The 144,179-nt window shown below is 42.8% G+C and overlaps 1 protein-coding gene across 1 annotated transcript; it reads right to left on the reverse strand.

The window, feature by feature from the left end:
* Positions 1-35,698: 35,698 nt before the first annotated feature.
* On the reverse strand, positions 35,699-88,394 carry LOC124776849. Its single transcript, XM_047252021.1, has 3 exons — positions 88,295-88,394; positions 52,669-52,726; positions 35,699-39,628 (listed from the first exon to the last, which is right to left on the reverse strand). Exons 1-3 carry the CDS (start codon positions 88,370-88,372, stop codon positions 39,447-39,449), a joined length of 318 nt encoding a protein of 105 aa, XP_047107977.1. The 5' UTR covers positions 88,373-88,394; the 3' UTR covers positions 35,699-39,446.
* Positions 88,395-144,179: the final 55,785 nt, after the last annotated feature.

The raw sequence follows: 144,179 nt of genomic DNA on the forward strand, positions 1-144,179 counted from the left end.
AGTGTTGAATAAAGACAGGCTCCATCAAGGAATGTAAAGAAATATTTCAAGTGAAATATCCTGGTACTAAACTCCCGCAACCAGCACTATTTAAGATCCGTACAAGAAGTGGCAGGATGTAGGATCCGATCAGAATGTGCATATAAATAGGCGACCAACAGCGAGGACACCTGAAACTAGACAGAATTTGCATGGATATTACGAGAAATTCACGCAAATTGGTAAGATGGTTTTTGCAGTAGGTTGGTGTATCTGGTACATCATGTCATTGTGTACTAAAATATAGGAAATTAAAAACCTATTGTGTGAGTGTTGTGGAAGAGTTGAAATTTGAGGATCAGGAAAAAATAGTTCATTACTGTAACTGACTGTTAACATCAATTGTTAACATTACTGGGACTCCTTGGATTATTTCATGTCGGATGAGGCTGGTTTCATTTGTCAGATTACATAAAATCCCAGAATTGAAGATATTGGTCACAGGACAACCCACATATTCTATGTGGAGAACCTCTCTACATAGAGCAGTTCGGTGTGTGTCGTCAAATCCACCTTAAGCAGTGCCAGATATCTCGACTCTTTTTATGCACAGTTAACAGATGCAGAGAAGATGTATGCAATTTTTAAACAAGATGGAGCAGCTGCTCACCCATCCAACCAAAATATGGCTCACGTCACTAACGTGTTCCCTATATATTCTCACGTAAAAAACATACAAATTTATTGTGGTCATACACATCAATAAATATATAAATAAATAAATACACACACATATGTATACAAATTGTATTTATATTACATGTGCCCAGTACTTTCAACCTCCAAGGTGCTTGGAGTGGCTTGCAGGATGGATCATTTTTCATGCAGGTTATAGGGCACAAAGGGCACTGATGCATGTGGCTTGTGATTTGTCCTTGTCCACAATCAAAGGATGTATCTTCTGTTATGAAGCCCCATCTGTTCAGATTGTCCAAATCCTGATCATAATCTGTTTAAAGATTTCCACACCAGAGAGCTTTCATTGTGTCCAGGTGGTAGTTCTTGAGTTCCTGGCATCCATCTGTGCAGGTGAGGCATTGACTTCTTCCATGACTCCAGTCTTGCGTTCTCTGATGAAATGGTGAACTTCTTCAACGTCCTCAGGAAGCTCTTTCATGAGCTCTGCCATTGCAGTGGTGCATATGTCCCTCACACAATAGACTATCTTAAATGGACCATTACAAGAGATTATTCCTGCAGATTACAGTGTGTTGTTAGTAACATCATCGCACAAAGTAAGTGATGCCTTAATTTAGCTCATTCATATCTGGATTGAGACAATGCAATGAATTATAATAATGAATATTAAATAGAGATCAATTAAGTTTACGAATTGGTAAAACATGTTTCATGCAAACTCTTGGCACTTGAGAAAGGCTTTTTCTGTTAAAGATCTGTTCATGTATTTTTAACTGTGTTTCTCCTCTCAGTGTTTTGACTAAAATCAGACTCGTAATAACATAGCACCAGAAGACAATGGTTGATCAAGCTGGATGATTTTTTGCTTACAAGTACAGAATCTTTTGCCATGCCAAGTCACTCAACAATCTTACAATGATGAAAGATACAAAATAAAACATACATAGGTTATTAATAACAGTATAATCTGAAATAAAACACAATTAAATTATGACACTTACATTCAGATTTGAATTATGCAACTTGTGAACACATTAATAATCTAATGGTGGTGTACCAAAATATGTCCAATCTGGACAAGACCTAGAAAACAAAAAGTTGCCTCTTATTCCACCAATAACCTGATGATCAAAAATCTTCAAATGTTTCCAGCGGCTGCATACAATATTTTATACAGCCATGGACTGTATCTATGGCTCAAATTATTTCTTTATTTCATTACTTATAATTATGGTTTCACTAATAAAAGATCAGCATGTAAATATGCCTTTAAAATGCCCATGGCCCCACTTCCAGCATCTCTTATAAACAGGTAACTACATTTTTAAACATTATTATTATTATTATTATTTATCCTTTTTAGTCAGTTCATTGTTACTTGGATATCAGGTGTCAGGATTACCAGTTTCATCTGGGACACCCTGAACATGTTCTGTAAGTTACAGGGGTTGGTGTAGGCGGTGGAAGGTGGGCGCATAGGGCAAGTCTTACAGCAGTGATGGTTACAGGGATAGGAGCCATTGATTTCATACTCACTGAAGGTGTGCTACACACTTCTGTTCACATTAAACAAACAGGAGTACTTTCATTTTGACAGTTGCCATCCTTTCTATATCAAACATTCCCTCCCATACAGCCTTGGCATTTGAGGCAAAGGTATTTGTTCAGATGCAGACTCTTTACAAGAATAAAACACCATTCTCACCTCATCCTTTGCCGGATGTAATTACCCCAAAAGCATAGTTCAAAAACAGATTTCCCGGGCCATCACATCTAATTTTAGTGCTGCTAATCCCTCCAAAAAACATCTTAGGAGTACACCAAGTGTCACTCAGTAGTATTCTGGTATTGAATGTGTTTACCAGCTACTTTGAAAAGGCTATGACTTCCCAAAATTGTGCCCTGACATTTTTCCCATCACACCCAGAGTATCTTTCCATCGCCTTCCAAATCTCTGCAATGTCCTTGTCAGACCGTATGATCCTTTTGCACCCATCTCCTTAGGCTATGGATTCTACCCCTGTGACCATCTCCATTGTAAGAACTGCTCTATTCTCCCTCATACAATGAACCATATCAGTCCTGTAACTGGTGACACATATCATCAAAGGAAGGGCCACTTGTGAAACAACACTTCAGTATCAGCTATTACGTTAACACTGCCCGGCCTTCTACAGTAGCATGACTACCACCAAGTTATCAGTTAAGATGAATGGGTATAGGCAGAGGGTGTAGACTGGAAGCACACAATATCATGTTGCAGAACATGCTGTACAACGTGACATGTTTCACCACATGTGCCATCTGGATTCTTCCCGAGATACCAGTTTCTCAGAACTCCACAGATGGGGACAGGCACTACAACATATCCTTGATTCTCGCCATCCACTCAGCAATAATTTACTTTAATTTGTTTGGTCTCAACATTTTGTCACAGTAAATATTCCTTTCTTCACTTCCTTTTTGTTATTTACGTCTTTCAGTTTCTGACCCATCCTTTTTTTGTGCTACCTCCCCCCACCCATCTCTTATCACATACAATGCTCTTAGCTTTCCACTCTTATTAACTCATGCACAATGTTTTCACAATAATCTCTGTCTTGCATATTACCCTGTTTTCCATCTTTAAGCTCGCAGGTTTTCAAATCTTGTTTGGTACAGTCCCCAACAATCAGTCTTCCCTTCTCATCCCATCTGGTAAGTCTCCCATGACCCGGGGTTCTGTGTGACTTTTCTGAACTCTGCCCCTTTTACTAAGCCAGACTAGTCATTTTCCTTCACCCCTTGCCCTCCCACTTCAACCCTTCTGCCAGAAGAAGGAGCCACAGAATCCATAAGCTTGCAAACTTTTATATCTTACATACTTTCTTTCATCTTCACAAAAGCTTACCGTTTTACTGATTTCACTTTCATGTACCACTCTATCACAGTTCTGACCTTCCTGAATAAGCTTTCAGCTGTCACCATAAATACCTTCCTCCAACAGAATGAGATTTTCACTCTGCAGCAGAGTGTGCACTGATATGCAGAACTAGCATTCCTGAAAGAAGACCTGCAAGGTTCACAGGAGAACTTCTGTGAAGTCTGGAAAGTAGGAGATGAGGTACTGGCAGAAGTAAAGCTGTGAGGATGGGGCATGAGTCATGCTTGGGTAGCTCAGATGGTAGAGCACTTACTTGCGAAAGGCAAAGGTTCCAAGTTCAAGTCTCGGTCCAGCGCACTCCAAGTTCAAGTCTCGGTCCAGCGCACAGATTTAATCTGCCAGGAAGTTTCACCTTCCTCCAACATTTCGCCTTTGATGTCCACATAAATCATACCATCTAATTCTTAATAAAAGTCAATCTGACTTCCTATCCTCTCTTCAGTATCTTCAACATCATCTTTATTTTTCTCACTACTATTGAGAGTCGCATCTTCCTCACTAATCTCACTGTAATTGTCTAAGACACACCCTTCACTCTTCTCACTATTATTACCTCACATAGGCTCTTCCCCCATAGTTACATGATTGCCAAGTTCACCAGCTTCAACATTAGAAACAGTAAATTAACATTTTGTAACTGAAATCGCTCCTCCCATGAATTATGGACCTTGCCATTGGTGGAGAGGTTTGTGTGCCTCAGCAGTACAAAGAGCTGTACCATAGGTGCTATCACAATAGAGGGATGGAGGGATGCCTGTTGAGATGCCAGAAAAATGTATGGTTCCTGAAGCGGGGCAGCAGCCTTTTCAGTAGTTGCAGGAGCAACAGTCTGGATGATTGACTGATCTGGCCTTGTAACATCAACCAAAATGGCCTTGCTGCACTGGTACTGCAAACTGCTGAAAGTGAGGGGAAACTGCAGCTGCAATTTTTCCCAAGGGCATGCAACTCTGCTGTATGGTTAAATATTGATGGCATCCTCTTGGGTTGAAGTGTAGAATGTTAGATCTCTTAGTCAGGCAGGTAGGTTATAAAATTGGAGAAGGGGTAAGGGAAATCGATAGGCTACAGCTAAATATTGTAGGTTAGTTAGTTAATTACGTGTTTCATTAATCAAAACCAGAATGATGTGGCACGTGTCAAACGCTTAAGAAATGCGCACAGGAAACAAGGTTTTACTTTTTTTATTTTTTTTACACGTTATAGTGTTGTACCTAAATATTTCTGTTATCTATCCCATTTCCTTAAATGGCACAAAATGCATATATCTCCAGATTTATTTACTCATATTCAAGAATTCATCTATAGTATAGAAGGAGTTGTCAAGGAGGTATGATTTCAATTTGTTTTTGAAAGTATTACTGCTGTCTGTCAGACATTTTATTTCATCTGGTAATTTATCAAAAAGTTTCATAGCAGCATATTTTACTCCTTTCTGTGCCAAAGAAACGTTAAGTAAAGGATAGTGTAGGTCTTTCTTTTTCCCAGTATTGTAATCATGAATGTCGCTGTTGATTTTAAACTGGTCTATGTTGTTGAGAAAAAATTTCATTACTGGCTAAATGTACTGCGAAGCAGTTGTAATAATTCCTAACCTTTTAGACAGATGCCTACAAGATGTGCGGCTATGAACCCCACACATTATTCTAACTACTTTCTTTTGAGCTGTGAATACCTTTTGCTGAAGTGTCGAGTTGCCCCAGAATATTATTCCGTATGACATCAGAGAGTGGAAGTATGCAAAGTATGTTAGCCTACTAATTTATACATCCTCAAAACTGGCAATTATTCTGATTGCAAAAGTTGCTGAACCTAGTCACTTTAGGAGATCCAAAATATGACTTTTCCAATTAAGATTCTCATTTATATGTACACCCGAAAACTTAGTGTTCTCTACCCTGGCTACTGACTTCTTTTGATGTGTTAGGTTTATTGAAGGAATTATACTTTTGCAGCAGAAAATTGGATGTACAGTGTTTTTTCAAAGTTCAGAGCAAGCCCATTAATAGAAAACCAATTAATAACTTTTCCAAAGGTCTTATTTGTATAATTTTCTATCAGACTTTCTTTTACTGCATTAATTATTATGCTTGTATCATCAGCAAACAGTGTCAGTTCAGCATCTTGTTTCACATAAGAAGGGAGGTCATTCACACATATCAAGAACAGGAGGGGAATCATGATAGATCCTTGTGAAACGCCTAATGTAATTTCACCCCAGTTAGATGAAGTGGCAAACTCCTTTGAATCACTTGAAGTATATAAAGAGACTTTTTGCTTCCTGTTCTGTAGATATGGCTTAAACCACTCATATGCTGTTCCATTTATACCATAGAATTGTAATTTCTCTAACATAATGTCATGGTTCACACAATCAAATGCTTTGGATAAGTCACAGAATATTACTACTGGTGACATTTTACTATTTAAAGACTCTGTCATGTGGACAGTGAAACTGTATATTGCTGTTTCAATGGAACAGCATTTCTGAAATCTGAACTGTGATTTACTAAGTATCCCATTACTGTTGAGATGGCTATCACTCTTGAGGACACTACTTACTCAAAGATTTTGGAAAATGCTGTAAGCAAGGATCCTGGCCAGTAATGATTGACATCTGTGGTTTCCCCCTTTTTGTAGAGAGGCCTGACAGTGTCATATTTTAACCTGTCTGGAAAAATACCCTGAGTTAGTGATGCATTACATATGTGACTCAAAACATCAGCTGTAATTGCTCCACATTGTTTTAATAACTTGTTAGAGATGTCATCTACTCCAACAGAACATTTATTTTTCAAAGAGTTAATAATTTTCCTTATTTCACAAAAGGTTGTTAGATGAGACTTAAGCTGACTAAAATTTTGCAAAAGTGACTCTTCCATGTACTTCCTGGCTTTTTCTTTTGAACAAATCTCACCAGTTATTTCTCCTACACTTAAGAAGTGATTGTTAAATACATTGGCTACCTGAAACTTCCTGGCAGATTAAAACTGTGTGTCCGACCGAGACTCAAACTCGGGACCTTTGCCTTTCGCGGGCAAGTGCTCTACCATCTGAGCTACCGAAGCACGACTCACGCCCGGCCCTCACAGGTTCACTTCTGCCAGTATCTCGTCTCCTACCTTCCAAACTTTACAGAAGCTCTCCTGCGAACCTTGCAGAACTAGCACTCCTGAAAGAAAGGATACTGCGGAGACATGGCTTAGCCACAGCCTGGGGGATGTTTCCAGAATGAGATTTTCACTCTGCAGTGGAGTGTGCGCTGATATGAAACTTCCTGGCAGATTAAAACTGTGTGCCCAACCGAGACTCGAACTCGGGACCTTTGCCTTTCGCGGGCAAGTGCTCTACCATCTGAGCTACCAAAGCATGACTCACGCCCGGTATTCACAGCTTTACTTCTGCCAGTATCTTGTCTCCTACCTTCCTAACTTTACAGAAGCTCTCCTGCAAACCTAGCAGAACTAGCACTCCTGAAAGAAAGGATACTGCGGAGACATGGCTCAGCCACAGCCTGGGGGATGTTTCCAGGATGAGATTTTCACTCTGCAGTGGAGTGTGCGCTGATATGAAACTTCCTGGCAGATTAAAACTGTGTGCCCGACCGAGACTCGAACTCGGGACCTTTGCCTTTCGCGGGCAAGTGCTCTACCATCTGAGCTACCGAAGCACGGCTCATGCCTGGTCCTCACAGCTGTACTTCTGCCAGTATCTCGTCTCATCTCAATCTAATTCTTATTTTTGAGGTCATCTAAACACATCATCAGCTCTTCTACTTTATTTTTTATTCCCCTGATATTTTGGTGAAGTAAATTGATACCGCCCTTAGCTTTATCCGTATTTGCTGTGCATGAAGTTTCTTTTCTTCTATTTTCCTAGATTGTTGTCTGTCTGGAATTTGGCTTTAACCTAAAAAACCTGTCTGCCTGGCCCCAATAACCATAGAGATCACCCCTTGTGTGACTGTGGCCCACCTTACAGTATCTGCTAATAGAGAAGCTAACTTATTTTTCCCCTTACTATTAAGGTGCAGGCCATGTGTAGTGTAACCCCACCTACCAATAGCATGAACTGGAACAACACTCATGTGAGACTTTGCCGGTGTCTGGAGCATCCTGTTCAGCTCAGTGTTAACACACCTTACAGCAGTGTTTACCCAGGGCTGATCATGGTGCTGAAAGACCTCCACAAACCCCACATTCGTGTGCCCAGTTTCTGCTCCTATTTTATCCAGGTCACTGCTAATACTAGGAATTAGTGAAGTTCAATTTCAGGTGGTATAGGACTTCTGGTCAGCTGAATATAGGGTTATAAGCACTAAATTAAATAGGGGGTAATGCAGGAGTAGGTTTAATAATGAATAAGAAATTAGGAATTCGGCTGAGATGCCCTGCTAAACCTCCACGACAGGATAGGTAGTTTAAATTGTGGAAAGGGGCCAAAATAAGCAGCTGTCATTTACACTCAAACATACAACTTTATTTACTTGACCAAACAACACAAGAGCCAAGAAAATTTAAAGAAAGAATACAGCATTAATTTTTGGAACTTAATCACTGGCTGAATGAGCCTTAAGGGCAAGACCACTTTAATTTAAAGTTGGCTAAAAGCCAATAACTTAAGGGTCAAACCAAATTCAGAAAAGAAAAAGGCAGAAGGCCTTATCTTAAATCAGTTCTTTCAATTAGGCTGAAGGCCCAAACAATCTGGCACCTTAAGAGCAAAACAACTTTAATTTAAAAATCGGCTGAAGGCCCATCACTTAAGACTCAAACCAAAATAAATTTTTAAAAGGCCAAAGGCCTTAACTTAAAACAGTTCTTTAAATTAGGCTGAAGGTCCAAACAAACTTACACCATAAGGGCAAAACAACCTTAATTTAAAAATTGGCTAGAAGCCATACAAATACAAACAACAAGAACAAATAAGAAAAGGCAGTACACCCAATGGCACTCAAAAATTTCTGAGGGTCGGCCTGGAATTCAAACACTAACCCTCACTTAGGTGAGACAGGCAGATGGCCCAACCATTCTCGATCTGGCTACAACCCAACCAACAGACAGTCAATGGACTCACCGACAAGATAACTTCCACTCCACCTGACCAGCACACAACGGGGAGATCAATGGAACAATGTAGAAAGTATTGGCGCCCACAACCAATTATACATTGAGCTGTCAAACTACAGACCATGCTGGACAGCAACAACATGATGAGGAAAATGCACTGCCTGAATTTATGCCAATGGCCAGGGCAGGAAACTGGATTGATCACGGCCACAAGGCAGAAGATTCCACTGGTGCACTTCAATTCAAAATAACCAAGTACAGTTGAACTCCACTGAAGGGTGGCTAAAATTTGCCAACTTGAAAACACACATTGTTGCTCGCGGGATTGTCTTAACAGCTGACAATGAAATCCAAATGACACAATGTGAACCGTCATGACTTGCTGGTAGATTAAGTCGAAACTCAACTTTCGTGTCCAGGATCGGTGAGCCACAGACCTTGTAGCAATGGGAACTGTACTACACATTCCTACCACACTTACATGCAGCCAGTGGCCCCGACCAAACTATGCGCCGTGGAGATTTCCTCACTGCTCCACGCCAACCGACGAACTGCCCAGGCCTGGAAATGGTGGAAGGACAAAATATACATTGCCTGATGAGACGATAAACTGAACAACCAACCAACGGTTGTCCCGTTCCAATCTCCCTCCGTTGGACAGTTCATGTGTGTCGCCAGTGGTCGATGAGCACTGGCTGTTGGCGCCTCACCGGCACTCCATCCCCGACTTCACTACTGCTGCATCCCGACTGCACTGCTGATCCATCTCCAACCGACTGCCAGAAAACGAGGACCCAGAAATACTATCAGTCGCTCCAGAGATGGTACAACAGTGCACTTATCGATATGCACTGCTGCTGCTGCTGCTCATGGGCAAGTGAGGCAAGAAGTTAGTGATGCCAGTAAATGGAATAAGGAAATGAGGCAGCAGTACAGTAATAGATGACAAACAATAAATGGCATGAACACGAGCCATGCATGGCTCAGCGGATAAGCTGTGAAGGTCGCCCAGAAAGTAAGGCACCGCATTTTTTTCCTTAGCTGAAAATAATGATACAAATACAAAATTGTTACGTATGCATTATCTGAAGTCTCCTGAGTGAGTGCACCAAGTTTCTGTCACTTTTGACAGAAAGCTAAGCTGTGGGACAGTTTCAAAATGGTGTCTGTAGGTGATGCATGTTACAAGCAATGTGCTGCCATTGAATTTCTCACTGCAGAGAAAGAAACTGTGGGGAATATTCACAAACACTTATGCAAAATCTATGGAGCATCTGCTGTCAACAGAAACACAGTTAGTTGCTGGGCATGGTGGGTGAAGTCATCAGCAGGCAGTTCGTCAGAGCTCCACAATTTACAGTGGCTGGAGAGACCATCCATAGAAGTCGTACCTGACAACCCTGACCTGGCCCCTCAGACTTCCACTTGTTTTGGGCCATTGAAGGATGCCATTCATGGAAGACATTTTGAGGACAGTGTGAATGTGATTCACACAGTGAAGCACTGGCTCTGCTGCCAGTACAAGGATTGGTTCCAACAGGGCATACACGCCCTTGTTTCACACTGCAGGAAGGCAATAGAACAGGATGGAGATTGTGTGGAAAAATAGGGTGTGTAGATAAAACACCATTCTTTTGTGTGTGTAATTCTCATTATGTTCAATAAAGAATTGTTGAAGAAAAAAATGTGGTGCATTTATTTCTGGGCAACCCTTGTACTATGTACAGCTTTGTGAACACATTATTGTAGTCAAGACAGACAGAAAGCTCTCACCTAGCACAGTAGTACAATTTATATTCAAGCTAGCTCTGCAGATGATGAAGAGACTGAAGAAATGTATGATGACATAAGAGAAATTATTCAGATAGTTAAGGAAAATGAAAATTTAATAGTGATTTGTGACTGGAATTCAATAGTAGGAAAAATTGGTAGTATTTTGCACAGAGTACAATTTAATTATCACCAACACCTGGTTTAAGAACTGTGAATGAAGGTTGTACATGCAGAAGAGACCTGGTGATACTGGAAGGTTTCAGATTGATTATATAGTGGTAGGACAGAGATTTTGGAACAAGATGTCAAACCTTCACTCATTTCCTTGTTGTAAACTATAGTTGAAAACTGAAGAAGCTGCAAAAAGATAGGAAATTAAGGAGATGGGATCTGGAAAAATTGAAAGAACCAGAGGTTGCTGAGAGTATCAGAAGGAGCTCAGGCAACAATTGGCAAGACAGGGGAAAGGAATACAGTAGATGAGAAACGGGTAGCATTGAGAGATGAAATAGTGAAGGCAATAGAGGAATCAAATAGGTAAAAAAACAAGGCTAAGGAGAAATCGTTTGATAATAGAGGAGATTTTGAATTTAAATTATGAAAGGACAAATATAAAATGCAGTAAATTAAGCAGGTGAAAGGTAATATGAAAGTCTCAAAAATGATATTGACAGGAAGTGTAAAATGGCTAAGCAGTAATGGCTACAGAACAAATGTAAGGATTTAGGGGAAAGATAGGTACCACCTACAGCAAAATTAAAGAGGCCTTTGGAGAAAAGAGAAGGAGCTATATGCACATCAAGAGCTCAGATGGAAAACTAGTACTAAGAAAAGAGGAGAAAGCTGAAAAGTGGAAGAAGTATGTAGACATTGTATACAAGTGAGTTGAACTCGCAGGCAATATTATAGAAACAGGACGAGAAGGTAGATGGAGATGAGATGGGAGGCAAGATATGTGAGAAGAATTTGACAGAACTGTGGAAGATTAAGTTGAAGGAAGGCCCCAGGAGTAGACGACATTCTGTCAGAAACACAGATAGCCATGGGAGAACCAGCCATGACAAAACACTTCCATCTGGTGAGCAAGATATATGAGACAGGTGAAATACCCTCAGACTTCAAGAAGAATATATCCCAATTCCAAAGAAAGCAGGTGCGGAAAGATGTAAATATTACCAAACTATCACTACTGGCCATTAAAATTGCTACACCAAGAAGAAATGCAGATAATAAACGGGTATTCATTGGACAAATATATTATACTAGAACTGACATGTGATTACATTTTCACGCAATTTGGGTGCATAGATCCTGACAAATCAGTACCCAGAACAACCACCTCTGGCCATAATAATGGCCTTGATACGCCTGGGCATTGAGTCAAACAGAGCTTGGATGGCGTGTACAGGTACCGCTGCCCATTCAGCTTCAACACAATACCACAGTTAATCAAGATTAGTGACTGGAGTACTGTGATGAGTCAGTCGCTTGACCACCATTGACCAGACGTTTTCAATTGGTAGTGATCTGGAGAATGTGCTGGCCAGGGTCACAGTCGAACATTTTCTGTATCCAGAAAGGCCCGTACAGGACCTGCAACATGCGGTCATGCATTATCCTCCTGAAATGTAGGGTTTTGCAGGGATCAAATGAAGGGTAGAGCCACGGGTTGTAACACATCTGAAATGTAATGCCCACTGTTCAAAGTGCTGTCAGTGTGAACAAGAGGTGACCGAGATGTGTAACCAAAGGCACCCCATACCATCATACCGGGTGATCCAGTATGGTGATGACGAATGCACGCTTCCAAATTGTGTTTACTGCGATGTCACCAAACACAGGTGCGACCATCAGGATGCTGTAAACAGAACCTGAATTCATCCAAAAAATGATGTTTTGCCATTCGTGCACCCAGGTTCGTCGTTGAGTTCACCACTGCAGGTGCTCCTGCCTGTGATGCGGCATCAAGGGTAACTGCAGCCATGGTCTCCGAGCTGATAGTCCATGCTGCTGCAAATGTCATTGAATTGTTCAAGCAGATGGGTGTTGTCTTGCAAACGTCCCCATATGTTGACTCAGAGATCGAGATGTGGCTGTATGATTCATTACAGCCATGCGGATAAGATGTCTGTCATCTCGACTGCTAATGATATGAGGCCATTGGGATCCAGCACAGCGTTCCATATTACCCTCCTGAACCCACCAATTTCATATTCTGCTAACAGTCATTGGATCTCGATCAACGCGAGCAGCAATGTCACGATACGATAAACCTCAATCGCGATAGGCTACAATCCAACCTTTATCAAAATCGGAAACATGATGGTACACATTTCTCCTCCTTACACGAGCCATCACAACAACATTTCACCAGGCAATGCCGGTCAACTGCTGTTTGTGTATGAGAAATTGGTTGGAAACTTTCCTCCTGTCAGCACATTGTCGGTGTCACCAAAGGCATCAACCTTGTGTGAATGCTCTGAAAAGCTAATCATTTGTATATCACAGCATCGTCTTTCTGTCAGTTACATTTCATGTCTGTAGCACATCATCTTCATGGTGTAGCACTTTTAATGGCCAGTAGTGTAGTTTAATAACTCACAGTTGCAAAATACTACCACAGAAGAATGAAAAGCCTGGTACAAGCTGACCTCAGGGAAGACTAGTTTTCATTCTGGCAAAATGTAGGAACACGTGAGCCAATACAGACCAATGACTTCTCTTAGAAGATAGATTAAGGAAAGGCAAATTTATGTTTACAGCATTCGTAGACTTAGAGAAATCTTTTTGCAACATTGAATAGAAGACTCTCTTTGAAGTTCTGAAAGTAACAGGGGTAAAATACAGGGACCAAAAAGCTATTTACTGCTTGTACAGAAACCACATGGCACTTATAAAGAGTCAAGGGGCATGAAAGGGAAGCAGTGGTTGAGAAAGGAGTCTGACAGGGTTATAGCCCAGCCTTGATGTTATTCAACTGTACATTGAGCAACCAGTAAAGAAAATGAAAGAAAAATATGAAACAGGAATTAAAAGTTCAGGGAGAAGAAATAAAAACTTTGAGGTTTGCTGATAACATTGTAATTCTGTCAAAGACAGCAAAGGACTTGGAAGAACATTGAACAGAATGGGCAACATCTTGAAAGGAGGATATAAGATGAACATGAACAAAACCAAAACAAGGATAATGGAATGTATTCAAATTAAATCAGGTTATGCTGAGGTAATTTGATTTGGGAATGAGACATTTAAAGTAGTAGATGAGTTTGCTATTTGGGGAGCAAAATAACTAATGATGGTCAAAGTAGAGAGGATATACAATGTATGCAAGAGCAAGAAAAACATTTCTGAAGAAGAGAAAGTTATTAACTTTGAGTGTAGATTTAAATGTTAAGAAGTCTTTTCTGAAAGTGTTTGTATGGAATGTAGTCATGTATTGAAGTAAAAATGGACAATAAACAGTTTAGACAAGAAGAGGATAGAAGCTTATGAAATGTGGTGCTACAGAAGAATGGTGAAGATTAGGTGGGTAGACCACATAGCTAATGTATGGTGGTAGGGCAGGGGGGGGGGGGGGGGTTAAAATCATAGAGGGAGAATAAGAGTCGTTGTTGTTGTGGTCTTCAGTCCCGAGACTGGTTTGATGCAGCTCTCCATGCTACTCTATCCTGTGCAAGCTTCTTCATCTCCCAGTACCTACTGCAACCTACATCCTTCTGAATCTGCTTAGTGTATTCATCTCTTGGTCTCCCCCTACAATTTTTACCCTCCACGCTGCCCTCCAATGCTAAATTGGTGATCCCTTGATGCCTCAGAACATGTCCTACCAACCGATCCCTTCTTCTGGTCAAGTTGTGCCACAAACTTCTCTTCTCCCCAATCCTATTCAATACTTCCTCATTAGTTATGTGATCTACCCATCTAACCTTCAGCATTCTTCTGTAGCACCACATTTCGAAAGCTTCTATTCTCTTCTTGTCCAAACTATGTACCATCCATGTTTCACTTCCATACATGGCTACACTCCATACAAATACTTTCAGAAATGACTTCCTGACACTTAAATCTATACTCGATGTTAACAAATTTCTCTTCTTCAGAAACGCTTTCCTTGCCATTGCCAGTCTACATTTTATATCCTCTCTACTTTGACCATCATCAGTTATTTTGCTCCCCAAATAGCAAAACTCCTTTACTACTTTAAGTGTCTCATTTCCTAATCTAATACCCTCAACATCACCCGACTTAATTCGACTACATTCCATTATCCTCGTTTTGCTTTTGTTGATGTTCATCTTATATCCTCCCTTCAAGACACCATCCATTCCATTCAACTGCTCTTCCAAGTCCTTTGCTGTCTCTGACAGAATTACAATGTCATCGGCGAACCTCAAAGTTTTTATTTCTTCTCCATGGATTTTAATACCTACTCCGAAATGAATACAGTAAGCAGATTGAGAAGGATTGTAGGTTGCAGGAGTTACTTGGAGCTGAAGAGGGTAGCATGGAGAGGGTGCATTAAACCAGTCCTTGGATTGAAAAACACAACAACATCTGCAGCCTCCTCAATCAGCGACTTATGTAACCCAAATTCATAGAAAATTATCAGTTCTCTCTTCTCCCACTAAAACTTTGTTACTCGATACATTGCAAAGATTTGTTAATGATTTCATATCTAGTTTTACTTCCACACTGTGAGTAACTTATCCTAATTTTCTATGCACAACAGTGTTTGTGCGCACCAAAATTTCCTATCAAAATATAGAGTATTAACTTCATATCAGTCTTTGTCTTGTTGCCTGTATGCTCCAAAGTTTCTCATCCTTTCATAATCTTTTCTGTCTGTTTTTTCTTGCCCCAAATTGACAGGCTGCTGGAGGGACAACCCTAATTTACCTGACCATTGCCCCTATTCTCATATCTACTGTTGTTAAATGTTCTGGTATTCCATTTCCATGATCTGTTCCTCTTTCATTATACTCTACTTCAGTTCCTATTTCTGTCATTCCACTGTGATTCTCTCCTAGCATCTCTTCTCAGAATATCCTTAATTTTCTCCTCCTCTCTTTCCCATAATTTCCTATATTATTGCAATTTTGATTCCTCATGGACTCCACTGTACTTGTAGGCTATTTATATTTTACATCAGTGTCAACAGTTATTTTCAACATTGTTAAAGTTATACATAATTAAATTTATTACTGAAATTTATCAATTTGCTTGATTTTGATGACAGAATTTGCTTTGATGTTTCTGAGTAACAAATTTGAAATAATCAATATTTTGAAATAAACCAGTTTCCACACTGAAATTTTATGGAATGTGTATACATAACATCCATTAATGGTATCACCATCTCCAAAACATTTGGTGTTGATCTGTTCGCTATGTACGGTCCCATTCTGCAGCATTACAGTGTTTACATACTCTAGCTCATCAAAGATTTCATCTGAAAGCTATCAAAGTTTCCATTTCTTTTTGTGTGCCTGTCAGGTGAGTGTTCTCTGTGAAAGATGCACACCACTGAGTAATGCTCAATTTCTGTACCAAAATAAAAAGTCTAGGTTTTACCACCAGTAATAGTGTTATAAATACATCTACAGTTAACTGATTTATATATATATACATAATACTATTTCACACTGATGACCTTTTGTCTGTCCATCATATAATGATTCACCCATTGGTGTGAAATTTTTGTAAGTGACAGAATTAGAACAAAGCTGTTTAAGCAATCATGTTGCCACTTCGATGAAATTATCCCCTGAGTGGTTGCAACTATGTATAAAGTGCGCCAAACACAAATAAAACTGTTTTGCACCATTTAGTTATTATTTCAATTGTGAGCCCATACCTAGTCTTCCATTATTCCTTCAACTAACACAGTAATAAGTTGTGCTGACTAGCATCTGATGCAACTGCATTATTTAATGCCTAGCCTAGAATGGGACATTACTCTGGGGTAACACCTGTCTGTGGCAACAGAATGATATAATGAAATTTTATGTCATAATTGTTTAGTTAAATACTGCTTTCACTCATATCAAATAAGTTTATTTTATCATTGTTTAATTAAACTGAGATCAAACCATGAGTTTGCCCAAACTCTTTGCCTTTAAATATGTCTGCTTGTGTCTGTATGTGTGGATGGATATGTGCGTGTGTGCGAGTGTATACCTGTCCTTTTTTCCCCCTAAGGTAAGTCTTTCCGCTCCCGGGATTGGAATGACTCCTTACCCTCTCCCTTAAAACCCACTTCCTTTCGTCTTCCCCTCTCCTTCCCTCTTTCCTGATGAGGCAACAGTTTGTTGCGAAAGCTTGAATTTTGTGTGTATGTTTGTGTTTGTTTGTGTGTCTATCGACCTGCCAGCGCTTTTGTTCGGTAAGTCACCTCATCTTTGTTTTTTTATATATATATATATATATATATATATATATATATATATATATATATATTTATTTTTACCTAGATAACACAAAGATAGCCATTCTCTACATGTGCACAAAGTGCACCACATGCCCACTCGTGTTGTGAAAAATGGTATGCCCACTTGAGAGTTACGTATCACTCTGTGGTTTTTCCCCCTCACGAGTTTTCCCATGGCAATGCAGTTTTCACAAATAACTGAAATTGTCAGATGTCTAGTCCTTAGCTTCTGATGAAGTTCTGCCTCTTCAGAAATTCTGCCCCTTCAGAATTTCTGCAACCACTGAATGGCTGTTTCATCATAAGGACTTTTTAAACCCCTGTTGCATACTCTCTTTCACACTTACTTAATCCATTCCTGAAATTAAAGTCATGGTATGAAAGTGCTTCTTTCTCAGCTCCATGATGGTGGTGATAAAAACCTAGCATCTCATGGACTGAAACATCACAGCCCATACAGTGATAAGTAGTTTGGTGTTTCAAAACTTTCACAGATTAGTAATGAAAGACTTCTAAAAATACCATGTAAGCACTGCCTGACGAAGTAAGTAAAACACTCAGAAGAGATGGTCAAATGTCAATGTAACTTCATTTATATATATACGTACAATCAGCAGGTATGTTAATAATTACAATTGCAATTCTCTGTGAAGGGTTGAATGGCTACCTGAGTGCATTAGTATTGTTTATGTTTAGTGTTGTTATAAAGCCTGGTAGAGGATGTAAGAGGAATGAATAGTGTCACATGGGTGCTCCCTATGAAGGACTCATTGCTGCTGCATACTTGTGTCAGACAGCATGATTGGTACGTGATGGAGTTTGAAAGGAGCAGTGTTGTGGGACTCAATTTGGGTGGCTTGTTAAATTGTCCAGTGTCCCAATTTGTGAGGCATTCAGATGTGACAGTGGCCCAATGTTGGACTGCATGGGAATGTGAAGTCAGGTGTAGTTGTCATCAAGGTTCCGCTCAACCACATCTGACCATCACAATGGAGGATCAACATATTGTAACTCCTTCATGTCTTTGCCTGTCGTTTGAGAATGACTGACTGACTTCCAGAAAGATTTTGTGCCATCCCGCACCATTGATCAAAGACTAGCAGCAGATGGATTAGGGAATTGCCATCCCATGTGTACACCATGGCTAGCACCAGAACAAAAACAGCTGCTTTTGGATTGATTTTATGACTGGGAAGCATGGACTGCTGATGAATGGAGTCACATTGCATTCAGTAATGAACTGTGGTTCTGCACTAGTCTAGATGGGCACTGTCAGTGAATTTGGCAGCAATCTGGGGAGAGGTGGAATTCTTCCAATGATTTAGAGAGCCACTCTAGTGTTACTCCTAGCATCATAGTGTGTGGATTCATCAAGTATGACTTACGTGGCACTGATTAAGTTACCTCTCATCCAACATCCTGCATCCTCATGTGTTACCTCTTGAGCAACAATGGTATTGTGCAAATTTTCAGCAGGATAACAGTTGTCCACATGACATGTCTCTTTATAAACTGTCTGCATGATGTTGAGGTACTGCTGTAGCCAGCATGATTCCCAGATGTATCCCCAATAGAAAATTTGTGGGGCAACCTTAGATGTCAACTGCATCTCAGTGCCAGTATCTAGGATATCAAGGCCAGTTGAACAGTTGCAGGCCAGCTTACCTCAGCAGACAATACAACAGCTTTATGACACCCCTCCCCTATATGGAGTTGGCACTAGAAACAGCACAACTTAAACCTAAACACTTCTTCTATTACGTTGATGACACATTCATTGTGTGGGAACATGGAAGAGAAGCCCTGAATGAATTCCATGTACACTTGAACAGCATTCACAAAAACATACAGTTCACAATGGAGTTAGAATAAGATGGATGTCTTCCATTTTTGGATATTCTTATAAGGAGAAAACCAGGCAGCATGCTAGGACATGCAGTATACAGAAAGAAGACCCACACGGACCTATATCTCCATGCTTCGAGCTGCCATCCCCCAGCACAGCATCACACCATTCTAATGATGCTGGTTCACATAGCAAGAGCCATCTGTGACAAAGACAGCCTTCCAGCTGAGATGCAGCACTTTAAGGATGTGTTTCATCAGAATGGTTACAGCATAGCACACATTAGATGTGCATTGAGGAAGAAAAAGAGTGACACAGCCATTCACAAAGAAGAGGAAGAGGAAAAGAAACTCGCCTTTATCCCCTACATTGGTGCCCCCGTTAGTCAAAATTGCAAGAATAATGGGGGAAAACAACATCAAAGCAATTTTTTGACCACCTCCAAAAATGAAAGAGTTACTGGGCTCGGTGAAGGACAAATTGCAGCTACAAGTTCCCAGTATATATAGTATACCATGCGCTTGTGGGCTCCAGTACATTGCTCAAACACAATGCAGCATCTCGCAATGCTGCCAGGAACACATTAGATACGTAAGGCTGGGGCATAAGGGCAAATCGGCCTTGGCAGAACACAGCCTTGATGAGGCAAACAGCTTCCAATTTGAAGAAACAAAAATGCATTGCTGAGCCAGTGGCTTCTGGGAGAGTGTCATAAAGGAATCAGTCGAAATAAGATTGCATGACAATCTCATCAACAGGGATGAGGGCTACTATTTAAGTTTGCCATGGAACCCTGCAATAGCAGCTATACACTGGGACAGTGCTCAGCTGCAAATGCTCCTTGATTCTAAGCTAGACTAATGCGGCAGGCAGCTGGTGTTCTGGTGTTGCCTGGCCCTGTCCCTGTGTGGCTGCCCTTCCCCCCCCCCCCCCCCCCCATTCCCCACCACCACCACTGGCAGAGTGCCACTAGGAGTGGTGGGAAGGGACAGCCGCCACGTGCCGCTGACCAGTTCAGTTATTTATACAGGATGGCCACAGCCCATCGACACTTTGCCAGATGATGATGAGAATAACACTCATCAAGACTTGAGCAGCCGCTGGTGAAGTATCAGTGCAGTAGCGAGTCGCATATTTAGCTTTCATATTTGTTTTGTAGTTTGATTATTAATTTCTTTCTGAGTGTTTGTGCACTTGCATTTTTAATTACATAAAAACCTTGTGTATTCTCATATTTGAGAGGAGTAATAGTGCTTATTGATAGCTATAGAGTATAAATTCGTGGAGTCGTTAGATATTGGCAGTAGGATGGATAGGGTGTGTGTATGTTGTGTGCAGGCGCAGGAGGAACTGGCCACGGTTCACGAGCAGCTGAGCGTGCTCTTGGCCATGGTCAGTTGCATTCAGGCTGCTGCCTCGAGGTGCAGCGATGGCGGAGGGTCTGGCTTGTCACTTGAGACACTCCAGGTGCTGCTTGCTGCGTCCGCTGACTCAGCTGCCGAGGCACCTTCTAGTGTACCCAGCATGTTGGGGCCGCCCTCACCTCAGGGTGAGTGGCAGACTGCAATGCGTTCTCGTCGCTCATGGCGGAGGGCCAATGTGAAGGCTGGCCGGCTGGCCTCACCTGTCCATCATGTCAGTGGGCAGGTGGCCGCTCCTTCAGCAGGGCCCAAGCAGGCACACCACAGGGGCAAAGGCTTGCTGGTTATTGGGAGCTCCAACATTAGGCGGGTGATGGAGCCCCTTAGGGAAATAGCGTACAGGGCTGGAAAGAAATCCAATGTGCACTTGGTTTCTCTGCTGTGGGGCCTCATCCAAGATGTGGAGGTGGCCTGGCCTGCAGCTATTGAGCGTAAGGGGTGCAGTCATCAGCAAGTAGTTGCTCACGTTGGCACCAATGATGCCTGTTGCTTGGGTTCTGAGGCGATCCTCAGTTCGTACGGGCAGCTGGCGGATTTGGTGAAGGCCGCTGGCCTCACAAGCTCTCTCTTTGTAGCATCGTTCCCAGAGTGGCTCGGGGTCCTTTGGTTTGGAGCCAAGTGGAGGTTCTCAACCAGAGGCTTCGTCGACTCTGTGACGGTCTTGGTTGCAGATTTCTAGACTTGCGCTGTTGGGTGGGGAATTGTAGGATGCCTCTAGATAGGTCAGGGGTGCACTACACAAAGGAAGCGGCTGCTTGGGTAGCGGAGTACTTGTGGCATGCACATGGGGGTTTTCTAGGCTAGGCAGTAGTGCGAGGTTGGTTCAAATGGCTCTGAGCACTATGGGACTTAACTTCTGAGGTCAAGTCCCCTGGAACGTAGAACTACTTAAACCTAACCAACCTAAGGACATCACACACATCCATGCCCGAGGCAGGATTCGAACCCACGACTGGAGCGGTCGCACGGTTCCAGACTGTAGCGCCTAGAACCGCTCGGCCACCCTGGCCGGCCATAGTGCGAGGTGCCCTGATGAGCACTCACCAGTCAACGTGCAGGCAGGGAAATCAAGATGTGCTCAGTGTAAAGACACTTCAGCTATCAAGATATTAGCAGTAAATTTTCAGAGTGTTTGGAATAAACTTCCTGAATTTACTACCCTCCAGGAAGCATGTGGCGTGCAAATTATTCTCAGGACTGAGACCTGGCTGAACCCTGAGATAGGAAGTTCTGAAATATTTAGTGAGGGTTGGAACATGTATCAGAAAGACAGATTAGACACCATAGGAGGTGGTGTCTTCATTGCAGTTGACAAAAATATTGTGTCTACTGAGGTTGAAGTAGAGTGTGATTGTGAAGTTATCTGGACACATTTAACAGGGCTAGGGGAAATAAAGTTAATTGTGGGGTGTTATTATCGACCACCAGGTTCCACCGTGGCAGTTCTAGAATCATTCAAAGGGAGTGTACATTCTGTATCACAGAAGTACCCTGATCACGCTATATTTGTCGGAGGCAACTTCAGCCTACCTAGTATAGACTGGGATGTCTGTGGATTCATTACAGATGGTACAGACAAGCTGTCGTGTGAATTACTTTTGAGTAATGGAAATATTTTAGATCTGGTAGCCACAAACAGACCAGACCTCATCGACGGTGCCCTTGTTGAGACAGGGATTAGTGATCATGATGTTGTCATTACGACTATGGTTACAAAAGTTAAAAAGTTGGTCAAGAAGGCTAAGAGAGTATTCTTACTAGAAAGAGCAGATAAGCAGTTGTTAACATCCCACTTAGTAAATGAATCAACTTCATTTACTTCCGGTACGATGGATATGGAAGAATTATGGGCAAATTTTAAACACATTGTAAGTCACGCATTGGACAAGTATGTGCCAAAAAAGTTGGTTACGGATAGAAAACACCCACCGTGGTTTAACAGCACAATTCAGAGAATGCTCAGGAAGCAAAGGCAGTTGCACTTGTGGTACAAGAAAGATTGGGAGAGTGAGGACAGACAAAAGTTAGTAGAGATTCATGCTGCTGTAAAAAGAGCGATGTGCAAAGCATTCAACCACTACCACCATCATATCTTAGCAAAAAATCTTGCTGAAAACCCAAGGAAATTCCGGTCTTATATAAAATCGGTAAGCAGGTCGAAGGCTTCCATCCAGTCACTCACTGATCAGTCTGGCCTGGCAACAGAAGACAACAAAACGAAAGCTGAAATTTTAAATTTAGCATTTGAGAAATCTTTCACGCAGGAGGATCGTACAAACATACCGCTGTTTGAGTCTCATACAGATTCCTGTATGGAGGACATAGTGATAGACATCCCTGGGGCTGTGAAGCAGCTGAATGGGTTGAATATAAAAAAAATCGCCAGGTCCTGATGGGATTCCAATTCGATTTTATAGAGAGTACTCTACTGCATTGGCTCCTTACTTAGCTGGCATTTATTGTGAATCACTTGCCCAACGTAAAGTCCCAAGTGACTGGAAAAAAGTGCAGGTCACACCCGTATATAAGAAGGGCAGAAGGACAGATCCTCAAAATTACAGACCAATATCCTTAACATCGGTTTGTAGCAGGATTCTCGAACATATTCTCAGTTCAAATATAATGAATTTCCTTGAGACAGAGAAGTTGCTGTCCATGCATCAGCTCCTGCTCCTGCAAAATGCTCCTGCAAAATGCAACTCACCCTTTTTTCACATGATATCTTGCGAACAATGGATGAAGGGTATCAAACTGATGCCATATTCCTTGACTTCCGGAAAGCGTTTGACTTGGTGCCCCACTGCAGACTCCTAACTAAGGTACGAGCATATGGGATTGGTTCCCAAGTATGTGAGTGGCTCAAAGACTTCTTAAGTAATAGAACCCAGTACACTGTCCTCAATGGTGTGTGTTCATCGGAGGTGAGGGTATCATCTGGAGTGCCCCAGGGAAGAGTGGTAGGTCCACTGTTGTTTTATATCTACATAAATGATCTTTTGGATAGGGTGGATAGCAATGTGTGGCTGTTTGCTAATGATACTGTGGTGTATGAGAAGGTGTCATCATTGAGTGACTGTACGAGGATACAAGATGGCTTGGACAGGATTTGTGATTGGTGTAAGGAATGGCAGCAAACTCTAAATATAGATAAATGTAGATTAATGAAGATGTATAGGGAAAAGAATCCTGTAATGTTTGAATACTCCATTAGTAGTGTAGCGCTTGACACAGTCACATCAATTAAATATTTGGGCGTAACATTGCAGAGCAATATGAAGCGAGACAAGCATGTAATGGTAGTTGTGGGGAAGGCGGATTGTCATCTTCGGTTCATGGGTAGAATTTAAGGAAGATGTGGTTCATCTGTAAAGGAGACCACTTATAAAACACTAATATGACCTGTTCTTGAGTACTGCTCAAGCGTTTGGTCCCTATCAGGTCAGATTGAGGGAAGACATAGAAGCAATTCAGAGGCGGGCTGCTAGATTTGTTACTGGTAGGTTTGATTATCATGCGAGTGTTACAGAAATGCTTCAGGAGCTCAGGTGGGAGTCTCTAGAGGAAAGGAGGCATTCTTTTCCTGAATCAGCATTTGAGGCTGACTGCAGTACAATTTTACTGCCGCCAACTTACATTTCGCGGAAAGACCACAAAGATAAGATAAGAGAGATTAGGGCTTGTACAGAGGCATATAGGCAGTCATTTTTCCCTCATTCTGTTTGGGAGTGGAACAGGGAGAGAAGATGCTAGTTGTGGTATGAGGTACCCTCCACCACGCACCGTACGGTGGATTGTGGAGTATGTAGTAGATGTAGACGTAGATGGATTTTTGACGCAGCTACCCGTATGGAAGCCCGAGAAGATTTCATTACAAGTCTAATTTTGTTTCCTGCTTCCCAATCATGGTGCTCCACTTTTTTGTCAGGCAGTGTGTCAGAAGTGAAATATTGGAACCCAATATATCATACTTTGTAACTTTCATAATGAATTCCATATATGGCTGATGAGAAAGTAACACCAGTGTTAAATTACAGTGAGGCAGTGACGCTGGTTAATACTTCCCTTCTTTAGACAAAATTCTAAGGACTGTCAATACAGAGAGAGGGAAAAGGACTATTTCTAGCTCTCTGAACTTTCATGTCTATTCTTCAGGGAGGAAAGTAGGCTTAGTTACTGAAGGTTGGAAAGGAGTAGCAAGTCATTCTGATTCCAGGATGAGAAGGACACACCACATAACCTAACAGTTATTGCAATCTAATTGTCCAGACTAACAGAACTGTGTACTTTCATTGTGATACAATGTTTTGATTATATTGATGGAGGGATTTACAGTTTATTAACTTAATTCAGTGAACCAATTCTAACTTTCAGCAATGCCTATGTGCAAAACAGGAGGTAAATGTGTAGTAAAAAGTTGGAACTACCTTACCCCAGCATAGTAAAACCTTCAAGTTCATTATTAAGAAAAGTGAAACACCTGTACTATGCTCAAATCATAAAGTGCTCCAAGAATAAGACAACAACTGTTTGAAGCATCATTAACAAGGACCAAACTAAAAACAGTGTCCCAAATGAAAGTGAGTCCTCAGAAAGTAGCTCTGGCAAAAGTGATACTTAAATCATTGGCCACATAATTCAAGGATTACTTCTTACCAATGGCAGCAAACATTTCACCCCTTATAAACAACCAGATATGGTTGCATTAGTTTTGCTTGTTCAGACACTGCATGCACAACCAAAAGACAACTAATGAGAATACAAAATTCATCAGGTGGTTGAAAAGCTGAAATTCTGCTGACTGTGTGCTCCCTGCCGCCATTGGATAAGCAGCTGAGCAGCAAGTCGTATACTCCTAGCTCACTCATTTGTTACATAGTTTAATTCTTAATTTCTTTGCGTGTTTTTGTACTTGCATTGTTTAATTCATAAATTTCGGGCGTATTATAGTATTTGAGAGTTGTAGCATCGAGTTTTAGTACATGAATAGTGTAAATTCGCGTAGTCGTTTGTCTACTGTTTTTGTTGTGAACGGCCAGTGTCGGTTGGTCACAGTCAGTGTGCTCCCTGCCGCCGTTGGATAAGCAGCAGAGCAGCAAGTCGTATACTCCTAGCTCACTCATTTGTTACACAGTTTAATTCTTAATTTCTTTGCGTGTTTTTGGTACTTGCATTGTTTAATTCATAAATTTCGGGCGTATTATAGTATTTGAGAGTTGTAGCATCGCGTTTTAGTACCTGAATAGTGTAAATTCGCGTAGTCGTTTGTCTACTGTTTTTGTTTTGAACGGCCAGTGTCGGTTGGTCACAGTGTGCTCCCTGCCGCCGTTGGATAAGCAGCTGAGCAGCAAGTCGTATACTCCTAGCTCACTCATTTGTTACATAGTTTAATTCTTAATTTCTTTGCGTGTTTTTGGCACTTGCATTGTTTAATTCATAAATTTCGGGCGTATTATAGTATCTGAGAGTGTAGCATCGCGTTTTAGTACCTGAATAGTGTAATTTCGCTTAGTCTCCTTCCGCCGCCGAGCAGTGTCAGCAGTGCGCAAGTAGCAGCATTACTGCATTTACTAGGCAATCTTGTATTTTAATAACCGTTTAAATTTTGTCGATTTGTTTGCGCTCTCTGTAGATTAGTTCAGACGTTCTTTGCAAAACAGTTTTTAGCATGGATAGGGACTGCAACTGCTGTGTTTGGATGCAGGCTGAGTTGGCATCCCTTCGCTCACAGCTTCAGGCAGTGTTGGCTTCGGTCACACAGCTTGAGGCTGTTGCCAATGGGCATCACTGTGGGGGTCCGGATGGGGGTTTGTCGGGGACGGCCAGCTCGTCCCACGCATCCCCTGATCGGACTAAGACTGTGGTTGCCCGGGATACTGCCCGCATTGAGGCTGATCCCTCACCTGTGGTAGAGTGGGAGGTCGTTTCAAGGTGTGGCAGGGGGTGAAAGACATTCCGGAGGGCTGAACGGAAAGCCTCTCCAGTTTGTCTGACGAACCGGTTTCAGGCTCTGTCTCAGGCTGATACTGATCTTCGGCCTGACACGGCTGCTTGTCCTGTTCCAGAGGTTGCCCCTCAGTCTGCAAGATCCGGGCAGTTGCAGAGGGTGGGCTTACTGGTAGTTGGGAGCTCCAACGTCAGGCGCGTAATGGGGCCCCTTAGGGAAATGGCAGCAAGAGAGGGGAAGAAAACCAATGTGCACTCCGTGTGCATACCGGGGGGAGTCATTCCAGATGTGGAAAGGGTGCTTCCGGATGCCATGAAGGGTACAGGGTGCACCCATCTGCAGGTGGTCGCTCAGGTCGGCACCAATGATGTGTGTCGCTATGGATCGGAGGAAATCCTCTCTGGCTTCCGGCGGCTATCTGATTTGGTGAAGACTGCCAGTCTCGCTAGCGGAATGAAAGCAAAGCTCACCATCTGCAGCATCGTCGACAGGACTGACTGCGGACCTTTGGTACAGAGCCGAGTTGAGGGTCTGAATCAGAGGCTGAGACGGTTCTGCGACTGTGTGGGCTGCAGATTCCTCGACTTGCGCCATAGGGTGGTGGGGTTTCGGGTTCCGCTGGATAGATCAGGAGTCCACTACACGCAACAAGCGGCTACACGGGTAGCAGGGGTTGTGTGGCGTGGGCTGGGCAGTTTTTTAGGTTAGATGGCCTTGGGCAAGTACAGAAAGGGCAACAGCCTCAACGGGTGCGGGGCAAAGTCAGGACATGCGGGGACCAAGCAGCAATCGGTATTGTAATTGTCAACTGTCGAAGCTGCGTTGGTAAAGTACCGGAACTTCAAGCGCTGATAGAAAGCACCGAAGCTGAAATCTTTATAGGTACAGAAAGCTGGCTTAAGCCAGAGATAAATTCTGCCGAAATTTTTACAAAGGTACAGACGGTGTTTAGAATGGATAGATTGCATGCAACCGGTGGTGGAGTGTTTGTCGCTGTTAGTAGTAGTTTATCCTGTAGTGAAGTAGAAGTGGATAGTTCCTGTGAATTATTATGGGTGGAGGTTACACTAAACAACCGAACTAGGTTAATAATTGGCTCCTTTTACCGACCTCCCGACTCAGCAGCATTAGTGGCAGAACAACTGAGAGAAAATTTGGAATACATTTCACATAAATTTTCCCAGCATGTTATAGTCTTAGGTGGAGATTTCAATTTACCAGATATAGACTGGGACACTCAGATGTTTAGGACGGGTGGTAGGGACAGAGCATCGAGTGACATTATACTGAGTGCATTATCCGAAAATTACCTCGAGCAATTAAACAGAGAACCGACTCGTGGAGATAACATCTTGGACCTACTGATAACAAACAGACCCGAACTTTTCGACTCTGTATGTACAGAACAGGGAATCAGTGATCATAAGGCCGTTGCAGCATCCCTGAATATGGAAGTTAATAGGAATATAAAAAAAGGGAGGAAGGTTTATCTGTTTAGCAAGAGTAATAGAAGGCAGATTTCAGACTACCTAACAGATCAAAACAAAAATTTCTGTTCCGACACTGACAATGTTGAGTGTTTATGGAAAAAGTTCAAGGCAATTGTAAAATGCGTTTTAGACAGGTACGTGCCGAGTAAAACTGTGAGGGACGGGAAAAACCCACCGTGGTACAACAACAAAGTTAGGAAACTACTGCGAAAGCAAAGAGAGCTCCACTCCAAGTTTAAACGCAGCCAAACCCTCTCAGACAAACAGAAGCTAAACGATGTCAAAGTTAGCGTAAGGAGGGCTATGCGTGAAGCGTTCATTGAATTCGAAAGTAAAATTCTATGTACCGACTTGACAGAAAATCCTAGGAAGTTCTGGTCTTACGTTAAATCAGTAAGTGGCTCGAAACAGCATATCCAGACACTACGGGATGATGATGGCATTGAAACAGAGGATGACACGGGTAAAACTGAAATACTAAACACCTTTTTCCAAAGCTGTTTCACAGAGGAAGACCGCACTGCAGTTCCTTCTCTAAATCCTCGCACAAACGAAAAAATGGCTGACATCGAAATAAGTGTCCAAGGAATAGAAAAGCAACTGGAATCACTCAATAGAGGAAAGTCCACTGGACCTGACGGGATACCAATTCGATTCTACACAGAGTACGCGAAAGAACTTGCCCCCCTTCTAACAGCCGTGTACCGCAAGTCTCTAGAGGAACGGAGAGTTCCAAATGATTGGAAAAGAGCACAGATAGTCCCAGTCTTCAAGAAGGGTCATCGAGCAGATGCGCAAACCTATAGACCTATATCTCTTACGTCGATCTCTTGTAGAATTTTAGAACATGTTTTTTGCTCGCGTATCATGTCATTTCTGGAAACCCAGAATCTACTATGTAGGAATCAACATGGATTCCGGAAACAGCGATCGTGTGAGACCCAACTCGCTTTATTTGTTCATGAGATCCAGAAAATATTAGATACAGGCTCCCAGGTAGATGCTATTTTTCTTGACTTCCGGAAGGCGTTCGATACAGTTCCGCACTGTCGCCTGATAAACAAAGTAAGAGCCTACGGAATATCAGACCAGCTGTGTGGCTGGATTGAAGAGTTTTTAGCAAACAGAACACAGCATGTTGTTATCAATGGAGAGACATCTACAGACGTTAAAGTAACCTCTGGCGTTCCACAGGGGAGTGTTATGGGACCATTGCTTTTCACAATATATATAAATGACTTAGTAGATAGTGTCGGAAGTTCCATGCGGCTTTTCGCGGATGATGCTGTAGTATACAGAGAAGTTGCAGCATTAGAAAATTGTAGCGAAATGCAGGAAGATCTGCAGCGGATAGGCACTTGGTGCAGGGAGTGGCAACTGACCCTTAACATAGACAAATGTAATGTATTGCGAATACATAGAAAGAAGGATCCTTTATTGTATGATTATATGATAGCGGAACAAACACTGGTAGCAGTTACTTCTGTAAAATATCTGGGAGTATGCGTGTGGAACGATTTGAAGTGGAATGATCATATAAAATTAATTGTTGGTAAGGCGGGTACCAGGTTGAGATTCATTGGGAGAGTGCTTAGAAAATGTAGTCCATCAACAAAGGAGGTGGCTTACAAAACACTCGTTCGACCTATACTTGAGTATTGCTCATCAGTGTGGGATCCGTACCAGATCGGTCTGACGGAGGAGATAGAGAAGATCCAAAGAAGAGCGGCGCGTTTCGTCACAGGGTTATTTGGTAACCGTGAAAGCGTTACGGAGATGTTTAATAAACTCAAGTGGCAGACTCTGCAAGAGAGGCGCTCTGCATCGCGGTGTAGATTGCTCGCCAGGTTTCGAGAGGGTGCGTTTCTGGATGAGGTATCGAATATATTGCTTCCCCCTACTTATACCTCCCGAGGAGATCACGAATGTAAAATTAGAGAGATTAGAGCGCGCACGGAGGCTTTCAGACAGTCGTTCTTCCCGCGAACCATACGCGACTGGAACAGGAAAGGGAGGTAATGACAGTGGCACGTAAAGTGCCCTCCGCCACACACCGTTGGGTGGCTTGCGGAGTATCAATGTAGATGTAGATGTAGATGACATGATAGGACAACCCCAAACACATTAACAATTATTGTGGCTGAGATAAGTGTACACATTCAAAGGTGCATTATTTAGTCTAGTTTTGCAGCTGCAGAATAGGAGTGTGCACAGGCAACAAAGTGTTGGAGAACAGATTTTTTTGGCTGCAGTTTTTTTTCTTGTACACAATGGTTTGTGATATACATTCTTGGAAGTGGCAGCTAATTAATCAACACTGGGACCTTCTTACACTAAAAAGAATAGGAAGAATGAAATATTTGCTGATGATCAGTTACTGAACATATTGGGAGGTATTGATTGTGTGTTGAGAATAACTAATTGGTGGAGAATGGCTAGAATCTAAAACACACAGAAACTTGCCTCAGTGACGATAGTGTGGAACAGAACTTCCAAATATTTTCTGTGATGCTGAATGTGAGATAAGGGTAGTGAGGGTGATAAAAAATCACATGACATTCAGTATCTTATATTTACAAAACAAGAATGTTCATTATACTAGTAATACACCAATGGATTTACTTAGGTTTAATACTTACAGATGTCATACTTCAGTTTGTAGTTGGTTAAAAGAACGATAATGCTGTGAATATATATTTGACTGAAAATACGAAGAATAGGCCTAGGATTAGTAAGTATGCTTGTGTTTTTGAAAGTTACATTACATACAGATGATATGATATCCATCTGATAACAAGACTACTGCAAGGAAGATCTCTAGCTTCAAAACAGAGCAGCAGTGATGAGTGTGTGCAGATATGGCTTTATAATCATGTTACACTTATTATACTTTGCTAAAAAATCCACAGCCAAGACACCCAAATAACTGATAATGCAATACTAAGTAGGGCCTATACCAAATTATTTTAACAGCAAATTATGTCAAGTGTATTACGCATGAAGAGATACTGTTAAATGAATTGATGATTCTATTGAGATGGAGATTGTCATTTATATGATACATACCAAATAAAATGTGTAAATATGGTATCAGAATGTACGTGTTGAAGAATCTGGATGGTTTCGCAAGTAAGTGATCTGTGTACAAGGGGACGCTTGACAGTATAGTTGTAAAAGTCATGCTGGAAAGCTCATTTCACATTTTTTTAAGTAGCCTTATGTTGGCAATCACACAGATGTACATGGTCAGGCTTAATTATTAGGAAAGCCATATATTATCTAAAACCCTTTTGCTTATTAAAAAAAAAAAAAAACAAAAAACACTAAGCTTAAATAGGAGGAGCATCCTTAAAGAAGTATCTGCCAAACTGAGAGAAGGAAATACAATTGTTCTGTACTCGCAAAGTGTAATGATAAAACATGGGGGATGAGATACTATATTTCCACAGAATTAACACCACAAAATGACCTCAAAACTTCCACTAATTGTCAAATAAAATGCAAATATGCCTCACATTGATAGTCAGTATCAGATGCTTTCATACTATTCATGTGAATGTAAGGCTATCTACCAGCTTAAGAAAACTATTCTTTCATATAACAGAAATGTTCCTTTCCATATAGCTGAGATACCGAGTCACAGAAAGGCACAAGAAAAAGACTGTCAGACAACCAGCTTTTGGCCAACAAGGCATTTTTCAGAATTAGACAAAACATGTGTGCGTACACACACACACACACACACACACACACACACACACACACACACACACACAAATGAGCACAATCTCTGGCAGCTGGAGCCAGTCTGCGAGCAGCAGTGCATTATGGGAGAGGCAACCAGGTGGTGGTATGGAGGAGGCTGACACAGGAAGGGGGAGAGATAACAGGGTAGTGCTGCTGGGAGTGTGCGGGGATAAGGTGGAGAGTGGAGCAGCTAGGTGTAGTCGGGAGGTTAGATGGAGGTTGGGGATAGAGAGAGGGTTAGAGGAAAAGGAGAGAAGTAATAAGACTGGGTACTGGGTGTATTGGTGGAATAGAGGGCTGTGCAGTGCTGGAATGGAAACAGGGAAGGGACTAGATGGGTAAGGACAATGACTAATGAAGGTTGAGGCCAAAAGGGTTACGGGAATGTGGGATGTATTGCAGGGAGAGTTTCTACCTGTGCAATTCAGAAAAGCTGGTGTTGGTGGGAATGCTCCAAATGGCAAAGGCTGTAAAGCAGTCACTGAAATGAAGGATGTCATGTTGGGCAGCGTGCTCAGCAACAGGGTGGTCCAGTTTTTTCTTGGCCACAGATTGTTGGTCGCCATTCGTGCAGACAGACAGCTTGTTGGTTGTCATGCAGATGTAGAATGCAGCACAGTGTTTGCAGCTTAGCTTGTAATCATATGACTGGTTTTACAGATAGCCCTGCCTTTGATGGGATAGGTGACAGGGCTGGAGGGATATGAGCGATGAGGCAAGGGGTTAGGAGCAGGGGTTGTGTAGGGATGAACAAGGATATTATGTTGGTTTGATGAGTGGCAGAATACCATTGTGGGAGGAGATGGGAGGATAGTGGGCAGGACATTTCTCAGTGAGACTCTCAGTATATTTAAAGAGAGACCCCTCATCTCTACAGATGCAATGGCCACTGGTGGCTAGGCTGTATGGAAGGAACTTGTTGGTATTGAATGGGTGGCAGCTGTCAAAGTGGAGGTATTGCTGGTGGTTGGTAGGTCTGATATAGACAGGGGTACTGATATAGCCATCTTTGAGGTGGACGTCAACATTGAGGGAATTGGCTTGATGGGTTGACTAGGGTGAGGGGAAGTGAATGGGGGAGAAAGTGTCTAGGTACTGGAGGAATGTGGATGGGGTGCCCTTGCTCTCGATCCAGATGATGAAGATGAGGAGTTTGGGATTCTGGGTGTTTAGGAAGGATTCCTCTAGATGGGCCATGAAAAGGTTAGCATAGGATGGTGCTATGTGGGTGCCCATAGACATACTCCAGATTTGTTTGTAGGTAATGCCTTCAAAGGAGAAATAGTTGTGGGTGAGGATATAGTTGGTCATGACAACTGGGAAGGAGGTGGTTGGTTTGGAATTCATCAAGTGTTGAGAAAGTTATTGTTCAATAGTGGTAAGGCCATGGGCATCAGGGCTGTTAGTATAAAGGGAGGTGCATCAGTAGTGATGGGCAGAGTGCCATAGTAAGAGGACAGGAACCGTAGAGAGTTGGTGTAGGAAATGATTGGTATCTTTGCAGGAGGGTAGGTTGCTGGTAATAGGCTGTAGGTGTTGGTTTACAACAGCAGAGATTGTCTTGGGGGGGGGGGGGGGGGGGGGGAGACACGTACAAGGTAGAAGTGCGGGAAATTGTAGGGGTCAGGAGAGAGATGGACATTGGGGAGAGGTTCTGGGATGGGCCTAAGGATTTGAGTAGAGACTGGAGATCCTGCTGGATTTCTGAAATGGGGTCACTGTGGCTGGGTTTGTAGGTGGATGAAGCTGACAGCTGGTGGAGTCCATCAGTCAAGTAATCCTTGCTGTTCAAAACAACAGTAGTGGAGCCTTTGTCAGCAGGTAGAATTATAAGGTTGGGATCATCCTGGATTTTCCTTTGTTTGAGAAATGCTGCTTTTCAATTCACATTACCTGTACAAATACTCAGTGAGTAAAATGGAGTTGTATGAACGTAGAATAAAAAATGATATGGGAACTCTTTCCCCCAATGAAAATTCTAAGAAATATGAGAAAGAGTGTCCATTAGAAAACATTTATTCTGAAAGAGTGGGAACCAAAATGCTGCCATAATGAAGAGAAGCAGAAATTACACTGGTCAGGTCATGCATAAAGATTCAACAAATGTCCAATAAATCCTAGATTCTGTTTTGAACTGTTGCATGATTAGACATAATTAGAGAATATTTTGTTTGAAACTGGGAATTCTTAATATTAGAAAAGAAGAACTGTTCTTTCCTGTGCATGATATTTGAATGTTTTAATTACTGTTTTGCAAATGCTAGTTCAAAACAAAATGTTTATTTTTCACCAAATATAAACATTTGTTTATTGTTTAAATAGTATTTTGTTTGCATTGGTAAGGAGGTACCATTAAGCTTGTCTGAAATAATGCATACAATACTTATCTGTTGATAGCATGAAGGCTTTATCAGACTATTCCACTACAGCTGCCAGTAATGTGGTTTGCACCTAGCACCCTCTCATGTGCAGACATTACTTTAGCTGTCAATATTATGTAAGTATAGAACAAAAACTTCAAGGTCTTGCTTGAGTATGTTTTCAGCTTGTAGCTCATTCACACTTACAAGTTTCTGTATGTTGGTTAGTAGTTCATGCTGCTGCCCATGTCAAAATATGGTAAGAGTTAATATTTCACTGGGGCTCCTACTAGAGTCCTCTCTGCTTTCATCACTGAAGACTACAGCATGTCACACCATCTTCTAGTGATCCTCTGACAGCACCAGTCAAGCTGTGCATGTTGATGCTGTAGCACGAGTCAAAGAAAGGCTAGATGTGTGTGCCCATAGTTTCACTGCCGCCGGCCGCGGTGGCCATGCAGTTCTAGGCGCTGCAGTCCGGAACTGCGGGACTGCTATGGTCGCAGGTTCAAATCCTGCCTCGGGCATGGATGTGTGTGACGTCCTTAGGTTAGTTAGGTTTAAGTAATTCTAAGTTCTAGGGGACTGATGACCTAAGATATTAAGTCCCATAGTGCTCAGAGCCATTTGAACCAAGTTCAGCTGCCAATAACCATCTCACAACAGTTTGTGTCAACACGTCTGTGTTCACAAGCCCTCTTATCTGTGCTGTGATAGCTGTACAATCTGCCATTGCTGCCCTCACAACACAATGATCCTGGTGGGCATCTGTGCTGCATAGGCATCCAGATTATCATCTATGGGTGTGAGAACATTCATGTGCCACTGGTACCAGCATCATTGCACATCTAACACAGCATGTACAAATTGTGTGGCAATTCTTTGAAAGGACCATCTTATCGCTCAGAAGGTCACAGTTTGATCCCTTTCAAACTTGTGCAGTTGGCTGAAGGGAACATGAGCGCATCTCCATGACATGTTTGCCTGATTGCTTCACACATGTGCACCACACTGAGCCAGCTGGCTGTGAGCATTCCCTATTAAAGAGTAGACACAGATGGCATTCTGGTAGCTATGCCACTACACTATTTGTGGGTGGATGATGTTGAAATCATTATAAGTGCATCTACTATCCCCCAGGTAGCATATGCCATAATCAGACCAGAATAAATGTTACCTTTCCAGGTGTACTAATTTCTTTTTCTGCCCCTGTATGGGGGCTACTCAGAAAGTAAGGTCCGATCAATCACAAAATGGAGATGGCAGTAAAGATTTGATGATGCTTTGCATAAATGTAGTGGACAGTGCCTCTACTATGACTATCAAATGTGCCACATAGGCTTGAAAGTAATGTCAGAATGTGGGAACATAATACATGAAATGCTGCAAGGATCAGTACTGGGCTCCCTCTTGTTCTTAATTTACATAAATGATCTTTCAGTGACTCTGAATTGCAGTGCAGAAGCTATAATGTTTGATGATAACACAAGCATAAATCCAAACTGAAACTCAGCAGACACAGACCAGATACTAGCTGAACGGCCCTACAAGTTATTCACAGCTAACAGTTTAAGTCTCACAAAGACTTATGTTACACAATTTAAAATGAACAATAATAATCAGTTGTGCCATAAGTAGACATTAATGGCCACACACTAAATGAAGCACATTGTATCTTTTGTGAATATATATCCGGACTTGTTCCATATCCCTGAAGGTTCTCTTTATATATGGGATCTATGGAACGTTGTGAGTAAATGACTGAATATCAACCAGAAATGGAAAGTAAACAACCAGCTACTAACTGAATTGTGAAGTAAAAGCAAAAACAATTTAAAAAAACTTATTTATTTGTTTATTAATCATAAAATACAGAAGTAATTGGAAACAAAATGTGTTATTAGTGACAAGAATACAGGATTTTCTTAGAGGTATATATTGTCTTTCAAATTCCAAAAAGTAATCTTATTTGCTGCTATTTAAAGTAAAAATAACAAAGGATTATTTATTTTGTGTTCTTTATACACGTATTTCTACCAAGAAAAATTGGTAGAAAGTTAAAAACAGAAAAATAAGCTGTGAGAATTTTGTTGTAGAATAAAACTATATATGAGTGGTATAGAGCACCACTAATAAATATGTTAGTGAATCTTGTGTATCATCAAAATAACAGACAAGTATCAGATTTACGTGTTTCTTGTTATTAGTGTGTAACACACAACTGCATTAGCAGCACAAAAGGAACCCATATGATTCATCCACACAACCAAGATTCATTATCTATGGATTGGAGTAAGGCAATTATACACCACCTACAACAGAACTTACTCTAGATAGATTGAGGCAGCTAAGGTAAGCCATCACAAATATGTCCAGAATGAATAAACATATTGAGACGCTACATTTTTTCAAGTTATAGCAGACAATACAGTGAATTTCCCAATATTCACAAGTAATTTTTATTGACATAACATGCATGGGACATGACCAAACAGTATCAAGATAACTAATTCCTCTGAGCACTATGGGACTTAACATCTGAGGTCATCAGTCCCCTAGAACTTTGAACTACTTTAACCTAACTAAGCTAAGGACATCACACACATCCATGCCCGAGGCAGGATTTGAACCTGCGACCATATCAGTCGCGCAGTTCTGGGCTGAAGTGCCTAGAACCACTCGGCCACTGCGGCCGGCCATCAAGATAACAGCACCATGAATGTGTCTCACCATCAGGGAAAGAGGTTCCATGGACATGATCAAACACTAACAAGATAACAGCACCATGGACCTGTCTCACCATCAGGGGAGGAAGTTCCATGAATGTCTGCCATATTACCCCAAATGTAAGCAAGGACAGAACTCAGGGTATGGTTTTTATGTGTATTATCATGGCTATCATACCATGTGCTTAAAATGTTTCCTTGAGCATTGCTGCACACTATGAAGTGATTCTGGTGAAACAGCCTGCACATTGAATTTCATCTGAAATCAATGTGTTACAAGGCATTTCATTTCTTTGGGAGTCATCAGTGTTTTGTAATAAACTTCTTGCATTAAATCTCACCACAGATAAAGGTGTAGATGTGTTAAGTTAGGTGAGTCTGTAGACCATTTTGCATTTCCTGAACAACTGTTCCAATGCTCTCCAAATGCCCTCTTAAGAGGGCCTGTCAACATATGTGTGGAATGAGAGGGATATCCATCATGTTGGTACCACACTGACTGCCTTATGTTCAGTGGGAAGTCTTCCAATAACTGCAGCAGTAGTATATCTTAGGAACTCACATTACTTGAATGAATTTAGAATTCCATCAATAACACAGAGACCAGTGTTGCAGGTTTTGAAAAGCATGCACCAAATATTGAAAGACCAAGAACATTCTTTGAGTCAGCACGGATTTTCAACTGATGATTGGTGCACTTTGTGAAGACTGACTTGTCCGCAGCTCGTGGTCGTGTGGTAGCATTCTCGCTTCCCACGCCCGAGTTCCCGGGTTCGATTCCCGGCGGGATCAGGGATTTTCTCTGCCTCATGGTGACTGGGTGTTGTGTGTTGTCCTTAGGTTCGTTAGGTTTACGTAGTCCTAAGTTCGAGGGGACTGATGACCATAGCTGTTAAGTCCCATAGTGCTCAGAACCATTTGAAACATTTGAAGACTGACTTGCCTACAGTTTGCAAATGATGCTTCTTCCTTAAACAAAATTTTGCTTAGATATGCCGCCTCACTTTGCACTTTTTGTAGATAACATTGAGAGGGCTGTAATCAAATTTGTATAGTCACTGCCATGAAGCTGTAGATGTAGTGAAATTTGAAGAAGACGAAATATGATGGAATCCAGTGTTCGCAAAATGCACATTTGATTGATACCTCTTGTACTTCCGAACTACCAGTTAGTGACATTTGCATTGTGTGTTACCCCTTTAAAATGTTAGTTTAGTATCTTTCATCAGTTGCTCTTCTTTTCCCTTGGCATATTTTACTCTCCACACTTCAAGTTTCTAGAACTTTATTTATAACGTTTACAAAGATAGAGCATGACTGCTTGGCACAATCTGGACACTCTTCAATGTACAACTGCACCACTTCTCTATCAGTTTCACAATGTTCACCATAAACAATGCTCAATGCACAATGTGAGTGTGTCAATAGTTTTACAAGCAAGTTGTCTGATTGCTACAACAGCAGAACACAGACTGGTGGGCTACATGCACTCAGGTAAACACAAGAACCATACCTGAGTTTTGCGTTTGCTTACATTCAGTATAACAGGGCAGATGTTGATGGAATCTCTTCTCCTGGTGGTGGTACAATGGTTTGCAGTGCTGTTATTCTGATAATATTTGACCAAGTCCCACACATGCTCTGTCATTGAAGTTCTCTTAGAAGCTTCTTTCAAGTGCCACAGAAAAAAAGTGTATACTTCCATTAGAACAGAAAAAAATAAGTGTCATAATTTGGAGACTATAAATGATGAAAATTGCTTGTGAATGTCAGGGAACTTGCATTATAGTCCACTACAACTAGGCAAAAACTGCACTCACACAAAAGTCATACCTGCTCAGTTTTACAGCAAGGTATGCTTTGGTAAACATATCAGATAAGGTAGGATCAAAGATATGCAAACATATTTTTTCCCAAAGTGAATGGAATTATAATTATAGAGGTACCTGTAATAAAATATTAAGGCAGAAAGTAAGAAAGCCACATTAATAAAAACAATGAGAAAGGTGAGAGCAAGTTGTGATGGCAAAGTGAGAAACTTTACTTAATTTATGGAAAACTTTTTAGAGAAATAAAAAAAGAAGGTACAGTTAGATGCATTACAATTTAAGAACTGAATGGTAAGGTACGGCATCATTTATAAGCTTTTTCCAACCATGATGGTGTAATGCAGCAAACCCTGGTAACAGTTTCTGTTTTTTCATTTTTATAAGCATTGATAGTACAAATCCTTACTTATTTAATAAATAATGACAATGAAGATGCAACTGTTTATAATAATTGCTATCCAGCATAAAGAAGAGAATTAACTGGTATTACCAATGAAGATTTCTAATTTAAGACAAGGGCTATAAGAACTTCGATAAGGTACATGAGGGAGAATCTTAGTTCACTTCCTTAGATTATTGCCCAGTATCACATGATCATTCATTCAAAATTTCTCTTCACACATGAGAGGTATCTTAGAAATATGCACATGAAACTGATAACAAGGTCAGCAGAAATGGAGCAACTGCTGAAACTGGATGAATAACGAAGAAAATGATGGGTTATTTGAGTGACAGAGAAACACAGCTAAAAATGAGTTGAAGTCAACTCAACGTATGTACAATATATTTTGACTGCATCTTTAACTCACTCACTTTTATGTGTGTAAAGGTTATTCACACTTGTAACCTATGCTTTGTACATGAAATTCATAAATAACTAAGAAGGAAAACAGCAATGACTGCTTGCAAAAATAGTTACAGTCAGACTAGAGATGTAATTTATCAGGGTTGTCGGTTCATTCTTTTCAACCAATCAGAAGCAAAAGCTCATACAAGTGGGTTGGAAGAGCTGTGATGAGGTTTGACAACAGAAGTCTATGATGTATTATATGGAGTTTCAGTCTGATTTCTGTTACTCTGTACATTATTCCTATTACATATAGCTGCTCAATGGCACATATTATTTCTTTAAGGTACAGTAAATTTCTGTTGTTGTTATTTATTTCCATTGGCACAATGTTTAAAAGAACAAATTCCATTGTCTATCTGAACATCAGAAAACCTGTTCATTATCTGCTGAGCCTTCAGGCAGCAGAATTACCACTGATGATTTTTCTTGTTCACTTCCTAGCACCCATGCTGGCATAGTATTGAAGTGTTTTTTTATGGGTCTGTTCCTAAGACGTAACAGTTGTAGCACTTCTGGTCTTACATAAATCTCAGCATTTGACACACCTGTAAGATAAGTAAATTTTAATAATGAATTTGAGCCTGTGATGTAGCAGATCAAGCAATTAAACAAGTAGAGAACATTTTAACTTTGTCGGAGAGCATATTAACTAGATTTTATACAAAAAAATTTGGAGTTCATTGCTGCTGTGGCTTGAATGTCAATATCTGTATATCAGACTATACTGACTATTTGAAACTAGATATTGAAACATAGCAAGGTTGTACTTGTGGTGTAGAGCACCATAAAAATCGATATTTGTTCTGTGCGTAAGTGTGCTATCTTTGAGGAGAGGGCTTTGGAGAGCATGTTGGACGCTAACGGCAGTTAGCCTCCGGACTTGTATCTGTGTAGACGCTAAGTGTGAATAAATCTGTATATGAGAGAATTCTAGTTGTTTACCTACAACTATACCATATTCCCTCACTGGTGATCCCGTTTTTGTGTAATACGCGTCCGAGTTACCGCCTGAAAGTTATTTACGCGCCTACCGCGTCGGGTTTCTCTGCGATCGCGAGGGCCTTTGTTCAGCTCCAGACAATGGTCTTTCAGCATTCACCGCCGCCCGGATTCCAGCAACATCTCTCCAGCACTCCTACCGTCGTAGTGGACATGCCACAAGAATCTTCAAAATCCTTCAGCCAGAACATGCAGTGGAATTCATCGAGTGCCGCCAGTTTCTTCCAACCGCCAACGGTCATGGACTCTGGCTTTGTTAGCCTGGACCTTCCCACGTGTTCTCCACAGAGTGTTGGTCGGTACATTTCTACTCCTGTGTCAAACACACAATTCAATACAGTTCGTGGCGATGAGCGAGGTTTTGCTACTTTGGAAAATCCAGTAGTATATTCAAACTCGAATCAGTTCCCGCCACGTGTGTATCCTTCCACGCCGGCCAGTCAACAGGTGTTCAATGCTCGCCAAACAGCAAATATCACACCGAGTGTGCATCCTAGTGGATGTGTGTCAACAATTCTGTGCTGGATAGTAATTAACTCCGACATCTACAACGAGCCCCACCACTCACGGTCGAGTGAATACTGTGTGCATAACGGACATTCACCGGCGTACTTAAGCACTTGTGGCTTCTCTCTTAGCTACCACGTCAATGAGAATGCACATTTTGACTACGATCCTCACAGCGTTTGAGCGTCCGTCGCTTCTCAGCCGCCCCAGCGGCGTGAAGTGAATTTCGCGATTCCCGCATTATGGGACGCCAATAATCCGGACTCGCAATCTTCTGCATGCTCTACTTCCGTCCGAAGTAATAGGCGCACCTCCGCAGTGACTGCAGTGCCGAATCTGCCAAAATTACCAGACTTCAAACCCACTCACCCGGAGTTCTGGTTTAACCTGGTTGAGCAAACATTCAATGTCTGTGCTTTGGACAACGACGCACGCTTCGCCTGCCTCATGAACCATCTTCACGACAGCGTCAATTTAATTTATGATCTGGTCAAAGCACCCCCCCCTAGCAGGGAAGTATGCTGTGGCGAAACAAACGATACTGGAGCGTGTCTCTAAAACCAGGAGATAAAATGTGCGACAGCTCATCTACGAAGAGCATCTCGGCGACAGGTCTCCGTCCCAGCTGTGGTGGTGCATCCGTCTTCTCGTCGATGAGCAAGTTATGCCTGATGACACACTCGCAGAAATCTGGACTGAAAAGCTGCCTTTGCCTGTCCAGATTGCAATCTCTGCGTATGAAGATATGCCAGTAAATGAACGTTTACGCGCCGCCGACAGAGCATACTCCGCCAGGCAACGTGAGCTCCGTGCACTGCATTCTGGATGTGACCACACTAAGATGCTTTCTGACGCCACGCCCTTGTCTGGTGCTGCTGATAACAAGTTTTTTAAACTAGCCGCCCTGCCTGCACCTTCAACTCCTCGCAACGACAGTGCATCGGCCTCTGTGGAAGACTCTGGGGCACATATTCCGTCACCTAGCACCTACCCACAAAGGCACAGGCCCACCCAACCTTACTGTTTCCTCCACGCGAGATTCGGGGAGCAAGCTCGCAAATGCCAGTCACCGTGTTCTTACCCAAACTCCAACTGCAGGTAGGCTACGGTGCCACCTCCTGCGATGCAAACAACGCATCCCACGTTGCACTCCGTTTCGGACTATAACAGTAAGTGTGGTCGAGTCTATGTTCGCGATTTATGATCAGGTGTATGTTTTCTGGTAGACACTGGCGCAGACGTCTCTTTGCTGCCGGTTCGCCTAGCAACCAATAAAGTGCAACCACACAAAAGAGTACTTCGTGCAGTGAACTTGTCTACCCTACAGTGTTTGGGTTCCACTTTGTATACAGTGAAACTTTCGCCCGAGTGCAAGCTGGAGTGGACGTTTCTAGTGTCAACAATTGAAGAACCTATTCTCGGAATTGATTTCCTCAAGCACTATCAGTTGTCACTAGATTTTGTGCAAAATACTGTGTTTTACCCCTCCCTTAACAAACATATTCCTTTCGCTTCACCGAGTGACAGTTCGGCTAACACCAAACATGTGTGCTGTGCTAAGAAGTGTGTAAACCTATCCTTGGAGCTGCAATCTTGGAAAACAAGTGGCTAGTGGAGTGCGCCAAGTCTTCTAAGTTGCGGATGGAACATATGGAAATGCTGCTGCATCTCCACGACATACACCACGAGTTGGCCTCCACACAACAACGCCTCGCGGCACTACAAGCAGATGACTCATCGGCTACAGACATGGTCAGTCCGTGCCAATCTGGTGTTCCCGTGCCCGCGCACGTTAATGACAATGTTGTGAACTCTGTAAACTGTGTCAGCACCCCCTTTTGTAATGATAGGGTATGCCCGAGTGCTCATGCTCCTTGCGTTCCGAATGGAAAATTAACTTGCCAAGCTTGTGGCAATGAACTACGGCCATCTGCTGTCCAGCCACGCCCACTCGTGCCTGCAGCGCTCATAGCGGCATGGCCCGCTACCAAGAACCAGTGTACCAACCTCGTCCATGTTAACACGTGTGCGGCCTTTACGCAGCCTACGAGCGGGTGGCACACCTGTACTTCCGTGCCCTCAGCGCCACAGCTTGGCCCATCCGCCACTGCCTGCTCCGCTTCACGGACATCTGACTATCGTGCCGCGCCACGTATTGCAGTAGTCACTAACAGCACAGTTCATTGGTTACGTCTAACCGATGGGCCGCCATATCGCAACGTCCACGCCGCCTCAAGCCGGAATTTATGAAAATTGCAAAAGAACAATTGGACGATCTGTTACAAAAGGGAATAATTGAACCTTCTTCCGGTTGCTGGGCTAGTCCTATCCTGTTTGACCAAAAGAAAGACGGTACTTGGCGTATGGTCGGAGACTATAGGCGTTTAAATGCCGCACCATACTTGATAAATATCCGGTCCCACACATCGCAGACTTCAATCATGCGCTCGCAGGTGCAAAGTACTTCCCTGTTTTGGACTGTAAGCACGCATTTCATCAGATTCCTATTGCTCTGGAGGACATTGAAAAGACTGCCATAACCACTCCCTTCGGGCTGTTCCAATACAAATTTATGCCGTTTGGGTTGAAAAATGCACCCCAAACGTGGCAGTGTTTCATCAATCAAACTTTATCCCATCTAGACTTTTGTTTCGTATATATGGACGACATATTGGTTTTTGCTTCTACTTTAGAACAGAGTGAGGAGCGTGTTCAAGTCGTGACAGATATCTTAGTAGCCGCTGGTATTGAACTGAACAATAAAAAGACTCAATTGCACCAGTCATCCGTCACATTCCTAAGTTATGTTGTGTCATTGGATGGTCTGACAACACCACAGGACAAGATCAAGCCTGTTCTCGAGATGCTACGTCCTCAGACCTACAGGGAATTATGCAGGTTCATCGGAACAGTTAATTATTACCGGAAACATTTGCCAGCCGCTACTGCGGTGCAGGCTCCTCTCACAGATGCTCTCGCTGAGCCACAAACTTCTGGTACCTGCCAGGTACCATGGACACCAGACATGGACAAGGCATTTAATAAACTCAAACAGCTGTTGGCCTCCGCTGTCACTATTGCTCACCCACGGGCGGACGCCACAATGTTTATCACTACTGACGCTAGTGACAATGCTATCGGTGCAGTACTGAGTCAGACATACAACAATGTTACGACCCCCCTGCAGTTTTTCTCAAAAAAGCTAAACAACGCGCAGAAGAAATACTCAGCATTCGACAGAGAACTACTTGCAGTTTATGAGGCCATAAGACACTTCAGAACTGATGTTGAGGGACGAGATTTCTATGTGCTCACTGATCACAAGCCATTGGTTCCTGCCATAAAAAATCCTGCGGCTGATCCGCCCCCACGACGCTTTTGTCACATCGTTTACATCTTGCAATTTACAAATGACATTCGCTACATCCGAGGAGCGGACAATGTGGTCGCTGATTTTCTCTCACGTGTTGGTGCTGTCACAACCTTAATTGACTTAACGGACCTACCTCGGTTGCAATCGGCAGACCCCAATACCATGCAGTTAATTTCAGACCACAGCTCCTCTCTCCAACCGGTACGCTCTACTTTCCCTGGCATATCTGACTTAGTGTGGTGTGATGAATCGACTGGTAGGTTGCGGCCATTCATTCCTAAGCCCCTTCAACGCCAGGTCTTTGACAAACTACACACATTAGCACACCCCGGTGTCCAAGCCTCCACCCGTCTGGTAGCTGAACGGTTTGTCTGGAGAAACATGCGCCGTGACTGTCAGTCTTGGGCAAGGGCATGCATGGTGTGTCAACAGAACAAAGTTTCCAGGCACACTTCTCCATCCCTTGGCTGTTTTGCCCAACCTCCAGGCTGGTTTCACCATGTTCATGTCGACCTCGTAGGCCCTTTGCCCCCCTCCGAGGGTTTCCGTTACTTGTTTACAGCTATTGACAGGATGACTCGGTGGGCTGAGGCTGTGCCTGTTCCAAACATTACCTCTGAGACAGTAAGTCGAGCATTCTTAGATTCGTGGATCTCTAGATTTGGCTCACCTGTTTACCTCACCACTGACCAGGGGCGACAATTCGAGTCTTCAGTTTTCTCTGACTTATGTAAAATGTGTGGTATTGTCAAAATTCATACTTCTGCATACCACCCCCAAAGCAATGGGCTTGTCGAGCAATGGCATCGCACCCTGAAGTCTGCCCTGCGTTGCCATGACTCACTATGGACAGAGGCACTGCCCTTCGTGCTTCTTGGCCTTCGTGCGACTTTCAAGGAAGACCTCAAGTTGTCCGTAGCCGAGTTTGTATATGGCCAACCTCTGGTTTTGCATGGAGAATTAGTCACTCCGACCCCACTTCCACGGCTCTCTGAACTCCCTTCACTCCTCGAGCGGTTGCGCTTGCACTGCAGCAAAATTCAGCCGCCACCTCCGGCTGCTCATACACCTCCGCACGTGTACATACCGCACACGCTAGACTCTTGTGAGTACATGTTTCTCAGAGATGACTCAGTCAAAGCCCCGCTTCAGTCGCCCTACACAGGTCCTTACAAGGTCGTCAAACGCTCTGAGAATAACATGGATCTCCTCATAAAAGACTCTGTAACCACGGTCTCACTCAACCGAGTGAAACCAGCTTTCATTGAGCCTCAGGTGAACCTCCCTGATTCTGCCCCTATTTCTCCCATTCCTGCTTTGAGCAGCCATCCATCTTCCCACACCATGCATTTGGGTATTGATTTTCCACAGCGTGTTTCTCTGCCGAGCATTGCTCCTTCTCCGCGTTCATCTAATTCGAGTGGCCAATCTTTTCGGGGTTTCACTCCTCACAGCCCTCGCAGTTGCCTTCGGTCACGCTCCCTCATCTGTCAGCTGATCGCCCGAGGTTGTCTCCTGCACAGTCTAGTGCACCTGCCATCCCCCTCTTCGCCATGGCTTTCCCACACCTCCCTGCCTCCCTACCATTGCTTGTACAGGTGTCATCCAAGAATTCACAACATATGTGCACCCTGATGACATACATAAATTATCTTTTGTCGTAGATGGCGATACAGTGTGTGTGGTACTCGCGTGTGACAATATTGAGGGAGGAAGTGCAGAATCTCGTGTGGTGCGCCGCTTTAAATTGAGCAGAAGTGCTGCGTGTGGCAATTTGCATGCCTTTGTTAGGCCTTCTGGCAAGGTGATGTCCAGGACGGGACATCGTCTTCAGCCGCCGGCGTCGCTTGCTGACTTCACCATCGACTTACCAGGCTTCACCCCCCGGTCTCCTACCAGTCGACCGCTTCCGCCTGATGCAGAAGAACTGTGCGTTACCTTCCTAACTTCTCCCCCCCCCCCCCCCCCCCCCCTCCATTCACAAGGACGTACTCCATACTGCGCGGGGGGGGGGGCGGGGGGGGGGGGGCTATGTGGCGTAGAGCGCCATAAAAATCGATATTTGTTCTGTGCGTAAGTGTGCTATCTTTGAGGAGAGGGCTTTGGAGAGCATGTTGGACGCTAACGGCAGTTAGCCTCCGGACTTGTATCTGTGTAGACGCTAAGTGTGAATAAATCTGTATATGAGAGAATTCTAGTTGTTTACCTGCAACTATACCATATTCCCTCAAACTTTTAGAAAAGTATGCTGTTGGGAAAAGTGGTCATGTCTGTTGGGCCATGGGCATGATGTCGAAGTGCACCCAGAGTTTCTGTTAACTATTGTTGATTTGAACATGTTACAGTCAGTGTGTAAAGCATATGAAGACAATTGATAAGTATCAGACAATGAAAATATAACACCAATGCATGTTACAGAGTAAAGAATTAATATTTTACAAAGCTCCCAATCAGGAAATTAAAACTCAGAGAGACCAAATCACACTAGTTAAATAGCTATGAGAATATTCAGTACCAAACAATGATTAATATGATAGTATATGATAAATAATAACTATAGCCCACATGTTTATAATGTAAATCGCTGTTATGGGATACTGTTCCTGACAAAGTACTAATGGTTTTTGAACTGGATGCATTTTGGCATGATTCTTATAACATCACAAAAAGCTGAGTAGAAAATACAGTGGTCTCATATGGCACACTGTTGTTATCTGTTTGATTATTATGTTATTTGATACACTGAATTTATACATGTCATTTGAATGCACATTTTAATAACTAATGGATCTCAGTGAACACTGAAATAATCATATACTGTCTTTATCAGCACCACAGTACACACACACACATCACATGATCATAAAGCATCTCTTATAATAGAATTTTTTAAATTTATACCTGTCATGTGAATAATAACATTGGAATGTTTAAGAGGAAGGTGGTCTTACGTACACAAGAATAGTTGCTAGAAGCCACATGGATGGGTCTGGCCAGGATTTTGGATGTAAGAGAAATGTTGAAGCTATCCCAGATCACCAAATAAATTTCAGGCCAGGAGATATGAACATCCATTCCCTCTTTTCAAATAATATCTTGATAACAACTTAGTGAAATTGCTATAAAGAACTTAGTAATTTATTTTCATTTTCCATTGATCATTTGCACAATAAATCTTAATAGTATGGACTGAGTCATTTTCATTTACACTGCAAATTAATTTGTAAATATGGAAACATGCTATACATTTTGAAGTTGTTTTATTTTTATTTATTTATTTTTTATTTTTTATTGCTTATACATATGTGAGTTACTAATTCTTACCAAACACCTTTTACACATTATAGTAACAGAAATTCTTCTATAGAATGAAAGGAGTTGTCAAGGAGAAACTTCTTCAGTTTGTTTAAATATTTTACTTTGCTGTTTGTCAGACATTTTATATCACTTGGTAATTTGTCAAAAAGTTTAGTTGTGGCAGTGTGCACCCATTTTGTGGTGCAAATAACATTAATGTTGAGTATGAAAGTAATTTTTTCTTCTGGTATTGCAGTTATGCACATCATGATTCCTTTTGAACTGCAGTGGATTATTTACAACAAACTTTATGAGGGAATAAAAATACTGTGAAGCAATAGTCAGGACACCTTACACCTTAAACAGATTTCTACAAATATGTCAGCTTACTGATTTGCCTCTCCCCAAGATTTGCAATGATTCTGAGTGCAAATATGGCTGAACTATGTTGTTTCAGGAGTTCCAAAAGTGCTTTTTGCAGTTTAAATTAACATCAGTTGGGCACCTAACAATTTTGAATTTTCCACCCTGACTATTATTTTCTCACCATGAGTTAAACTTATTGGTGCAGTACTCCTAGATATGCAGAACTGAATAGGTTGTGTTTTTCAAAATGGAGGGTGAGACCAATTGCAGAAAACCAGAGAATGATATGTTTAAGAACCTTGTTTACCATTTCTTCTGTTGCTGCATGTATTCTTGGACTGAGTACAATACTAGAGCCATCTGTAAGAAGAACTAATTCTGATTGTTGTACAATAGATGGAAAATAATTTAAATATATGAGGAACAGTAGTAGAAGTAAGGCTGAGCCTTGGGAAACTTAGTTTTCTACATCTTTGACTCTTGGTCTGTCTATTTTTTGCCTTCACCCTCCCACATCTATCATAAACAATGCACTTAGCATTTTGTTCTCATTAACTCATGTATGATGTTCTGGTAGTAATATCTGTCTTGCATATTACCCCAACTTCCACCTTGCAGCTCTCAGGTTTTCAGATCTCGTGCAGTACAGTCTTTCCTTCTCATCCCATCCAGCAAGTCTCCCCTGACCTGGGGTTCTGGGTTACTTTTCCAAACTCTACCCCTTTCCCATACCTCACAAGTCCTCTTCCTTCACTCCTTCTCCTTAACTTTCATCCCTTCTGTCAGAAGAAGGAACCACTGGCTCCGAAAGCTTGCATATCTATACCTTATTTACGTGTGTTGCTGCCACTTGGTGAGTACATTTTTTTATCTGTCCAAATACATTATATGAGGATATTGTGCTTCACACAGTCAAATGCCTTAGATAGGCTGCAGGAAATTCCAAATGGCACTATTTTGTTATTTTATTCTTGTAATATTTGGTGATTGAACATGTAAATTGCATTCTCAGAAGAGCAACTCTTCTGAAATCCAAACTGTGATTTGCGGAGGATATCGTAATTGCTCAGGTGAGATGCTATTCTAGAATTCATCACCTTCCCAAAAAATTTGGAAAATGATGTCAGTAGTGAAAAAATTCAGTAGTTATTGACATCTGTTCTAACACCTTGCTTAAAGAGGGGTTTGACAAGGGCATATCTCAGTCTCTCTGGAAAGATGCCTTGAGTCAGTGATGCATTACAGATTTGAGATAAGACAAGGCTTATTATATGGGAACAAATCTTTAGTCCTCTACTGGGAACACCATGAAACCCAGATGAGCTTTAATTTTTAGAGGATATATGATTTTCTTAATTCCAGAATGAGAAGTTTGTGTTATATTCAAATGACTGAATTTTGTGAAAGTTGCTTTTTCAACATACTGCTGTGATTTTTCTCTTGTACTGTTTGTCCTTATACTTTATGCTATATTTAAAAAATGATTATTAAATATATTTGGTACCTGTGACTCATCATTCATACCCTTTACATTCAGCTCAATAGTGATGTTATCCTGTTCTGTTACTGATTGCTCTGTTTCTCATATCACTATATTCTATATAGCCTTTCATCTGTTGTTGAAATAATTGATTTCTGACTTTTTACTGATGTTCCTTGATTTTTAATAAGTCTTCTTAATAATTCTGAGACGTTTTTGTAGTGCGCAACTACTACAGGATCTCTTCTTGTTTTCACTAATAGATATACTTCTCATTTCCTTTCACAAGATACTTTACTCACTCTAGTGATCCATGGTGTTGTACATTGTTTAATGTCCTCTCTGATTAGCTTATGCAGAAAGCTATTTTAAAATAATAATATGAATGTATCATGGAGTAGATTAAATTTTATGTTGAAATTTGATTAATTATAAATTTTATTCCAGGTTATCTCTTTAAACTATGGTTGAAAATATTTGTCCTGTAGTAATTAATTATTCTGATTTCCACTGAGGTGTATTTATACTTTAAGGCACTGTCTTATTTGTCCTGACTGACTTTGCTTTGTGATCAGCGAGATCATTTGTTACTGGGTTAACAATTGTTTTCTTACTATGAGTGTCACCAAAGAAAATATCAACAGTTAGGGTTCTGGTGTCTTTATTTACCTGTATAGGAAAGTTAATTATTGAGATCAAATTATAGAATCCAAATAAGATTTCCACATAATTTTTCTTATCAAAATTCCTTAGTAAATCTACACTGAAGTCACCACAGACTATTAATGCTTGCTACTGCCTAACTGGCAGTCCTCATAAACAGTTCAAAATTTTCCAGTGAGGAACTATATGCAGTTACAATTAAAAGTGATCTATTTTTCAGTATTAATTCACAAGTGTGATGATGGCACAAAATTTACTTGTGTCAATGTTTCTGAAGTTGTGTTCTGTATTAATATAAATAACTTTCAATGGAGAAATAACAGTGGCAACTGGTGGCAAATATTTATTTAATACATCTACCTAGGTTTTGACACTTCTAAGGATGTCTGCATCAGAATGAAAATTTAAAAGCAATGAAGTTACTTTGCGAGAAGGCAATAATCAAAGTTTAGGGCAGACATGCTGAAGTCAAAAATTAAAAATTAAAAACATTCCAGCCTTTGGTATGTACACCTATATTTTATGGAAGTAGCTACTTCTGCAGTCACAGAGCATCTATCTGGCTTTCATAGGATTGTTGTTTATGGAACCCATGTTGATGTCTACAGAGGAGATGTTTGAGTTATAGAAATGTCATAATATGTGAGCATAAAACATATTCCAAAGTTCTACAATAGATCAATGTCAAAGATATAGGCCTATAATTCCAGGCATCTGTTCAACATCACTTCTTGAAAATGGGAATGACTTGACCTTTTTCCAATCATTAGCAATGCTTCACACCTCTGGAGACCTTTCCTCTTCTAAGTGATTTCAACTGCTTTTCTATTCCTTGGTCACTTGTTATGATATACGCCATTTGCACCCATGCAATGATTTAAAGGAGTAACTACCATGTGATCTTCCTATGTGAAATGGTTTTGTAGAAAGACTTTTAGTATTTCAGCCTTTTCTGTGGCATCCCCTGTTTCAATGCTATTATGACTACTAACATGGTTGTCCAAGCATGGGTAGTCTTTTTCAGCCCTCACAGTTTTACTCAGCACGTATCTGTCTAAAGCATGTTGTATGACACTCTTCAAATCTGTCCACTGATGCAGAACACTATCAGCGCTGGAAAATGAAATTTTTGTGTTTGCCTGTCAGGCAATCTGGAATTTGTCTCTTGTCACCCTTGTTAAACAGAAAGATCTTCCTACCATTCTTTGTATTCCTGTTTACATCCATATTCAGTGAAACTGTAATGGACTTATGATCACTGATTCCCTGTTCTGTGCTGATTCAAAAAGTTCATGTCTTTTTGCCACCAGCAGGTATAAGACTTTTTCTTCATGAGTTGGTTCTCCAATTAACTGTTCATTATAATTTTTGGGTAAGGTACTTAGAGAAATTTCAAATGATTCTCCGTGACTACTACCAATCCTAATCACTTGACTATCCTAGACTATAGCAGATAAGTTGAAATCTCCACAAGATCAGGAAAATTACATGAAATGTTTTCCAAGTTTCCCTTCAGGTGTTCCTGCTGAAGCAGGGAGTCTATAAAAACATCCAGGAGCCAAGTTTGTTCTGTGTTTAACACTTATCTTCACTCAAATTTTTTCACATTCTGAATCAGTATTCATCTCATTAGATATTATTGTATTTTTTATTGCTATAAACACACTTTTGCCACCAGCGTTCAATCTATTTTTTATGACACACATTCCAGTTGGAGTCTAGATTTCATTGCTGTGACATGCAGTTTCAGCCAGCTATTTGTCCCTAATATTATGTGGATATTTTTTACTATTTATAAATGAGACTAGTTCTGGGACCTTTCATAGATGCTCTTGCTATTAGCTAATACAGTATTAACATTTTGTTTCTCCAATCTTCTATGATGAAAGCTATTCTGTGTGCACTCAGAATGTGTCTTATCAGGCGTGTAGAGGGATTTCTCTATCCTAAGAAATCTACATGTGATCGCTGCACTTACTCCGCTACCCTGGTAGCTACTTCCCGCATGTAGTGCACACACCTGACCTAGGGGGCTATACATTTCTCCAACCAATAGCAGAGGTCAAGAAATCCACATCCAAAATGATCAAGGAATTGTCTGAGCTTCTGTTTTAAGCCTGCCTATTACCTCCAAACCAGAGGACCATGGTCATTTGTGGGAGTGATGCTGCGTAATGTTAGCACTGTTTTCACTCTGTGAGAATGACCCACTGTCTTCACCAAATCAGCCTGCTGCCTGTAGGAACTAAGGATGGCCTGTGAATGCAGGCAGCAGACATCAGTCGTGCTGACATGAGCAATGATTTGCAGCTGAGTGCACCCAGTGTGCTCAGTCACTGCCAGCAGAGCCTCCTCCACATCTCAGACTAGACCCTCCTGGCAAGCAGACAGAGTGGACACTAGCCTTTTTCAACCTGATCTGGCCATGGGCCCCTGCAGAGCACGCAGATCAGAGCAAACTGTCTTTGCTGTGTGCATACCATGACGTGTATAACATTTTAGGCCATGTATCGTATACTGATATACTGGATTTGGTAGTGTATTTAATGGTACAGCACTGTTTGCCTCATGCTGTGTACAACAACAAGATCAAATACTGGCAAATAACACCCATAAAAAATCATCACCACAGCAGAACACAGTGTCATTACAGTTTTTTTCAAGATAAGAAAGAAACTGAAAAAGGAAACTAAGGAACAAAAATGCAGCTGCAGGAACAGATATAAGTGTTAACTAGACTTAGTGAAAGTTTAACAATCATGAACAGCACATATCTAAATTTATATTAATCTCTTAGGAAGACATTGGGCAACTGCTTCAGACACAAAATGTTTAAGACATTTGAACTTAATTGTTCAGGTTGTTGATCTAAAAGGAAGAGTATGATACATATCACATACCATCACCTGATGAAGTGGAAATAGTGTCCTCTGGATTCTTTTCCCTCCAGCTTAACTCCTGTAAAATACATGTGAATTAAAAGAACAGTTAGCAAATGAATATCCTAAGTACATTGACACTTGTGAAACTGACAGTACTCTAAATTTATGGGATTATATAAATAATATTATTTACGCAAATTACTCATGGTGTATAGATCACCACATTTGTTTTGAGTTCAACTCAAAAAATATTTTACTAGGGAGATTAGCTGTAGTTAAAACTGAGATGATGAGAAAGAGGATACTTTTACATTTGTCCTGCAAAGCTCAGTGTTGTTTCTTGGTGCATGGTGATCACAATTGATGAGTTAATAGTGAAACAATCAAGTTTTACACACTTTCCTTCAGAGATATACAGAATGAGGGAGGAACGGTGTATACCATCCATAGAATAACTCTTAGGCAATCTTAACCAAAAGGGCTGGGAAACATTGTGCTAACATTCTCAGTACAGAAATAAGGATTCTTTACTCAGTTTTGATAATTTATACTAAAATAGGTATCGATCATTACTTATCAGATGGGATTTTAAGGAACTGCAAATCACAAAAAGTGGTAATCAGTCCATATGTATACCTATGTGTCACAGAGTCTACATATACATCTGTCCCCACATGCACCAGTATAGTTGGCTCACAATGTCCTTCCTAGTTCCTGATTGACTTAAGCCAGTAGAAGGTGGCAGACTAGAGGCCATGAAAGTTTTGTGCATGGCTGCTGCCAACATTAGTGGTCTAAAACAGTATGTGTGCTGTAGCCAACACAGTAAGCACATGTGAAGTGCTAGAACTTTGTCAGGAAAGTGCAACTTGTTCTCCCTGCACTACCACTGTCCCTGTAGCTGCCAATGTGTTGGGCTCCAGTAGGTGGAGCTTGCTTCCTCCTCTCCCCACACCTTCCTGAAATCTCATTCAGGACATTGTGAACAAACTATAAGTATGTAGCAGAGGTGCGTAACCCTCCTCTCCTACCTATTTAGTTTGTATATGGTGTATAAGAATAATAACTATCTGTGTTCAGCCAACTATCTCTCACTGTGATGTGTGCATAAAAGGAGGTAATATATTTGTTCATTAATCCAGGAATACATACTTTCATAATTTTAAGAGTGGACTTGTGTCCTTCACCTGGGCAACATTGGCAACATTTTGAGACTTATTAAATAAGTTTATTAATTACGTGTAACCTAGTTTATGACTTGCCACAAAAGAAAGTTGAGAGCATTGACTTTGGACCTAGAGTTCTGTCAAAAACCCCTATAAACATGTATACATTCCCATGCACCAAAAGCCGGCTGGTGTGGTCGAATGGTTTTAAGCGCTACAGTCTGGAACCGCGCATCTGCTACGGTCGCAGGTTCGAATCCTGGCTCGGGCATGGATATGTGTGATGTCCTTAGGTTAGTTAGGTTTAAGTAGTTCTAAGTTCTAGGGGACTGATGACCTTAGAAGTTAAAGTCCCATAGTGCTCAGAGCCATTTGAACCATGCACCTAAGGCCTAACAAGATTTCCTTGATCCTCATCTTTCATATCAAACTTTGAGTCTCTATGGAAGCTTCACTTCTGGCATTGGAATGATGAAAGACATACATTATTTTTGTACCTCCTCCATAATGTTGCCATTCACTGACATATCATCTGTATTATTTATTAATAATGATTATGTGGTTCATCTTCCTGTCAATACCTGGAGGAATATTGCTGTGGAACTTTATTTATTTCTCTCTACAGTCATTTGAGATTGGTAACCATGTGCCTCCTTCTTTTACTAAATCCTGAAATGGAAACAAGTACTTTCCCTTGGTGGCTGAACTTCCCAGAATGGGGGATTCCTGGCCCACTATGCCATATGCTCATTTCCATTTCCATGGCAGCACAGCTGCTAGCCAGTGGAGGTTTCCTTTCCTCCTCCTCTGGGAGACCAGGGGTATGTCATTTAGTTTCCCTTTCAAACTTAGTTGGCAGTATCACATCTTAGCAGAAGAACAGAACTTTCACACTGGTCTTAAAATTGTGCCTGCTGGGTAGAATCTTCTCTAAGTCTTCTCTGTTCAGAGAGTAGAGGGCAACAGATACTTGTGTTTTTTCCAACCCTAATTGGGTTAACATCTCATGCTTTATGGTGGGTGTGGGCAACTGGTCAGTTTGCCACTCTCTCCATAGAGGACTGATGCTGAGGGTTGTGACAAGTTTAGGGAGAAACAGATTGTGAGTGGAGAGTCTGCTGAGAGGAGCTTGTGAGTATTGATGCTGTACTGAAACGTGGAGATGTAATTCTAGGTGGACTTGGATTTTATGAGTTAAAATCTATTTAAATGTGTGGCACCTTCAGGCCAAGGAAATGACTATGTTTATATTAAAACAACTTTTTTCATGTGAAATATGTTACATCGAGTGAAGCTTGGTGTCAAAAATTCAGTTTATTAGAGGATCTTGTATCTGTTTGTGTAGATGCTTCATGTAGTCATCATTAGGCTTGTACCCATCCTCCCCATTTAAAATCACTAAATTCAATTTAATGTGTGTAGCATTAATTCATTTTATCATAATCCCCCCCATGAACCATGGACCTTGCCGTTGGTGGGGAGGCTTGCGTGCCTCAGCGATACAGATAGCCGTACCGTAGGTGCAACCACGACGGAGGGGTATCTGTTGAGAGGCCAGACAAACGTGTGGTTCCTGAAGAGGGGCAGCAGCCTTTTCAGTAGTTGCAAGGGCAACAGTCTGGATGATTGACTGATCTGGCCTTGCTGTGCTGGTACTGCGAACAGCTGAAAGCAAGGGGAAACTACAGCCGTAATTCTTCCCGAGGGCATGCAGCTTTACTGTATGATTACATGATGATGGCGTCCTCTTGGGTAAAATATTCCGGAGGTAAAATAGTCCCCCATTCGGATCTCCGGGCGGGGACTACTCAAGAGGATGTCGTTATCAGGAGAAAGAAAACTGGCGTTCTACGGATCGGAGCGTGGAATGTCAGATCCCTTAATCGGGCAGGTAGGTTAGAAAATTTAAAAAGGGAAATGGATAGGTTGAAGTTAGATATAGTGGGAATTAGTGAAGTTCGGTGGCAGGAGGAACAAGACTTCTGGTCAGGTGACTACAGGGTTATAAACACAAAATCAAATAGGGGTAATGCAGGAGTAGGTTTAATAATGAATAGGAAAATAGGAATGCGGGTAAGCTACTACAAACAGCATAGTGAACGCATTATTGTGGCCAAGATAGATACGAAGCCCACGCCTACTACAGTAGTACAAGTTTATATGCCAACTAGCTCTGCAGATGACGAAGAAATTGAAGAAATGTATGATGAAATAAAAGAAATTATTCAGATTGTGAAGGGAGATGAAAATTTAATAGTCATGGGTGACTGGAATTCGAGTGTAGGAAAAGGGAGAGAAGGAAACATAGTAGGTGAATATGGATTGGGGGACAGAAATGAAAGAGGAAGCCGCCTGGTCGAATTTTGCACAGAGCACAACATAATCATAACTAACACTTGGTTTAAGAATCATGAAAGAAGGTTGTATACATGGAAGAACCCTGGCGATACTAAAAGGTATCAGATAGATTATATAATGGTAAGACAGAGATTTAGGAACCAGGTTTTAAATTGTAAGGCATTTCCAGGGGCAGATGTGGACTCTGACCACAATCTATTGGTTATGACCTGTAGATTAAAACTGAAGAAACTGCAAAAAGGTGGGAATTTAAGGAGATGGGACCTGGATAAACTAAAAGAACCAGAGGTTGTACAGAGATTCAGGGAGAGCATAAGGGAGCAATTGACAGGAATGGGGGAAATAAATACAGCAGAAGAAGAATGGGTAGCTTTGAGGGATGAAGTAGTGAAGGCAGCAGAGGATCAAGTAGGTAAAAAGACGAGGGCTAGTAGAAATCCTTGGGTAACAGAAGAAATATTGAATTTAATTGATGAAAGGAGAAAATATAAAAATGCAGTAAGTGAAACAGGCAAAAAGGAATACAAACGTCTCAAAAATTAGATCGACAGGAAGTGCAAAATGGCTAAGCAGGGATGGCTAGAGGACAAATGTAAGGATGTAGAGGCCTATCTCACTAGGGGTAAGATAGATACCACCTACAGGAAAATTAAAGAGACCTTTGGAGATAAGAGAACGACTTGTATGAATATCAAGACCTCAGATGGAAACCCAGTTCTAAGCAAAGAAGGGAAAGCAGAAAGGTGGAAGGAGTATATAGAGGGTCTATACAAGGGCGATGTACTTGAGGACAATATTATGGAAATGGAAGAGGATGTAGATGAAGATGAAATGGGAGATATGATACTGCGTGAAGAGTTTGACAGAGCACTGAAAGACCTGAGTCGAAACAAGGCCCCCGGAGTAGACAATATTCCATTGGAACTACTGACGGCCGTGGGAGAGCCAGTCCTGACAAAACTCTACCATCTGGTGAGCAAGATGTATGAAACAGGCGAAATACCCACAGACTTCAAGAAGAATATAATAATTCCAATCCCAAAGAAAGCAGGTGTTGACAGATGTGAAAATTACCGAACTATCAGCTTAATAAGTCACAGCTGCAAAATACTAACACGAATTCTTTACAGACGAATGGAAAAACTAGTAGAAGCCAACCTCGGGGAAGATCAGTTTGGATTCCGTAGAAACACTGGAACACGTGAGGCAATACTGACCTTACGACTTATCTTAGAAGAAAGATTAAGGAAAGGCAAACCTACGTTTCTAGCATTTGTAGACTTAGAGAAAGCTTTTGACAATGTTGACTGGAATACTCTCTTTCAAATTCTAAAGGTGGCAGGGGTAAAATACAGGGAGCGAAAGGCTATTTACAATTTGTACAGAAACCAGATGGCAGTTATAAGAGTCGAGGGACATGAAAGGGAAGCAGTGGTTGGGAAGGGAGTAAGACAGGGTTGTAGCCTCTCCCCGATGTTGTTCAATCTGTATATTGAGCAAGCAGTAAAGGAAACAAAAGAAAAATTCGGAGTAGGTATTAAAATTCATGGAGAAGAAATAAAAACTTTGAGGTTCGCCGATGACATTGTAATTCTGTCAGAGACAGCAAAGGACTTGGAAGAGCAGTTGAATGGAATGGACAGTGTCTTGAAAGTAGGATATAAGATGAACATCAACAAAAGCAAAACAAGGATAATGGAATGTAGTCTAATTAAGTCGGGTGATGCTGAGGGAATTAGATTAGGAAATGAGGCACTTAAAGTAGTAAAGGAGTTTTGCTATTTGGGGAGCAAAATAACTGATGATGGTCGAAGTAGAGAGGATATAAAATGTAGGCTGGCAATGGCAAGGAAAGCGTTTCTGAAGAAGAGAAATTTGTTAACATCCAGTATAGATTTAAGTGTCAGGAAGTCATTTCTGAAAGTATTCGTATGGAGTGTAGCCATGTATGGAAGTGAAACATGGACGATAAATAGTTTGGACAAGAAGAGAATAGAAGCTTTCGAAATGTGGTGCTACAGAAGAATGCTGAAGATTAGATGGGTAGATCACATAACTATGAGGAAGTATTGAATAGGATTGGGGAGAAGAGAAGTTTGTGGCACAACTTGACCAGAAGAAGGGATCGGTTGGTATGACATGTTCTGAGGCATCAAGGGATCACCAATTTAGTATTGGAGGGCAGCGTGGAGGGTAAAAATCGTAGAGGGAGACCAAGAGATGAATACACTAAGCAGATTCAGAAGGATGTAGGTTGCAGTAGGTACTGGGAGATGAAAAAGCTTGCACAGGATAGAGTAGCATGGAGAGCTGCATCAAACCAGTCTCAGGACTGAAGACCACAACAACAACAACATCATAATAATGATGGTGAGTTAGTATTGTATTTCACACCATGTGCAGAGCAACATGTGGTCTTCAACCAATGTTATTTAGTTGGCAGCCATTTTCCCATTAAATGAATACTTGCAAAGTTTTACTGTCAGTGGTAGTCGCAGTTCCCCACTCTTATGCTTCACTGTTGATCTGACAACCTGAAGGTAGAGTATAATGCAGAAACCTATCCTTAAATAGATTATAAACCTCATGTTTCACTGAGGCATATCAGTGCTGATTGTCATACAAATTCACTTAATTCCCCTGCCTCATATATAAGTATGGGACTAAAGCTATTACAACTTGACAATGGATTGTGCTGATAGTGTCCTGTTCAGTGCTAAATGGTGTCACTAAATAACTGGATTCTTGAATGCTAAATCTCTAGTCCACTAACATTATTCAGAATCCCATTCCTTTATACACCGAGGTGATAAAAGTCATAGGACACCTCCTAATATCATGTCAGATCTCATTTTGCCCAGTGTAGTACAGCAGCTCAACACGACATGGACTTAACAAGTTGCTGGAAGTTCCCTGTAGAAATACTTAGCAACACTGCCTATATAGCCGTCCTTAATTGCAAAAGTGTTGCTGGTGCACAATCCGTGCACAAACTGACCTCTCGATTACGTCCCATAAATGTTAGTGGAATTCATTTCGGGTGATCTGGGTGGGCCGGCCGCGGTGGTCTCGCGTTAAGGCGCTCAGTCCGGAACCGCGCGACTGCTACGGTCGCAGGTTCGAATCCTGCCTCGGGCATGGATGTGTGTGATGTCCTTAGGTTAGTTAGGTTTAAGTAGTTCTAAGTTCTAGGGGACTGATGACCACAGAAGTTACGTCCCATAGTGCTCAGGGCCATTTGAACCATTTTTGATCTGGGTGGCCTAATAATTCGCTAGAATAGTGCAGAATGTTCTCCAAACCAATTGCGAATAACTTTGGCCCAGTGACATGGCACATTGTCATAAAAAAAAGATAAAAAAATCCGTCATTGTTTAGGAACATGAAGTCCATGAATGACTGCAAATGGTCTCCAAGCAGCGGAACATAACCATTTCCAGTCAATGATCGGTTTAGTTGGACCACAAGACTCAGTCCATTCCACGTGAACACAGCCCCCATCAACATGGAAGCACAATTACCTTGCACAGTGCCTTGTTGTCCAATTGGGTCCATGCCTTCATTGGGTATGCAATGCTCTCAAACCCTACCATTAGCTCTTACCAACTGAAATCTAGGGTTTTCTGACCAGGCTACGTTTTTTCTGTCATCTAGGTTCCAGCCGATGTGGTCACAAGTGCTGCAGGAGAATTCATGCTGTATGAGAAGACACTCGCGTCCGTCGTCTGCTGCCGTTGCCAAATTTCGTCGCGCTGTCTTACATACACGTTCGTCGTACGTCAATTATTGATTTGTTCATTTATTTCAAGCAATGTTGGTTGTCTGTTAGCACTGAAACTCTACGCAAACGCCACTGCTCTCGGTCGTTAACTGAAGGCTGTCGGCCACCGCGTTTTCCATGGTGAGTGGTAATACCAGAAATTTGGTTTTCCCGGCACACAATTGCCTTTGTGGGTCTCGGAATACTGAAATCCCTAACCATTTCAGAAACGGAATGTCCTATGTGTCTAACTCCAACTACCATTCCGCGTTCATAGTCTGTTAATTCCCGTCTTCCGGCCATAATCACGTCGGAAACCTTTTCACTTGAATAACCTGACTACAAATGACATCTCCCCCAATGCACTGCCGTTTTATGCCTTCTGTACGCGATACTACCGCCCTCTGCGTACGTGCATATCGCTATCCCGTGACTTTTGTCACCACAATTTATACCAAACATGTTTAAAAATTGTCCTGGTAAGAATGCACGCTGAAGTACCTTCGTTACTACGTGATCATTCTAGAGAGTTTGTTTTGTTTGGTTCAGTCTATTAAAATCATAGGGCTTAAATGTTTCACAATCATCTCAGTATCCAGTACTACCCTGCACGCATCGTGAACGAGCATTCACAAAATTTTATGTGTACAGACTGAAGCGGCTGCGAAAATTTGTACCCAGGTCAGGAACCGAACCCAGGTCTACCGCTTACTAGGTAGGTGCGTTAGGCACTAAGCCGCCTTGGCACAGCGATTCACACAACTGCACGGATTACCCTGGCATGCCTCTCTCCTCGATCCAAATTCTCACTGCTGCCCCAGTCTACTTTAAACTCCCCTTTACACACGAACAGAATCGCGGAAGCCCTCCATGTTCTGAAATAGAACCTCAGCATCGAACGTAAATGGGGGATCCGGCCCGAAACCCAGAAGCAGGTACTTATACAAACGAAATGACATAGTTTCAGAGACTTTACTGGTTTCATACAAATATGATTTTATGTATATAGAGTGAAGTGGTGCGTGAAAATTTGTACCCGGGTTGGGAATCAAACCTGGGTCTTCCACTTACTAGGCTGGCGTGTTAGCCACTAAGACGCCTTAGTGCAGTGGTGGAGGAACAAGACATGCGAGGGTAAACCGTGCAGTTGTGTGAACCGCTGTGCCATAGTGGTTCAGTGGCTAACACAACTTCCTAGTAAGCAAGAGATCCAGGTTCGAGTTCCGGTCTTGGTACAAATTTTCACTTGCCACTTCAGTCTATATACATAAACTCGTATCTGTATGAGACCAGTAAAGTCTCTGAAACTACGTCATCTCATATGTAACGATAAAATGGCGGATCACGTTACATTTTTGGTCGCAGCAAGCCAGAGTAAATTCCTTAAAGTAGAAAGTTAAGATCCCCATTTCATGCGGTTGGCTCGCAACATAGTGTAGTAATCTGTGCTTAATCTCAGAGTTAAGTATTGCTGCGCTTAATCCAAAATTTGACTTCAGCATTACAGTGCATCTGCATCTACGTATATGCAATGCAAACCACTGCGAAGTTCATGACAATGGGTACTTAGAATGGTGCCACATGTTTAGGGTTTCTTCCCGTTCCATTCACGTGTGGAGCGTGGGAAGAATGGTTGTTTAAATGCCTCTGTAATTAATCTAATCTTATCCTCATGATCCCTATGCGAGGGGGTCGTCTTATATTCCTAGAGTCAACATTTAGAGCCAGTTCTTGGAGCTTTGTAAGTAGGTTTTGTCTGGATGCTTTACAACTATCTTCAAGAGTGCCATTTCAGCATATCTGTATCACTCTCACGTACAAACAAACCTGGGGCCATTCGTGTCACCCTTCTGTGTTAGTCCTATTTGGTATGTATGCCACACACTTGAGCAATATTCCAAAATGGGATCAAGTTATTTATAATGAATCTCCATTGTATACTGTCTGCATTTCCATTGTATTCCGCGAATGCACCAAAGTCCGCCACCTACCTTACCTACGACCGAACCTATTTGATCATTCCATTTTACGTCCCTACTAAGTGTTACGCCCAGTTGTTTGTTGGAGTCGAATGTTTCCGCAGCTAACGCATTTACGTTTATGAAGATTTAAAACAAATTGTCAAAATTGTAATCATTTTGAATAACAGGGCTCCTAGCACACACCTCTGGGGCTCGTCTGAAGTTACTTTTACTTCTGTCGACGACTTTCCTTCCAAGATAACACGGTGTGCTTGCAGGTACACAACCGACTTTTTTCTATTTTATGCACATTATTTCAGCGACCAATCCAGTACTTATTTTCATGTGCTGTGAGTTTTGCTGTTATGTGCGTTAGCTGGCTGGACCCCACCGCAGTGGCTGGAGTCTAGACAGCGAGTGCACATCATCATCATCATCATCATCATTTAAGACTGATTATGCCTTTCAGCGTTCAGTCTGGAGCATAGCCCCCCATATAAAATTCCTCCATGATCCCCTTTTCAGTGATAACATTGGTGCCTCTTCTGATGTTAAACCTATTACTTCAAAATCATTCTTAACCGAATCCAGGTACCTTCTCCTTGGTCTGCCCCGACTCCTCCTACCCTCTACTGCTGAACCCATGAGTCTCTTGGGTAGCCTTGCTTCTCCCATGCGTGTAACATGACCCCACCATCTAAGCCTGTTCGCCCTGACTGCTACATCTATAGAGTTCATTCCCAGTTTTTCTTTAATATCCTCATTGTGGACACCATCCTGCCATTGTTCCCATCTACTAGTACCTGCAATCATCCTATCTACTTTCATTTCCGTAACCTCAACCTTGTTGATAAGGTAACCTGAATCCACCCAGCTTTCACTCCCATACAACCAAGTTGGTCGAAAAATTGAACGGTGCACAGATAACTTAGTCTTGGTACTGACTTCCTTCTTGCAGAAGAGAGTAGATCGTAGCTGAGCGCTCGCTGCATTAGCTTTGCTACACCTCACTTCCAGTTCTTTCACTATGTTGCCATCCTGTGAGAATATGCATCCTAAGTACTTGAAACCGTCCATCTGTTCTAACTTTGTTCCTCCTATTTGGCACTCAATCCGTTTATATTTCTTTCCCACTGCCACTACTTTCGTTTTGGAGATGCTAATCTTCATACCATAGTCCTTACATTTCTGATCTAGCTCTGAAATATTACTTTGCAAACTTTCAATCGAATCTGCCATCACAACTAAGTCATCCGCATATGCAAGACTGCTTATTTTGTGTTCACATATCTTAATCTCACCCACCCAGTCTATTGTTTTCAACATATGATCCATAAATAATATGAACAACAGTGAAGACAGGTTGCAGCCTTGTCTTACGCCTGAAACTACTCTGAACCATGAACTCAATTTACCGTCAACTCTAACTTCTGCCTGACTATCTATGTAAAGACCTTTTGCTTGCAAAAGTTTGCCTCCTATTCCATAATCTCGTAGAACAGACAATAACTTCCTTCTAGGAACCCGGTCATATACCTTTTGTAGATCTATAAAGCATAGATACAATTCCCTGTTCCACTCATAACACTTCTCCATTATTTGCCGTAAGCTAAAGATTTGGTCCTGACAACCTCTAAGAGGCCTAAACCCACACTGATTTTCATCCAATTGGTCCTCAACTAATACTCGCACTTTCCTTTCAACAATACCTAAGAAGATTTTACCCACAACGCTGATCAAAGAGATACCTCTGTAGTTGTTACAATCTTTTCTGTTTCCATGTTTAAAGATTGGTGTGATTACTGCTTTCGTCCAGTCTGATGGAACCTGTCCCGACTCCCAGGCCATTTCAATTATCCTGTGTAGCCATTTAAGACCTGACATTCCACTGTATTTGATGAGTTCTGACTTAATTTCATCCACCCCAGCTGCTTTATTGCACTGCAATCTATTGACCATTTTCTCCACTTCCTCAAATGTGATCCTATTTCCACCATCATTCCTATCCCATTCTACCTCGAAATCTGAAACATTACTGATCGTATTTTCACCTACATTGAGCAACTCTTCAAAATATTCCCTCCATCTGCCCAAGGCATCCACAGGATTCACCAGCAGTTTTCCTGACCTGTCCAAAATATTTGTCATTTCCTTCTTACCTCCCTTTCGAAGACTGCTAATTACACTCCAGAATGGTTTTCCAGCAGCTTGACCCATAGTCTCCAACCTGTTTCCAAAGTCTTCCCAAGATTTCTTCTTGGACGCTGCAGTTATCTGTTTGGCTTTGTTTCTTTCTTCAACATATCTTTCTCTGTCTACCTGAGTTCTAGTATGTAGCCATTTCTGATACGCCTTCTTTTTCCTTTTACAGGCTGCCTTGACTGTGTCATCTCACCAAGCTGTTTGCTTCATCCTATTTTTACACACTACTGTTCCAAGACATTCTTCAGCCACTTCTAGTACTGTGTCCCTGTACCTTGTCCATTCCTTTTCCAATGACTGTAATTGACTACATTCAACTAACTGGTACTTTTCTGAGATCGCTGTTATGTACTTGTGCCTGATTTCCTTATCCTGAAGTTTCTCCACTCTTATCCTCCTACATATGGACCTGAACTCCTGCACTTTCGGTCTCACAATCCCAATTTCACTGCAGATTAAATAATGATCAGTGTCATCAAAGAATCCCCTGAATGCACGTGTGTCCCTCACAGCCTTCCTGAATTCCTGATCTGCTATTATATAGTCAATGACAGATCTGGTTCCCCTGCCTTCCCAAGTATACCGGTGAGTGTTCTTATGTTTAAAAAAGGAGTTTGTGATTACTAATCCCATACAGGCACAGAAATCCAAGAGTGCACATAACAGCAAAATTCGCGATACCTGAAGATGACGACTAGGTAGATCGTCGAAATATTGTACGTAAAATGGAAAGAACAACTCGGCTATGTATCCAGAACCACCCTTTTAATCAATCACTCCGAGAAAACCAGAAATCACATAACAAGCTTCGTCCTCCCCACCAAGAAATCCTCAATCCTGTCACAAATTTTGTTTAATACGGTAATCCATATAATAGTACTTTTTTAATAATCGTTGTTTTAATGACGTGATCCTGCTGGAAATGGCTCGCTTTTCCTCTGGCCTGCAAACCGATACGTCCAGTCACTTATGCGAGGACATAGAGTTTGGTGTTGAATCTAAACCAAAATGATGTTTAAACATGGTGTTTTATTGTTACAGTAGCTGAAAAACAGGCATGGCCAGGCTGTTCATTTTCCAATTATCTTTTAGCAACGAAAACAAAAAATGAACTGTGTTTTTAGTGTAATATCAAAAAATTTCATTTCCTTGTATTTGTGAAAACACCTTTGAAATTACGAAACAAATGTTTAAACACAGTATCCGTATTAGACAGTTTCGATCCACTGGGCGCAGCTGCTTCTCTTCTCTATGACTATTGTTTTCGCCTGCAGCTGTTTGCGCTTCGCACCTGACAGCTGTCAAAAGTGCAGCCAGGTGTCAGGGATTTCCGTAAGTTGACTCGACTCTGGGAATGTCTTCGTAGTAAAGAATAAATGTCTATAACTTTATGCATGATGCCGCAGTTTTTTACGCATCTCAGAGTTTATGACGTCATATCTCCTGAATTATGTGTGGTACCATGAAATAATACTGTAGGTGGATTTAGCGGCATATGTGGATACTGTCTGCGAAATTTATTGCGAATAGATTTTGTAGCAAAGGAGCAATAAATTTAAACATCATGCGTGATGCGGCAGTTTTTCACACATCTCATTGTTTATGATGTCATATCTATTGAACTATAGTCGTCAGGGGGATCTTACCTCCACAGCGATTGTTGACCAATAGTAAGAGATACGTGTACCAAGTTTGGTTGAATTTGCTCCAGTGATTTAGGAGGAGATGTGGAACATACATACATAGATCCATTTCTATAATATGTATGGATGCTACATCTACATCTACATCCATACTCCGCAAGCCACCTGACGGTGTGTGGCGGAGGGTATCCTGAGTACCTCTATCGGTTCTCCCTTCTATTCTAGTCTCGTATTGTTCGTGGAAAGAAGGATTGTCGGTATGCTTCTGTGTGGGCTCTAATCTCTCTGATTTATACTTATGCTCTCTTCGCGAGATATACGTAGGAGGGAGCAATATACTGCTTCACTCTTCGGTGAAGGTATGCTCTCGAAACTTTAACAAAAGCCCGTACCGAGCTACAGAGCGTCTCTCCTGCAGAGTCTTCCACTGGAGTTTATCTATCATCTCCGCAACGCTTTCGTGATTAGTAAATAATCCTGTAACGAAGCGCGCTGCTCTCCGTTGGATCTTCTGTATCTCTTCTATCAACCCTATCTGGTATGGATCCCACACTGCTGAGCAGTATTCAAGCAGTGAGCGAATAAGCGCACTGTAACCTACTTCCTTTGTTTTCGGATTGCATTTCCTTAGGATTCTTCCAGTGAATCTCAGTCTGGCATCTGCTTTACCGACGATCAACTTTATATGATCATTCCATTTTAAATCACTCCTAATGCGTACTCCAAGATAATTTATGGAATTAACTGCTCCAGTTGCTGACCTGCTATTTTGTAGCTAAATGATAAGGGATCTGTCTTTCTATGAATTCGCAGCACACTACACTTGTCTGCATTGAGATTGAATTGCCATTCCCTGCACCAAGCGTCAATTCGCTGCAGATCTTCCTGCATTTCAGTACAATTTTCCATTGTTACAACCTCTCGATACAGTGAACTTCCGATGTCATCCACAAGGTCATTTATGTATATTGTGAATAGCAACGGTCCTATGACACTCCCCTGCGGCACACCTGAAATCACTCTTACTTCGGAAGACTTCTCTCTATTGAGAATGACATGCTGCGTTGAGTTATCTAGGAACTCTTCAATCCAAACACACAATTGGTCTGATAGTCCATATGCTCTTACTTTGTTCATTAAACGACTGTGGGGCACTGTATCGAACGCCTTGCGGAAGTCAAGAAACACGGCATCTACCTGTGAACCCGTGTCTATGGCCCTCTTAGTCTCGTGGATGAATAGCGCGAGCTGGGTTTCACACGACCGTCTTTTTCGAAACCCATGCTGATTCCTACAGAGTAGATTTCTAGTCTCCAGAAAAGTCATTATACTCGATCATAATACGCGTTCCAAAATTCTACAACTGATCGACGTTAGAGATATAGGTCTATAGTTCTGCACATCTGTTCGACGTCCCTTCTTGAAAACGGGGATGACCTGTGCCCTTTTCCAATCCTTTGGAACGCTACACTCTTCTAGAGACCTACGGTACACCGCTGCAAGAAGGGGGGCAAGTTCCTTCGCGTACTGTGTGTAAAATCGAACTGGTATCCCATCAGGTCCAGCGGCCTTTCCTCTTTTGAGCGATTTTAATTGTTTCTCTATCCCTCTGTCGTCTATTTCGATATCTACCATTTTGTCATCTGTGCGACAATCTAGAGAAGGAACTACAGTGCAGTCTTCCTCTGTGAAACAGCTTTGGAAAAAGACATTTAGTATTTCGGCCTTCAGTCTGTCATCCTCTGTTTCAGTACCATTTTGGTCACAGAGTGTCTGGACATTTTGTTTTGATCCACCTACCGCTTTGACATAAGACCAAAATTTCTTAGGATTTTCTGCCAAGTCAGTACATAGAACTTTACTTTCGAATTCATTGAACGCCTCTCGCATAGCCCTCCTCACACTACATTTCGCTTCGCGTAATTTTGGTTTGTCTGCAAGGCTTTGGCTATGTTTATGTTTGCTGTGAAGTTCCCTTTGCTTCCGCAGCAGTTTTCTAACTCGGTTATTGTACCAAGGTGGCTCTTGTCCATCTCTTACCATCTTGCTTGGTACATACTCATCTAACGTATATTGCACGATGGTTTTGAACTTTGTCCACTGATCCTCAACACTATCTGTACTTGAGACAAAACTTTTGTGTTGAGCCGTCAGGTACTCTGTAATCTGCTTTTTGTCACTTTTGCTAAACAGAAAATCTTCCTACCTTTTTTAATATTTCTATTTACGGCTGAAATCATCGATGCAGTAACCGCTTTATGATCGCTGATTCCCTGTTCTGCGTTAACTGTTTCAAATAGTTCGGGTCTGTCACCAGAAGGTCTAATATGTTATCGCCGCGAGTCGGTTCTCTGTTTAACTGCTCAAGGTAGTTTTCAGATAAAGCACTTAAAAAAAATTCACTGGATTCTTTGTCCCTGCCACCCGTTATGAACGTTTGAGTTTCCCAGTCTATATCCGGCAAATTAAAATCTCCACCCAGAACTATAACATGGTGGGGAAATGTACTCGAAATATTTTCTAAATTATCCTTCAGGTGCTCAGCCACAACAGCTGCTGACCCAGGGAGCCTATAGATACATCCAATTACCATGTTTGAGCCTGCTTTAACCGTGACCTTCACCCAAATTATTTCACATTTCGGATCTCCGTCTATTTCCTTCGATACTATTGCACTTCTTATCGCTATAAACACGCCTCCCCCTTCACTGTTCAGCCTGTCTCTGCGGTATACATTCCAATCTGAGTTTAGGATTTCATTACTGTTTACGTCTGGTTTCAGCCAACTTTCTGTCCCTAGTACTATATGGGCGTTGTGACCGTTTATTAATGAGAGCAGTTCTGGGACCTCTCTATAGACTCTCCTGCAGTTTACTATAAGCACATTAATATTGTTATTCCCTGTGGCATTTTGCCTCCTCCTACCTTGCCGCGTCTCAGGAGGCGTCTTGTCGGGCCTAGGGAGGGAATTCTCTAACCTAAAAATAAACCATTGTGCACTCCACACGTACTCCGCTACCCTTGTAGCCGCTTACGGCGTGTAGTGCACGCCTGACCTATTCAGGGGGACGCTACATTTCTCCACCCGATAGCGGAGGTCGAGAAATTTGCACCCCAGATCACCGCTGAATCGTCTGAGCCTCTGGTTTAAGCCTTCCACTCTGCTCCAAACCAGAGGACCGCGATCGGTTCTGGGAACAATACTACAAATAGTTGGCTCAGATTCTACCCCGCGAGCGAGGCTTTCCGCCTTCACCAATTCCGCCAACCGCCTGTACGAACTGAGGATGATCTCTGAACCCAGACGGCAGGAGTCATTGGTGCCGACATGAGCAACAATTTGCAGTCGGGTGCACCCAGTGCTCTCTATCGCCGCCGGCAGGGCCTCCTCCACATCTCGGATGAGACCCCCCGGCAAGCAGACAGAGTGAACACTGGCCATCTTCCCCGACCTTTCCGCTATTTCCCTAAAGGGCTCCATCACCGCCTAACGTTGGAGCTGCCAATAACTAATAAAGCCCTCCCCCTGTGTGCCTGCTCGGACCTTGCTGAAGGAGCGGCCACATGTCCATTCACAGGCAGAGCGGGCGTTGCCACACGGCCAGCCTTCACATTTACCCACCGCCTCGTGCGCCGCGAACGCCGCTGAACCCGCCACTCCGCTTGGAGAGAGGGTGGCCCAACCGCGCCCGGTACCCGCGATGTCTCGACAGCAGGGACAGTGGGTGAAGCATGTAACACCTGGGGTGTACCATGCGACGCAGCAGACTCCCCACTGCCGCTACACTCTGAGGCAGCAGCCTGAAGACGGCTGACCGCGGCCATCAACACGCTCAGCTGTTCGCGAACAGTGGCCAGCTCCTCCTGCATCCGTACACAGCAGTCACACATCCTATCCATCCTAAGAAATCAATTTACTGTAGAGAGTTAATCAACTTTTAACTAGACTGCTATTTCACTAAAGGCGGCTGACTGTTGACTAACCTGTGGTTGCTAGCCACTTCTTGTAGAAAACAATGAAAATAGCACTACCTGTCTCTGGACTGTATTGAAAACAAACACTAGCACTAGTGGCACTATGGCTGACTAAAGGGACTCTCTCTGGCTGTATTCAAAACAAACACGAAATCTATGGAACACTATTACTAGCACTCGACTATTAAAGCTTCCTAAAAGCAAAAACACATGGAAGAAGAAGTGACAAGTAAGAAAAATACTGTTAATACTTAAATTAAGGTAGCTCGCTGTGAGGCAGACGGCAGTTACGACGACACTGTGGAGCCTGCAATGAGTGGATAACCAGGAACAAATGAAATTGGGATTCTCAAGTGATTTCTGGGAGTGTTAGTTGTTATAAAAAAAGTGCTGACTTCATATTATTTAGTGACACACTGGAAACCGCTCATCACAATGCAACGAAGATTGACATACAATGTGCAGTGGGTATTAAACTCTGCCTCCAGTTGTGACTGTTGATCGTTATCGCCATATGATAACACAGTTTTTATGACCACAATTGCAAGAACTGTATGTGGAACGCATGTGGTTCCACCAGGAGAGCGAAAACACGCCACACTAACGTTGAACATCAAGGTTGCTGAGAATAAGATTGCCTGCTCGTCTCATCTCTCGCAATGGCAATCAGAACTGGCCACCGAGTTTGACACCATGTCAAATCTCATGTTTATATGATCAATCCACGAACCATGCCTTAACCCAAGGCGGGAATTGGACGCGCCATTGGCCAAATTCAAGCTAGACTTTGCTCTAGTATAGTCGAAAATTTTGTGGATATCTGCAGACGAAGCGGGGTGGAACACATTTGCCTGTTTCATGTTTAATCTCAGTCTTTGTGTTCCGTATTGGCGGTTGACATAATAACACTAGTGGTTTTCAAATAAAGTATGTGTTTTATTATTAAATTAAATATTGCATTCTTTATGGGACACCTTGTACATAATATGTAAAATTTAATATCTATGAATAAAAAGTTATCATTAACTGGCAAATACTGGTTCAAAATCAATTATGTACCTTAAACGGCATAGCAAAATTCGTAGTGTCCAATATTTTTTGTTGATAACTATAAAATGGACAAATATTATATTTTTAAATTTTGTGATAAGACGGAGAACACATTTTACGACCTTTTCCAAAAATGTCTTTTCATCATAAGGAATGTCAGTCTTTTGCGGATCGTGAAATTTTTATTTATTTGACCATGAATCCTACAACTGGACGACGACAGTGAATTACTACTTGAAACAAGTTGATAAGATTTCAAAGTGGTGCAAAGACTGGCAACTTGGTTTAAATGTCCAGAACATGACTACAATATCAGTGATTTGGAATAAGAAATCCTTGACAAATATCTGTGTGTAATACTCTGTGGACATGAAATGAGATAATCATACACGCTCAGTCACAGGTGGAGCAAGTGGAGACTTCGGATCACTGCTAGCTAGTGGGACAATGCTTTCAGCCTACAAAAGATATTGTTTACAAAACACTCCGGCAATCCATTCTAGAACTTGCTCCAGTGTGTAGGACTCATTCAAAATAGGACTGTAGGAGAACGGAATCGCTAACTGTTACAGCTTTGTGTGACCCAGGCGATAGCGCCATGGAACTGTTGAAAAACCTGAAGCTGTTCTGTGAAAGCTTATTAAGTGTTTGAAGGAGCAGTTTAAAAATTTACTACAGCTATCTACGTACCATTCCAGCAACCTTTGGTGACCCGCAGGCCTCATTCACATCAACAACCCCCCCCCCCCCCCCCCGCACACACACACACACACACACACACACACACACACACACACATACATACACACACACAAACCAATTAAGGAATCACCCAAATGGGACGAAAATCTATAGATGTGGTACTCATGCACGAGTACAGACAAACAAATGGTTACAATTTCAGAAACCTCTATAATTTATTCAAGAGAAAGAACTTGACAAATAGAGCAAATCAATAACGCTTTGGTCCCCTTCTAGTCCTTATGCAAGCAATTATTCGGGTTGGTACTGATTGACAGAGTTGCTGGATATCGTTCTGAGGAATATAGTTTCAAATTCTGCCCAACTGGCGCGTTAGACCGTCAAAATCCCAGGCTGGTTGAAAGGCCCTGCCCATAATGCTCCAAACGTTCTCAACTGGAGAGAGATCCGGCAACCTCGCTGGTCAAGTTATGGTGCGGGTGGGTACTATCTTGCTGAAATGTAAACCCAGGATGGCTTGCCATGGAGCGCAACAAAACAGGGTGTAGAATATTGTCAACCTACCGCTGTGCTGTAAGGGTGCAGCGGATGACAACCAAAGGTGTCCTGCTACTACGAAACAAAATGGCACCCCAGACCATCACGCCTGGTTATCGGGCCGTATGGTGGGTGACAGTCAGGTTGGTATCCACCACTGTCCGGGGCGTCTCCAGACATGTCTTGGCTGGTCACGGATCTCATCATTGAGGACAATTCTGCTCCAGTGAATGAGATTCTAGGTCGAAGACGTTTCTGGAGACCAGCCTGACTGTCACCCACCATACGGCCAGATAGCCAGGCGTGATGGTCTGGGGTGCCATTTATTTCATAGTAGCAGAACCGCCTTAGTTGTCATCCGTGGCGCCCTTACATCACACCGGTACGTCGACAATATTCTACGCCCTGATTTGTTGCCCTTCACGACAAGCCATCTTGGGCTTATATTTGTAACGTCTCTTAGCAAAAGACATATTATGTAATAAAGAGAAAGCATTATGTGTCATGTTTTGTTCTTGTATAGAATTATGTACTGTTTTTTTTATTTTTTTTTATTTAGATAATATCTGTGTCGGCGAGTACTGAAACCGCCACAGACGATACTTATTAAATATCAAACAAAGATGAGAATATGTGACTACTATAAATAGTACAGAACGAGCATTAATTTCTCTGTCGTCTTCTTGTAGTTACGTGAGTAGGAAGAGCCTGTGACGTTATACAGTACGCTTGCGTAGCATTCTTTTGTCAAGATTGTGAGAGGGAGGCCATTAGACATAGCTTGGGAAAGGTGTGTAATAACTTGATTTGTTTAAATGTTTTGAATAGAGTTACATAGTAAACCTTGCATTATGATTTGTAATAAGCTTTCCTGGTATTTTATCCCATCCCTTTAAGAAATTTTCAGTTATTTAAATATTATTCGTGGTGCAGAGCTGCGCTACGAAAGAACGAGCCGCTGCCGCGGCGCATTCAAACTGCGTTAAATGAAATCAATCATACCGCAAAGAAGCGGGCAGGTAATAGTGAAGTAAAATTATTTCTTTCAGCTTTCGGAATTGCAGAGCAGAGCAGCAGATTTTATGGTGTGTTTTTCAGATTGACGCGGGCTGCTGATAATATATTATTAACAGTGCAAAAAGATAATTTACGTTCATAACATAAAAGAAATCTTGCTGTGCGTAGTTCTGGTCTGGCCAACCTTATAGTAAAAACATCTTTTTCTGTGACGATAGTCTCATGTTCTCGTGTTAGTCGTGGTACTTATTGGTGTTTTACTATTAACGAAAATCCACTGCAAAATTTTGATGTTGAACAATCATTGCGTACTGTAACATCAGTATTGATAACGAAGTAACTTTCATTAACCTTTTCAATAACTATACAGTAAGGAAGATATGTTGAACTTTACGGCGAGTTACAGTAACGAAAAAATGTTCCTTTAATAGAAAGCCAGATCCAGAATAATAAGAACAGAATATATTTTGTTTTGTTGAAAATTAATGGTCCAAAGAAAGTCATAGCACAGCATCACTATAAGGTATTTCGGGGCTCTTTTCGTAGCAACATATTTTATCTCATATATTAGTTGTTACGCGAGTAATAGTAAAACAAAGCAAATAGGGTAAAGAGCCAGCGAAATATTTCACCGAGCTAATGCCAAACTGGTAAAATGCGAACCACAGAATGGCGAATATCCGAAAATGCGTCACGGGCGGGGTGCAACGTGAGCTCCTCGATCTGCCACGAATTTCTTCCTCTGGCTGGATGCGGCCCGCGGACTGCCTGTTGCCCGTCCGTGCTGTGGGGAATGTGAAGACATGATTGGAATTAATTACAGCACTCACAGAGACGTTGGGAAACCGTTCTTCCTTGTCCATACGGGAGCGGAACGGGGAGAAACCGCAATACATAGAACGATTAGAAATACCTTCTTCTCCACTGTGGGTTCAGGGTGTGGATATAGATGTAGATGAAAAGGCGGCAGCGTGTAGGCTGCTGCCTAGGTTTTAGGCATTCCTCACTACTCTGTACATCTCGTTTTATCCCACATACTGCCCAAGTTGCACATCCTAAAACAGCAGGTTTATAAAAACTGATCTTTTACTAAGGGGAAAAGATCCTCAACATTGTGTCTGTGGGTTAGTGTGCGGGTGTGTTTGTGTTTTTTCCTGTCGTAATAAGTGGCAGTATGGTTGTCTCTCACATTAACATTGCGATGGTTGTTTAAGAGGCAGACAATTCTTCGCTAGGCGTATCACCGAGAGGAGAAATGAGGAACTAAAAGATGTTCTTGTCGATAATGGCGAAGTATATAAGGCACCAGCTGCGCGTCGTTGATTGTCGATTCACACTTTGAGAGTTAGCTGTAACCGTATTCACGTGTTGTGTTCGCAATAAACTAAGTCAAACGCTAATACCGCAAATCGGATCATTTTGTATTTTCCCACGTACAGATAAGAACATTTTGCAAAACTTTGGTCAAAATGAACCGGGTTGTTGTTTGGTTACTTCTCCAGGTCAAATTGTGGCTCACAGGGGGAAGAAGGTTTCAGAAACGGGCAACTGATTCAGTTCATGATTGGTAGGTCCCTTGTGAATCACCTAAACAGATGAACCCTAAGATATTTTGTCTCACTACCGTCCATTTTTGGTAAAACCACCTCTGAAGTTCATGACGCGCAATCGACTCAGAATTGACAGTATCGATAGATGGAAAAAAAAACTGTGCGACTATGGAGTCGACAAAAGCATATTTTTAGAGAAATCTAGAAAACGAGGTTATGTTCCAAAAAGGTTAACGCCTTTAAGCGTAAGCGTCCCTGGCCGAGCGACCAAGGCACCTACGTGTGAACCGGTCACGTCATATGTTCGATTCCTGCGTGCCTTCTGCAGTTCTTTTTTCATGTGTAGTTTTCTAGGTATCGAAATTGGTTGCAATAGGATGGTAAATAAGATAAATAAATCAATAACGAGTTTTAACAAGGTAGGTAAATGTATGTCTCAAACAACTTCGATTATTGAAGAATTAAAATTTTAATCCTTGCCTTTCTTGTAGCTCTTTTACTCACTCTTTTGCAAACCCTCACATTCTCCGAAAACGCTAGCTGGATGGATCTTATCATATAAACATTCGAAAGAGGCATATTCACGGCATCAATAATATATCATGAGTACACTCTCCGAGAAACTACGGTAGGAAGGGCAGATAAGTGCGAAAACTCTCCCACGATAAGCCCAACGGCTCATATATCCAAGAAGAATATGAAGGAGAATCAAAAAGAAAATTGAGGATCTGTTAGATGATCATCAGTTTAGCTTTCTGAAAGGTAACGATACCAGACAGGCAGGTCTGACGTTGCTGTTGACAATCGAAACAAGACTTACGAGAAGTTAAGACACGTTCATAGGTTTTGTCGATCTGGAAAAAGCGTTCGACAGTCTAAAATGGTGCAAGATATACTAACTTCTGAGTAAATAAGAGTAAACTATGTAGAGAGGGACGGGTAATATTCAATATGTGCAACAACCGAGAGAGAACAATAAAAATAGAATACCAAGAACGAAGAGTCGGATTAAAAAGGGTGTGAGACAGGGATGTAGACTTCTGACTCTACTGTTCAGTCCATACAGGGTATTCGGAAATTCTCATTACAAACTTCTAGGACTTGTCGAGGGGAGTGAGTACATAATATTTTCACTAGGAACCTATGTCCGGGAACGAACCGTTTCCGTTCTACGACAGTTTCAATTCAGATGTGTAACACGTCTACGTCTGCCGAGGGAAAGAGAAAAGTCTCAGAGTTGCTTGTCCTGGTAGGCAATAGGGTACACAGGATGACGTCAAATGTGGTTTCAGCATGTTGATGCACCACCTCACATCTCACGTGCGGTTCGGTGAAATCTTACCAGATAATTTGGTGAAAGATGGATAGGCTGAGGTGGTCAAAAGGCGTGGCCGCCGCGACCGCGGAATTTAACTCCTGTAGACTACTTCTTGTGAGGTCGTGTGCAACGTTTAATTTACGGGACTCCTGTAGAGACAGAGGACGACATGCTGGTACTAGTTCTGGCCGCTGCACTGGAAACTGAAGAGACATCTGGTGGGATGCAGAGCGTGTACCAGAATATGCTTCGTACGTACAATCCCTGTAACAACATTTCCGGCTGCTGCATCGAATTGCTGTTGTAACTTATCAGTACCGTTCTGTACGTACAGTATGCTGGGTTCTGTTTTGTTTTGGAATAACGTAGACACTTAATGGTTAAGTGTTAACAAATACAAATGTGCTTAATTGCTAAATGTGTGTTTAATTGTGTTTCGTTTCTAATTGTTACCTAATAATTTCACTGTGTCACGCCTAATTCATTTTTTCAAGCAGAAGTGTATGAGTCAAACATCTGAACTGAAACTGTCGTAGATCGGAAACGGAACTTTTTAGGATATGAATTCCTATTCAAAATATTATGTACTTATTGCACCTCTACAAGTTCTAGAAGTTTGTAACGGGAATTTCCGAACGCTTTGTACATCAAAAAAGGAATTACGGAAAAAAAAGAAAGACTCAAGAGTAAGACTGAAAGTCAGCGTGAAAAGACATTAATGATAAGACTCACTGATGACTTTGTTTCCCTTTGTGCAAGCGAAGAAAAAATTACAGAAACTGTTGAACGGAATGGATGAGTACAGGATCTGGATTGAGAGTATATTGAAGGAAGACCGAAGTAATAAGAAGCAGAAATCAGATTAGCGACAAACTTAACATCAAAATTGTGGACCCCAAAGTAGTAAAGGAAGGAATTCTGCTATTTTGGACCAAAATAACACATGACAGACGAAGAAAGAGGGCATTTAAAGCAGACTAACAGAGACAAAGAGTTCATTCTGGCCAAGAAATGTATGCTAGTAGCAAACATAGGGCATAATCCGAGGAAGAAATTTCCAAGCATATACGTTTTGGAGCACAGCATTGTGTGATAGTGATTCGTGGACTGTGGGACAACCAAACAGGAAGATCATCGAAGCGTTTGAGATGTTGTGCTACAGAAGGATGTTGAAAATTAGGTAGACCGTTAAGACCAGGAATAAGGAAGTGCTCCACAGAATCGTCCTAGAAAAGAAAACGTGGAAAACAGAGACAAGAAAAAAGAAATAACTTCCATGGTAATAGAAGAAGTCGCAGAGGGTAAAAACTGTAGTCAAAGACATAGATTGGAATACATCCAACATATAATTGAGGCCGTAGGCTGTTCTGAGTTGAGGTTGGCCCAATGGAGGAATTCGTGGCGTGTCACATCAAACCAGTCCGAAAATTAACAAAAACTCTATTTGGGGAATTAACTTTGGTACTTACCATACATACGATAACCCCGTCGCCTGAGAAGTCTGTGCTGATCATGAATGTTGCTATGGATCGTTACTGACACTGCATGGTTGTGAGTTCCTGCTGGGTTTCCAGAATTTCAACTGCGAAAGCCTCGAAATAGAGTTTTAACTTTGCAGAAATGATAAACATCACATACCTGCCACATGGGCGTGTAGTTTGGCGTTATTACTTTCTCTATGCAAGTTGTATGGCCGCAGTCGTCTATAAACACGGTATGACGCTATTAGTTCGTCCACTCCAGAAATCCAATATGAGACAAAGCCTGTTATCAGCAATGTATGGTTATAAAGCGCTCCCACGATATGTTTTGCAGATTGAATTTGTAAGCTCTCTTTCCTCTAAATTCAAAACCTTCTATTCTCACCTACTTTGACATGAAGGAAGACATTTACGAAAAAAGAAACTGCAGAATGCATCTAGGAGTCGAACGCAGACCCTCTGTTCAACAGTTAGGTGCCTCGGTCGCTCGGCCAGCGGAGCTTTCCTTGAAGTGTGTTATCCTTATTGGTAGGGTAGAGTGACCTAACTGTGACACAAAATCACAAAACTGTTAGGAAAAAATTGTAAATGTTAGAGTGAATCAGCAGTTTGAAAATGACGCAGTATTTAATTACAAATGTAAATTAGAAAAAATAAAAACTGTATATCATTTTTGGACAGAAATTCTTAAATATTATGCGACTGGCCCAAAGTGTGATACACGTGATATTGTTGTGTACACTGGAAATAGAAGGTCTCGAAAACGTTATATAAATCACACTAAACGACATGTATGTGCAAGTGAGATTTCTCTGAGGGGAATATTTCTGGGACATTTATCGCATGAAATGTACTTCAGAATGAACTACAGAAATTTTTTTACTTGTTTTTTCTTTTTTTAGTGCTATAAGGTCAACCAGCAATGGGCGGCACTGTTGACAATTATACTTAATATACTGATAATAATACAAAAGTGAGAGATACACGAAAGAGAGTCACCGTCTTATTGTATCATTTTTCATGAACGTGAAGAGAACTGGGAAATACGAAGCAGATTTCTCGTTTCATACGAGGGCCGTTCAATAACTTACGCGCCACATTTTTTTCTCAGAACATATTTATTATTAAGAGTCAGAATTTGGTGACAATATACATCAACGTGTCTTGTCCATGTCCTATTTTTCTACGTAGTCTCCATCATGTTCTCTGGCCAGACGTCAACGTTGTGTAAGAGCATGTATTCCCTGCTGCTAAAAGTTCTTGTCCTGTAGGTGTAGCCAAGTTTTCACTGCATGGCTGACACTCTCGTCATCATCAAAGTGTGTTCCCCATAGAGAATCTTTAAGCGGCTCAAAGAGATGAAAGCCCCAAGGTGTCAAGTCTGGACTGTAGGGTGGACAAGGCAATGATGTTCAGTCCGATCTGGCGTTGTGTTCCCGGGCTCTCTGACTTGTGTGTGGGCGTGCATCGTGTTGGGGCAAGATTTCTGCTGGATTCTTGTCCGATGGAAAACGTCGGAGACGGTTCTTGAGTTTATTCAGAGTCTTCACGTATGCCTCTGAATTGATGGTTGAACCTATTGGCATCACATCCACGCGAATGACGCCATCACAATACCAGAAGACTGTCACCATGACTTTTCCGGCAGAGGAGGTTGTTTTGAATTTCTTCTTTTTTGGTGAATGAGGATGATGCCACTCCATGGACTGCCTTCTGGTTTCCGGCGCAAAGCGGTGCACCCAGCTTTAGTCCCCAGTAACGGTCCTTTACAGAAAGCCCTCTCCGTCGGTCTCAAAACGCTCCTACAATTCAGATGGAATGGCCTTTCTTTGAATCTTGTGGTCCGCTTTGAGCTTTCGTGGAACGCTTCGTGAGGACCTCTTTGAATATTCGAGAGTCTCGATCATTGCAGACGCACGTCCAATGCTGACCGACAACTGTAGAGCCAACTGTCGAGTTGTGATGCGCCGGTCGTCAAGAATAAAGGTATCCGCACGATTCAGCATGTCTGGAGCAGTGGCTGTGGCAGGACGTCCCGAGCGTGGCTGATGGTGGAGCTCTGTTTCTGCATTTCCTGAGGCTGTAACTTTCTTTACCCATCGCCCAGCTGTACTCCTATTAACTGCAGCATCGCCGTACGCCACACACAAACGTTTATGGATGCTCACCACGATTTCTTTTTCTGCACACAAGAATTCCATAACGGCAAGTTTCTTGTAACGTCAGTCGTATGTAGACATCATTTTGACGTTGTACTACGGCTCTGACATCTGACAGAACGGTTCGAAACTTCACCGGCGCACAGAACAAACATCAAATGTGAAGCACCAACAAGGATGTTTGCCTATGTATATTAATGGCTTTTTTTTAAAAAAAATTGGGGCATTACTTACTGAACGACCCTCGTATTTCCCACCGCATTAGCAACATAAGGAATTGGCACTGTTCTTGCCACATCAGTAATAAGAGAAATGTCTTTTTCTTTTAATATGAAAACTTGTCCTTGTCCACAGTCTCTAGGGCCATAACGTCTAGGTCATTTTCCAGTGCTTTTTTGTATGGCGCAAACATCTGTGGCTGTTTGGATTCCTCTTTCCTCGTCTTAATTTAGCCAAAATATAATATCTTCCACCTACGTTTGCAGGATCAGTCATTACAATAGGATCTGGTGTGGATTCTGCAAATAGAGCGACCTCATCCATGCTGTAGTCAATCTCCAAATAAATGTCGGAATCAGAATCAATCTCCTCCGTTTCCTTTCTATTTACTGTCCTTGCCACAGCTTTGGTCACTGGCATGGCTTTACTTTTTCAGCAGTGAGTTTACTGCTGGAGTGTGGTCTCCCGCAGTTGTTTTCCTGGCGTATGGTATGTGCGGCATCCCGCACTACACCGCTGTGTGGCTGTTGGTTCGGAAATAGGCGACAGTGTATCACTTTAAGGAATCTGTATAATACAGTATTTTGGAATGGAGCGTATCGTATTCAAGGAATATACTGACTGATTAATAATTATACCTAAATAACAAATGTGTCAATAGTGAATAAGTTAGCAGACAGAGCACTATTTTCTGTGTATCTAACACAAATTTGACTGGCATATAGTCAATACTTGCGTAAATGAGGCAAATGTTCCAGAACTGTGTTTCAGTCTGAAAAGTGAGGTTTCTAATGAAAAAAAAAGGATGACTGACTATTTCCAAACAATGGCAGCATAACTAACAGCAGGAAGATTTGTGATAGGTGTGGTTTTCCTATGGAGAGACTGAGGGTATCATCCTTTTGGCAAGTTTTGACTATCAGTTTTAGGACGCCTTACCCTACATCGACTGCAATAATGAAAGTTTCTTTTCTCTATTTCTCGGACGTTGCAGGTCCCATATACGATGATATTAAAAACTGCTCAGATTTCAATTAGCCATTGTTGCTGCCAGTTATGAATCTATTGCGCTTATGAACTTCAGGGCGGTTTCCCAAGAAACTGGGGTAGGGAGTGATAATGCAAAATAAAGTGACGGAAAAAAATCCTAAAACCAAAAAGAAGTTGTGCGACATAAACAAAAATTTGACAGATTATGTCTCTTCAAATTTCACGACCGAGCGAGATGGCTCAGTGGTTAGCGCATTGGACTCTCATTCTGGAGGACGACGGTTCAAACCAGCTTTCGACTATTCTGATTTACGTTTCCCGTGATTTCCCTAAATCGCTGCAGGCAAATGCCGGGATGTTTTCTTTGAAAGAGCATGGCTGTTTTCCTTACCCATCCTTCCCTAAACCGAGCATGTTCTCCGTCGCTAATGACCTCGTTGTCGACGGGACGTTAAACACTAATCCCTCCTCCTCCAAATTTCACGCCAGCTGCATAAGAGTGGCGTTAGTAGTGCCTCTATGCGGATGCAAATCAGGTTTGCTTTAAATACACACTGTAACGTTCGCGAGCGTTAGTTCCTTTGAGACTGTAGGTAATGAGTTGATGTTAGCCGAGAACTCCTTTAAGGCGACAAAGACGTCGTTATCAACACCTCAGTGAGTCTGAACGAGGTCGTGTAATAGGGCTACGAGAATCTGGATGTTCCTTTTGTGATACTGCAGAAAGACTTGGGAGGATTGTAACCATTGTACATGACTGCTGACAACGGTGGTCACGAGAATGTACGGTCGCAAGAAGGCCGAGCTCCAGACGGTAACGTACCACTACCGAGCGGGAAGAGCTTCGAGTTAGGCGTATGGCTCTGGCGCGTCGTACTTCACCTGCAGCAGCAATTTGAGCAGCGATTCTCACCAAAATGAGACAACGAATTGTTACAAATTGGTTGCTTCAAGGACAGCTCAAAGCCAGACGTCCTGTAGCGTGCATTCCACCGACCCTAAACCACTGCCATTTGCGATGTCAAGCGAGAGCCCATTGGAAGGCAGGGTGGAGGTCTGTTGTGCTTTCTGATTAAAGTTGTTTCAGCCTCAGTGACAATGATGGCGATTCGACCTGTTGTGCTGCGACTGACGAACAGCATTCCAGGGGGTGTTTTCCAGGAGGATAATGCACGCCCGCATACCGCCGTTGTAATCCAACATGCTCTAAGGAGTATCGATATGTTGCCTTGGCCTGCTCGATTACCAGATCTATCTCCAATCGGGAACATATGGGACATTATTGGACGACAACTCCAGCATCATCCATACCAGCGTCAACCGTTCGGGTACTGACTAACCAAATGCAACAGGCGTGGAATTCCATCGCACAAACTGACATCTGGCACCCTTACTACACAATGCATGCACGTTTGCATTCTGGTGTTCAACATTCTGGCGGTTACGCCGGTTATTAATGTACCAGCATTTCACATTTGCAATACCTTATCTCGCATTTACATTAAACTGTGATCTTACAATGGTAATCACTGAAATATGTTATCTAGAGAAATGTGTTCCCGAATCTCATTACTCTACATTAATTATTTTTTGGTGTCGTGATTTTTTTTTGCCAGTATATCTTAGAGTCCTTCATTTTAGGTGGTTGCCGCACGGGGTAGCGGCGCGTACTTTGGCGCCTGGCCACGGTTCGCGCTGCTCCTCCCGTCGGAGGTTCGAGTCCTCCCTCGGGTATGGGTGTGTGTGTTGTCCTTAAAGTTACATTAAATAGTGTGTATGCCTAGGGACCGATGACCTCAGCAGTCTGGTCCTATGGGAAATTACCACAAATTTACACAAAAGACCTACTAAACAAGTGCCGAAACGGCTGGCCTTGGACGCCTTCCTCTTATCAGTGATTCCAGAGGTGACTGTGAGTGTTAGTGCTTACCACGAAGACGCCTTTTTTATTACTTTTGCATGTTGTTTCCTATCATGTCGTGGTAATATTGCTTCGTCCACGGATCTAACTTCTAACCAATTTCGGGATGTTCACCACTGTTTCAGTCTCCTTAGTGCCATATTGTGTGGCACGGTGTCTTGTGACGTTTACCTGTATGAAAATTATTGCGTTTTAACACAAGAGATTTCGAATTTATCGTTGAGTAACAAATTTCAAGTCAGCGCGTTTCAGGGCGCCTAACTGTCTCAAAAATTACTTTATATTTTGTACTTAATCATTTCTTTCGTTAAACATCCACACAAGCACCACGGTAAGTTTACAACCAATATGACGTTATTTATTGTGTTTTTTTCATCAGTTCACTGTGTCTAGCAAGGTCCGATTATAGACTTTTTAGCTACAAGTTAAGGAATGTGCTAGACATTTTACCAGTTGTCTTTTCTCAAATGTCAGTACAACTGATTTTTGACATTTATGTAACAGGCTATTCTCTTCAGAAGAATCCACCATTGCTGAACGGTGGCGATAGCAAAGCATCCGGGGCGGTGGGGAGAGGGGGGGGGGGGGGCGGAGTGCTGCTGCATCATGATAAAGATGCGTCAGAGCGTCTTGTAATTCTAATCCTAACCCAGATTTGTATATATGTTTAACTATTTATTTATCTCAAGGAATTTGCTTACGGGGGGTTGGAATACGATAATGAAATGCCTGAAATGCCCGTAAATATACACAGCATCTCAAGAGGTGAGGGCCAATTAAGAAAGACGGGGTAAAGAATACGGGACATTTGACTACCACGACACATCTTATACTTCCGTTACGGTTCTAGGTAGAATATGTCCGGCTGCCGTGTTTAATTGTACAGACAACATCAAAGAAGTCACAGTCACAACCCTGTGACAAAATTAAGTGGCCTGCAGACAGGGAGAATCTCGCGCAATCGCAACGTCGCATGAACACATTATGTTGTCGGCGGAAAAGGGCATTAAGTTGTCGATACCCATGGGAAATACAAAGAAATATGGCTGATCCGTACGCAGACCTACACCACCACCCACGAGTGCAAATTTGTGCAAAACAGAACAAAAACTTGCGTATTTCGTACCAACATGAGGGACAACACAGTCTGTAAATAGGCACGAACATACCGTTACGATCGCGGTACGAAACTGGAGGATATAACGGAATTTTCTAGTGATACTGTTTACCCTTCGTTTCCGTCGTGGAAAATTTAGATAGGATCATCATCGAGTGCAGTCGTTAGAAATGGCTTCGTGTGAGTGTGGCTGAAGGTCTACGCCAACCAAATCATCATAGGCTGACCTCTGAGATCAGAACAAAAAACAAATTTGCGAGGGCGATCCAAATGAAATCCTTAAAAGTGCAATAAAATTCCTAAAAGTTGTACCATTGGTTTGGAAGCGGGCAGAAGGTATCCTTGCATTTCGACAAATGACAAGCAGTTAGCAGCCTGTTACTGTATCATAGAAAACTGTGTCAGTACAAAGGTCGCCAACACCGTATCGACTTGCACCGCTTGCAACAGCAATCTGAGATACGTCCTTGAATAGTGAAGCTGTTAAACATATGGAAATACATTGCAGGATGGAAGTACAATACGATGATTCATGTTTGTCCCTGCACCAAGTGTACGAGTGGTGTAGAAAGTGTAAAAGAGGAGAAATTAGCACAGTAACGAACGAAAACATTACCGCTGTTGTGAAGGAAAACCGTAAACTAATTTAAACTAATTAGTCGCTGTTTTGGATATTAGTGCTGGTTAGAACATAATTTTGTCTACGAGGTGCTAGATTCAACACAACGTGCGCAACGGTGACGACACGTCAGTTGACCGCTGAACTGAAAGATCGTTGCATAGGTCCCTGTGAGCAACTTTTGTGTCGTTTCCAGGTCGAAAATAATGGGCTTCTGGGCTGAATTGTTACATGAAACCTGGGCACACTATCACCAACCAGAAAAGAAAAGAGCGAGCACGGACTGGTGTCGTACCTCTTCGCCAAATAAAAGGAATGCGCACTCAACCATTGCTGCTCATGAATTTCAGCGACTGAGTACAACTGAGTGTTGTACGCAGCTGATGGTGCTGTCTGAAGATGGCCTAAGACTAGGCCGAAACCGGCCATTTTAATAAAATAACCAACGCGATCGAGCCTGCTTTTTTCTCTGATTTTATATGGCTTACAAGATCGCTGTTTCCCAAAAATGTTACCAAAAATTTTGAATTCTGAAAGTAATTTCTGGAGTATCCGAAAGGAGTGTTATAACGCCGCCGTATTTACCGGGTGATGTAGATAGAGAGGTAAAAATTGACACACATGCTTGGAATGACATGGGGTTTCATTAGGACAAAAAAAAAAAAAAAAAAAAAAAACACCCCATATTGCTAGACGCGTGAAAGATCTCTTGCGCGTCGTTTGCTGATGATCGTGTGCTCAACCGCCACTTTCGTCATGCTTGACCTCCCAGGTCCCCAGACCTCAGTCCGTGCGATTATTGGCTTTGGGGTTACCTGAAGTCGCAAGTGTATCGTGATCGACCGACATCTCTACGGATGCTGAAAGATAACATCCGACGCCAATGCCTCACCATAACTCCGAACATGCTTTACAATGCTGTTCACAACATTATTCTTCGACTACAGCTATTGTTGAGGAATGATGGTGGACATATTGAGCATTTCCTGTAAAGATCATCATCTTTGCTTTGTCTTACTTTGTTATGCTAATTATTACTATTCTGATCAGATGAAGCGCCATCTGTCGGACTTTTTTTGAACGTTTGTATTTTTTTGGTTCTAATAAAACCCCTTGTCAACCCAAGCATGTGTGTCAATTTGTACCTCTCGATCTACATTATTCCATGATTTATTCAGTTTTCAAATTTATACTGACTTTTTGATCACCCGGTACATTAGTGAACTAATCGACAACGTCTGAAGCTGCATGGGGCTGTTTCCGATAATGTGGTTGTGTGTAAGAAGGTAAAAATATGAGACGAGATGCAGAGGATTAATGAGTGGGGCAGGGGCTGAACGTGAATGTAACATACTGCGCGCACATAGTAAAAGAAATCCAGTACTGTACAATTAAAATATTGGCGACAAATCAATGGAAACAGTATCTACCGTAAAATACGTAGGAGTAACCATTTGGAGCGACCTAAAGTGGATGACCAATTAGCATTAATATGATAGTTGGAGAAGATCTAACGGTGAGCCAGGCATGAGGGAAACCGACCTGTTAAAACACATACCGGTATTTTAGTTGTGAATAACCGATATTTGTTACGTCTCGGCTATAACGTGTTTCTCTCGGCTATAACGTGTTTCTTTTAATTTTTTACTAATAACTGAGTAAAAAACCGCGATATCAATCAGCCATATCAGCAGTGCTAATTTTTTTTTGTTTTTAAATAAACCTTTCCTAAAAGAGGAGTAAGTTTTATTCGTGAAATTCATATTGGTTTGAAATATTGCGTTATTGTAGAAAATGAGGACAGTAACCATTGCTATTTTAGTAATAATGCCGATAGAAACGAGCAAAAAACACAGGGCATAGGAATTGGTACAGCATTGCTGAGACAATAATGTCCGTGTTGTCGTGTGTGCTGGCTGGACTTACGCGCGTACATGCAGTGTGCAAGACTTCACACCATCTGATCTATTCGGTAGCTTCTCGCTGTCGTCGACGGTCATCCGTCATATTGCACAATGGCACCAACACTAGTGTGGGAATATTTTTACCAAGTTACGTAGCAATGAAGTACAACGCTTCATTTGCTTTAAAAGATGAAAGATTTGTCTGCCATTTCTATGAAATGATAAAAGAGGAAGGAAGTTATGGCAACAATAGTAAATTAAAAACTTAAAAACAATTCATTCGTAGTGTGCAATAAAAATAGAAAGTGGCTGATCTTCTGCCTCTGTGTACATAATATGCCTTATTTGCTTGTTGCCCTTGAAAACGGACAAATTAACATGAACAACACAGGTATCATTTTTTACTCTTTAGCACTGAGTTTTCGTAATGCCCAAATACTGGTATGATCTCCGATTACAAGATGATTTTTGACCTGAGTTTGAAAAAATTAGAATCACTAGGAGAATACTGGTGATTTTTTGTTGTGTTTAACCAGTTTTCACCTTTCCAGAAGAGCAGTGAACGGTGGACGAGCTATGTTTTCTTTTAAATTGTCTATATAATGTATCATTCTGAGTCTTTGTATCTTGAAATTAAGAGAGAATTTCTCAATCTGTCTTCGATTTCCCCGTTTATTACGAAAAATAATAAGAACAAAAAAAACCAAAATTGATTATTTCAGAAGTCGGTTATTTTGAGCGGTTTTAACAGTCAGGTTAGAATAGCGTGAATTATTACCTATACAATCGAAAACCGGTTGTTTCAGCGGTAACAGTCATTCCGATGGTGAGCGACGCGTTTTGTCACGCGATGGTTTACTCGGTGAGAGAGCATTATGGAGATGTTTAATAAACCCCAGACGCTACAAGAGAGACGTTGTGGAGAGAGTAAGTTTCAAGAAGAGTCTGGCGAATTCTTATTGTCTCTCACACACTTCTCATGAAATGATGACGACGAGAAATTTAGAGAAATTAGATGGCATTCGGGGGTTTACCGAAACTCATTCTCCCTCCGGCTTTGGTGATTAGAACAAGAAATGTGGTAGCAGATGATGGTACTACAAGTACCCTCTGCCACACAACGTAAGGTGCTTTGCCGATTACTGTTGTAGATGCAGTTAAACAATCAATAGTAAGGCTCGCAGGACAGTTGCTCAGTACTGCTTCTGCATCTGACTGACGTCTGTATGTTTTATTAATTTGTAGTAAGTTCCTATGGGACCAAACTGCAGTCCCTAGGCTTACACATTACTTAACCAATTTACGCTAGGGACAACACATAGACACCCATGCCCGAGGGAGGGCTCGAGCCTCCGACGGGGAGAACGCCGAAATGTGGTAAGGCGCCTCGGACCGAGCTGCTCGTATTAGTCGACCGCAAAATTCCACAATGAAACTTTCACTTTCCAGTAAAGCGCGCACTGATATGAAACTTCGTGGCAGATAAAAGCTGTGTGCTGGATCGAGACTAGAACTCGAGACCTTTGCCTTTCGCAGAAAAGGCCTCTATCAACTGATCTACACAAACACGACTCACGACCCCTCTCTTTTCGGCTGTACTTCCGCCAGTACCTCGTTTCCTACATTCCTTGGGTAGGTCAGTTGGTAGAGCGCTGGCCCCCGAAAGTCAAACGCTTCGAGCACCAGTGTCGGCCCGGAACACAGTTTTAAGCTGCCAAGAAGTTTCGACCAAAATATTGTTTCACCTTTGAGCAAGCGCGTTTAGGTCCGCTCATTGTGTAAGAGCGTAATCGGCGTTGGTAGTATACGCACAACTAACCAGAAGACATTGACAATGCGACGCGTTTTCCTTAGTTACCCATGTGATTGTTTACTGTCACGTCACTGCGTGTTTTCGATAGCGGCCAAGTGCAATGATATCGTGGTTAAGTAGTACAGTTACGGAACCACCTTGCTGATGCAGCTTTCTCAACACAAATACGTGCCGGAGCTTACCCAGCGTTCGGGCTGCGCCTGAATCTGTGACGTCAGCGCGGTCAGCAGCAGACAGATGAGCAGCGCGGCGACCTGCATGGCTGCGACTGGCTGCTGGACTCCGCGGTGAGGGCCGCTATATTGACGCTTCCGCGTGCTTCCCCTCCCGCCTAGCTCGCCCACGCAATCTGTCTAGCGCGCACGTCCTCTACACACACACACACACACACACACACACACACAGAGCGTCTTCCACGGCCGTCATTCCGTAACACTCTCACCTCCACGTGTGCGCCACGTTTGTGGAATAAGATATTGCGGTAGCCATCCCACACGATCACTTGGTTTTTTTTTCCCTTCTACTCAGATGTATTTCAGCGTGACTGAGCCGCCTCTTTTCTTTTAAAATGCCATTGCACTTACCATGTAAAGTAGGGTCCCCCATGGGGTTTACCCGATATTGGTGCTCTGCGGAAATGTCAGCACTGTTGGCATTTTTCATAGCCAAATGCTGTACGCTATTACCAGTGCCTAACAAAGACCACGCAAATTAGAACGGTGCGTGCACATGAAAAAGAATAGTGAATGCATCCTGCACAGAGGGAGTCCAAGGACAGTATGTGGCACTCATTGTTCGCTCTTTTATTTTTAACCTCTAAGTAGCTGTGACATTAGTAGTTGTAGTAGTTTTATTCACCTTTGAAATACAGTTTAAAATTGCGTCAGGCAAATGCTACTTTTTTAAACCGCTGCAGGCTAATGGCAAGACGGTTCCTCACCGGCCGGAGTGACCGAGCGGTTCTAGGCGCTACAGTCCGGAACCGCGCTGCTTCTACGGTCGCAGGTTCGAATCCTGCCTCAGGCATGGATGTGTGTGATGTTCATAGGTTAGTTAGGTTTAAGTAGTTATAAGTTCTAGGGGACTGATGATCTCAGATGTTAAGTTCCATAGTGCTCAGAACCATTTGAACCATTTGATGGTTCCTCTGAAACAGAAATTCGTGTATCTGTAGAAAAATCGATGCATAAAGCGTAGGACAAAAAATCGCTAAGTGGGTCCAAGGCTTCTATCTAGTCACTAGTTGACCAGTCTGGCGTGGCAGTAGAAGATAACAAAAGTAAAGCCAAAGTTTTAAATCTGGCGTTTAAGAAATCATTCAAGCAGGAGAATCGTACAAACATACCATAGTTTGACCATCGCATTGACTCCCATATGGAGGACATAGTAATAAGCATCGTTGGTGTAGAGAAACAATTGAAAGAATTGAAAGCAAATAAATCGCCAGGTCCTGATGAAATCCCTTTTCAGTTTTACTATGAGTACTCTACAGCGTTGGACCCTTACTAATCTTGCATTTGTGGCACGTATCTCGCCAAACGGAGAGTTGCAAGCGACTGGAAAAAGACTGCAGTAAAAGAACGGACTTGCAAAATTACAGACCAATATCATTATCATCGAATTTGCTGCAGACTCCTTGAACATATTCTCAGTTCGAATATAATAAATTTCCTTGAGGGGGGAAGAAGCTTCTGTCCACAAATCAGCACATTTGTAGGAAGCATTGCTCGTGCGAAACTCAGCTTGCCCTTTGCTCACATGAGATCCTATGGATGAAGGGCAACAGGCGGATTCCACATTCCTAGATTTCCGTAAAGCATTTGATATGATGCCACCTCGCCGACTGTTAATGAAGCTACAAGCGTATGGAATAGGTTCCCAGATATGAGAGTGGCTCGAGCACTTTTTAAGTAACATAACCCAGTATCTTGTCCTCGACGGCGAGTGTTCATCGGAGACAAGAGTATCTTCAAGAATAGCCCAGGGACGTGTGATAATACTGCTGTTATATTACTTATACATACATACATATATACAGGGCTATTACAAATGATTGAAGCGATTTCATAAATTCACTGTAGCTCCATTCATTGACATATGGTCACGACACACTACAGATACGTAGAAAAACTCATAAAGTTTTGTTCGGCCGAAGCCGCACTTCAGGTTTCTGCCGCCAGAGTGCTCGAGAGCGCAGTGAGACAAAATGGCGACAATAGCCGAGAAAGCGTATGTCGTGCATGAAATGCACTCACATCAGTCAGTCATAACAGTGCAACGATACTTCAGGACGAACTTCAACAAAGATCCACCAAGTGCTAACTCCATTCGGCGATGGTATGCGCAGTTTAAAGCTTCTGCATGCCTCTGTAAGGGGAAATCAACGGGTCGGCCTGCAGTGAGCGAAGAAACGGTTGAACGCGTGCGGGCAAGTTTCACGCGTAGCCCGCGGAAGTCGACGAATAAAGCAAGCAGGGAGCAAAATGTACCACAGCCGACGGTTTGGAAAATCTTACGGAAAAGGCTAAAGCAGAAGCCTTACCATTTACAATTGCTACAAGCCCTGACACCCGATGACAAAGTCAAACGCTTTGAATTTTCGGCGCGGTTGCAACAGCTCATGGAAGAGGATGCGTTCAGTGCGAAACTTGTTTTCAGTGATGAAGCAACATTTTTTCTTAATGGTGAAGTGAACAGACACAATGTGCGAATCTGGGCGGTAGAGAATCCTCACGCATTCGTGGAGCAAATTCGCAATTCACCAAAAGTTAACGTGTTTTGTGCAATCTCACAGTTTAAAGTTTACGGCCCCTTCTTCTTCTGCGAAAAAAACATTACAGGACACGTGTATCTGGACATGTTGGAAAATCGCCTCATGCCACAACTGAGGACCGACAGCGCCGACTTCATCTTTCAACAGGATAGCGCTCCACCGCACTTCCATCATGATGTTCGACATTTCTTAAACAGGAGATTGGAAAACCGATGGATCGGTCGTGGTGGAGATCATGATCAGCATTTCATGTCATGGCCTCCACGCTCTCCCGACGTAACCCCATGCAATTTCTTTCTGTGGGGTTATGTGAAAGATTCAGTGTTTAAACCTCCTCTACCAAGAAACGTGCCAGAACTGCGAACTCGCATCAACGATGCTTTCGAACTCATTGATGGGGACATGCTGCGCCGAGTGTGGGAGGAACTTGATTATCGGCTTGATGTCTGCCGAATCACTAAAGGGGCACATATCGAACATTTGTGAATGCCTAAAAAAACTTTTTGAGTTTTTGTATGTGTGTGCAAAGCATTGTGAAAATATCTCAAATAAAAAAGTTATTGTAGAGCTGTGAAATCGCTTCAATCATTTGTAATAACCCTGTATAATGAGATTTGCCAGACAGACGATACTGCAGTGTATGGGAAGGTGTCGTCGTTGATGGCCTGTAGAAGGATTCGAGATGACTTAGACATAATTTGTAATTGGTGTGATAAATGGTAGCTATCTAAAAATGCAGAGAAATGTAAGTTAACGCAGATAGATAGGAAAAATCAATCCACAATGCTCGAAAACAGTGCTGCTTCACACAATCACGTCGATTAAATTTCTAGCGTAACGTTGCAAAGCAATATGGAATGGAATGGCCATGTAAGCACTGTAGTAGGGAAGGCGAATGGTCGGTTTATTTGGAGACTTTTAGGAAAGTCTGACGCGTGTGTAAAGGAAACAGCGTGTAGGACGCTAGTGGGACTCATTGGTTAGTACCGTTCTAGTATTTTGGTTCCGAACTAGGTCAGGTTAAAGAAAGATATCGAAGCAATTCAGAGGCGCGTTACTAAATTTGTTACCGGTAGGTTCGAACAACACGCAGGTATTACGGAGATGCTTCGGGAACTCAAATGGGAATCACCGGAGGGAAGGCTACGTTTTTTAGAGGAACACTATTGTGCAAATCTGGAGAACCGGCATCTGAGGCTGACCACAGAGCGATTCTACTGGCGCCAACGTAAATTTTTCGTAAGGACCTCGAAGATAAGATAAGAGAAGTTAGAGCTCACGAGGAGGCTTATAGACAGTCGTTTTCGAACACTCTGTTTGCGAGTGGAACAGGGCAGGGAATGTCTAGTAGTGGAACAGGGTACCCTTCGGAAAACACGCTGCGGTGGCTTGTGGAGTGTGTATGCAGATGTACATATAGATGCGGATGTAGAAAAGGGCACGATTGAATTCCTTCCTCATCTTCCGTAATCGCAGCTTCTGCTTCTTCTCTATGGATGTCGCTGTCGATGAGGCATTAAACTCTCGTCTTTCTTTTTTCGACTCATTTTTACAAGGATATTCGACATGTCGTGATATTACAATTTAAGAACGATAAAAATAGCATAATTCATATATCCTCCCCCCATGAACCATGGACCTTGCCGTTGGTGGGGAGGCTTGCGTGCCTCAGCGATACAGATAGCCGTACCGTAGGTGCAACCACAACGGAGGGGTATCTGTTGAGAGGCCAGACAAACGTGTGGTTCCTGAAGAGGGGACAGCAGCCTTTTCAGTAGTTGCAAGGGCAACAGTCTGGATGATTGACTGATCTGGCCTTGTAACAATAACCAAAACGGCCTTGCTGTGCTGGTACTGCGAACGGCTGAAAGCAAGGGGAAACTACAGCCGTAATTTTTCCCGAGGGCATGCAGCTTTACTGTATGATTACATGATGAGGGCGTCCTCTTGGGTAAAATATTCCGGAGGTAAAATAGTCCCCCATTCGGATCTCCGGGCGGGGACTACTCAAGAGGATGTTGTTATCAGGAGAAAGAAAACTGGCGTTCTACGGATCGGAGCGTGGAATGTCAGCTCCCTTAATCGGGCAGGTAGGTTAGAAAATTTAAAAAGGGAAATGGATAGGTTAAAGTTAGATATAGTGGGAATTAGTGAAGTTCGGTGGCAGGAGGAACAAGACTTCTGGTCAGGTGACTACAGGGTTATAAACACAAAATCAAATAGGGGTAATGCAGGAGTAGGTTTAATAATGAATATGAAAATAGGAATGCGGGTAAGCTACTACAAACAGCATAGTGAACGCATTATTGTGGCCAAGATAGATACGAAGCCCACACCTACTACAGTAGTACAAGTTTATATGCCAACTAGCTCTGCAGATGACGAAGAAATTGAAGAAATGTATGATGAAATAAAAGAAATTATTCAGATTGTGAAGGGAGACGAAAATTTAATAGTCATGGGTGACTGGAATTCGAGTGTAGGAAAAGGGAGAGAAGGAAACATAGTAGGTGAATATGGATTGGGGGACAGAAATGAAAGAGGAAGCCGCCTGGTAGAATTTTGCACAGAGCACAACATAATCATAACTAACACTTGGTTTAAGAATCATGAAAGAAGGTTGTACACATGGAAGAACCCTGGAGATACTAAAAGGTATCAGATAGATTATATAATGGTAAGACAGAGATTTAGGAACCAGTTTTTAAATTGTAAGACATTTCCAGGGGCAGACGTGGACTCTGACCACAATCTATTGGTTATGACCTGTAGATTAAAACTGAAGAAACTGCAAAAAGGTGGGAATTTAAGGAGATGGGACCTGGATAAACTGAAAGAACCAGAGGTTGTACAGAGATTCAGGGAGAGCATAAGGGAGCAATTGACAGGAATGGGGGAAAGAAATACAGTAGAAGAAGAATGGGTAGCTTTGAGGGATGAAGTAGTGAAGGCAGCAGAGGACCTGGTAGGTAAAAAGACGAGGGCTAGTAGAAATCCTTGGGTAACAGAAGAAATATTGAATTTAATTGATGAAAGGAGAAAATATAAAAATGCAGTAAGTGAAACAGGCAAAAAGGAATACAAACATCTCAAAAATGAGAACGACAGGAAGTGCAAAATGGCTAAGCAGGGATGGCTAGAGGACAAATGTAAGGATGTAGAGGCCTATCTCACTAGGGGTAAGGTAGATACCGCCTACAGGAAAATTAAAGAGACCTTTGGAGATAAGAGAACGACTGGTATGAATATCAAGAGCTCAGATGGAAACCCAGTTCTAAGCAAAGAAGGGAAATCAGAAAGGTGGAAGGAGTATATAGAGGGTCTATACAAGGGCGATGTACTTGAGGACAATATTATGGAAATGGAAGAGGATGTAGATGAAGATGAAATGGGAGATACGATACTGCGTGAAGAGTTTGACAGAGCACTGAAAGACCTGTGTCGAAACAAGGCCCCCGGAGTAGACAATATTCCATTGGAACTACTGACGGCCGTGGGAGAGCCAGTCCTGACAAAACTCTACCATCTGGTGAGCAAGATGTATGAAACAGGCGAAATACCCTCAGACTTCAAGAAGAATATAATAATTCCAATCCCAAAGAAAGCAGGTGTTGACAGATGTGAAAATTACCGAACCATCAGCTTAATAAGTCACAGCTGCAAAATACTAACACGAATTCTTTACAGACGAATGGAAAAACTAGTAGAAGCCAACCTCGGGGAAGATCAGTTTGGATTCCGTAGAAACACTGGAACACGTGAGGCAATACTGACCTTACGACTTATCTTAGAAGAAAGATTAAGGAAAGGCAAACCTACGTTTCTAGCATTTGTAGACTTAGAGAAAGCTTTTGACAATGTTGACTGGAATACTCTCTTTCAAATTCTAAAGGTGGCAAGGGTAAAATACAGGGAGCGAAAGGCTATTTACAATTTGTACAGAAACCAGATGGCAGTTATAAGAGTTGAGGGGTATGAAAGGGAAGCAGTGGTTGGGAAGGGAGTAAGACAGGGTTGTAGCCTATCCCCGATGTTGTTCAATCTATATATTGAGCAAGCAGTAAAGGAAACAAAAGAAAAATTCGGGGTAGGTATTAAAATTCATGGAGAAGAAATAAAAACTTTGAGGTTCGCCGATGACATTGTAATTCTGTCAGAGACAGCAAAGGACTTGGAAGAGCAGTTGAATGGAATGGACAGTGTCTTGAAAGGAGGATATAAGATGAACATCAACAAAAGCAAGACAAGGATAATGGAATGTAGTCTAATTAAGTCGGGTGATGCTGAGGGAATTAGATTAGGAAATGAGGCACTTAAAGTAGTAAAGGAGTTTTGCTATTTGGGGAGCAAAATAACTGATGATGGTCGAAGTAGAGAGGATATAAAATGTAGGCTGGCAATGGCAAGGAAAGTGTTTCTGAAGGAGAGAAATTTGTTAACATCCAGTATTTATTTAAGTGTCAGGAAGTTATTTCTGAAAGTATTCGTGTGGAGTGTAGCCATGTATGGAAGTGAAACATGGACGACAAATAGTTTGGACAAGAAGAGAATAGAAGCTTTCGAAATGTGGTGCTACAGAAGAATGCTGAAGATTAGATGGGTAGATCACATAACTAATGAGGAAGTATTGAATAGGATTGGGGAGAAGAGAAGTTTGTGGCACAACTTGACCAGAAGAAGGGATCGGTTGGTTGGACATGTTCTGAGGCATCAAGGGATCACCAATTTAGTATTGGAGGGCAGCGTGGAGGGTAAAAATCGTAGAGGGAGACCAAGAGATGATTACACTAAGCAGATTCAGAAGGATGTAGGTTGCAGTAGGTACTGGGAGATGAAAAAGCTTGCACAGGATAGAGTGGCATGGAGAGCTGCATCAAACCAGTCTCAGGACTGAAGACCACAACAACAACAACAATTCATATATACAGGAATTGATGTACTGACAGGACTGGTTTGACATGGATGGAGCAGGTAGTCGATCGTGGCCTTGTAGTAGGAATCATCACATCATTTGCCTTAATTTATGGAAACCATGGAAAACCTAATTCAGTAGGGCTGTAAGGAATTAGAGTCTTCATACTCCCGAATAAAAGATCAGTTCTGCTTATAACAGTGCAACATCGTTAACTTTATTCGTGGGCAGAATGCTGTTTTGCAAAGAAGACATTTAATAATATAAAAAGCTATTGTTACAGTGTTCATTCATTTTGTACTACCGATTACTACACATACTACGTACTTATTATTACATAATGTAAAACTACACTTACTATCAGCTGAAATGAGGGCCATTGCGACGATGTTTGTCTTCCATTTTGTGTACCACAACTTCTCACGGGCTAGCCCGAAAAACTGAGGCACCATCCCTCTGTAATGAGTGGAATGTGTAATTATTATTCACTGCATGACTTTGACAGTAAGGTTTTCCAGAAACGGAGAAAACAGTGTGAAAGATTTATGTGAAAAGATAGTTTATTACTATTATTATTATTACTATTTGCTTGAGCTACTTTTTAGCAAACCCCTACTAGTGTTATCTAAATAAGCATTCCCTGTGCCAAGCATATTGTTTAAGAGACACTTTTTAACAGCGCTTTTAAGTTAGTTTGCTTTAGTAATCTCCATGGGCAGTGTATTGTGTTACGTTGGTCATCCACACTGTGTCTCTCTCCCTACACTATGTAATGTAACAAAGAACAGTATAGTAGGAGAAAAATCGCAGGGGAACCAGATCAGTCATTGACTATACAATAACAGATCAGGAATTCAGGAAGGCTGTGAGGGACACACGTGTATTCAGGGGATTCTTCGATGACACTGATCACTATTTATTCTGCAGTGAAATTGGTATTGTGAGACTGAAAATGCAGCAGGTCAGGTCCATATGTAGGAGGATAAGAGTGGAGAAACTTCAGAATAAGGAAATCAGGCACAAGTACATAACAGTGATCTCAGAAAGATACCAGTTAGTTGAAGGTAGTCAATTACAGTCATTGGAAAAGGAATGGACAATGTACAGGGACACAGTAACGGAAGTGGCTAAAGAATGTCTTGGAACAGTAGTGTGTAAAGGTAGGATGCAGGAAACAGCATGGTGGATGACACAGTCAAGGCAGCCTGTAAAAGGAAAAAGAAGGCGTATCAAAAATGGCTACATACTAGAACTCAGGTAGACAGAGAAAGGTATGTTGAAGAAAGAAACAAAGCCAAACAAATAATTGCAGCATCCAAGAAGAAATCTTGGGAAGACTTTGGAAACAGGTTGCAGACTTTGGGTCAAGCTGCTGGAAAACCATTCTGGAGTGTAATTAGCAGTCTTCGAAAGGGAGGTAAGAAGGAAATGACAAGTATTATGGACAGGTCAGGAAAACTGCTGGTGAATCCTGTTGATGCCTTGGGCAGATGGAGGGAATATTTTGAAGAGTTGCTCAATGTAGGTGAAAATACGATGAGTAATGTTTCAGATTTCGATGTACAATGGGATAGGAATGATGATGGAAATAGGATCACATTTGAGGATGTGGAGAAAATGGTCAATATATTACAGTGCAATAAAGCGGCTGGGGTGGATGAAATTAAGTCGGAACTCATAAAATACAGTGGAATGTCAGGTCTTAAATGGCTACACAGGATAACTGAAATGGCCTGGGCGTCGGGACAGGTTCCATCAGACTGGACGAAAGCAGTAATCACACCAATCTTTAAACATAGAAACAGAAAAGATTGTAACAACTACAGAGGTATCTCTTTCATCAGCGTTGTGGGTAAAATCTTCTCAGGTATTGTTGAAAGGAAAGTGCGAGTATTAGTCGAGGACAAATTGGATGAAAATCAGTGTGGGTTTAGGCCTCTTAGAGGTTGTCAGGACCAGATCTTTAGCTTACGGCAAATAATGGAGAAGTGTTACGAGTGGAACAGGGAATTGTATCTATGCATTATAGATCTAGAAAAGGCATATGACCGGGTTCCTAGAAGGAAGTTATTGTCTGTTCTACGAGATTATGGAATAGGAGGCAAACTTTTGCAAGCAAAAGGTCTTTACATAGATAGTCAGGCAGAAGTTAGAGTAGACAGTAAATTGAGTTCATGGTTCAGAGTAGTTTCAGGCGTAAGACAAGGCTGCAACCTGTCTCCACTGTTGTTCATATTATTTATGGATCATATGTTGAAAACAATAAACTGACTGGGTGAGATTAAGATATATGAACACAAAATAAGCAGTCTTGCATATGCAGATGACTTAGTTGTGATGGCAGATTCGATTGAAAGTTTGCAGAGTAATATTTCAGAGCTAGATCAGAAATATAAGGACTATGGTATGAAGATTAACATCTCCAAAACGAAAGTAATGACAGTGGGAAAGAGATATAAACGGATTGAGTGTCAAATGGGAGGAACAAAGGTAGAACAGGTGGACGGTTTCAAGTACTTAGGATGCATATTCTCACAGGATGGCAACATAGTGAAAGAACTGGAAGCGAGGTGTAGCAAAGCTAATGCAGTGAGCGCTCAGCTACGATCTACTCTCTTCTGCAAGAAGGAAGTCAGTACCAAGACTAAATTGTCTGTGCACCGTTCAATCTTTCGACCAACTTTGTTGTATAGGTGCGATGGCTGGGTGGATTCAGGTTACCTTATCAATAAGGTTGAGGTTACGGATATGAAAGTAGCTAGGATGATTGCAGGTACTAGTAGATGTGAACAATGGCAGGAGGGTGTCCACAATGAGGAAATCAAAGAAAAACTGGGAATGATCTCTATAGATGTGGCAGTCAGGGCGAACAGGCTTAGATGGTGGGGTCATGTTATACGCATGGGAGAAGCAAGGTTACCCAAGAGACTCATGGCTTCAGCAGTAGAGGGTAGGAGGAGTCGGGGTAGACCAAGGAGAAGATACCTGGATTCGGTTAAGCATGATTTTGAAGTAATAGGCTGAACATCAGAAGAGGCATCAATGTTAGCACTGAATAGGGGATCATGGAGGAATTTTATAAGGGAGACTATGCTCCAGACTGAACGCTGAAAGACATAATCGGTCTTAAATGATGATGATGATGATGATGATGAGGAGGAGGAGGAGGAGGAGGAGGAGGAGGATGGACGTGTACAGGTACGGAGACAATCTCATGAATCCATGGGTCCTGCATGTCAACAGGGGACCGTTCAAGCTGGTGGAGACACTGTAATGGTGTGGGGCGTGTGCAGTTGGAGTGATATGGGGCTTCTGATATGGCTAGATACAACTCTGACAGCTGACATGTACGTAAGCATCCTGTCTGGGCACCTGCATCCGTTCATGCCCATTATGCGTTCCATCGGACTGGGCAGTTCCAGCAGGACAATACGACACCCCACACGTTCAGAATTGCTGCAGAGTGGCTCCAGAAACACTCTTCTAACACTTCCACTGACCACCAAACTCCAAAGACGTGAATATTATTGAGCATATGTGGAATGTCTTGCAACATACTGTTCAGAAGAGATCTTCACCACTTCGTACTCTTACGGATTTATGGACAGTCCTACAGGATTCGTGGTGTCAGTTCCCTCCAGCAGTACTTCAGAGAAGAGTCGAGTCCCTACAACGTCGTGTTGCAGCACTTGTGGGTGCTCGCGGGGGTCCTACACGGCATTAGGTGGGTGTACCAGTTTCTTGGCTCTTCAGCTTATTTGTTCCAGCCGTTCTGGCTGACGATCACTGCCATTGAGTTAAATTAGTGGATGGTTTGTAATGTCGCTAAGTGCTTAAGTTGAATGTTTGTATCCTAGTTCTTAAATCACACGCGTCTAAGTGCTGTATTTTCGGCACTTGCGTGAAATGGATGTTTTTAAACTGCTTATAAATTACGGAATTACACAACATCGTCACGAAGCCAGGGACTAGTTGCACTTGCTGCAAAAATGAAGTTCCTATAAACTCCCACTATCTGATACTGAATCCTCAGAGGCTATAAAAGTGAGAAATAGGAAAATAATAGTTTTTAAAATTACGTTATGGCAGCAACTGGTCGCAGTCAATATTAATAATTCGTGAGCAGATATTTAATACAACACACGTACAAATAATTTTTGTTTTTCAAAGGAGCGATCGATCATGATAAAAATTTTGGTAACCTTAGAGTAAACACGAGTTCTTAAATCTAGTGTACAAATATGTGGTGGTGGTGTGTTGGGGCTTATGGGCGCTCAACATCGAGGTCATCAGCGCCCTGACACACATTAAAAGGAACGAATGTGGACAGACCTAAGAAAACTAAAGCACACACTCAAAGAAAGCAGGAAAAGAAGGAAAATGCTACATAAGAAAGTAAAACCTAAGGAAAGGGGAAACATAGCAACAAGAATGTCACAGGAAATTGTTATTGGCTGGCCACTTACATAAAATATGGGCGAGCTTGTCACACAGTGAGCAAATTAAAATCCTCTCCCTAAAATCTTTGTAAAAACATTTGACAGGGCACAGAACTTTACAACTTCAACCACATTCGTCCGAGTGTTGCCTAAAAGAGATGCAGGTCCGCTGGCAAGTCAGCCGCGACCCGCTGGTCAGAAAATAAAACGCAATCCAATAAAACGTGGCGCACAGTGACCTGGACGCCGCAAGCACCACAAACTGGAGGGTCCTCTCGCCGGAGCAGGAAGTTTTGCGTCATAGGGCTGTGGCCTATTCGAAGCCGAGTGAGGAGAACCTCGTCCCGTCGATGGGGCTGAAAGGAAGTACACCACACACGCGTTGTGGGCTTGACTATACGGAGCTTATTGTCAGTCACTTCCAGCCACTCATCCTCCCACCGGCGCATGACCCGTGAGCTCAACAGCGAGGTGAGTGCGTGCAAGGGGATAGCACACTGAGATACTTGTGGGGCGAGACTCGCCTCCTTGGCTGCGAGATCTGCCCTTTCATTCCCAGCAATGCCAACATGCCCCCGAACCCAGCAGAAAGCTACAACCTTCCCCAGTCGCTGTAGTCGGAGGAGGGCATCCTGGATGGTCTGGACAATTTTGTCTGCCGGATACAAACGTTGCAATGAGTGAAGGGCACTGAGAGAATCGGAACAGACAAGAAATTTAGGAGAGGAAGAATGTCTCATGTGCTCCAGTGCCCGCAAGATCGCAAACAATTCTGCATCAAAGACAGTAAAAGTCTGAGGCAGTCGGACGTTGAGGACACGATATGAAAAAACAACTGAGCAACCAACAGAATCCCTTTGTTTCGACCCATCCGTAAAAACAGTTACATAGTCGTGGTGCTCAGATAAAATGGCAGAAAATGCTGCATTAAAAACGGTGGCAGGAGTGCAATCTCTCTTGTACTGCAATAAATCTAAAACCAATCCGGGCCTCTTCAGTAACCAGGGTGGCAGGCGGTAAAAACCTTGGATTTGGGGTTGTACAGATTCCACACCGAGGGACTCTAGTACACGTTGCACACGGATCCCAAACGGCAACGTAGCCCGAGGACGGCGGGAAAAAAGGCGGTCCAGAGGTGGATGGGCAACAAGACGTTGAGCAGGCGAGCTGGGAGATGCAAGAAACTTACAAGCCTGGCGCACCAGCAGGAGCTGCCGCCGGATGGAAAGTGGCGGTTCGCCAGCCTCAGCACAGAGGCTGGGTACGGGGCTGGTCCGATAAGCACCCGTGGCCAGTCGGATCCCAGCATGGTGAACAGCGTCAAGGACCCGCAAATAAGATGGCCTCGCTGACCCATATACTGTGCACCCATAGTCCCGCCGTGAACGCACAAAAACTCCATAAAACTGAAGGAGACGCGCCCTGTCCGCGCCCCAAGACCTGTGGCTGAGGCACTTGAGGATGTTCAGTGCCTTCAGCGTTCTGGCTTTCAAGTCACGTAGGTGTGGCAGCCATGACAACCTGGAGTCAAAAATTAGGCCCAGAAACTGCACTGTGTCTCTAAAATGTAGGACAGTATCCCCCATATGCAAGGCAGGCAAAGTAAAAAGATGGCGAGAACGATTAAAATGAACACAAACACACTTATCGGCAGAAAACCGAAAACCCGTCTTTGCAGCCCACTCCTCTAACCGCCGCACTGTTAGCTGCAACTGACGGCTCACGGTTGCAACACTGGTGGAGGAACAGAAAACAGCAAAGTCGTCCACAAATAAGGAGAACTGTACTGGACTCCTCACTGTAGACGTTATACTGTTGATGGCTATGGCAAAGAGGGTAACGCTTAAAACACTGCCCTGGGGGACACCGTTCTCTTGCTCAAAGCGATCAGACAGTGTGTTACCAACGCGGGTCCGAAAAATCCGCTGAGACAGGAAAGACCGAACGAAAATCGGGAGGCCCATTGATGCATTTGTGCAAGAATACAGTATCTCCAAGTAGTATCATATGCCTTACTGATATCAAAGAAGATACCGATACAGTGATGCTGACGGAGAAAAGCCTGCTGAATAGCCGCCTCTAGGAGGGTCAGGTTGTCGACCGTGGACCGAAATTTTCGGAATCCACACTGAAAGCGGCTAAGGAGCTGTCTGGTCTCTAACAGCCAGACCAGACGCCGATTAACCATCCGTTCCAGGGTCTTTCCGACACAGCTTGTCAAGGCGATACTACGATAACTACCGGGACATGTGCGTCCTTTCCTGGTTTGAGGAGAGGGATGAGAATTGCCTCCCTCCACGAGGTGGGGAACACTCCTGTCTGCCGTATGAGATTAAAACATTTGAGGAGGATTTCCTTTGACGCCCCTGGCAGATGTCGAAGCATGGAGTACCGGATGCGGTCGTAACCTGGCACAGTGTCAAAAGTCTCAGTAAGTGCCGATTCAAGTTCCCACATGGAGAAAGGGGAATTGTAGGCCTCAGAACTGTTCGACCGAAAGTCCAAGGTCGCTCTTTCGACAGTCGCACGGTAGCGACGAGACGCTGGATCCTGATTTGCAGTGGCAGTACTTTGTGCAAAATGCTCTGCCAGCGTCTGAGCAATGGCTCTGTGTGTCGTTAGGAGGCATCCCTGGTTCAGGACAGCAGCTATTGGTAAACGGCTATGTTTACCGGAAATCCTCCGGATGGCTTCCCATACTCTTGTGGAACAAGTGGAACGGTTGATGGAGTCCAGGAACTCCTGCCATGACCTTTTCTTGCTCTCTTTAATGACACGGCGTGCCCTGGCTCTCGCGATTCGAAAGGCGGTAAGATTGACCACTGTTGGGCGGCATTTAAATCGGCGAAGAGCCGCACGCCTGCCCGGATGGCTGAACGGCACTCTTCTGTCCACCAAGGCACAAGGTGCCGCTTAAGAGTGCCAGAAGACTGTGGTATGGGCAGGTCAGCAGCATGATGGACCACAAGCGTGATGTGATCCACCCATTCCTGTACGTTATTGTGGCGGTCAAAGACAGCCAACCGAGTGAACAGTGGCCAGTTAGCCCTGCTAATCATCCACGATGGTGGCCGCTGCTCCAGCAATACACCATCCAGGATGTGAATGCGGATAGGGAAGTGATCGCTGGAATGAAGGGGGCGTTGCCGTGCTAGGAGGTTCAGTTACTCCACATGTGCCCGGAATCCATTCATGTTCCACTGTATAATGGGAGCCATCTATCAGGGTGGGAGTACCTTCATTCTCACTTTCTGTAGGGGAGGAGAGCCCACAACAGGTGGAGGCTCAGTTTTGGGGCGAGATGATTGCCCCAGTCTGACATCAACCTCCATCGCCTCAGAAGAGGAGTCGAGAGAGACGTCAGAGAGAATGACATCCACATCAGGAGACTGTATAACTGCAGTCTCCTTTAGTGGGCGAGTCTTCACCTTTGTCTTTGGCTTCGATGTTCTGGCCTGAGGTGGCATTGGAGCCAAAACCTCAGAAGCAGTAAGGGGTGTAGCAGCGCTGGGCAGTGCACAAGACTGGACCCGTGAAGGGGCAGGAAGTTCCATGACGTCAGCTACCACGGCCTGTTCAGAAGGCCGGGGGGGGGGGGGGGGGACCAGCAGGCTTCACAGGAACGGCAGCAGCACACGTACATTGACAAGCGCAGGTGCTAGTGCTGACAGTAGCAACCTCCGTTTGTGTAGCGGCATCGGTTTTCAAGACTGGTTGTTTGAGAACGGAAGAAAAGGAAGCAGCGAACGTGGGTGGCTGCATGGACTTGTAAATTTTCTTCGCCTCACTATACGGGATGCGTTTTGTAGTTTTTAGTTCCTGGATCTTCCGTTCCTCAAGGAAAACTCTGCATTCCCTACTCCACACAGGGTGATCCCCAGAGCAGTTGACACACTTGGGAGGAGAGGAGCAACCAACTCCCTCATGGGAGGCTTTACCACAATTCCCGCAAGTGGCTTCCCCTCTACAGCCGAGAGTAGTGTGTCCAAAGTGTTGGCATTTAAAACACCGCATGGGGTTGGGGTAATAAGGCCTTACACTGAGGTGTAGGAAACCTCCCTTCACATGATCTGACAATTTGGTGCTGTTAAATGCAAGGATAAATGAGTCAGTCTTTATGAGAGCACCATCCACCGGTTTCATAATGTGTTGCACGTCGACAATTCCTTCCCGGGACCATTCAGCCTTCAGTTCGTCTTGGGGAGTGTCAACGAGATCTCCGCAAGTCACCAACACCCTTGCTGTAGTTCAAGGTGTTGGGAAATTCAGTCTCTATCGCAAACTCCCCAAGAAATTGTGCCTTCTGAAGGTTATGGACTTGCTGGAAGCTAGATGTTTCAACCAACAAGGTGCCATTTCGCAAGCGCTTTACAGATTTTAATGTGCCAGCAATACCTTCTAAGCCCTTCTGTATATAAAATGGCGAAACTTTTTCAAAACTCCCATCTTTTCTTTTAATTACGAAAAACACATTCTGCGAAGCAGCATGCGTTCTGTTACTACGACCCGAATCAGGAGGACTGGCTACACGAGCCCTCTTGTTGGATTGGGTGTTAGAAACCACCAGCGGTCCACCCTTTCCGCTGGCAGGAGAAGAATAAAAGTTCGAGGGTTCCATCTCGGTCCCACGAGCAGCTAGGGAACTAGAAGTCCACCTAGACAGAGCCCCGCGTGCCTAGGTAAGCCTTATACAACTGGGGTGCGGCAGGTGCCCCAGAGGGTGCCCGCTTGCGACTGTTCCACCCCAACAGCCATGCATCTTAAAGGCGCGCAGCAAACCGTAAGATTGAGGGGTTTTTATAGAGGTTTACCTTCCTCGCAATCCAGGCGGTCAAGCCAAGATTACCATTCCCCGCAGCACACAACATTCCACCGCTGCGCCATGCGGTGGTCGCTGAAGCATGTCCGGGGGTTACGGTGACTAGAGACTGGCGGCGCTGACCAGTCCCCAGCTCAGGACCCCGGGGTCGCCAAGCCCGTACTCAGCAAATGAATGCTGAGCCCCTGGGGGGTAGTGTACAAATATGCAGAGCAACAGGAAATGAAGCGCTGGCTCCATAAGACAAAAATGAAAAAATGTAAAAACATTTACTGTGTTACTATGAAAAGATATGGAAACTTAAGGCTGAGAACACCTGAATCCACGTGTCTGCAGCGAGAAGTAGCTGGTTTCAGCTGGGAACAAGTAGAAAGATTCTTTGACAGACTGAGTGAGCTGACGGACAAGTTCAAATTTAGACCCATTTGTGATCCAAATAATTTTTTTTGCAAACTAAAAATGAGTTTTCTATACATTAACCTTAATGTACGATATAACCCTTAAAAATTTAAATGTCCAAAAGTCAAAGGATGAAAAAAATTTAAGAATCAAAATTCAAATGGCTCTGAGCACTATAGGACTTAACATCTATGGTCATCAGTCCCCTAGAACTTAGAACTACTTAAACCTAACTAACCTAAGGACATCACACAACACCCAGTCATCACGAGGCAGAGAAAATCCCTGACCCCGCCGGGAACTGAACCCGGGAACCCGGGCGTGGGAACTGAGAACTCTACCGCACGACCACGAGCTGCGGACGTGAGAATCAGAGTATACTTATTCTTATGACATCAAGTTCCATAACTCTGCTGAAAAAGACCCGCTTCGCTTCATCTTTCTAAAACATAATAAAACATTATTGAACCTTCTGTAAGGTTGTATACGCACTCTGCACGTTCTCTAACATTCTAGGAGGATCATTTTGGCCAGTCAGCCACTTCGGCACTCTATTTCCAACGTCCTTCATCGACTTCTCATAAGCATTCGAAATGTGTGATACCCTCTTTTGACACCCATATCCTTAAAACTAACGTCTGCAGTTCCGAGCTATAGTGAATGGAGTAAGGAGGGCTACCAGACCGTATGATCCCCGTGGGGATGCGGGGATGGCTTGCAGAGTTATAGTGGCGTTTACAGTCATGTCACACTTACATTTATTTTATACACTATATGATCAAAAATATCCAGAGACCACTACGTAATGCTAAACTGACCACTGGACGTCGCAGAGGGCGGAGTGATTAATGTGAGGAATGTTTCAGTACAACGTTCAGGAAATAGTCGTATTATAATTTCGGAAAAGCGTATTCAATACTTCGACCTTCCTCCAAGCCGAAAGATCTTCGTAGCTCCGTTGCTAGGCTCGTGTCTCTCTCACCAGACACTGCAGCAAACAGCAGCAGGGCGACCACCAGACTCTTCATCATTGTGGACTGGAGGCGGTAACTTGGCAAATACTGTTCCACAGCCTCCTTTAAACGGTGCTGCTACTTCCTGTTGCGGTGGAACAGGATCATCTGTAAAATCTTATCGACAGACTAGATAGTGAATGTTGCATACTATGTTCGCCCCACCTTCGGATTAGATGTCACGTACAATATTTGCGTTCCTTAAACAAGGCAGAAACTGCTGCCTGGTGCTCTCACTACCGTACACTGCGAGATAAATGACATAACCAGGTTTTCGGATTCGCTGTGCAAACTTGGCGATAAGAACAAAGCCCCTCTACTCTCTCTTCCTTTCCAAGAAAAATTCATAGCGTGCCGAGATCGTGACATTTTCTAAAATTAAATGGTATTCGCGTAAGTTTTCTTTGGCGCTTTCAGAGCAGGACAGTGAACGGTGATGGCAGGGAGCAAGGGACAAGGTGACACTCACCGGATGACGTTGGGTGGGGCATGGGCACTGGGGACGGCGTGGTGATTTGGTTGGGGGGGGGGGGGGGGGAGAGATGTACGTTTCTCAGCAGCGAACTACTGAAAGTGACTTGCCAGAGTGCAAACCAGAAGATAGACGCAGTTTAAGGGAGGTTGGGGGGAGGGGGCAGAGCATGCGGTTATGAACCCCCTTCCCCCTCCCCACCCCCGTAACCAACTTTTAATAAAAACGTTCGTATTTTTACAGTTGTCACTTTCAAATTTTCCATCTAACTTTCGAAGAATACAGTTTTGTGAGAACAAAGAGTTTCGTAAATGGCGAAAAATTTTTAAAAAATTACAAGCTTCCTTTAGCAGAGGATACCTTTCAGTTGTGTTCATGAGAATTTAGTCCACATAGACTGGGTTTCGGCCTGCTGTAGAACTCAACATAATGAGGTATCTCGAGCGGATTCCAATAACATAATGAGGTATCTCGAACGGATTCCAAAAACATCGATCATGTGAAATCCAATTCGCACTCTGACATACCTTAGGATCAAGACAGTCATGTATATGCAGTATTTATTGATTTCCGAAAAGCATCTGACTCAGTACCAGACCTAGGCTTACTGTGAAAATTATGATCATATGGGGTATCAAGTGAAATTTGTGACTGGACTGAGGACTTTTTGGTAGGGAGGTCGCAGCATATTATCTTTGATGGACGGTTACCATTAGGTATAGAAGTAACTTTGGGTCTGTCCTGGGGAAAAGTGTTGGGACCAGTACTGTTTATAATGTATGCTAATGACTTTGCAGACAATGTTGTTGTTGTTGTGGTCTTCAGTCCTGAGACTGGTTTGATGCAGCTCTCCATGCTACTATCCTGTGCAAGGTTCTTCATCTCCCAGTACCTACTGCAGCCTACATCCTTCTGAATCTGTTTAGTGTATTCATCTCTTGGTCTCCCTCTACGATTTTTACCCTCCACGCTGCCCTCCAATACTAAATTGGTGATCCCTTGATGCCTCAGAACATGTCCTACCAACCGATCCCTTCTTCTCCCCAATTCTATTCAATACTTCCTCATTAGTTATATGATGTACCCATCTAATCTTCTGCATTCTTCTGTAGCACCACATTTCGAACGCTTCTATTCTCTTCTTGTCCAAACTAGTTATCGTCCATGTTTCACTTCCATACATGGCTAAGCTCCATACAAATACTTCCAGAAACGATTTCCTGACACTTAAATCAATACTCGATGTTAACAAATTTCTCTTCTTCAGAAACGCTTTCCTTGCCATTGCGTCTACATATGATATCCTCTCTACTTCGACCGTCATCAGTTATTTTGCTCCCCAAATAGCAAAACTCCTTTACTACTTTAAGTGTCTCACTTCCTAATCTAATTCCCTCAGCATCACCCGACTTAATTCGACTACATTCCATTATCCTTGTTTTGCTTTTGTTGATGTTCATCTTATACCCTCATTTCATGACACTGTCCATTCCGTTCAACTGCTCTTCCAAGTCCTTTGCTGTCTCTGACAGAATTACAATGTCATCGGCGAACCTCAAAATTTTTATTTCTTCTCCATGGATTTTAATACCTACTCCAAATTTTTCTTTTGTTTCCTTCACTGCTTGCTCAATATACAGATTGAATAACATCGGGGATAGGCTACAACCCTGTCTCACTCCCTTCCCAACCACTGCTCCCCTTTCGTGCCCCTCGACTCTTATAACCGCCGTCTGATTTCTGTACAAATTGTAAATAGCCTTTCGCTCCCTGTATTTTACCCCTGCCACCTTCAGAATTTGAAAGAGAGTATTCCAGTCAACATTGTCAAAAGCTTTTTCTAAGTCTACAAATGCTAGAAACGTAGGTTTGCCTTTTCTTAATCTAGCTTCTAAGATAAATCGTAGGGTCAGTATTGCCTCACGTGTTCCAATATTTCTACGGAATCCAAACTGATCCTCTCCGAGATCAGCTTCTACCAGTTTTTCCATTCGTCTGTAGAGAATACGCCTTAGTATTTTGCAACCGTGACTTATTAAACTGATTGTTCGGTAATTTTCACATCTGTCAGCACCTGCTTTCTTTGGGATCGGAATTATTATATTCTTCTTGAAGTCCGAGAGTATTTCGCCTGTCTCATACATCTTGCTCACCAGATGGTAGAGTTTTGTCAGGACTGGTTCTCCCAAGGCCGTCAGTAGTTCTAATGGAATGTTGTCTACTCCCGGGGCCTTGTTTTGACTCACGTCTTTCAGTACTCTGTCATTCACGCAGTATCGTATCTCCCATTTCATCTTCATCTACATCCTCTTCCATTTCCATCATATTGTCCTCAAGTACATTGCCCTTGTATAGGCCCTCTATATACTCCCTCCACCTTTCTGCTTTCCCTTCTTTGCTTAGAACTGGGTTTCCATCTGAGCTCTTGATATTCATACAAGTGGTTCTCTTTTCTCCAAAGGTCTCTTTAATTTTCCTGTAGGCAGTATCTATCTTACCCCTAGTGAGATAAGCCTCTACATCCTTACATTTGTCCTCTAACCATCCCTGCTTAGCCATTTTGCACTTACGGTCGATCTCATTTTTGAGACGTTTGTATTCCTTTTTGCCTGCTTCATTTACAGCATTTTTATATTTTCTCCTTTCATCAATTAAATTCAATATTTCTTCTGTTACCCAAGGATTTCTACTAGCCCTCGTCTTTTTACCTACCAGGTCCTCTGCTGCGTTCACTATGTCATTCCTCAAAGCTACCCATTCTTCTTCTACTGTATTTCTTTCCCTCATTCCTGTCAATTGTTCCCTTATGCTCTCCCTGAAACTCTGTTCAACCTCTGGTTTAGTCAGTTTATCCCGGTCCCATCTCCTTAAATTACCACCTTTTTGCAATTTCTTCAGTTTTAATCTGCAGTTCATAACGAATAGATTGTTGTCAGAGTCCACATCTGCCCCTGGAAACGTCCTACACTTTAAGACCTGGTTCCTAAATCTCTGTCTTACCATTATATAATCTATCCGATACCTTTTAGTATCTCCAGGATTCTTCCATGTATACAACCTTCTTTTATGATTCTTGAACCAAGTGTCACCTATGATTAAGTTATGCTCTGTGCAAAATTCTAACAGACGGCTTCCTATTTCATTTCTTAGCCCCAATCCGTATTCACCTACTACGTTCCTTTCTCTCCCTTTTCCTACTGTCGAATTCCAGTCACCCATGACTATTAAATTTTCGTCTCCCTTCACTACCTGAATAATTTCCTTTATCTCATCATACATTTCTTCAATTTCTTCGTCATCTGCAGAGATAGTTGGCATATAAACTTGTACTACAGTAGTAGGCATGGGCTTCGTGTCTATTTTGGCCACTATAATACGTTCACTATGCTGTTTGTATTAGCTTACCCGCGCTCCTATTTTCCTATTCATTATTAAACCTACTCCCGCATTACCCCTATTTGATATTGTATTTATAACCCTGTATTCATCTGACCAGAAGTCTTGTTCCTCCTGCCACCGAAATTCACTAATTCCCATTATATCTAACTTTAACCTATCCATTTCCCTTTTTAAATTTTCTAACCTACCTGCCCGATTAAGGGATCTGACATTCCACGCTCCGATCCGTAGAATGCCAGTTTTCTTTCTCCTGATAACGACGTCCTCTTGAGTAGTCCCCGCCCGGAGATCCGAATGGGGGACTATTTTACCTCCGGAATATTTTACCCAAGAGGACGCCATCATCATTTAAACATACAGTAAAGCTGCATGCCCTCGGGAAAAATTACGGCCGTAGTTTCCCCTTGCTTTCAGCCGTTCGCAGTTCCAGCGCAGCAAGGCTGTTTTGGTTAGTGTTACAAGGCCAAATCAGTCAATCATCCAGACTGTTGCCCCTGCAACTACTGAAAAGGCTGCTGCACCTCTTCAGGAACCACACGTTTGTCTGGCCTCTCAACAGATACCCCTCTGTTGTGGTCGCACCTACGGTATGGGTATCTGTATCGCTGAGGCACGCAAGCCTCCCCACCAACGGCAAAGTCCAAGGTACTATTGTCTTGCAGACAATAGTAATACTAATATCACACTTTTTGCAGATGATCCACTTATCTATAATAAAGTACTGTCTGAAAGAAGCTGCATAAATATTCAATCAGATCTTAATAAGTTTGTAAGGTGTTGCAAAGATTGGCAACTTGCTTTAAATGTTCAGAAATTTAAAACTGTACAATTCACAAAACGAAGGAATCCCATGACTATAATGTCAGTGAGTCACAGATGGAATTGGCCAACTGATACAAATACCTGGGTGTAGCACTTTGTGGGTATACGAAATGAGTGAAACAGCTGGTAGACTAGGTTTATTGGTAGAATACTGGGGAAGTGCAATTAGTCTACAAAGGAGATTGCTTAGACATCACTCGAGTGATCAGTTATAGAATACTGCTCAAGTGTGTGGGACACAAACCAAATATGACTAGCAAGGGATATTGAAAGTATACAGAGAACGGCAACATGTATGGTGACAGGTTTGTCTGACCCTTAGGAGAGTGCAAGAGGGATGCCAGAAAAACTGAACGGCAGACCTTTAAAAATACACACGAGTAGTAGGGCGTTGGGGTTACAGGTGCAATTTTGATATCAAATTGATATGCAAAATAATTAAATTGATCAATTAATCACCCCACCACTACCCTACCCACCCACCTCCTATCACGCCCACCCCCACCCCTAGATGACGTCACACATTTTTCTCAGCCTGCAGGTGTGCCCCACACCCTCCCCCTCCTCTCCCCCATCTTCCCCCTCCCCCAACCTACCCTCTTGGTAGAAAGTTTGAATTGTGGTGGGAATTGAGAATCTGGTGGAAATTTCAGATTTTGGCGGGAATTTGTCCCAGGGCTGTGCTGACATCCCCCCCCCCCCCCCTCACCAGGGGACTGACGGGAAATTAAAATTTGTGGGGCCCTTTCTTGAACTCGAACCCTGATTCTACTGGATGGAAAGCCGTAGTGCACCCCCTAACACATAGAAACTGTCCAGATACGGGAGAGGAAGGTTAGATTAGTGTACTTGATTTATGTTGGTTGAGAAACTGACGCAAAGATCGATCCAAATTACGTAATTGATGACAAAGATTGGGCCTAATTATACAATTATATGCATAGCACTACACAAGGACAGCATAAAAGCTCAATACAGCTCAAAAACTGACGATACCGTACAACTGGTGTTATTCTGATGGAAAAAATTTCGCAGTACCACTCGAAACTAGCGGCAGACACACTCAAACTCTACCCTACACCTCCAAGTTGGCAGCAAAAAGGCAGGGGTGTAAGGTGCTACCCTTATTCTTTTTGGCAGGAACAATGTTCAACTGACGAGATTCTGGTGTTGGTCAGAGAGAAGTTTAAGAAGTTCATTACCTGGAACCATACAGTATCTATCGTTGTTTGCCATCAGAGTTCGCTACAGACACCTGTTCAAAAACCACCTATAGCCCAGGTAACCAATGCCAACACACGATACCACAACTGAAGGAAAAAAGAACGCGTTACAGTTGTAAATATATACTTCGAAATCGTTGTGAACAAAACCAGCACTCGTAATGAATGGGTCATTATGCAGCACATGTTCTTTGGAAAATCGTTGTCCAAAAAGACTGCAAGGAGACGGTAGCTGAACGCGTGTTTTCCTTGATAGACGTCCACAAACTGACGAAAGTCGAGGCCCTTTTCCTCCCTCCGCCCGCCTGCCCTCCATCCACCTATGGGGGGGACACAAGCTTCTTGAAACGGCCAGATGCTCCGCCGAGCGTCTCGCGCCGTCGCTACCACTCCTCTCAGGCTGCTGCCAGCACTCGGCTTTCCACCATGTGGCCGCTACCTGAAGGCAACGCTCCTACGCCAACACAATAAACCGCAACTTGTTCTTCTAAAATATAGCGGCAGAGCCCCCACACACCGCCTCCTAGTCAGAGAGCGGCTGTGTCCAGCGACCGCTGACAGCAGACTCAACCCGCTACCATTCACGATACGCGGCGTGCCTTGAGCCGGCAGACCTAGACAACACAAAAGGGAAATTAAGTAGCATAACTCCGACCACCTGGAGAATGCTTCAGATGGCTATTTCAAAAGTCGGCTGCGTGTGAAACAGCAAGCCCCTGCCGCATAAAGCGAGCACATCCTCACAACGGTATCCCTCAGAACCATGATAAATGACTGGAATGACTCCTATCTCGACCGAGAGAGAGAGCCATGGCCTGTTAAGGAATTCGCCTGCAGCAGTCCATCGTTCTGTGCTGGACTATTCAACATCGACTCGACTCCTATAATAAAGCAACTCTTAAAAATGATAAACACAATCGCGACCATAATAAATGTCCTCTTTCCACGAAAATAGGAAAAGTCCATTTTCTTTTAGTCTTATGAGCAAAATCGGTATAGTTTTTACGTTGGACTGCAGTAGCATCTCATTATTTTGTGATGTCCAACGAAGTGCACCGCCACCGATCACAAATGATCAGCAGAGACATGCCCACTCTGCGTAAAAACTATTTTGCTGTGAAAGCTACTGATCACCACAGAACGTCCTTGGTATTTTGAAACTGTCATCATAGTAAAGAAAAAACGATAATTTAAAGTACAAAGAAAAAATAAATAATCTACACTCCTGGAAATGGAAAAAAGAACACATTGACACCGGTGTGTCAGACCCACCATACTTGCTCCGGACACTGCGAGAGGGCTGTACAAGCAATGATCACACGCACGGCACAGCGGACACACCAGGAACCGCGGTGTTGGCCGTCGAATGGCGCTAGCTGCGCAGCATTTGTGCACCGCCGCCGTCAGTGTCAGCCAGTTTGCCGTGGCATACGGAGCTCCATCGCAGTCTTTAACACTGGTAGCATGCCGCGACAGCGTGGACGTGAACCGTATGTGCAGTTGACGGACTTTGAGCGAGGGCGTATAGTGGGCATGCGGGAGGCCGGGTGGACGTACCGCCGAATTGCTCAACACGTGGGGCGTGAGCTCTCCACAGTACATCGATGTTGTCGCCAGTGGTCGGCGGATGGTGCACGTGCCCGTCGACCTGGGACCGGACCGCAGCGACGCACGGATGCACGCCAAGACCGTAGGATCCTACGCAGTGCCGTAGGGGACCGCACCGCCACTTCCCAGCAAATTAGGGACACTGTTGCTCCTGGGGTATCGGCGAGGACCATTCGCAACCGTCTCCATGAAGCTGGGCTACGGTCCCGCACACCGTTAGGCCGTCTTCCGCTCACGCCCCAACATCGTGCAGCCCGCCTCCAGTGGTGTCGCGACAGGCGTGAATGGAGGGACGAATGGAGACGTGTCGTCTTCAGCGATGAGAGTCGCTTCTGCCTTGGTGCCAATGATGGTCGTATGCGTGTTTGGCGCCGTGCAGGTGAGCGCCACAATCAGGACTGCATACGACCGAGGCACACAGGGCCAACACCCGGCATCATGGTGTGGGGAGCGATCTCCTACACTGGCCGTACACCACTGGTGATCGTCGAGGGGACACTGAATAGTGCACGGTACATCCAAACCGTCATCGAACCCATCGTTCTACCTTTCCTAGACCGGCAAGGGAACTTGCTGTTCCAACAGTACAATGCACGTCCGCATGTATCCCGTGCCACCCAACGTGCTCTAGAAGGTGTAAGTCAACTACCCTGGCCAGCAAGATCTCCGGATCTGTCCCCCATTGAGCATGTTTGGGACTGGATGAAGCGTCGTCTCACGCGGTCTGCACGTCCAGCACGAACGCTGGTCCAACTGAGGCGCCAGGTGGAAATGGCATGGCAAGCCGTTCCACAGGACTACATCCAGCATCTCTACGATCGTCTCCATGGGAGAATAGCAGCCTGCATTGCTGCGAAAGGTGGATATACACTGTACTAGTGCCGACATTGTGCATGCTCTGTTGCCTGTGTCTATGTGCCTGTGGTTCTGTCAGTGTGATCATGTGATGCATCTGACCCCAGGACTGTGTCAATAAAGTTTCCCCTTCCTGGGACAATGAATTCACGGTGTTCTTATTTCAATTTCCAGGAGTGTATATTAAGCATTTTCTTTCAGTCTGTTGAACAAATTACATGACCTGAGACCGTATCTTGCGTTCAGTGTCTGCAAATAAATTCTCATGCTCGTGGAATAACATTAGAGAATACAATCTTTCATGCCATTGGCTCACAAGTCGGAAGAAACACAATAATTTTACATTCGACAACAACAAACTATAATTCAAGAGAATGTAGCTGTTTTATACACCATGACTGGTCCCATTTTACCAATGCGACGCTTACGAAACAAATCGTGAGAGTCTGTCTCGTACGGTGTAGGTGGGAGTTTGAAATTTCGTTCAAAGAAAAAAAAAGAAACACTTGTCGAGAATCATACTGTGGCACCCCAGCCATCTCTTCCATCTTCCAGGCGGCATGTCATTGATATCAATTTGATAGGCTAATTAAATTGATCATGAGAGTCACTTTGCATGGCAAGCAATTTTTGTTTTCAGCAATCGGATTACACTCGTCAAGTAGGACGACTGGGAATCCATGGAGGGAACATGATGTTCTTTCCGAGGAGCGCTATTGACAACCAATATTTGAAGTTAACCATACAGTGACTCTTCAGCCCATACATACATTTTGCGTAAGAACTGCGCTATTAAAAACACAATCGTAGCGACTATATTACCATTACCCTGCATAAAAAGCAGTGTTGAGTCTACAGGCACACACACGAGTCACTGATAGTGTTACGCTTTCGCGTGGAAATGCTGTCTGTAATTTGGAACCAAGTCTATCCATTCTACCACACATATGTGTTGGATTCTGTAGAGACGTCTTTTAATGATTACAGCCACTGGTGAATCATGCTCGTGCCACTCTCGTATCTCGAAACGTGTCACCTTTATTCGAACGCATCTGTTAAGGATCCCATACACCAAGAACTCCAGTGCTGTTTTCAGACAGTCCCTCTGCATCTTATAATTGCTCCTAAGTCTCTGCCCTGCCCTCCCTTCAGCTTAGTCTATGTGGTCGTCCCAATTTAAGTTCGACCTGTACATCTAAGACCTTCTGCATCCTGTGGGGAAACAAGTCGAGCTGAGTTTTTGCGATAGGAGCGCGTTTTGACAACTCAGTGGATATGGGAACATGGTGTCATAGCTCCGCCAACCGTGTACAGTGTGTAAGCCCAGCGCCAAACGAAGGTTTCCCCTACAGCACGAGGTAGTAGAAGAGATAGTACGAGCAGCTACGGTAGTGTTTCTTGTTGCAAAAATTAGGAGGACGACACATCATACATGGCATGGATGAAGGACAAAGATTTTGCTACTGCATTACAACACATCTCCAAACTATATACAGGTACTGCAGTCCGAAGGAGATCTGTGTCTATCAGGGTGCATTCATGTCTATTACCCAAACAAATGTGGCGATATTATTAAATATACAGATATTGGTTCAATGGAGCAGGTGGTTCGTGATCGAAGTTGCCTCCACAGACCGGTGTAAAGTTCCATCACCTGTACTATAGGATGACCATACCCAACAGACTATCAATCACATGAGACGGTTCCTGTATTATTCCTTCATAAGCATTTTAATAAATTGTTTTCTTTGGTTGTAACACACCCAATCAGTGTACACCACCTTCGTTTTTTCTACCATGACTTAGAGATCCGTGTCAGCTGCTAAACCTACACTGACACGTTTCGATCCTCTGGCTCTCACAGAAAACTGAACATCACATGGCGTAAACTACACAGCTACAACAACACAGACTGGTAGAAATAAAACACAAACACGATGTTTCTCATTGACAAAAATGTGGAAGACATTGCAACAGATGAAAACTGGAAGAGTTTGCGGTATTGTAGAGCGTTCCCAGCAGCTATTCGAAGGTGATTACCTGTACAGTTACTCTGATCTTCTCATCGACAGGGCAGGTGATGTCTCGGTGCTCCGTTTCGAAAAGCGTTGTTCCGTCATTTTGCACTCATGTACATGATTACTGTTCCACTGTTGACCATCGAATGAAGTTGATGTTCACACTTATTGGCGAAAAAAATAATAGAAATAAAAATAAAAACATGTGTAGGGCACCGCAGCATATGTAAATAGGACGAGTCTGTAGTAATGAGGAACGCCTCCAAATGAATGTATTAAGGTGATGACCTCTACATTTAATCTCATGTTCCACAGCGACTAGTAGCAGATATCCGGTGTTCCGCCAAACCTCCCTCCATCTCAACCGAGCTGTGTCTGTCAATCATTGTGCGGCAATCAACAGTATACCTAGTGAACAGTCGGGATGGGAAAAATACCACTGATATGGGACGATGTGCTGTGATACTCACTGCAGTTGATAGCGATGTCAATTTTACCCAGAAGTCGGAGACGTGTGTAGAAACAGAGTTAGCTGAGCTAAGGCTATAATACCATGTTTTGACCACTAGGTAGAAATGGGAACATGTTGTAGCTCCGCCACCCGTGTACGATGTGTAAGGTCAACGCCAAACAAAGCCTGCTCCTGCAACACGACATAGTATACAAGAGTGTACGAACAGTTATGGTGGTGTTTATTGTTGGGAAAAATAGAAAGACTCCACATTATACAGGTACTGCAGTCTGAAGCAGATCCGTGTCACTCAGGGTCCGTTCATGTCTATCACCCAAATATTCTATCATCGTTATTCTGTACTATCCAACAGAGAAAAATTACGAGCCATAAAAGCATCACTAACTTCATCTGATAGACTTTTACCACACCTCTCTCTTCCGATGTATTGAAAACAAATACCGTCTACGTGCCGGCATCGAGTATATGCGGCGATCCTATTAAATATACAGGTATTTATCCATTGGAGCAGGTGGCTAGTGATCGACGTCACTTTCACAGCCTGGTATAAAGTCTCATCGCCTGTACTGTACGAGAACCTTCTCCCACATGTTATCAGCCACAGGAGAGGATCCCTGTTTCGTTGTTTGTTACACAGCTTTTTCTGCTGTAACACGCTTTGTACACAGTACGTTTTTTTCCGCTATGTCTTCGACGTCTGTGTCAGATTCTAAGCTGACATTAACACGTTTGGTCCATTGACTCCACCCAGAAAACTGGACATCGTGCGGTGTAAATCATAGTGGTGCTGCTTTTCCACAACACACCCACACACAGGGTGACTGAAATAAAAGACTGTCACAATATAAGGAAACTGGGAGAGTTTTGAGACATTGTGGAGCGTTTCAAAGCTGCTGTCCGAAGGTGATTGACAACCTCTACATTTAAACTCATCATTCACAGTGATGGGATAGCTGATGGCACTGTGTTCCATTTGATTGATTCCTCATATTGCCGCCATGCACGAGATCATTGTTTTTGTGTTTGCCATCCCAGGAAGGTGTTGCCTCCTCCACTAAGACTCTTTCTCCATCTCAAACAAGTGATGTCAGTCAATCATTATGTGGTAATCAACAGCATACCAGTGGACTGTTAAGATGGAAAAGACTGTAATAATAAGCATCATAGTTGATTGTGCGATCAATTTTAGAAATTTTAACGTAATTTCAACACCGACCAACGACGCGGCAGCATGGTTACCAATTTCTGTGTCATCGCTAAACAGCCCCTGCACTACCTTGCGAGTACCATCCCGAATGTAAGTATATAACTGTGCAGAACGTTCATTCATTGTTAATTCTAGAACATATACACCAAATAATACCAGACAGTGACTTACATATCTCTAGCACTTCGATCATAATATGTAACTTACGATCTTTCTCTATGTGTGTGGGAGTCACAAGGCATTCTCGCATTCTAAGGATAAAGTTAGGGACCGAGAGATCTCCTACCGTTGCCTTTGACCATCACCCCCTGCAGCTGACCAGAAGTAGACCGCTACTTTCCACGTTCCGCGTAGGAACAGTGCGAACCGAGGCTCTAACTGCTGTCCCACACCCATCCAAGAGCACAAGCTTTCTCTAGAGGTGCGAATGTCAAGGAGGTTAGCACCCCTTATCGAAGTACAGTAGATATGAAACTGTTGTGATGATACAACAGACAGTTAAGAACAAGATAGGGTGGTTTTTGTGCATGAGGGAGCTCCAGACGGACGGAGTTTGATGCGTTTTACGTAAATCAACTGCGCTGTCAATTCTGAAGTATTGTTCTAGTGTCTGGGGCCAGAACCAAGAAGGCACTAGTAAGAGAGAACATGACCACATGCACTCCTAAGGCTAAAATGTTTTACACTTAAAACACGCTATAATGTTAGATCGTTGCGGTGGCCGACGTATTAGTCGTATGGAATACAACACTGTTATTATCCCAGTGTAAGAAATATTTCCAGCGCATGACCAACATTCTCCTTGCAGGTTTCTCTACGATAAACTAAGGTGATAAACTATAAAATGAAAAACTACTTCCTTGAAACATCGATTCGTTGTGATAAACGTAGAATAGAGATTTCCAGAGGTGTATAGCTCCCCACTATTCACATCCGACGATGGTTCAGAAGTTATACTATGCTCGCATCATATAAAATGATCGTTAGTAACGTAGAATGCCTTTTACAAAGAAAGGGACAAACGCATAGCAGCAATATTTCACATGTGAAATTACTCGTCATTCCATCATTAGCTCCGTAAACAGGACACAGGGCTTATAGTGCCTCACAAGCACCTTAACTTAGAATCACCGCAGTTATGAAAATGAGGACTCGATTTTATGCCCAAGATGCAGTAGGGGGATGGAGTACGTCGTTGCAATCTTCGTTCGTCTAATGTGTCAAAACAGAATGAAAGTCCTCTGATGAATGAGAGGTTTGCCGTTAACGATCGCTAGTAGACAGTGCTCTAAGCCACATACAGAACACGCAGTTGTATGCGAGCCGAACACAGGTTATATCACACAACTGATGCAACCCGACAGAACAAAGGAAAAAATTGTCAAATGAACTACAGCGACATGCCCCCCCCCCTCTCTCTAGCATGCATCATCAGTCTACCATTAAATCCCACCTCATTACAACTTCATCTCAACTGACTACTCCATCTACTCTCTGTCATCCTTTAACGCATATTCAAGTGAGTTTAGGGGCAGATGGTTCTTTTTTTTTTCAGTAAAGCATCAAAGACAGCAGTTAACTCGCGCGTGTCACTATTACCTCAACAGACATACAGTAGAATGTTGCCTCGACGAAAAATAAAAGACTGTTTCCCCGGTCCCTGGTGCTTCATCTCAATGATTTCCCGTATTCCTCTTGCTGTCGTATACTCGTTCCCATGCGCAAAAATAGTTCTGCACCATTCAGAAGACATGCAAGTACTTCCTCAATTTCCCCGCATTTCGGCCTATTTTCCCTCAATTTATACGTATTTTCCGTAATTTATCGATCTTATGACACTTCCATCCTTGTGAACACGACATCACTTATCGTTCCGTGTTCCAAAATTGCTTTTAATTTAGTACAGCTGCCAATACCTAACGCAAATGCACTATTTTTCTTGCCGGGCGGCATAGTATAGCACTGTACTCGAATGCAATCAGTCGCCTCCAACCGCATATTCTACAGTTACAGCACGTTTCTGTATGTCTGTAACTGTGCATGGGCTGCGGATGGCTCCCAGGTCTCATAGCTGAACCGAGTTAGCGCTCAAGTGTGGATCCGCCAAGAGTTATTCCGGAGTGATGTTGGGATGTGGATTCACAATATACCACGTCCGGAACATAATTTGAAGGTGGCTTCGCTGAGCTTTATATGCGGAGCTATGTTGGGATGCGGATCCACAACACATCACATATGGGATTGGGCTCGACGGTGGATCAGTCACTCGTTACGTCCGGAGATGTGTTCTATGTTCGAAGTTGGATCCAATGGGGGGGGGGGGGGGGAAGAACACGTCATGGAAATACTGCATTTCCTAACGATTTTCGAAATTTAATGTCCCACGCGTCCAGCTCCAACTAAGGTTCTGCGTTTATAGTCTGTTAATTCCTGTAGTGTGCCGGCCGTGGTGGCCGAGCGGTTCTAGGCGCTACAGTCTGGAACCGCGTGACCGCTACGGTCGCAGGTTCGAATCCTGCCTCGGGCATGGATGTGTGTGATGTCCTTAGCTTTAAGTAGTTCTAAGTTCTAGGGGACTGATGACCTCAGAAGTTAAGTGCCATACTGCTCAGAGCCATTTGAACCAGCCAATTCCTGTAGTGTGTCCATAGTCACACTGGAAACCTTTTCACGTGAATCACCTGAATACAAATGACAGCTCTGCATACGCACTTTGTACCTTGTCTACGCCATACAACCGCCATCTCTGTGTGTGCGTATCGCTATCCCACGACTTTTATCACCTCAGCGTATATCCTTCTTGCTTCATCTACCATGCGTTTATTTTGGCTCCAAGGTAACAGGATTGCTTCACTTCACTTACATCGTTGCCCTAAAGTTCGATGTTAACCTTGTTACGTACCTGTTAACTATTATTACTCACTATTTTCGTCTTTCTTTGGCTTGTATTGTATTGTATTGTATGGATGTTAACCGGAGGCCTAGAAACGACGGAGAGGCTCCTTCCCCGCCGCAGCTGCAGTGGTCCACAAAACCAGGACGACTACCGCAGTCCACTTCACCCCTCCGTCGCCCCACACTGAACCACTCTTTCAGGATTATTTTATTGTGCGATTCAGCGGTCGTGGACCTACCCCCCCCCCCCCCCCCCCCCCACCCAAGGGAACGTCTCACACCAGACGAGTGTAACTCCTACGTTCGCTTGGTAGAGCATTGGTGGTGTGCGCGCACGTGGACAACTTGTTTGTGCAGCAATCGCCGACACAGTGTAGCTGAGGCGTAATAAGGGGAACCAGCCCGCATTCGCCGAGGCATATGGAAAGCCGCCTAAAAACCATCCACAGACTGGCCTGCTCACCGGACCTCGACACAAGTCCGCCGGACGGATGCGTGACGGGGACAAGGCACTCCTTCCCAATCCGGATTAGACCGTGCGGCTAACCGGGCGGGCTTATTTCTTTGGCTTACTCTCGGGCCATATTCTGTGCACGTTAAAGTGTTCATTTCGCTCAAAATGTTTTGCAATAGTTTCTCAAGTTCGCTGAAGATGACAAAGCTAGCCGGCCGGAGTGGCCGTGCGGTTCTGTGCGCTGCAGTCTGGAGCCGAGCGACCGCTACGGTCGCAGGTTCGAATCCTGCCTCGGGCATGGATGTGTGTGATGTCGTTAGGTTAGTTAGGTTTAAGTAGTTCCAAGTTCTGGGCGACTGATGACCTCAGAAGTTATGTCGCATAGTGCTCAGAACCATTTGAACCATTTTTTTTGACAAAGCTAGAATATTATACAAGTGAGGCTTTCTGTTGCTATTACGATTAAATGATACTTATTTGATTTATCAAGCAGTTTACTGAGATATGAGCATACTGCATCTGGCTGCGACCATCTGAACTGAGTGCGACATGATCAAATAGATGGATGTTTGCAGACATAACGCACTCAGGCGTTAACTCAACGAGATCGTATTTTATTACCCTACTGGCTCCTCCATAGTCAGATTTAATTCGTACCAGTGACACTTTTTTCACTCGGAGGCACGTTTGCTTCTTTTTCCTCCTAATATATACACCCTTTTCTGTGGCTTTTTACCCTCTCATTTTGGGATATGTGAGTCGGAAATTGCTCTGCCTCGTGATGACTGGATGTTGTGTGATGTCCTTAGGTTAGTTAGGTTTAAGTAGTTGTAAGTTCTAGGAGACTGATGACCATAGCTGTTAAGTCCCGTAATGCTCAGTGCCGTTTGAACCATTTTTTTGAGTCGGAAAATGAGCTCATGTATTTGCCTTAGGTGTCTTAAGTTGGTCTTTAATGGTCGCCTGTGAACAAAGATCTCACGTAGCTGTGCACCCTCTGGCATTTCCTGTGTAACGTTAGTATTGAAGGAAATGTAGCAGATTTTTTCTTCCCACTTATCTTGCGATGCACAATGAAGGAATTGAATATACGCATATCAATAAGAAAAAAACGTCTTACTGTACTCCGTTACTGCGCGTCACATGTTTATAACAAGAGCTGTCATCTCTTTCTGAAGGTCTACGCCACCCATTACTTCTCATAACCAAGGGCACTTTGAACTACTGCTTAGAGTTCTTCAGAACCTGAATCACAGAAAGACAAATCACTTACTTCATTATCACCACTGAAAATATTATCCATAACTTTCCGTAAGCATTCCTCATCATCACCATGAACTAACCCTTCGTCATGTTAGTTGTTTACTAATTAAGCTACCACATGATACACATGGCCTATGCTTCATTTTAGAATACATTTAAGATCCAACTACAATACATGGTCCCATTGTTCTTGTTATGTAAACAAACTGGCCACTTGCCTAGTTACCCTTATGTAAGCAAGCCACTTGTAGACTCTTGTTTTGCTTATTTAGGACACGATTAATGGGCAGTAACTGTCATTATAATTACAATTCATGGCCTTTAACTGTCGTTATAATTACTGCAATTTATAGGCAATATGTCAGTGTTCGTGTTTCCGTGATGTCTGGATGCTTTTAGCGTCAAGTGATAACTCTCATCATGAAGACTGCAGTTTATGACCCTCAAATGTCGTCTCTCCTCCCCCACAGTTGCAGTGTCCTCCCACCACACCATCACCTCCTTTAGTGGCTCCAGCATCCTGAGACTGTCATTCATAGTCTGTACCTCGCTCCAGCGACTCCACCACCTCAGCACACTAATTCACCTCAATGATTCTTAGCGATTTTTTAAGGAATACAGTTGTAAATATGGAACTTAACGCCACAGTGCACCAAAATACATTCTTTTTACTCTAATACTATAGTAAATAACGTTCCTTCACAAAAATACAGAACCTAGTAATTAACGTCACATTGCACCAAAAATACTATCTTCCTACTTTGACACTATAACAGTATAGTAAATAACATTGGGATGGGTTAGCTACGTACTCTGTTGACTGACACTGTGTTCGGCTAAGATGAAGGGGGGGGTGGATGGGGGGGGGGCAAGAATCATGGGTCATGTCACAGCGCAAGGTGGCTAATGGACTGACCAGCAGTGCCCATTGCAGGCAGGCAGACTGCTGGCTGTGGGTAGTCGCACCTTCCTCTTCCTTACTCTCTGGAGTAAACACATGGACACATGGCCCACCGTCTCTCTCTCTCTCTCTCTCTCTCTCTGCATGATTTGCATCTTATTCAAAGTGCTTAAAGACATGCTGCTGGTTTAGCACAGTCAGTACGGTACTTGTGAACAGACAAAGAGAGTGGCCATTATTAAAATTGGTTGCGCTAAATCAGCCTCACATTTTATATGAAAAAATAAAAAGACATATTAAAAAAGATTTATTTTTATTCGATCCCTTTTTTGCAATGTTGTCAATAAAGTTTAATAGAAGGTGGACCAAAAGCATCATAGACTCCATTCAACTGAAAAAGCTTATCAAAATAGTCATACTTAGAAATAAACTCGTCAGCCTGAAACTAGTGGTAGCTTTTGAAATTTATGAGTAATATTACACAAAGCAGGCCTCAGTTCTCTAGGAAGTAGATGGTAATCTGTTGCATTCAAATCATAGCATTCATACATTTCACGAATCACCTTGCCCCATATTCTAGCTTTAAGCTATTTCAGTATGTAATATGCGTAACAGTCTCCATCTTGTCGGATCCAGACTCTTCTTGTTGCACCATCGTCAAGTATTCTATTATAATTTGTTCAAGTATATTTATAACGGCTGTCGACTGCAGAGTGTTGAAAGATGCTTCTGTGCTGAGGAGTTGCAGTATGCATTCGTCGCTTGCATTTAAATTAATGACTAATACCACTGCTCACTTCTTATCGCATTTGGCATCTATTTCCATGATCTTATTCATTGTATCAGGGGATAAACTGACTGTGGAGCTCTCTGCACACTTCTTCTTGTACACCTGAAACGAAAGATGATTACATACAGCTTTGTCCTTTTGAATGTTTAATACACTGCTGCAACTACAATATATTAACGGCGGTTTAGAATAGCACTGTATCAGTCGATTAAGACTTCTTAGAGTGAAGCCATCAAATCGTGAATCACAGCTCACCTCTTCTCGAGGCAAGTAAAATGTAAATGTCGTGTGACTAGGGCCTCCCGTCATGTAGACCGTTCGCTGGGTGCAAGTCTTTCGATTTGACGCCACTTCGGCGATTTGCGCGTAGATTGGGATGAAATGATGATGATTAGTACAACACAAGACCCAGGCACAGAGCGAAGAAAATCTCCGACCCAGCCAGGAATCGAAACCGGGCCCTTAGGATTTACATTCTGTCATGCCGACCACTCAGCTACTGGGGGCAGACCTTGAGGCAACTGCCAAGAAGTATTAGTGGCTGTGGAGATTTGTTAAGAAAATGTGACCACACATGTATGTATTTAACACATTTCTTCATCTTCCCACAGATGAGACGAAGCCACCGGATGTTAGACTTACCACCTACATTTAAAATATCAGTGACAACAAACGTGTTAGTGTCGGGGTGATCTTCGATTGCGAGTTATACCCAGTGCTGGTTTTCCAAAATTCCTTGATATAGTAATTCCAAAGTCATAATATCCCTAGATGAGATAACCATAGAGTTCCCTTGTGGGACTTTCCTGGCATGATCAAAATTTATACCGAAAAGGAGAGCACTCATCTATAGGAGCAGACATTTATAAACTTAATGTATGCTACTTGCGCAATTCAGCATGTCCTGGACAGGTTGCTAAGCTTACAACATACACATACAGATTCGACGAGTAAAAGTGGACCAATTTGATGGAGTTGGCGCGTCAAACCCCTAATATGTCGGAGGAAATCAGTGTTCACCTGTATGATGCATGCCCTGCATCAATACATGGGCATATGTGTGAACCAAACATGCATGCTGTGAGCACTGTATTACAAGCATACTTCAGCATGTATATTTATCCTTACATAAGTAAGAAATTATAGATGAATAAAAGTGTAAGAGCAACATGTGTTTTTCTTTTCTCTCTATAATATCCCCTGCATGCTAATGTGAACCTGTAGTAATCGCCATAACTGAGTGGATGAAACGTCCAGCTGGTCCCACAATGATGCTGATACTGAGGAGAAGGAGGGTCAATCCCTCTTAATAACAAATGCGATTTAACTATCAGTCCTTCTGCCTGTGGGAAGACTAATCTTATACTGTCACCGCTAACACATCCTGGGGGGTGGGAGGGGGGCGGTGGGGGAGGTTGGGGAGGATCCACTTCGAACATGTATATATATTTTTGAAAAACGGTATTTCAGTCCAAGTATCAGCCACTGCAGGTGACTCCGCATAGCATCGAGGGAGTAACATACCAGACGTTCAGCGAAAGCAGTGATATTCCACCACCTGAAAAAGTAAAACCAAACAGCGTATTCATAATTGACAACGTTTCAATGGAGAACCAGGATGAGATCCGGAAACATTTCTATTTTTTCCATCATATGAAAGCATATGAAAGTTAATGTCTTTTATTTGAGTCAGTCATACTCAAGGATTCGAACGCTGTTGACCAGGGATAATGCTTTCAAATAAGTCAGTCTGAATTTAAAGCTTATTTACCGAGCCAATCTACAAACCAAAATGTCATTCAATGAGTTCTTCAGCACATGCGAGGATTGTTGGAATCACTCCCATATGGCATTCTACACACATAAAAAAAAAGTTTTGCATCACCCCAGTTCCCAGAACTCCTGAGAATAGACGTTGACTGTGAATATTGTATCATGGACACAGTCCTTTTAACTGTTCAGAGATGTCACTAAATCGACCCAAAGATGTAAACAACCATGCATGAGCAGCGCCTGTTACACGGAGAGGGTCCGACAGCCGATCAGTTCCAGTCATTCCACCGGGAAGGACGTAAATGGTTCGTCTTGTCTGTAGTTCAACTATGCCTAGACGGTCAATACTGCGGTTAGATAGCGTCCGCATTGTTACTTTGTGCTAGGAAGGGCTCTCAACATGGGAAGTGTCCAGGCATCTCGGAGTGAACCAAAGCGATGTTGTTCGGACATGGAGGAGATACAGAGAGACAGGAACTGTCGATGACCTGCGTCGCTCATTCCACCCAAGAGCTATTACTGCAGTGGATGACCGCTACCTACGGATTATGGCTCGGAGGAACCCTGACAGCAACGCCACCATGTTGAATAATGCTTTTAGTGCAGCCACAGCACGTCGTATTACGACTCAAACTGTCCTCAATAGGCTGCATGATGGGCAACTTCGCTCCCGACGTCCATGGCGATGGATCTCTTCGCAACCACGACACCAAGCATCGTGGTACAGACGGCCCCAACAACATGCCGAATGGACCGCTCAGGATTGGTATCACGTTCTCTTCACCGATGAGTGGTATATGCCTTCAACCAGGTAATCGTCGTAGACGTGTTTGGAGGCAACCCGGTCAGGCTGAACGCCTTAGACACAATGTCCAGCGAGTGCAGCAAGGTGGAGGTTCCCTGCTGTTTTGTTGTGAGATTATGTGGGGCCGACGTACGCCGCTAGTGGTCATGAAAGGCGCCATAACGGCTGTACGATATGTGAATGCCATCCTCCGACCGATAGTACAACCATATCGGCAGCATATTGGCGAGGCATTCGTCTTCATGGACGACAATTCGCGCCCCCATCGTGCACATCTTGTGAATGTCTTCCTTTAGGCTAACAACATCCCTCGACTAGAGTGGCCTGCATGTTCTCCAGACATGAACCCTATCGACATGCCTGGGCTAAAATACAAAAGGGCTGTTTATGGAGGACGTGATCATCTGAGGGATCTACGCCGAATCGGCGTTGAGGAGTGGGACAATCTGGAGCAACAGTGCCTTGATAAATTTCTACGATGAACACAGGCACGCATCAATGCAAGAGGACATACTACTAGTTATTAGAGGTACCGGTGTGTACTGCAGTCTGGACCACCACCTCTGAAGGTCTCGCTGTATGGTGGTACAACATGTAATGTGTGGTTTTCATAACCATTAAAAAGGGCGGAAATGATGTTTATGTTGATCCTTATTCCAATTTTCTGTACCGGTTCCGGAACTCTCAGAACCGAAATGATACAAAACTTTTTTTTATGTGTATAGTTATTGATAAAACTACGAAACTGAATGCTGGCCGATACCGAAGAAATTTCCAGGAGTTTTTGTTTAAAAGACGGTGTAGCAATACATTAATGCATCAGTATATTGTTTGCTATGGATAGGTTCACAAGAATGTCATGCACTCATCTCGATGGTGTGATACGCAGACCAACATCTATCTATACATTGACACAAACTGAAAGTCTTAAAAGCTCTACTGAAAATATCACCAAAACTCTTAAACAACATACTGAAATGCAAACATGGAGTAGGAGGAGGAAATGAGGGAGGTAGATGGCGCCAAAACGGTAACTGTAAAGGGCAATGAAACTGAAGGAAAATTAGAAGATATAAAAAACTCCTTTTCTGAATATTGGGGAAAGAAATGCACAGGAAGAAAGCACTAGAACTATTCTGTGGTTAATCAACAGAGTGAAGGCAAATGTTAACTGAACGAATTTTATACATACGAAAAGAAAACCCTGTACATTAACATACATGGGCAAATAAGTTGGGCACCATCTTGAAGATAGTATAGTAAGCAGCAGTATTGTTAAAAAGGAAAAAGCCATCGGCATGGAAGGCTATTCGTCGTAAATTACGAATGCTAAAATTAGGGCAGTTGGAGCGAGATTATTCTATCTGAGGCGTTTAGGCCAGTAAGTGAAAGTCTAAAATGGGTCTCAGACACGAGGAATGGAGGCAGAAGAAGAAGAAGAAGAGGAGGAGGAAGAAGAAGAAGGAGAAGAGAGGTATACTATTACCGACTACATTACCCAACACAGTGCCATCAAAACTGCTGAGACATACAGAGTCATTAAGGATAAACTATAAATGATGGGAAATCTTGCTATACACTTAACCAGGCATTTAATAAACGTTGGAGAGAAGGAATTTGAGTGAACACCTAGTTTAGTGGATCTGACAGTCTCAAAAACTGAATACTAACACTTATTTCACAAAAGAGGTGTAAGTGTACCCTGAAATACTGTGTGTGACTAATGCACATACGCTAAACATCACAGATGGACGGATAGAAAGGAGCAAGAAAAATGTGAATATTGTTAGAAATTGATTTATAAGTTGAACATGTTGTGGGCAAAGGTATCGACCTCCAGCATAACAGAATAACAATCGACGCTTGGAGCACATACACTATGACGACCCTAACGAAAACATAGAACGGTTACAGATTCTCAGATTATCGTTTGCCTTGGGGAATACCTCTCACAAGAACGAAATCGTATCAGTCATTTCAGAGCTTCAAGAATGACGCATTAGTGAATCATTACGGAGATGGTCATCCTAGAGCTCCATAAACAAGCGCAAAAAAAGAAAAAAACATCCATATGCAGGCGTGTTATTACACATGATTTGGAAGATTTGCGGCAGGCAGATGTCGTGGTTATGAGGCAATATTCAAGAGCAAATAAAGGTTTCAAGTATATCTTAATGGCTATAGATACATATTATAAATTCACATGCGTTGAACAGTTGCTGAAGACAGGGACGAACCACCACCCAGACAAACTTCAAAGCGATCATGGAAGTGAACTCTACAATTGGTATTTTAGGGTAGTAATGGATTGGTAGACAATACACCACACCTCGACATTGCCTACAAGAAAGCAAGTACTAAAGAATATTTGAATAGAATGGGTGTGGGGGTATACACGTATTACAACTGCTTGATAAAACTTTGGGCCTCGGTCCATGAGTAGATAAAGGGGACTAGGCTGAAGCACAAACACGTCTGTATCCCCACAACTATTATTAAATGAGCAACCCAGTTCAATAATTCACTTATTTTAGATAATATCACAATTCCTTCACAAAATGTTGGTACAATCCTCAAGTACACAAAACCTTCTAGGCTGATGCTTTGCTTTATTCGTAGGTATGCTTAGCCATGTTGTGTAATTGCTCAATTGTGTAATTCCATGTGTAAGTTGTCAAAAAATGGTCACTGAGGAAACTTTACATTAAACTAAAGAACGATACATTAAGAAGTTGAAATGTTTGTCTTTGCCTTAACGTCACGTTTATCTTTGCTTTATCATCTTTGGAATCAGTAATGTACTTGAAAATTGGGTTAAATTGAAACCTAGCTGGTCCATTAACAGTATTAAAATTTGTGAAACAAGGCAAAAAACAGGTTGTTTACGTAGTTTACAACGTTCCACCAAGAACTCACAATGGAACCAGTTAAAATACATAATTTGATTAAATACTGGGCGGTAATTGACAGTTTGTTAAGTAACTGGACAATTTCGTCTGTGGCAGACTGAGACCTTGCATTGGTAACGATAAAAAATACTAGTTTCAGACAATCAACCCCCAGCCTGTTGATGGAACTTAAATTATGTCCCTGGATGTAAATATCGTTCTTCGTTTAAGCTAAACCTTCCGCCCAGAGAGGCGTATCTGGAATGCGTAACAGCAGATAAATAAAATCGTTTCATTCAAACTACTGAAAACCCTTGGAAGCTATTGTAAAGGTACAATCATGGCTTCGAGAGAGGTCCAGGGAACATCAACCTGTCTCGTCATAGTATTGCTCGTCAGCTCTTGCATAAATGAAAAATTGAGGGTCACAAACATACAACAGAAGGGAACGACAAATAGATGTGGAGACTAGCAATCACACAGATGGAATCGTCGTATAAGAACTTGATAAAGTCCTTAAGAAGGCCAAAAATGCTAAACGAATAGTTTTAGATGATACGAGAATGAAACAGATGAAACATTCAGGCAACAAATGAAGTTCATTCCTGTGTTAACTTGCCCCCAAATGACGAAAGAACCCCTAATACACGTCATAGACAGTTTTTTAAATTTCGCGGTTCTTGGTTATGCTGACGAGCATCAAAGCAGTCGCACTGCAATAGGATAAGCTGATTCACTGCACGAGGCAATTTTGCCAACATGGTACAAATTTATCAGCAAACCCGGATCAACTCCCAACACTCATTACCGAAACACTTTAGACAAGGATCATCAGTCTCGCCTTGGCCTGCGAGACATAGATAAAAACGGTACCTCTCATATACTACTTGAGGCGAAACAAGCGCTGTATCATAGTAAGATGTGCAGAGGCTTGCTCCAGTTCACTACTACCTGCGCCACGTCATCATAACGCGCCTGTGCTTAACATACGAAGGGCTGCACCATAATTTGAGAGAGAAATTAAAAATTAATGTAACTTCGCCAAGCTTCATCAGTACAGACTTAAGTAAATCAATGTTAACACTGTAAAGTCTCAGAATAAGCAAATGAATATGTTAGGCAAGGTATACGATCTTAAGAAAAATAAGAGACCCTGAATAATAAGTCTACAAAGCTAAAAATTATTCAGAATACGTAAATGTATATCACAGTTAAAGGTTACAAGTCTCAACTTGATGAGAAATCTGAAGGCGCTTAATATTAGACACAGAGATGCGAAAATTCGTATGTGTCCTCAGTTACAAGTAAAAACCTATGTAGTTTTCAAGTTATTTACTAAAAACCAAATTTGGAACGAAAACTTGCTCTTACACGATAGACTAAGTATAATTTGTGTTTGTAATAGAAAGCTCTAATTACAGCACTTGATTACATTCGTGAAATAATGCACCTGTACCGCTTTCAAGACTGAATCGCAAATAACAATGTTTACAAGGAATCTTAAAAAGGCAGTTCAGAGGCCATGTTCTACTGTCGATTCCGTTCTAAAAATTCTAGCCGGCAAACATTTAAATACGGTCTAGCTAAAACATTTTCAGTAACTAAAGCAAACCTAACCCTGTTTATATGAAAATTAAGAAGATTGCAAATTGTGAAACGACAGAGCTATTAATTGATACGTGTCCGAGAAAGGGTTCATTTAGCTACCGCAACTTGTGCCTAGGGCGGTTGATAGTAGTTGTTCCTTCCTGGCAGATTAAAACTGTGTGTCCGACCGAGACTCGAACTCGGGACCTTTGCCTTTCGCGGGCAAGTGCTCTACCAGGAGAGCTTCTGTAAAGTTTGGAAGGTAGGAGACGAGATACTGGCAGAAGTAAAGCTGTGAGTACCGGGCGTGAGTCGTGCTTCGGTAGCTCAGATGGTAGAGCACTTGCCCGCGAAAGGCAAAGGTCCAGAGTTCGAGTCTCGGTCGGGCACACAGTTTTAATCTGCCAGGAAGTTTCATATCAGCGCACACTCCGCTGCAGAGTGAAAATCTCATTCTAGTAGTTGTTCCGTTTCGCGGTCCGTTGGACCTCTATATAAATATAGCCAGAGAGGCAGTGAAATGACACACTTCGCCCCGAGATATCAATCTATTCGCGTCAGTCAAACCCGTGCATCTGTTGTGCCTCGGATGACGTCAGAGCTGGGCGGACTTGAACGCGTTTTTGGTAAAAGTAGGAAGTAAACTCGCGAGGGCTGTACACCGTCCTGGATCGCTTAGATATAACGGAAGTACGAGTAGCTGTTTGTGTGCCGCCCGTAATGTTGACAAAACCACGTGGCAAGTGGCGAGATTATTTTCCATTTCTAAGACGGGAAATTAACTTTAGTAATTAGAAGTTAGAGTGATAGACTATTTTACTTGGAGCTTCCCATAGAGGTCACCACTGACCTGCTAATAGTGTTATTTTCGATAGGGATATTAGGTACAATACTAGGACTTGTTTTTGTGTATGTAAACTTTTACAGAATATATCAAACAGTTAAAACTAGAAGCTTCTATATATAGTCATAGTTCCTGATCTCGCTGAGTAAGTAGAAACTAGGAACATTTTCTGTCAGTGAGCACAAAGATTAATCTGGACTTGCAGACTGAAAATTATGGTCACTATGTTCTCCATCGCCGGCCAGTGTGACCGAGCGGTTCTAGGCAGTGCAGTCTGTGTGATGTCCTTAGGTTAGTTAGGTTTCAGTAGTTCTAAGTCTAGGGAACTGATGACCTCAGAAGTTAAGTCCCGTAGTGCTCAGAGCCATTTGAGCCACTTTGTTCTCCATCGCTTCCTGGCTAACTGCAAAAATAGTTTTCAGCCTCTTGTAAACGACGAAGGTAAATGGGAACCACACAGAGACAATTTAAGCGTCTTTCTCGTAATGATAAAAAAGTATCGACTATTTGATTGATACCCGCCCCCCCCCCCCCCCTCCCAAGTACTATCAGCTCTGTAGCAACATTACGTTAAGTTTCATATTACTTCCATTGAAGCGGAAACATAAATCACTAACAGTCTTTACTTCCCAGCTAAAACATTGCAAAGTTGCCAAAAATCTGAGCGAAGAAAAATACTCGTTACCATTTTCAAAGCAAAAAATCCTGATACTTCGTTACTCTCATACTCGATTTCGTAATTGGGGTAAGTGTTGACCAAAAGCTTGCGTCCATTTCATTCTATATAAATCATCAAACGATAAGAAAATGAGAACTTGTAGCTTTGAACTCGACACTTCCTGATTATCGCTCCACTCCTCTAAATAATACGCCATGAGAGAGAGACATCAGAGCAGTCTCCTTGAACACTAGTGTCCAGGTGCTCGTCGAAGGTAATTTTCTGGCTTTCATCTTCATTCTAAAATGTGTTACGTTATGATTTCAAGTTGCAAATGAAGATAGGCAATTTTTTAGAAAAATAGTTGGTCAAACTGCTCCTTCTTTCTTTGTTAAACCTGAGAGGTAAATAGCGATCCCTCATAAGCGCATTCTTAAAACTTTTATTGCCTCTGTACTTCATATTTTTTGGTATCCAGATGCTCTCGCTGCGATTCGAACATTTAGTCAGGTCCCTAATCTATGTCGTTAAGTATGTAACCTTTAGCACACGGGGCATAGGTGAGTGCAGTATGACCATCAGATATCTCGCTTATCCTGAATCAATGACCCACTTCCTCTGTCTGACGTCACGTCCTAGTCCGGTTTTTATGGTGATGTTGCCAAATGCTCTGATTTTTCTCCCGTTTTGTCAGACACCTTATAAATATTTTCTGTACTGTCGGTCTCTGTAAATTCTTTCTTGTGATTTGAAATTATGTGCCAACTTCGTTGCAAGCCGTTAACTGCTCTCTTTTGCAAATACTGGATGAATGAAGTCCGTGTATTTGTGCGTCGTTGGGTACGTTGCCTCGAGACAAACACATAGTTTGTAACTATAGTACCTGCCTCGCGACAAACACACAGTTTGTAACTATAGTACTTGTGTTATTGTGTTAAAACTTTAAAATAAGATTATACCCCCTAAAAACAGATAATGACAGCATTTTAAATTTTTTAACTCACTCAATAATTACGCGAAATTTTGAATATCGGTTTTTTTTTGCCCTATGCTACAACTGGTACTAAGTTCCAGGTTCCGCGATAGTGTTTTAGTTATCGTCTATACGACTACATAAAGGCAAGTTGATGTTTATAGTTGTTACCAAAACTATCGAAAAGTAATTAACTGATTTATTCCAAAATTGTACATGATACTCTAACGACCGTTCGGAGAGACGTAATCTACAAATATTTTAATATAAATAAAATCATAAAATACAATAGTAGAAATATACTCTAAAAGGGGGCAACATTTTTAGCAAAAATATCAAGAAGTTCGTGACCATTTTACTTCAGATTTTTACGCAATACTCTAATAAACCTTCGCTGGACGTACGCTATAAAATTTTCTGGATGTTGTGTACATAGTTCGGCGTAGTCAGCGCGTACACAACTTTCCCACTAGAGCGCGCCCCGCTAAGCACAACAGCGCAGGCGCAGCGCTCGTCCGTCTCTGCACTACGAGATGGCGCTGTCTTAGAGACGGACCAAATTCTGCTCCCGCCGATCCGCATATTAGTATGTCACGCAGCCAATGAGATTGCTGCTAACGTAGAACCTTTTCTCCTCGCGGATCACACTCACGCAGTGATACCAGAACGCGCGAGGGATTATAACAAGAGTACAGACCTCCGATTAGTCAGACTACATTAGACTGCATTAGTCTGCATTAGTCTACATTTGTCTGTACCAGTCTATAGTCAAGTTTCAGTCTGCGCCTAATAAGATTACCATATTCCTGTACATAGCCATGAAGAGAAATGTATAGACACTTTGTCAAGTATCAGAGATATGCGAGAATAAGATTAACGTACCAAGACCAAAGGAACATCAGATAGTCAATTGTAAACAGTATCCAGAATCAAGTTAAGTAATTTCTATGCTTTTTATTATTTTAATAAATGTGTGTGAAAATTAATCAAGTTCTGTTTAAAGTTGGTCACCGTCAATCTGCTACTCTAAGCGTGCAAGTGGCATTTCTATCGTCTGACCGAACGGCAGAAGATAAACACGCCACGATAAGACCACAAGACATATTGCTGACACTCGTTTAGAGCGACAAGTCAAATAATCTGATGGTGTGTCTACGAAGGTCTTACAGTACGCACACCACACAGGTGTATATATATATATATATATATATATATATATATATATATATATATATATATATATATATATACTACTGGCCATCCCACCACGAAAATGACGTGCTACAGACGTGAAAATTAACCGACAGGAAGAAGATGCTGTGATATGCATATGATTAGCTTTTCAGAGCATTCACACAAGGTTGGCGCCAGTGGCGACACCTACAGCGTCCTGACATGAGGAAAGTTTCCAACCGATTTCTCATACACAAACAGCAGTTGACCGGCGTTGCCTTGTGAAACGTTGTTGTGGATGCCTCGTGTAAGGAGGAGAAATGCGTACCATAACGTTTCCGATTTTGATAAAGGTCGGATTGTAGCCTATCGCGATAGCGGTTTATCGTATCGCGACATTGCTGCTCGCGTTGGTCGAGATCCAATGACTGTTTGCAGAATATGGAATCCGTGGGTTCAGGATTGTAATACGGAACACCGTGCTGGGTCCCAACGGCCTGTATCACTAGCAGTCGAGATGGCAAGCATCTTATCCGCATGGCTGTAACGGCTCGTGCAGCCACGTCTCGATCCCTGAGTCAACAGATGGGGACGTTTGCAAAATAACAACCATCTGCACGAACAGTTCGACGACGTTTGTAGCAGCATGGACTATCAGCTCGGAGACCATGGCTGCGGTTACCCTTGACGCTGCATCAAAGACAGGAGCGCCTGCGATGGTGTACTCAACGACGAAGGTGTACTCAACGACGAACCTGGGTGCGCGAATGGCAAAACGTCATTTTGTCGGATGAATCCAGGTTCTGTTTACAGCATCATGATTGTCGCATCCGTGTTTGGCAACATCGCAGTGAACGCACATCGGAAGCGTGTATTCGTCATCGTCATACTGGCGTATCACCCGGCGTGATGGTATGTGGTGCCATTGGTTACACGTCTCGGTCACCTCTTGTTCGCATTGACGGCACTTTGAACAGTGGACGTTACATTTAAGATGTGTTACGACCCGTGGCTCTACCATTCATTCGATCCCTGCGAAATCCTACATTTCAGCAGGATAATGCACGACGGCATGTTGGAGGTCCTGTACGGGCCTTTCTGGATATAGAAAATGTTCGACTGCTGCCCTGGCCAGCACATTCTCCAGATCTCTCACCAATTGAAAACGTCTGGTCAATGGTGGCCGAGAGCAACTGGCTCGTAACAATACGCTAGCCACCACTCTTGATGAACTGTGATATCGTGTTGAAGCTGCATGGGCAGCTGTACCTGTACATGCCGTGCAAGCTATGTTTGACTCAATGCCCAGGCGTATCAAGGCCGTTATTACGGCCAGAGGTGGGTGTTCTGGGTACTGATTTCTCAGGATCTGTGCACCCATATTGCGTGAAAATGTAACCACATTAACAGTCTTTCCACTTTAAACATCACATGTGTGCTTATGTATTATATATATTAAACATTACATAGCCTTTGTCCATCTGAATGTTAATTAGAGAAACGAGTAAAAATTTGAGGGCAAATTGGAAAGAATTTTTCGATATTTTTGGTGACAACGTTTCTCCTGTCTGTCTAAAAGTTTATTAGACTATTGTGTAAAAATCTGTCCCAGTGAGGTGACGCAGTGGCCAGCAGCCTGGACTGGCATTCTGGAGGACAACGGTTCGAACCCGCGTCCAGCCGTCCGTGATTTCTCTAAATCGCTCCAGGCAAATGCCGGTATGGATCCTTTCAACGGCCATGGTAGGTTTCCTTCGCCATCCTTGACACAATCCGAGCTTGTACTCCGTCTCTAATGACCTCGATGTCACTGGGACGTTAAATCCAATCTTCCTTCCTTCGTTTTTGTAAAAATCTTTACGAGATTTTTTCTAAAAACGTTGTCTATATATATATATATATATATATATATATATATATATATATATATATATATATATATATTGACACCATGAATCCTGCAGGGCTGTCCATAAATCCTCAAGAGTGCGAGGTGGTGGAGATCGCTTCTGAACAGTACGTTGTAAGGCACCCCAGATATGCTCAATAATGTTCATGTCTGGGGAGTTTGGTGGCCAGCGGAAGTGTTTAAACTCAGAAGAGTTTTCCTGCAGCCACGGTGTAGCAATTCTGGACGTGTGGGGTCACATTATCCTGCTGGAATTGCCCAAGTCCGTCGGAATGAGCAATGGACACCAATAAATGCAGGTGATCAGACGGGATGCTTACGTACGTGTCACCTGTCAGAGTCGTGTCTAGAAATATGATGGATCTCAATCACTTCAGATGCACACGTCCCCACCACGATTACAAAGCCTGCACCAGCTTGAATAGTCCCCTGCTGACATGCAGGATCCATGTGGTTTCATGAAGTTGTCTCCATACGCGTACACGTCCATCCGATCGATACAGTTTTAAACGAGTCTCGTTCGACCCGGCAGCATGATTCCAGTCATCAACAGTCCAATGTCGGTGTTGACAGGCCCAGGCGAGGCGTAAAGCTTTGTGTCATATCGTCATCAAAGGTACACGAGTGGGCTTTTGGCTCCGAAATAGAAATGGGCAAAGTCGTTCATCCTTGGGAACTAGTACACTGATGATCGCTCTTTTTTTGGGAACCGTTCATTTTTACTCGTTCACTGCTCATTGTGCTTATGAAAAAATTGAAAATTAGTAGCATAGGTGACTGAAGATGGAGTGTGCCAAGAGAGGGCACTTGCCTCCCCGCTGGAGTACAGAGTTTTTATTCATCAGAACTCTCACACACTTGGAGAAGTAATTTTCGTGATTCTGCAAAACATCTCGTTTAGCCAACTGCAGCGTTATGTGGCTAATCGCAGTGAAATAATGTAAGGTGGCGCACGAAAAACCAGCCGCGCGTACAGACTGCTCGCCAATTACGCACGATTTGTTGACCGCTACGAGCAGAATAGATAAACATGCAATAATCAGGCACTGAAGAACTAACAAGTAAGCTAATGCAAACTACTTCGAAACAACAGATGACGATTGGTAAGCGACAATGAGCAGTCTAGTACTCGGGGCCGATTTTTCGTGCGCCACCCTGTACCACTGAAATAATGTTGCTGGTGTTATCATTTTCTCTTTACAAAATGTGACACCATACACTCGATTACGAAGCGCGGGCTTCATTCGATTGTTAAGTCGGTTTGCCTTCCATAACAATGAACATACTCTCTTACCTTGGATTTAAAAAAAATGGGAAATAGCCACTCATGTGTGCCATGCTGACGTACTTTGCATGTGTAATAACAAAACATCTTGTCTTTTTACAAGTATTTCTTCTGCTGTTTATCGAAATAGTGAAGTAAGCTGATACGCCGTTTTGTTAACTGAAAAGATGTCTGTATTACATACCACGTAATTTTTATGTAATTTACGTAATTGTAAAATACATTTTAATCACAGGTCGTGGACGCTGAATAGAATACGAAAAGAACCAGAAGTTCAGAGTTCGAAGGTTTTAAACAGATCTAGAATGGGCGTGCGAAGCGAACGAAACGAACAATAACGATACTGAACTATGAGCAGTCGGCAGTGGAACTGCGACGAGTGGCCACGCGAAGAAGGACGAGTCCAGCCGAGCGAGACCGAGACCGAGACAGACGGGTACGGGACCGAGGCTGGAACGAGATCGACCGACGTGCCGTTGCGGGAACGAGATGGACAGTTTCCCGTTCCCGGGAAGTAGAAGTAGAAAGCCGCGACCGGAGTGAAGTATGAAAGACCGTTCCTTACAATTCGTTCCTCGCTCGTTCCGTTCAGTTTGGTGAACCGTTCCTTTCGACCTGTTAGTTCGCAAACGACCCATCTCTATGCCGAAAGCCCATGCCGATGATGTTTAGTTGAATGGTTCGCACGCTGACACTTGTTGATGGTCCAACATTGAAATCTGCAGAAATTTGCGGAAGGGTTGCACTTCTGTCACATTCAACGATTCTCTTCAGTCGTCGTTGGTCCCCTTCTTGCAGCACCTTTTTCGGCCGCTGCAGTGCGGAGATCTGATGTTTTACCGGATACCTGCTATTCACGGTACACGTATGAAATGGTCGTACCGGAAAATCCCCACTTTATCGCTACCTCGGAGATGCTGTGTCCCATCGCTCGTGGCGCCGACAATAACACCACATTTAAAGTCACTTAAATCTTGATAACCTGCCATTGTAGCAGCAGTAACCGATCTAACAAATGCGCAGGACACTGCTTGTCGTATATAGGCGTTTTCGACCGCAGCGCCGAATTCTGCCTGTTTACACATCTCTATATTTGAATGCCAATGCCTATAGCAGTTTCTTTTGCGCTTCAGTGCAATAATGAGTCACGTGAGATGATAACTTCCCTTCTATGTTGGTAACGGTTCTAGACATCGGAACGAGATTTTCGGCAAATGATAGTACGCTAATACGCATGAACGTTGGTACGTGATAAAGAGCCATAACTCTTGTATCGATCCAGGTATTAAAGCAGTACGATTTTTTAAATAGAATGATATACCGTATATAAGGTTCTCGGGCGAGACGTCGGATGTCATAGTGAAAACTCCACAATATTTCATCAGCGCAACTGGCCGACATCTTCAGGTGCGACGAACACACTGCTAAGGCAGGACCAGAGCCCCCTATTTATGCCGCCAGCAGTGGTGGATGTGGGGAAGTGAGATGGCCGATTTTTGAGAATGGATAATCTGGAGGTGTGTCCATCAGAAACAGTACATTTGTAAGAATGGATGTCATGAACTGCTATATATATTATGACTATTAAGGTAAATACATTGTTTGTTCTCTATTAAAATCTTTCATTTGCTAACTATGCCTATCAGTAGTTAGTGCCTTCCGTAGTTTGAATCTTTTATTTAGCACATGAGCATATGAAATGTCCCCTTAGAACAATTATACATGACTGTGCTTAAACTGACACTCAATATTTTTTTAGCGCAACGCAATCTGACTTTCAGTAATCCCTACAAGAGAATGGCCCTGACTAAATTAACCTATACATTTCACAAATCACTTACCTCACAAAAATCTTCGTTACTCGAACTACTGCAATACAGCGAGCGCCACTACTGCCAGCTAAATAAAAGATTCAAACTACGGAAGGCACTAACTACTGATAGGTATAGTCAGCAAATGAAAGATTTTAATAGGGAACAAACAATGTATTTACCTTAATAGCCATAATATATATAGCAGTTCATGACATCCATTCTTACAAATGGACTGTTTCTGATGGACACACCTCCAGATTATCCATTTTCAAAAATCGGCCATCTCACTCCCCCACATCCACCACTGCTGGCGGCTCGCCTCCAACTGCGCGACGCTACGCGCTGTTAACATCCAGCTGCCCAACACTACAATGGCAGACAACAATGCAAACTAGCCACAGACTGCACACACCACAGCCCGTGATTTTCATACAGAGCGCTATGTGGCGTTACCAATATGAAAACCTTACAACTTAAGTGTAAAACCATGTTTCGTGAAAGGCTTTTCATGTAACTCTCTATGTAACGTTCTCTTTCCTTTCGAATGTAACTCACTAATTTAAAATGTGAATGCCCGGGCTAGTTGGTCCTGCGTTGTCCTTCCCGTCAACAGATGGAAGTACTTTTGGCACCCTGGTTTGTCAGTTTTCTTCCACCTTCGTGTACGCTACTCGGTGCTCTGCGGTCGCTGGTGGTACACTGGGTCCTGTCCTCGTGCAGCACAGCGCTCTGTTTCGTAGCACAAAGTGTTAAGTGTCCTGGCGTTCATTGCATAGTTCTTTACTCAAGCAGTCGTCCATATTATTGTCTGGTGTCCCTTTGCCGTTGACTTAGGTTTTACTGCAGCTAGCCCGACCGCTGTTCTTGGAAATGGAAATGATCGTATGGCGTTGCTGGCCGGGAGGCCCCATTTTGGGGAGTTCGGCCGTCGTATTGCAAGTCCTTTTTAGTTGACGCCGCTTCGGTGACTTGCGAGTCAATGATGATGAAGGACACACTGCCGGGAATCGAAACCGGGCCCCCTGCGTGGTAGACGGTAACGTGGACACTGTTTTTGGAAAATTGTGGTGGTAAGTTCCTATGGGACAAAACTTAGCTAACATGAACTAACTTACGCTAAGGACAACACACACACCAATACCCGAGGGAGGATTCGAACCTCCAACGGGAGGAGCCGCGCAAACCGTGGCAAGGCGCCTGTGACCACGCGGCTACACCGCGCTGCGCTGTTTTCTTAAATTTTATATGGAACTTCGTATTTCCTTTTGTGCATGTACTGTTGCTTTTAAAAACTATAATTATCTCCGGTCTCTTATTTATTTTCAGTATGACATCTGATGATGGGCGTGTAAGAACCCGAAACCAGTCGTGTTTTAACTATTGAAAAATAAAAAGAACCTTATAATTGAAACAGTACTTTCAACCTCTGGTCTAAAGGTGAAGTTGCTACTGTTGCAAACTGGTATACTGGATTAGGTCTTGATCAGTTCGATTATTTAATCTTCCATCTGAAATGGGATTCGAGTATATCCAGCAGGCCGTGAACCGTTCGGCAACTTTATACAAATAACGGCCGATAAATGGCAAGACACAAACACTTTAACGTTTAAAATGGTGTCGTAAATGTGAAAATCTATTTAACGAAACACGTGCCTTCTTTTCTCGTGATTCGAGGCTTCAAGGTCCTCCTGGTACACGACGGGCAACCGCAGACGTGCGTCATCTGCAGTTCCACAGGACATATAAAAAGCGGATGTCTGCGTGCCAAACCGCAGCGTCAATGAAGCACGAAGAGTAACTAACATACACTCAGGTAGTAGATCTGCCTTCACCAGGCGCAGAGCCGCCAGGGCCGAGTCGAGTTCAGTGGGGCCACTCGCACTCAGCGCGGAGGTAAACAACAGAAGCAAGAAAGTGCGCTCTGGCTGCCTCCGGCGAAAATACAAAGTAGGCAGACGGACGAGTCCCACAAACAACGATTTTAGAATGAAGAATCAGGCCTATAGCACACTGTACACAGACCTCTGAGCGGAAGGATGTTGATCGCGTATGATGCGTCGCGGAGGGTAACCTGTACTACTACTAGTCATTCCCTCTCCTGTTCCACTCGCAAATAAAGCGAGGAAAAACGACCGTCTATATGCTTCTGCACGATGCCTAATCTCCCTAATCTTATCTTCATGGTCCTTATTCGAAATGTACGTTGGCAGACAGCCTCACATTGCTGCGCACCCTGTTCGCCACATCATTTATGTATACAGAAAATAACAGCGGTTTCGTCATACTCCCATAGGGCACTTCTGACGATAGCCTCGTCTCTGATGATTACTGGCCGTCGAGGACAACATACCGTGTTGTATCACTTAAGAAGTCTTTGAGCCACTCACATACCTGGGAACCTATTCCGCATGCTCGTGACTTTGTTAACAGTCAGCATTGCGGCGCTAGAAATATGAAATCCTCCTGTTGCCCTTTATCTATAGTTCGCAGTATCTCATGTGAGGAAAGGGCAAGCTGATTTTCGTACGACCGATACTTTCTAAAACAATGTTAATTTGTGAACAGAAGCTTTTCCCTTATAAGCACATTTGTTATACTGCCGGCCGAAGTGGCCGTGCGGTTAAAGTCGCTGCAGTCTGGAACCGCAAGACCGCTACGGTCGCAGGTTCGAATCCTGCCTCGGGCATGGATGTTTGTGATGTTCTTAGGTTAGTTAGGTTTAACTAGTTCTAAGTTCTAGGGGACTAATGACCTCAGCAGTTGAGTCCCATAGTGCTCAGAGCCATTTGAACCATTTTATTATACTCGAACTCAGAATATGTTCAAGAATTCTGCAGCAAACTGATTTTAAAAATAGTGGTCTGCAATTTTGCCTGTATGCTCTTTTACCCTTCATATATAAAGGTCTTTCCTGCACTTTTTTGTTTCGCTTGGGTCTTTGTGGTGGGCGAGAGATTTGCGATAAATGCAACCGAAATAATGAGTCAATGCTGTACTCTGTAAAACCGTGGGAGATCTAATAACTGTAGTTAACTAACGCATAACCCATAAATTATGAATTCCTTTATATAAAATGTGGAGTATTGAACTTTACAATGATTTAGTACAATGTAACTTTTTCCCCCATTTTAGTGTTCAAAGGGTTAAGAAATACAGCACAAGAGTTTTCGACGTAGGAAAACACCGGGCCGAATTTATTAATATGAGCGTCGAAGATAAGACAGTTGAATTCATGGGCACTGAAATGCCTGGTCTAGCAGGACAGAGCGGATTAGGTTGTGGAAAGGGGCCAGAATAAGGTTGCTGTCAGTTGCACTCAAAATACAAACTTTATTTGTCCACACACATAATATCACAACAAGAATGGAAAACACTCAAAGTTTTAATCGACCTACTTTGATTAACTCTAGATCGGCTGAAGGCAACACTCAAAATCCAAATGCAGGGCCTAAGTAAGATATTGACATACACGGTTCTTCTGGAGGTGTGACCCAAGAATATTTTCTAAATCTTCAATCTAAACAGGCTGAAGTCCTTAGTACTTTAATTTCAATGGAACTCGGCTGGAGGCCGCATATTAAGCAATTAGAAGTGTTTCAATCAAACGGCAGAAGGCCTTATCTT

The sequence above is a fragment of the Schistocerca piceifrons genome, chromosome 2 (genome assembly GCF_021461385.2).
Source record: "Schistocerca piceifrons isolate TAMUIC-IGC-003096 chromosome 2, iqSchPice1.1, whole genome shotgun sequence".
Lineage (NCBI taxonomy): Eukaryota > Metazoa > Arthropoda > Insecta > Orthoptera > Acrididae > Schistocerca > Schistocerca piceifrons.

Excerpts from the sequence above, each read along its gene's own strand:
- LOC124776849 (XM_047252021.1), bottom strand. The coding sequence starts at position 88,372 with ATGCAGGTCGCCGCGCTGCTCATCTGTCTGCTGCTGACCGCGCTGACG. Across the intron at positions 52,727-88,294 it reads AGGCGCAGCCCGAACGCTGG|GAGTTAAGCTGGAGGGAAAA; the intron begins GTAAGCTCCGGC and ends TGTATTTTACAG. Across the intron at positions 39,629-52,668 it reads TTCCACTTCATCAGGTGATG|GTGTGTCAAATGCTGAGATT; the intron begins GTATGTGATATG and ends CTTATCTTACAG.